The 131,368-nt window shown below is 39.5% G+C and overlaps 3 protein-coding genes across 5 annotated transcripts; 1 reads left to right on the forward strand and 2 right to left on the reverse strand.

Annotated features, from left to right (window-relative positions):
- Positions 1–6,834: 6,834 nt before the first annotated feature.
- On the reverse strand, positions 6,835–58,710 carry si:ch211-266k8.4 (TBC1 domain family member 12). Of its 3 annotated transcripts, none has more exons than XM_026365512.1 (15): positions 58,477–58,710; positions 57,400–57,487; positions 57,182–57,289; positions 56,718–56,910; positions 56,380–56,505; positions 54,264–54,387; positions 53,779–53,848; positions 51,734–51,848; positions 51,116–51,233; positions 45,988–46,100; positions 29,358–29,462; positions 26,754–26,944; positions 22,700–22,827; positions 19,163–19,441; positions 6,835–7,098 (listed from the first exon to the last, which is right to left on the reverse strand). In XM_026365512.1, the coding sequence occupies exons 1-15, from the start codon at positions 58,617–58,619 to the stop codon at positions 7,032–7,034; spliced, it is 1,968 nt and encodes a 655-aa protein (XP_026221297.1). In that variant the 5' UTR covers positions 58,620–58,710; the 3' UTR covers positions 6,835–7,031. The 3 variants fall into 3 exon arrangements, with proteins under 3 accessions (XP_026221297.1, XP_026221298.1, XP_026221296.1); XM_026365513.1 differs by lacking the exon at positions 6,835–7,098 and adding an exon at positions 12,377–14,716; XM_026365511.1 differs by lacking the exon at positions 6,835–7,098 and adding an exon at positions 15,048–18,351.
- A 925-nt stretch (positions 58,711–59,635) lies between these two features.
- olfml1 (olfactomedin-like 1) lies at positions 59,636–63,148 on the reverse strand. Its single transcript, XM_026364647.1, has 8 exons — positions 62,683–63,148; positions 62,096–62,199; positions 61,797–61,987; positions 61,546–61,649; positions 61,133–61,324; positions 60,434–60,614; positions 60,186–60,345; positions 59,636–60,028 (listed from the first exon to the last, which is right to left on the reverse strand). Exons 1-8 carry the CDS (start codon positions 62,809–62,811, stop codon positions 59,860–59,862), a joined length of 1,230 nt encoding a protein of 409 aa, XP_026220432.1. The 5' UTR covers positions 62,812–63,148; the 3' UTR covers positions 59,636–59,859.
- A 21,620-nt stretch (positions 63,149–84,768) lies between these two features.
- syt9b (synaptotagmin IXb) lies at positions 84,769–118,472 on the forward strand. Its single transcript, XM_026365818.1, has 8 exons — positions 84,769–85,294; positions 99,762–99,937; positions 101,327–101,544; positions 101,915–102,455; positions 109,962–110,082; positions 110,222–110,393; positions 110,487–110,616; positions 118,372–118,472. Exons 1-8 carry the CDS (start codon positions 85,147–85,149, stop codon positions 118,447–118,449), a joined length of 1,584 nt encoding a protein of 527 aa, XP_026221603.1. The 5' UTR covers positions 84,769–85,146; the 3' UTR covers positions 118,450–118,472.
- Positions 118,473–131,368: the final 12,896 nt, after the last annotated feature.

Below are 131,368 nucleotides of genomic sequence, written 5' to 3' on the forward strand. Positions count from 1 at the left end.
CAACATGTTACTGAGCTTTAGAGGTGCTGGCAGGTGGATTCTGTTACCTCTGGACAAAGCCAGGCTGTTTCCTTCCGTTTCCAGTTTTTATGGCAGCCTAATCCAACTGTTTCCTGGCTGTAGCTTCATACTGAACGTGTAGACATGATACTGGTATTAACATTCTCATTTAATAAAACCTAATAAACACAGTTCTGAAAATGTTGAACTGTTCCTTTAATATTTGGTCCAGAGAAAACCAGCTGATGCACATCTGGCTCAAATGCAGTGTTTGTCCCCACTGAATCAAACTCACATCACAGTGTTCTTACTTGCTGGTTATCTCTGTAGAAATGATGCAGACATTTTACAGATGATGTTAAATGGAACAACCACAAGGCTGCACATCTGGACAGGACTGCTGTGTTTCTGTGTGTGCATGTGGGAGAGCAAAAGAGACCGGATGTTCTCTCCAGCTCCAGCCTTATCATCATCAGCACCGACAGCTGAATAGAGGGAAACAGATGCTGCCTTTCGCTTTCCTGTGTGCCACTTCCTATTACCTCGGCAGCATGTGTTTGTATGGAAGACGTGTGTGAGTACGTAACGAACAAACTCAATCTGACTTTGTTTTTTCTGCCCTTGTCAGCAGCTGTAAGATGGTGATGTGGGTGAAATGGTAAGACAGGCCCCAACCTCTTCTTTCCATTTTTTACTACTGATTCTCATCATGTCACAAAATATACCTGACATACTGTACTACTGTCCTTAACTCAGTATACAGTATAGTTAACTCAGAGAACAGAGATATAATGTTGATTAGGTCAGCAAAATTAGAAATATGCATGAGCACAATTTCCTCCAAAGGTTTCAGAACAGTAAGGTGAATTAGAGTTTGCTGCAAGACTTTTGGGTTTAAGATAAAAAGACTAGTATGGATGTGGTATTTACACTTCATCCATTAACAACATGCTGTAGCACCTTTTGTATCAGTTGACCCAGATTTTAAGTCGGTAAACGTACTGGAACATGTGACTGACAGGTGTTTCTTGTTCCTTGGACACACCAGGAATGTTCTACAAGACTGACTGTTCAAACAATAACTAGCTCTAAATGACTAATGGTTTTAGCTCTAGGTTTTTCCTGTGGAGACCGCATTTGTAGTTTAAAAGGACAAATCAACATGAAAAGCGAGCAATTATGCATCTGAGAACAGGGAGGACAACAGCAATAATCACTGCACAAACATTGGACATAGCCAGGAAAACATTGCGAAATGTCTTGAAATAGAAAGACGTGTACTGATGTACTGATCAACATACACAGAACAGGAAGGAAAGAAAGGATCACAGAAGCACTGTGAGAGGTGGGAAGAAAAAAAAACAGTCAGTGACACCTACCAACTACTTCTGCAGTGCAGGAGTGAAGGTACTGTATCACACTTCACAATGAGTCACTAAAGTTTTATGGACTGATGAGTCCAAGATTACCTTCTGCAAAAGTGATGGAAGGGCTAAAGGGTGGAGGTAGAAAGCATCTGCTCATGATTTTAAACCATACTAGCTCACCTGAAGAACGGGGCCTGGGCCTCTAAGGCGGTTTCTGGAACAGGCTCACTAACTTTTATTGATAATATAACTCATGATCACAGCAGCAGGATGAGTTGAGACATGCCTGCAGACATTCTTTCTATCAATTTCCAGAGGAACTAATTGGGAAGAGCTTCATCATGCAGTGGAATACACAGGCAAGACGAGGACTTCATCAGAATGAAAAAGATACTGGACTGTTTCTATACATTTGCTCACTCAAAATTTGGGTAACCTGATACAAGGTGCTCTGTTCTATGCCGTTTAATAGCACATTTTAGAGTGCAAATGGATTAGTACAGTGATACACCCCCATCGACTCCAACTCCAATGTGGAACCTCTCCCTGTGTGTTACCACTAGTGATCATCCAAGCTGGATCTTTCTTATTCCCTACTGCCTACGCTGCTGACAGGTGACTGCTGACAGATGAGGGCTCGAGTGTGGGGATGGGGGCGAGGAGTTATTGTGACTTTCCCAGGTTGCATGAGACATTTCCAAATTGGGTTGCACTGAACACAATGAAAGAAATGTGATGTTTGGAAATTGAGGTGACTTGGTGTTGCAATTAGCCATGCACAGAGCAGTCTGTCATAGACTTGTGCATTCTTGTTAAAACTGATTATTTATGTGGTTACCATTAGATATTAATCAGCAGAAACTTCCAGGTCATCTGCTGTTATGCAGGGAGATCAAGTTCAGAGGGACTCTCCGCCACTTTCCCCTGGAATGAAAGAATGTGATTGTAGATTAGCTCAACAAGGAGGATGTTAGGAAACAGAGGGCAATCATTAACTCGGCCTCCATCCAGCTACAGATTTTAAACTGTCTATTTCTCTCACATGAAATTTATCCCCTGTCTCCTTCTAAAATAGATAGCGATTCTGTCCCATTCATATATGCGTACTGTATCTGTCTCTGTCTCTAATATGGACATACTAAGTAACAGTGGTATAGTACAGCTGTGGGTAGATAGCAGGTGCTAATTAAACTACATCTCCAGTTCAGAAAACTGTAAATAATGTAAGTAGACCTTCAGGCCGAAAGTTATTATGTAACTCACTTATTATATACAGTACTGTGCAAACGTCATTTTTATTGGTTTGGCAATGCTTTAATAACCATATACACATTTATTTATTTGTCTCTTTATTAGAACACAACTAGATCACATAGGAAATATGTGCACAGTATTAAAAAACACAAAAATTTTGAAAAGGACTGCTTCTGTAGGTTAAAGTGACAAATATTGAGTGAGACCTCTGCAGATGAATTTGGAGAGGACAAGGACAAAAGCAGGAAACCCTGATGAGAAATCTGATGAGTTCAGTTTCCTAGAAGGAGAGCAGTCAAAAGACTCACTTACTGTTTTTCTAGTTGTTCTAGTGAAACTGAGAAATCAATAAATATGGTCATCATGGGAAAAAACTAAGTTAATGGTGTCCAAGACTTGTACATTCCCATTAATATGGGAACAGAATAATTAACAATTTAATTATGAACTAAATTAATATTTAGGATGTTTAGATTTTTTTCAATGATTAAAACAAACAAACAAACAAAAAACACAGGTTCTTGTCCCCTGATTCCAGACTTTCCAGTCATTAAAGACAGACCTTATGCTTGTAAGTAATTTGTTTCAGTATCTGAGCCCTCAGAGTGGGGGTATGTATAAATATGTTGAATTGATAATGCCACACTTTTGTCGAAACAACTAGTAACTCAATTTTCAACATCTGCAAAAAACAACTGCTAGCACAACTAGAGATTGGCGAGGTACAACACAAAAGCTACGGCAAGGAGAAGCCAGGATGGTCAGGGAAGGGATAGCCCCACACTCTGAGATTGGGCACCAAGAACCCCCAAGAACAACAAGAGCTTGTAATACAAGAGCAGCTGACCTAAGAGTTAACATCATGGTGAAGATAGAAACCTCAGAAACATTGACCCTCCATGCCCAATTACCAAGACTAAGTAAAGTACCGTCTGAAGGTCTACTAGACAATATGAATGCAGCACTACGAACAATCCCTACCACAACCATCACTAAAACCAATGAGATAATGTACACCACAGCAACAGTGAAATATGGGATGAAAGTCAAAATGGGACACACTTCCAAAAGGGGTTGAGAATGAGAGATCCTAAGATCCTGGAACTTCCACATACAGGCCGACAAACTGCTAATGGCTAACCAGCCGAACTTAGTAGTGGTGGACAAACAGAGGAACAAGGCCGTAGATAAGATAAGAAAACCTTTATTTGTCCCACCATGGGGACATCGCATAGTTGCAACAGCAAAGTATAAGTACAGAGTGCCAAAAGTAGCAAAGATGTGGGATAAAGAAAAAAAAATTAAATTGCCGGAGCTTTGTTCCAGCACAGCGACCTCTGCCAGGATCACATGCGTGTCTCAGGGAACACTGCAGCGCTCCACAGCTGTTCCCTGGAGTAAACAATGGGCGCACAGGGTCAGACGCACATTGTGGCCAAAATCTAATTAGCTAATTTAAAGTGGTAGTTCTTAAGAAAAACAGCAGACTAGTGTAGGGCTGAGCTTTATAAAAGAATATATACAAATTATATACAAAAAGGTAGAAAAAAGTGAAAGAGGCAGGAGCAACCAGCAGCCGACTCCCATTAGCTAGAGGAAGCAATTTTTTATTTTCCTCAAATTTCTACAAAAAATACTGCATAATGTCAAAGTGAAAGAATTTTTTTTTAAAACTTTCCAAGTTTAATAAAATACACACACACACACAGACATATACATGCTGTATATATATATATATATATATATATATACATGCTGTATATATATATATATATATATATATATATATATATATATATATAACAAGAAACTGGATCAAACCCTGGAACATCTAAATTTGGTGAATTAAATTTGCAGGTGACTGATAAAAAGTGCACAAAAGTCCTATGGACACTTACAAGGAGCCGCCTTGAGTTGGAGACCAAGAAATACATGTAATTAAGGAAGGTGCTTTTTGTAGAGCACATGGTACCAAGAGCCACAAAAACTAATTCCTTAATAACTTACCTTTTCAACAACATTCACTGAAATCTGTTAAGTATTTTCTGGGATCTCCAGACAAGTGTGCAAACAGACAAACAGGAACAACAAAAAACTTCACCTGCATGACATAGGTAATAATAACATGTTACATGTCTGATATCCTTCAGCTCCCAGGACGTCCCAAACAGTAATTTTCTTCGTGTGAAGCATCACAAAGACAGGCAACACATTTCTCAATACGACAAATCCTCATGTACATCATGTACAACACTGACAACATACCCTCACATAATCATTATGTGTTAAACATGTTATGAACAGGCAGATCTGCCTGGCGTGTTCCCTGAGTCTTTCAAAATCAATACAAATCCTCAGTGAAGTTTTATTATATTTTTAAGGAACATCAAGTAAAAAATAAGTAAAACATTTGGATGTTAATGTTTAACTACAACATGAGATCCTTGTTGCGTTTCGTATAAACAGGAGCTTAAAATAAATTCAGTTTCCTGTAAACACAGTTACAAAAGACACATTGTAACACGTTTAAATCTCCAAGTAGAAGGTTAAAATTTAATGCGTGTCATACACTGAGCGCTGACTTCAGAATGTGACGCACTCAAAGTGTGCAGGGCTACGTGAGAGCAGGTATGCGACCACTGTGTCCACCCCCGTGTTTCTGGTCAGGTTGTGCAGTTTGTCTTTGCTCCTGAACTACTGGTCCAATCCATGATGAGGTCAGAGGGTCCACTGTGTACATTCCAGTGTTTTTAATAGGTCACTACTGAAGTACTCACACTGAAAAGAGAGACGGAATGAATTACATTTTAAGGACACAACAATGTTCCCGTGATCTGTTCCTTTTTATTTTTTTTTAAGTGTTCACCTGCTCTTTTGTTGAACAACCTTTGGCATCACTGAGCCAAGTATCAGTGCGTTCTTGTTTCAACCCACACCCTACGCTGCAAATCCAGTTAACTGTGTTTTTGCTCCCCGGCGTGACAGATTAATACCTGCTCTAAATCAAGCTCCCCTGTCACAGCACGGCACCTGAGTGTTGGTGAACATGAATATGCTTGGAGCTCCGAGGGAACTGCTGGAATATTACATAAATGCCAACATGTGACAATACAATCCACGTGTCATCTAAACTAATAAATCATTAAGATGATCAAAACAGTAACATACAGAGGCAGGCGATGTTCCCATTCTCATATCCTAACGGGTTAATGTATAATAGTACAGTATAATAGAGGGCAGTATTACTGGTTCATAAAGGACAACGTGAACTGTAAATGTGTGTCAAAGGAATATGATTAGCATGACGAAGTGCAATGGAGTTTGCATTTAGTTGAAATTACTGTTGCAAAAGGGGGTCAAATATTTAAGATTGGATATGTTTAGACGGTAAATACATGAAAAGTGTACTTTTTGTCTCATTTATTTAATGGAGTTCCCTTAATCTAAGTTTTAGAACTTTTCACATTTCACCAACGGCACCCTGTTGTTTAACTGAAGTTCAAAGTTTATTCTTCAGCTTGGAAGCAGCAGTTAAGAAAATCTCCCCACAGCCTTCATTTAGCGGTTGTTCTCGAGCTTCTAATAATATCACGTGGTGTTCAACAGCAGATGGAATTTCTCTGGCAGTCACAGATTGTAAACGATAACGGTTTTCTTGTCCACCGTGTGTAAGCATTTGTCATTCGGCTTCCAAATTCACAGCAACAGTGTATATTTACTTGTAGGCTAATATAGGCTGAAACATCTTGTATTCAATCAGTCGCAGACTTAAAGTGAAACCTTCTACAACTGTTAAAGTCACAGACTGTACGTCCAACTATTCACCATGATCTCCTTGATTATATGTTTTCCAGAGCTGTATCAAAATCCTACCTCATTGAGTCTGGAATGGACGACCAAACATGATCAAGTCTGAAAGAAGTCGAGATCTAAGATAAAACCCAGAGAATCGTAACCCAAACTTAACAGGCTGTGAGAACTGTCAACACTTTTGAGCTGTGACTGATTTGATATAAATATGTTCCAACCCTGACTCAAGATAATTACATGATATGAGTGTGGTTTTGGAAGCCTGATGAAAAACTGAGTCATTGCCGAGAAACACAAACACACACAGGGATGTCACCACAGCAGCCACACAGTGCCCGACACATCCTCCTAAACAAATAACAAATCACCATTGAAAACAAAAATCAATATTTTATTAGTGCCAACTATGTAATACAATAAAAACATTTATGGGTCAACTAGAAACCTGAAGACCAGCAGACAACCTTCCAAATAGATAAGATTAGACTGTGTACAGGTTGTGTGAGTTAGAAACTCTAACTTTCAAGTTAATATAAGCATGTAGTGCATTTGTTCCCTTCACTTGCTCTATCAGTTTCCTCTCTCTTTCCTCATTTGGGGTCAGATCATCGCCGACTCTCTGGCATTCCTGAATGGGACGCCTGTCTGGTGTCTGGATGACAGCTCCCTGCAGAAAAAAGACAGAGAGGAGGACGAAAGATCAATAGCTTCACAGAAGACATCCAGGACAAACCAAGGATATAATTATTTTACATTTACTGTGTTCACTATTGATGTAAGACACAAACAAAAGGTGGTCCCAGGTCTTTGCATATTACTTAAAAAAAAGAAAAAGAAAAAGATAAAATACTTTACATTAACACCATGTGATGGTTTTGATTTACCAAATGACAGTACACTCAACTGTAACCAAGTACAAAAACCCACAACACCTCCCAACAGCAAACAACAGCTGAAGATGACTGCAGTGAAGGAAAATGTTTATTTACTTATTGGTCGTGCATGTGTTCCTCAGTTCCTCTGAAAGTGGACCAAGATTCACATTCTCCAGAGTTTAAATGGCATTTTGCTAATTTGCCAAAACAAATTATTGCCAAATGTTGTCAAGTTCCAATAAACCACAACATGGAACCACACCCTTACATAATCGCTTCCATCAGCAAGAAAAAGAGCAACACGGCGTTACGTATAAACATCTGGAAAGAGAGCATAAACAATGTATTTGAGTCAAAACTGATGAAAGCTCCAAAATATTTCTGATGCCATCTGTCCTTTTCTTCTTATCTCTTCTCCAAGGGGACTTTCAATTTTTGACACAGCACAGCTCAACAGCCGCTGCGCCTCTTAGTGCGAAAATAATTCATCTTCCTGGACGTGAGACAAATACTTTAATCTAAAAGCTGGATTCGTGAAACATCATTGTGTGAGTGCATTTAATTTCACAATAGAGCAAATATTTTATATATTTTACATGTATGACAGTTCAGCTGGACTCGATGCAAAATCATCTTTATTGTCAGAGATGTTTTACTTTGCTTCATTAAACACGCACAGCCCAGCCTGCCATCACTCCACAGGATATAAATGCTGCTTCTGTTCGTGGGATTAAACTGTGGTGCAGGGATGTCTGAGGGAGCACATGTGTCGGAAAGAGAAATAAGAGTGTGTGTGTGTGTGTGTGAATAATCACTTTTATACATAAAGAAAGTCTATGGAAAAACAAAGGTGTATTCTAACACAATAGACAGTCTCCAAGGACACAGAACGACACAGAAAATGACAACATATGGTTGCAACAAAAACCCCAAATGACCAGCTGGCCAATACTACAACCCGTGCCACCCACATACAGGCGCAAATGAAAGACAGCTTTGCCACCAACTCATAGAAATACTCTCACACGGTTCCTGGAGCATGACGCGCATGGCTAATGACCTGATTAATGTTGGTATATGTGCGCACGATGCACAAACTGCCTCCTTTGTTTCATGTCTGCAAAATCGATTGGCCCATGCTACTCACAGTACCTTCCTTCAATATCCAATCAATCCTATCATTCCTGCCATCACATTATGCTCACACTACCCCATACTAATGCATGAAAAAGCTACTTCAGTGAAAAACAGCTTTATGCAAAGGCTTCATACTAAGCTAGACTAATCACATTCTGACTCCACCACCATACTGAAAGCACACAGTGCGAGACAAGTGAAGACAAATAGTGTTTAACCCTCAGCAAGATGGCAAAAACTAAAAATATTTCAAGATTATCTGTTTTTACTTAGCTCCACATTTAAAAGTACAGGTTATTTCTTAAGTTCAGCCATGTTACGTTGTTTAAAGGGGCTCTAAAGACACAATTAGTTTCTAAATTAATAATTTTAACTGTTACACACTTAACAGTTTAAACACTGAATCACTTTTACACTGAACATAAAATAATGGAAAGAATCACAATTTCATGGCAATGATTACCTCAGAACTGTGCTCATAATAATAATAATAATAATAATAATGATAATGCCACACTTTAGTCACGCTCCCTGAATTAAAGTCATACATTTTAACTTTGTTTAGTGTTAAAAAACAAACAAAAAACTCTCTTTGTTCTAAAACTTAGAAATAAAGATAGAGCCTGACAGAGCCACCAGGTCCCTTTGCTGTGGGGGTCAGGCATTGAGCTTTGTACCATGCAATGCTTCCGTTTTGAGTTAATAAGCAGCAGCAAGCATTTATTCATTCACTATTCATTAATCACATTACATTTCGTTCTTCATTTCTTTTGGTTTAGACATTTTTAAACTTTTGCTCAGCTAATTTTCTGTGCACAACCATCTAGGTAACACCAACAATTAATCAGAATCAACATGTGTTTTATTTCAATGTTATCTTGATTTCCTTTAATAAGTAGCACATTACACATTAGACAAATATTCTTAACAAATGATTAGGAAATTATATCTCATATAATACTCATACTCATACAATAAAAACTTAAATGTTTGAAGAAGTTCAGGTAAGGTTTAGCATTGCTGTAATCTAGGTCTTCCAAAACTATATGCTACGCATTATAACAGGCAATCTAAAAAGAGCGTATCTGCAATTTACCAGAAAACATTCATAAACATTGCAGCTGCTGTAACAACATTTGATTGCAATCATAAGCCAGAAATATTGTTCAGCTTTCGAGGTAACAGACATTACAACCAAACGTTCTATCTACCATGCATCGATCAAAAACATTGGCAAACCTGAGAGGAGTTGTTGAACTGAAAGTAAGTTTCCATTCATAAAGGGCCATAATGGAACTAATAAAACATTCAGACTGGGTGTCAAGTAGGCCTATACTTAGAATAATTTAGACTGAGGTGGCTGAGTAACATAGGCAGGTGAAATGAGCTTTGTAACCGTCTCTCACATACACTCGCGCATATACACAGGCATTCAGGTGCTGCAAGGTCTATTATGTGCCTGGTACAGCAACAGGACAGTGTTGGGCAGGTTACAATCTTCAGGTGAAATGAGGTCAAGTTGCATTTGTTTCTTTGAGGCTGTGAGTGTACAGAAGACAAAGCAAGAACAGCACATTCAAATAAATCACAATTTGTACATGCATACCAATACAGATATCCATGCACAGGTGAGGGCAGCATGCATGCAAGCCCAAAGAGAATGATTATAACTTCTCTGCTCTGGCAGACATACATCATGCATAATTTAAATTCAAATTACACTGTAAGGAGAAAAAGGAAACTGGAGAGAGAGGAACCAGCAGCCGTAATGTGCTGCACCAGTAAAACCATTTCATTTGCAATGACTCAGCAAGTCAAACCAACCGGGCTCAGTTTCTGAGCTCTTTCTGCCATCACAGTGAAGTACTTAAATGCATCAGTAAAACATAACATTAGAGGCCAGTTCATCTCAGATGATCAAGGTGTAAATGCAGTATGGCCTGATCCACTGCACATCTGTCCATACCATGTGCTCAACACATTTCTTGTAAGTGGTTCACAATGCCAACAACAGTGTTTAAGATGGTAAACATCAAAGTTCAAAAGATACAATAAACATCTTGAATTCAGTACTAAAAATTAAGGGTGATGCTGGGTGATAATATTGTCTTTAATGTCAGAGGGGTGCTGTGTTGTGCATGTAGATACCAATAAGAGGAGCTGTATTGGGGGTTAACACAAATTATACTTTTTGTAACAAAGGTTACAAAGTAACAGGATTTTTTATGTTTTGCTATGTTCTACTTCTGAACTATGTCCTTTTCTAACCTGGCCTTTGTTCTTATTCATGTCATTTTGACAGCTCTGACACATCCTCTTTTCTCAGAGACAATAGACTCAGTCATTCACTGGCAGCTTTTACAGCCACATCACCCTCATCCTATCCTCAGCAGGTGTTCACAGTGAGACACATCAGATATCAGATATAATCTTAAATAGGGGCTCTAGGAAGTACTGGAAAGTTACTAAAGACTGCTGGTGTGACACTTCATTTAAAACAAGTTAAATATAGATCAGGGTAGGAACTGAATCAGTGGGTATCTGTAACCTATACCACTGTCGCTTAACAGAATATGGCATGTTAATGCATGATAGTAGTTTAATTCAGCTTTTAATACATTTTCTGTGGTGAATGTCTAAGGTTGTAGACAAAACCCAACTGATTGTCTTTGCAAGAAGACACAGCAATCACAAGCAAGTTCACCTCTACCATTCCTATTACTGCCGCACTTGTCTTTTCCCACTATTATTCTAAATAATTTACACTAATAATTTACTCACAATGGGATTTCTTCCAACAGGCAACATGCAGTAAGTATCCTTTTGCACCAAAACCCAGAGAGAAGCACTGCCTAAATGAAAAACTCAGGGGAAAATGTGTCTTGACTACTAACAATCCATAGGCTACAAACTGCAGAGCTCAACACACAGGCAATAAGTGTAACTGTTTGTTAATGATAAAATTGATGACAGTCACTGTAGAGTGTGTTCATGTCCAAAAGGAGAAAATTAGATGAACATAACATTATATACCAACATGACACCATGGGAAGTGTTTGTTCATCAGTCCTGGAGGGAGTATTGGATCCTAAAATCTGTGGTACTGCACCATCATGTTAGCACAAAATATTAGGATAATGTATTTAATATAACAGAAGGAAATAAAAAAGTTTACATAAGTGAATAATTTTATTGTCTATGCTATTACACACAATATCTAATAATATCTAATAATAATTATTAATTTGTAGATATGTCATATCTAGCGCAAGTTGGCCAACTAGATGTTACTTTTAACTGTTTTATGCTCAGCTGGACTGAGGGCCTTTTCCCTGACACCCATTAACTCAGAACTTTTCCATTCATTGAAGTGATTTATTCAAACAACCCTTTCAGTGAGACTTTGGTGAAATCTCAACACCTACACTTCCATTGTATTTTTCTATTAGGACTGACAGTCCCCTTTCTTGCACTGGAAGGAAAACAGTGAACACACCTCACAGAGCAATTTATTTTTGATCTATTCAATTTATCATGTCCCTTCACTGCAGGCATGGGGGGAACCCCTTTCATTGAGCTCCTAGACAAACAGTGAGGTGTGGTCCATTCAAGGTTCATTCACTTTTACATTTATACTTGTTAGCTTTTGTTTACCGGAACATGAACAGAAAGGTGTGGGCCAAACACTCACTTGCTGTACCTCTGCCTTGAGGCTGACCCCTTGGTGTAAAACGTAACTCTTGGAACTCGTGTACATGTTTTCCGCTAATTACTGAATAAACATAATAAGGGGTTAAACAAAGCGGTCAAGTCTGAATTAAAGTAGAAATACACTGTACTCAGAAGACTGACAATACAGGTTATCTTGTTACTGGAATAATACTTCAAAATGTATAAAAAAAAAAAAAAAAAAAAAAAAAAAAAAGACACTAAACTACAAATAGTACTTTGGGGTTTAAACACACACTAAGTGGGAGATTATGTTGCCACAATGTTTAACAAATAACTCACCTCTGCTATTGTATTTCTCTTACAAGCCTTTAAGAGTTAGGGTTGACACTTTCTCAAAAAAGTAAAGACTTTGTGTTTCTGTGGAGGTTGAAGCAACTGTTTAATCAAACAAACACCTTGGTGTAGGATATCAGTGTGAGTCTTTGCCTGTGTGCGAACCTGGAGAATCTTTGTCCACATAAGTGAACCCTAATGTAATTGCAGTCAACTTTAACACATGCATGCACACCAAAAAATAGCTGGGCATCGCTGGTAAAGCTAGAATTCATGATGTCATGAATTATTAAACGATGCTCAACAAGTGGAAAACACAGATGCATACTTGCTGAAATCTGAGGAAACAGCTCAGTAAAAATGGTCAATATGAATTAAATCAGTCAGATGTCACAGCAGATCAGCTTAAAACTACTGTACTACTTGTATTTTGTAATATAAAAACAAAACAAAACAAGAAAAGCAAGTTAAGAGTAGACATAAATATGTCCTTGTTTACATCAATGGCTGCACATTACACAACTACTTTGAAGAACAGGGTGTACCAAATATCACAGTGAAGTACTGTAGTAACATTGCCAGTGACACTCTTAAGACTGTTTGAGGGAGGTGCTGGTTTAATTTTATGATCATTCTGGAGGTAGTGGTTTGCGTTTCTAATATTTTGTCCAACTACTGAAGTATAGTAAAAGCAAGTTGTGTAGTTGGATTTAAATCACCTTCCATATGCAATGTGAAATAAGTAATTTAATATAAAGACAAATACTGTCAGTTACTATGTGTTAAACTAAGGCACATAGTGATTAAAGCCACGCTTGTCTGAAGTAGTTAGGTGGACAGGAGTCACTTGGCTGGCTAACACTGCAGTGAGGCTTCCACTGTCCCTTTGTTTCTTTAAATGCGATGAGCTCTGTGTATGTATGTGTTTGATCAGTCATCCGTAGTGAATGCTCACTACTATGTTACATAACACCAATACACCTGCATTTTAACAACGCCCTTAACAATGATAGAGGTAATGTGTGCCTGACTCATTTAGAATGATCATATAGGGCTGTAACCTGCATGTACTTGGCACTGTGTTTTATTACATGACTTCTGCAAAACTCCAAAGCAACCACACACAAACGACCAGATTACAAAAACAAATTCTCTCATACTAAATACAACTCATGTTAATGTGGACTGATATTACAGATGTGCACATGCACATAATGTGAATACAAACACATTTCTCCAGGGAGAGAAGATGATGGGTGAGTACAGCACAGGAGAGTGGCTCCCACACTACTGAACATCCAGTCAACAAAACTAGAGGATCAGGTGACAAGCTTAAGCCAACATGCTCACTCCCTTACACACACAAAAGCTCATGCAGTGTGCAGAGACATGAATCTCTTTTTTTCAGCCTGTGCACTTCTGGCAGGCTGCAGGGGTTACATATGTTCCGCTGCTTAAACATGGGGAAATCTATCACTCAAACTGTGTCAGTGACTTTACTCATTAATACCTGTGCACAACGATCAGCTATTTAACCTTATAGCACTCCCCACGTAGACAGATACACACGGAGATAGAAAAGGTTCAGAAGATATAGCACAACAGTGCCCAGGTCTAAATGTTGAGCCAGCTCCTCTCAATTACAAGGGATTCAAATCTAAATGACAAGCTTCTTCAGTCCTGAGTAGATATTTAGTCCTGAGTATTATATGAGAGATTAAAATCTATTCTATAGGTCAATAATAACAAAAGAAAGACATCATATAACATACTTTGACAAGTGACTCCTAGTTAGATTTAATTAAAGAAACGTACACACCCTGTTTGTGTGAACAGAAGCCAAAGACCATTTGTGTTTCTGTGTCTCATAAAAAGTTAAATTACAAATATACTCAGCAGTTAATTTACAAGCTGCAGAAATATTAAAGACAGAACATACATGCAATATAGAACTGCAAGCTATCGAAAAAGTTCAAGTTCTGCCTTCGGAGAGTGCATATGCATGACTGTGTTTCTATGACTGGCAGAATACTGGTTGAGCTAGTTAACTGGCACTGTGTCAGTCATAATTAACATTGTGAAAAGCAATCAAACAGCAATGAATCTGGTGCGGGGTCAACCAAGATAGCTATTGTGATCTATCTAAAAACTACTGTTTTTTAAATGTCTCCTGTTGTGACATCCGGCATGAGGAAAGTCTCAAAAAAGTGGAAAAGTTATTTCAAGTTGGGTGTGTCGTGGCCTCTGGCACGCAGATACTGTCCATAACTAAGGAGGAGAAGGAAGAGTTTAGCTCATCTCTAAACAAGGAAGTCATGTATTTCCTTGTTTTCCAAGAACCAAGTTATTTTTATCAGGCATTTATCATACAGTAATACACACACACACACACAATATATATATATATATATATATATATATATATATATATATATATATATATATATATATATATATATATATATATATATATATATATATACACACACACACACACACACACACACACACACACACACACACACACACACACACACACACACACAGATATACATATATACATACACATACATACATGTGTTGTGCAGAAGGTGCGTAACTTACTAAACAGAAAACTACAGTTCTATTTTAGTGCTGTGGTGTCCCCACCCTGTCCTGCTGTAAAATGCTATGGAAAACAAAGTTAGATTATCTCGGTGTCAGTCACAGGTACTCACAAACCCACTAGACAGATCATACACACATCAGTCTGATCATTTCCCATTGGTGTTTATAGACAGGCAACAGGGTGGAGCTCGGTTTCTACAAGTTTCTGTTGTTGCGGTTAAAAATATGACATTTGGCAATATGAAGAGTAAAAATGTTATGACTAGACTATGACTATCAGTGAAGTATTTACCAGCCTTGTTCCAAAAACAACAATGTGATGGATGACAGATTAAAAGTTTGCTTTTCAGATGAGCAAAGTAATGTAAAGGAATGTTTCTACTTCTGAACTATGTCCTTGTCAACCAATGTGTAGGGGGTACCTGAAATAATACTAAGACCTGAAATTAAGACTTATTCACTTTGCCAAATAAGGTTTGCCAGGTGTGTTGGTTTTAAAACTCATCATGTTAATTTGAAAAACAAACTCTCCTGAATGGAATTAGCAAGAGAGATCATATTTCTCCTACATTATCTTCTCTCCCTTGGCTCCTTGTAATATTCAGAATAGAGTTTAAAATACTTATCCTCACATATAAAGTACTCAATAATTACTTGTGGTTCCTAGAGTTTCCATTATATAATGGGAGGCAGAGCTATTAGCTATCAAGCTCCTCTCCTTTACAAACAAAACTGAATTGATTTGTTTCCCACTTGTTCTTGAATTATAGAAATCACAACACAAACACAAAAACAACATTTAACAAACATTTTTGTATTGATGTTATTTAGTTTTTGTGTTGTTGTAGATCTTTTCTGATTGAGTTTTTTTCCTTTCCATCTGAACTGAGAATAACTGTGACAAGGCAAAACTACTTCCCTCTGGAATTAAAGGTCCCTATTATGCTTTTCAGGCATGATAGGGGTTGATAATTAGTCTGTAAATTGCCAAAAAAACGCGTAGATTGCCTCTACTTGCCTGTTTGAAAGTGTGCATTTCAGGTCTTTTTCAGATTGATCCGTTTTCAGGGTGTGTCGCTTAGTATGCAAATGAGATGTGTCCTGCACGCCTCTATGCGGAAGCGAATATGACGTAGCGGAGTTTGGGTTACAGCATCCTTCTTATCGCCCTGGTAACGGGGAGGTCCCTAAAAACACTGGATACACCGACTGAGCGAGAGCAACTGGTTTGGCTTAAATCAGACCTATAAGCTTACTGGTTTCATGGAGACAGTCTTCAGCAAAGGTCCATCCAGACCTACAAACCTTTCTATCAGGATGTTCTGAAAGGTCACTAAAGTCTGTTAGCTAAGATGGTTGGAAATACTATAGTAACTAAGTAATATTAGTAAAACGTAACGTTAGCTCTGTAAAGCATGTTTGCACAGATGTACAAACATTTAAATAGAACAGGAAGTTTATGAATGGTTAGTGAATGTAACCAACCATATTATGGGACATAGGATGTGGCTAACGCTAGCAGGCTTTAACCAACCTAGACCTACCATCTGTAAACAATGATTGCACAGACTTACAAAAATTTCTGTGCTTTGTTTGTTTTGTACCTTGGTTTGTAATAAAACAATTGTAAGTAGTGAAATGTAACATTAGCTTGGCTCTAAGTAGGTTACGTATTTTTAACTGGTAGTATTTGTCAATGATGTTTCTGAACTTAATTTAGCTTGATTTCTGTAATATAGGCCTAGTTGTTTTACATAACGACTTTATACTGCTAGAGTAATGATAAAAACACACAGTTACACAATGTCCGTCTGGCTTAGAGTTTCAGATGCTTGATACTGGGAGAAAAGCTTACATTTTTCAATACAACTGTGCCAGGGTGTTTACAAAATATAAGATTAGGTGCATGTTTTTTATTTTGACAACTTCATAATTTAACCTTACAGGTCTGTATTCATGTATTATGCCATATCTACTTAGCTAGGTCACAAGAGGCAGCTGATCTGACTATGGGCATTTACAGCTAAGAGGAACACAGCACACAGCAACAGCCTTTATCATATCACAATAATTTATATGTCTTAATGATAATTAAAGCATGTTATGCCATACTGCCTACATTTTCTTCACATGATGGAACATTTGTGGGGTAAAACTACTAGGAAGTGCACTTCTAACATACTCGGTGTGTGTCTGCACGCACCCTAGATTCATCTCAATGTACCGAAATTTCCGAAAGTGGATTTTGAATTATAGGAGACTTTTAGTCTTCCTTTCTATTAATGTTAATTGTGACACTTAATTCGGGTTGAAGGTAGAAAAGCAGTTGGATATGCAAGATTGTGCACCAAAGTAGGCTATAAGTGGGGGATGTTTAATGGGAACCTTGGAAGAGTTTATTAAAGATACTGCTGCTTAGTTTCGTTTTCAAACAAAAACTGATTTTACATCAAAGAAAATGTATGTATGTTATAACTGATGTTTTTAATTTGTTTTTATCTACTAGTATTTGTTGCCACATCTCTCTTATGTATTGTTTAATTTACTATTCTTATTGATTTACACAACAGAATGCAATTGACCTAGTATTTATTTTTCTGAAAAGGAGAAAGGGAAAATTTTTCTCTGGCAGATTTTCAGTGGGGAGATGTTTGATGTAGGTAATTTATACACAGTGACAGATGTCACTGTGTATAAAATAAGTACACTTGCTACAAGTGGAGCCTCAAAATTAGATTAACACAGATTTACAAGTTGATGGTGTGATAGTAGGAAACCTGATATGCTATGTGATGTGGTTTGCTTTGCTTACCACACTTACTTTGAGCTTGACCACAGCTTTCTTCTACATCCGTCAACTGCCAATAAAGGGGTTTATTTTGCAAGTTTAAGCTTGTTAATTACCAGTAAGGATCCCTCGAATTACTACCTACTCTGACAATTTAGCAAATCCCCCAGAACCTCTGTAGATAGTGTGAATGGTGAAAACCAGTTAATGTTGATTTTATTGTAGTTTCAACATGTCAATAGCTAAATAACTGGAGCTCACGCTGGCTCCAGAAAAAGATCACATGCTTGAATGCAACAGACCTGAACGGAGAGCGAACACAAACACCGGCAGCACTGGATACTCAGATGCTTTCATGTGTCAGTCTCTCTGTGTACTGACTCGGGTCCTCAGTACTGAATGGAGCTGTGAAGTCTTCTAGCTTCGGCACCTTTTGTTCTCTCGAGATCCTGGATCCCCTGTTGGCTTTTCAGAGGCTTTGTTTGTATAACTAACAGTTCCACTGTGGCTGTGGTTAAGGAGTTACACTAGTTAGATCCTTACATTTGTTGTGACACAATATTTTACTAAGGTTAATGCTAATGAAAACCACAGGGTCATCAATACATACATTTTGTATACCGTTTTTGGCTTGGACAAGCATAAACTTTCACTAAAAATGCTTCTCTGTATTTTTGGAACAAGCATAGTCATAGAAACGTGTGTTAACACCATAATCATGATAAGAACCAAACTTCCTTCGCCCGAGTGTAGTATTAGTGTTGAGATTATTCATACTAAATCCTTCCATTCACTAAGATGACAACAGCACAGTTAGTTCCTGGTTAAGCCAGAAGTAAAGCAAACACAGATGAGGTCAAATTACAGTCACTGGGATATGGGCTGAGATACATCTGAGATGCTTTTACACTCAATACAGGCAAGAATTTTAAGATTTCTATTCATTTGTATTGTTGCATATAGCATCTTCTGTTTTAATACTTTGCTATATATACAGCTTAAGCATTTATGGTTCAGTGATGTCAAACATCACCTTAATTTCTTGAAATGTAATCCAGGATAAATGTGTTTAGTCCCATTGGGTGAAGATTTAAATTAAAATGGCAAATTAGTATTGGCATTAAAATGTTAATTTATGTCCTTAGGCTCTGTGCATCCTACTCAACACTGTCATCACGTTCAAGGAACTGCCTGTTCTAGTCTCCAAATGTGCGATTTGTTCTGTTGTTCTAAACTTATGTGATGTGCGATTCTGTCCAGTTTAAATGACTCTCAGTCTTTTTATCTGACATTGTTGGATAGCATTTCTGATAACTTACTTGATGAGAGCTGCCCTGGGTGTGTCATGCTGTTCTTGAGCTTCACTGCTTTGAGAAGCTCTGGGTGATGCCGGGCTTGAAGAAGGGACAAAGGAGGATGGAGGATGTGTAGTGGATCGTAGTGATGAAGGGAGGACAGAGGAGGACGGAGGGTTCTTTTTGCTTCGAAGAAAACGGAGAGACTTCACTCTAATAGGCTGGCTGATGGCATGGTTACTATGGCGACGGGCTGCTTTGACCACAGGTCCAGTGCCTGCCCTCTTCAAGTTAAACTCTGGTCTACAAAACAGAAAGACAATCCTTGATAGAATACCCCGGTTTACTTTTATTACTACAAACAAAAGCAATTCATTAACTGATGAGTAACTAGAAAGAAACAATTCACACAGAATGAAAAACAAAACAAACAAAAAAGTAATGGCAAAGACTGAAGAATTGTGTTTCTCTCTATCAGCATCTATATCTACCACAGAAAACACCTGCTTACTGGCTACTGCATTGGACAGGAGGACTTGGGGAAAGGTATGATTTGAAACAGCTGAGGCAGGAAATAATTTAGAACATGCACTGCCACTGCATGTACTCTAACTTTATAAAGGTACAATACACTGTATTGCATGTAGACGGTAAGATCCTTGTTTGCTCCTTGTTAGGAGATGCTATTAATTTTACACAAATCATCTAACCAAGGTGTCACGTTCTACCATATGACAAATATGTATGTAATGTATAATATGACTTATGAGTTTTTACCCTGACACTGTACATAAAACACGAAAGAGAATGAACAATTTCTGCAGGATGAAACTCATGCAGAGACTTCAAAGGTGTATATACCCTAAAGAAAATCACAGCAGACGTTATGTCTTGACCTGAAGATACAAACTATTAACTTGTATATGGTGCATATAAACCCGCTGAGGCAGGCAGGTGGGCAGACATGCAGGGGGAATTCCTGGAGACAAATGCCACAAAGGAACGCAGAGCATTCCTTCTATTGTCTGTATCCTGTGTCATGTTTTGTCTACCAGTTCCTTCACAAATTCAACATGTAGGACAAGAGTCCTCATGGACAAAGGCACTGAGAGATACAACATGCTTTGACAATACAGTAAGACTAGAGCTATGTCACATGATAACGTCAAGTTACCGTGGTATTCAAGCAGTGTGACCCTTAAGGCCAAGTAAGGGCACCAAACCCTGAACTTTGACCTCTCCAATGCGGGACCTACTTAGCAATATCTGATTTGATATGATTATTTTGATGTTTCCCTTTGCTGTCCACTTGTGCTCCAACATATAAATGTTGGACAATACAAATAAAGACAGAAATCAGGTTAAGAATTAAATAAATATTAAATCTGCCTATTTGGGCACAAACTTCTAAATAAGTCATGTAAGACAAAACCACGGTTTAAATGTTTAAATGCCCAGGCAGGACTCTCTTTAGATAAGCAAGTATAGCTAATGACATGCGTGACCAAATACAATACTGTCTATCTGCAGTTGGTATGTGTATGCTGTATAAATGCACAAGAAAGACTGTGTGCAGTTTGGGGACAGATTCCCTCTATGTTTATTTTAACCTCACACTGATTTCAATTCGTTAATTCTTTAATTCCTCCACTTGTTTCTTAGCACATACATTTCATACTGGGATAAATTTAAGCGCCAATGATTTACGTTTCAGCGACAGTTCAACATGTGGCCAGGAAGAACCAGCGGTCAAACCACTGACCCTGCAGATCACAATTGACCAAACTCCAAAACGTGGCAATCAAGCTTTGCATTTCTTCCTCCTGCATTTCTTACTCAACTTGTCTTTAAAGCTTTAACAATTTGTTAAATTTTTTTTCAAGTGACATGACTTTCCACACCTGGCAGGGAGCATTGTACAGCTCCATCCTTTACCAGTAATTTGCCCCCAAATTACAATAATCCTTTTGGTGACCCCTGATGACCCCTGGTGACCTGCAGCATGGTTAAAACAACATAAACTACTTGACACAAAGACTAAAGCTGTGAGGAATGACAAGTATGCTTGACACATGTACACACGCACATGCAAAACTAGACTGACCCAGCCTTTTGGTGGGAGTAGTGTGCCTGTTAGTGGAAAAAAACAACATTACAATGAGAGGATTAGAAGACTATTGTGAAATTCCAAGTGCTGCTGGAAGACCAGCTGGTTTTAATCCAAAGAAACAATACCTGCAGACGTTGACGAACAGTAGATTTTTCAACTGTTCTGGAAACAATTGAGGTCCACAAAAGAAGCAGACAAACAAAGATCACACAGTCACATCAAGAGCGACTGCATGTACAGTACATCTAAGGTGAGTCCGGAGGGCAAACAAAGGGTTACAATACCCAAGGAACTAGACAACAATAAAATAGACTGTCTTGCACAACTTCTCTTCTTCTGCTGTACACATTTGCATTAAAATAAACAAGCTCTCTGACATATGTGTGGACATGGACAGGCCTTGTTCACATGTGTTTCATACTTTAGACTGTTTTATGCACCACGCTCATTTGCCTACATATACTTCTAATATGGGAAAATACATATGGGAAAATCTCCAATATGCCAGGAGCAAGTTCCCAAAAAGATAAAAGAAAGGTTTGTTGAATAAGCCCAATAAAACGAAGAGAACTGCAGTATAAATGTGAGCACATTTAGCTATAAAAAAGTCTCAAGTTCTGACAAAGGAACTGATGATCAGTAGCCTGCTGAGAATCAAAAAACCCTCAGGACAAAATAATAAGCTCAGATTTCAATTTGTTACTGCATCACACACTTGCATGGGGTAACTTTCAGCTAATGATATTGCTGCAGAGGAAATATTAAACTGACAGTGGGAATGACTCATTTTTATTGTGAAAGGATGACACTAGCTATAAGAAAATGTAAAGTGTAAATCAAGATATGTAAGGTGTCAGAACAAGGACAAACAGATTTAAAGTATTACAGTAGAGTTATGGTGCACCTACTGCGTTTGATTGCAATCTACGAAAGGTGGTCATATTGTTAGGTCCACAATTTTTATGAACACAAAAATTAAAAAAGGGGCAAACTACTAGAACCACATGCTAGAATTTAAATTAAGGAATCCTTGTGAACACAGAGAGGTAATACACACCAATAAACATGCTTTAGTTGACATATGCAATGCCTGTCCTAAAAAACAAAGACACTACCTGGATTTTTTTTTTTCCCCGAGAAACTGTGGCCACCACAGTCCAGACCTCAACCCCATTGACAATCTTTGGGATGTGCTGGAGAAGACTTTGCGCAGCAGTTCGACTCTCTCATCATAAATACAAGATCTTGGGGAAAAATGAATGCAACTCCAGAAATAAATGTTGTGACATTGCAGAAGCTTATTGAAACTGTGCCACGGTGAATGCGTGCGGTTATCACACCTAAAGGTGGACCAACAAAATATTAGAATGTGTGACTTTTTTTGGACTGGCAGTGTAGTACATTAGTGTACATATAATGTTTTGTTTGCAATGTTCACCCTTTTTCCTCACCTGTCAGTTTCCCCACAACCAGCTGTGTCTGTCACAGAGTCAGAGGCCACATTTACAGTACCACTGCTGCCCTGCATGACCGGCTGGTGGGTGCCGCCTCTCTGCTGACCCTGTCTCCTGGATCTGATCTGAAAGTAGAGGAAACATAGGGCAGGTGAAGCAGCTGGAATAAGAGAATAGACAGATTTCCGTCTGACCAGAAACCAGGTGGTTGGTCCTTCATCATGATAAATAAGTGTGTCTTGTTTTTGACTTCTGAGCTACAGCCCCCATTTTCCCCAGTCTGTGTTCTTACCCAGCATCAAGAAGAGACTGCTGAAAGGATGCGTTTTAATCACTTTGAGGAGGCAGACCAGTATGTGGGTGTTAGCTACATGCCTATCTTCAATCGTACTTTTCTGTCCTAAAAATAGTATAACCCATTGCATTTTTTTTAATTTTTTTACTAGTTCTTAGATTTTTATGTGGGCCTAGCAAACACACTGTATTTACATGCTACATATATATATATATATATACACACAATATATATACCCCAATAAATGATCCCCAAGAGGAAATTCACTTTTTACAGCAGCGCTATAAGAATTACAAAAAACAATAAGCAATAAGGCACTATGCAAGTAACAGGTGAGTGAAGTAAATAGAGATATTAAAAAAATTAACTGGCAGCACATAAATTGATATAGGCAGCCAGTTGCTTGAGCTACTTCTTCTCAGAGTCAGAACTCAGTTAGATATGTGCACAGATGACACATATTTTTAGTCAAGAAAGATTTTAATGCAGGGAAAGATTTAAGTGCAGAGAAAGGTTTAAAAGAATTCAGTTTTCAGCAAGTTTTGAAAATTGAGAGTAAGTTCATTCCACCATCTTGGAACCACCAGAGCTGAAATGTTTTGCCTGGGATCTTTTGAGGTGAGGTGAGGGGACCGCAAAATGTTGTTCACTTGCAGAGTGCAGTGAGTGAGTGGGATTGTAAACTTGGATGAGGGAGTTCAGGTAGACCGATGATGTTGAGTTGACCACTTTGTAGGCAAGGGTCAGGGCTTTAAACCTGATGCAGACGACTACAGGAAGCCAGTGCAGAGACATCAAGAGTGGTGTAAAAATGAGATGTGTTGCTGCATTTTGGATCCTCTGGAGGGGTTAGATGGTGCATGCTGGTAACCCCATCAGTAAGACATTGAAGTACTCCAGCTGAGATATGACCAGAGCCTGCACAATGAGTTGTGTTGTATAGTCCGAAAACTAGGGTCAAGAACAGACGGGACAGGGGACAGAAGACAAGAACCTCTGTTTTGGAGAGGTTAAGCTGAAGATGCCTCTCTCTCATCCAGGCAGCAATTTCAGCAAGGCATACAGAGAACCTTGCCTCACCTTGCAGTTGTATACCTCCACCCACCAGTCAAGTTGCTGTTTACATGCATGTTTGTCCAGATTCATATTCTAATTAGTTCATCCATGAGTCCAAGTTGACAGTTCAATCAGATGTAATGAAATTCTCTCCAGAAGTGTACCAATGTACCAATGTAAGGTCACTAAATAAAGTCTAGGATAAACTATTTTCTATTTCAACAATAACAACACAGTATTTCCCAGATGGAACAAATCTATTATAAAAATACACAAATTCTCATATCTTCTATTAAAGCTTTACCTCAAAATATTTATAGTCTGCTGTATATCTAAATTATAAAAAAATTAAAAGGTATCCAAAAGGATTAGCAGAATCCTACTTTTTTTTGTTGTTTTCCATGGTTTTTGCATTTAAATACTAATTTATTATAACTTTTTTTTATCTTCTGGCAGCCCTTGCTGCCAAAAAACCCAAAACAAAACATCTTTTACATTGCATTCTGATTTCTTTCTTGCTCAGTCATCAGTTATGCAATTTTCTACTTGTTTTTCTTGCCATATTACATTCTCACAGCTATGTAAAAATAATTAAATCGTTATGCATCTATCACACATCACCACCATCACTGTCATCCAATGTCATCAATGCAAACTGTAAACATTAATCATTTTTTATTAAACCATCTGTTAACAAGCATAAACATGTTTGTATCCCTGCACATGGCCTCCCATCTGCTGCCGGTAACACTGAAAGCTTGTTGGCTAATAGCTAACTACTGTGAACACGCTAATGTAAAAACTGAATGCATGTGCATTAACCATTCAGGTTAATGCACATGCTTAATTTGCACATGTTAAAGACATTACAAATAAATGTAAGCACAGATTAACACTTCCCATCTTAGTCAAAGTTACATTTAATAAAAGGTCCTTGTGGGTGTTAAGATTTGACCTTGATATGACTTTATAGTGAACAGAGGAGCTCAAGCATCTAATCATATTTTGACTGCATTTTTTAGCAGATAGAAATTTAACTAAAATAGGGACATAATATCATTTCCTTTCAATCAAAGGCCACTGAACTGAATCAAGATCACATAATGACACACTTGTATCTGCAATCATCAGATTGCTTAGAAAAACAATGTAAGATTATAGTGCAACAAAACATGCGTAATACACCCCTATTTGTGACCTGTTTCCAAAGCTTGGCAAGGCAGTGGACCTTTAGTGGACAATCAGAGCTACAGTTCACAGTGTAACACTGTAAAAGCTCTTTGTACAGGCTATGGTTTCAAAATGCACTTTAACAGCATTGAACTTTGTTTTTTGGTATTGTATGTTCCTGGACATGATGATTTAAGAAATCTTATTACCGTACCAAATGTTTTAAAAACTACAACACCTCCATAAGTGGACTACTAGATATATGTCCTGGTTGTACCATGTCAAATTAGCTTCTAACATCTCAGGTCTTGTAACTGCCACTATGATGGCAGTAATAACACAAACACCTCTGCTTAATCATTCAGAAAAACCTCATTACCAAATATTAATAAAAACAGTAAGCATAGAGATACGCCTAGTTGTGTCAAAAGTGATTTACCTCAAATGCCAACTTAGTGGTCCTTGTTGCCCAGTTTGGTTTTAGCAGAAGAATGCTCTCAAACACTCTGTCCTTTGTTTAAGGCTTTCAGACCTCTGGCTCTCAGTGGATTCTGATTTCGTTTTTGGCTAAAGAAAACCTCATACTGTTTAGGAGAAAGAGTGTAAGAGCCCCCAAATGGCAGGGAGGGCAGAATAATGTTCCTGACAGTAGATGCTGTGGTGACACTAAGTTAGCTTAATACATATTGAGGTCAGGCAATCTGACTAAAAGATCATATCACAGATGATGATCCATGATGTGGATTGATGTCTCCTACCCAATTTTGAAATGTACTGTACAGCCATTTTATAAATAGCGAAAGTAATTGTTCCATTTAGTAGATATATGTTACACTCAATCATTGAATTACATAGGTGCAAACTGGCGAGGCTCCAAAAAGGTGACAACATTTCACTGATCAAAGTTATTTATCAGTATTAAATTTGATTAAATAATCAGAGTTGAGAAAATGTATGTGCAAAATATGCTAAGCACAAAAACTAAAAATAAATAGGCTATGCTGTATACATAGAAATTGAAGATAAAATTTTGATTAAATATGCATTTACACACTTGCATATAAAAGATTAAAGGTACAGTTCAGTATTTTTACAAATATGATTTCACACTTTCTTGCAGTTAGAGTTACATAAAAAAATGATACCACCCTCAAAAACTGTCAGTATTAAGAGTCAGTGAGAAGCTAATTAGCTTACCTTGAAGCTATGCCCATTGTCACAGTGTCAGTCTTCATTCTAAACTAACTTCTGCCTTTAACTTCATACTGCGTGTACAGATGTGTGAGTAGTATCAGTGTAGTCCTCTGCTTATTTGCAAGAAACTTAACTTAAAAGTCCTGTCATGTCATGATCTCAAAAAAATTGTTCTTTTAGTAATATTTGTCTTGAACATCATTTTCATGATGATATATACTGTGATAAATGATGAATGATCCAAAAGCTCTAGAGAAAATGTTTATAGTAGTTATCAACAAAAGATTTATAATAGGATCTTGTACAATGACACTGGACTAGTAAGTCAAACTTTACCTGAGACTGTGTTAGTGAAGTTGAGGTTCGACTCCTGAAAACCCGTCCAGGTGCAGGACTGCGCTGCCTGGACTTGGCTTGTGTTTGTGAATTTCTCTCTTCAACCCTATGTCGGCCCATTGGGTCTAGCAGGTACCGCTGAGCCAGATGCATCACCCGGGTCAAAACACTTTTAGCACCAGTAACAGAGTCTGTGGTAAAAAAAAAAAAAAAAAAACGTTAATTCAAAATCTCCTTTGTCTTTTAAACCCTTGTAATGTACAGTAGATAATGTTACTTGGTGATATTACAATCACACTCCCAGTAAGTTATCATTCCATTACAGACATCCCTCTGCCTTTGTGTGTGTGTGTTGGTGTGTGAATGTGTTCTTGTTATACACAAATGAATGTTATCAGTGGCTCACCATATTTACTCAGGGGGCACAATCTGCCTGCTTAGACAAGCTGTGAACACAAAGACCCACTTATACAATGTCCTGCACATGTTTTTGTGCAAGTACACTCATGCATACAATCAGACACAGACTTTGAAGCTGTATCTCATGTTTATAACACAAGGAAACCAAGAGATTTAAATGGCTATGTACTATGTATTGTGTTCAAAGAAAAAGTCAAGCTTTACTGCTGCAATAAAATGACAGAAAACTATCATTTAGCAATGTGACGTTTTTTTGTCAGCTCTTCCTGCCATAGGAGTAATTATGACATCTGAGAGTATAGTAGCTTTATGTTTCTCGAGGTGGAAACCATCAGAATATGACAACAGTTCTGCTATCTAGTCTAAAAGTCTATACCCAAGTTTATTTAGGCTGCAACTACACTTCTGCAATAGGCAGCTGTGAACTGTCTGCTTACAGAAATCGCAGCTCAGTGTCAGTGAGTGAATATAAACATAAAGGCTGCACTGTCTCTTTTTCAGTAACAAGACATTTTAAATGTAAATTTACATTTACATTTAGTCATTTGACACTTTTATCCAAAGTGACTTACAAGAGAGGTACAAAGCAAGTAAATATCAAAGTCAATGAGAAAACACAAGTGCTATAGGAAGAAATGCTTTTGTTATATGAGATGCAAGGTTAAACTTTTTTTTTTATTTAAATGCATAGAAAGTTGTGGGCAAGTTCTACTTTAAGCAGATTTTTGAAAATTGGTTGTGAGGCTGCCGAGCGTTCAGAGATTGGCAGCTCATTCCACCATTGTGAAACCCAGCAGTGCGCAAAATAATATTATACACTACCTGGATGTAACTCCAATTTTATACATTTATGCATTTAGCTCAGAGTCACTGTTTATCCGTGAGATACATGCATGCTTATCTCTCTAGCTAGGGTAAAATCCAGCTCAGTCATAAATCAAAACCTATGCTCTCCCCTTGTGTCAACGACAGTGTAAATGTAGCTTTAGGCTGAGCAGGGCTTTGAGCTAAATGCTAATGTAAGCATGCCAGAATGCTGTTGCTAAACAGGGATAATGTGTACCATGTTCAGTTAGTAGGATTCATCCTCTCAATACCATGAATGTGTGTACAAACCTTTATAGTGAATTATATCAACCTGTGCAGAATATAATTTCAAGGAAATGTACAATCTCAAGAAATAAATATGGTAATTTTGCAATGGATGGCAACAACACCAGTCAAAATCCCACTAAAATTTCTACAACGCTGAAAACAAAAAAATCTTTCTTGGAATTCAAATTTTATCAACAGTATGTTGTGTAACTTACTAGGTGTAGTAACAAACCAATGTAATACTGTATTCAAAATATTGTTTTATAATGGCCTTTTAATACCATTATCCATGTGCCTTGGTAAATCGAGGTGGCAGAGAACTAACAGCAGGGAAGAGCAGCAAATATTCAAAGAACACTGATGAGTTTTATATATACACTTTTCATGAGACATTAAATTAACCACTTTGCTGCTCTCAGCAACTAGATTCACCTGCAGCATTTTCAGAGCAGAGATTACTTATTTTAAAAGGAGTTTGAAATCTTTTTTAATATACTTCACTAATGTTCTTTTAAAATTAGCTGGGTGGTTAACACAAACACAGAACACATATTTATTATGGTTTTACAAAGATCATACAAATGGTTCTATTTCGATTATGTGAGTTAGATGAATATGGCCTAAGAGTTATAAAAGAGCAACAGTCTTGTTTTGACAAAAATAGTCTTTGACTTGAGGCATCTCTTCAGAAGCCATACAGTATGTTTAGTAAGATTTGCTCTGGCACTTGCCTCTGCTAAAAGTATTGTTTAAGGTCTTAAGTCTTTAAGTTAAGTGAAAACAAGCGGTTCTGTTAAAATGCAGTTTTAAAAGAACGGATTTGGAATTTAATGGCATCATTAGGCAGGCTTGTACTTGAACGTTTTGCATGTGACTCCGCCTTTTGTCGAACCTGCCGAATTGATAGTGATTTAGTACCTCTGACAGTTTATTTCCTGTATTAGCTAGGACCATTCATCAGGCATATGGATGTGACAGGTCTAGACATGTTGTATAAACTAATGTTGTAATAACACACATAATAAACAGAACCATATATATGCAGGGAGGCAAGGTATATATCCATAAGCAAACAATACAGACACTAACCTTTCTCAGTGCTTGTGCCTCCTTCGGAAGATGGAGATGTATTTTCTTTCTCATTTCTTTCCATTATATGGTTGGACAGTGTGGCCTTTTGCTTATCGCAATGTTCTGAAAAAAGGAACACACAAACTTCAATACACAATATTATAGTTTGCACCATTATGTGTGCAGAAGCTGATGTCTGTTTGTCTTCTTGTTGTTGTGCGAGACAGCTGTAGACAGGTATACCGACATTCACCAAGAAGTAGCCTGATCACTTTTATGTGCAATGGGTAAATCAATACATGAATAAGATGCTTTGTGCAACGTTTTAAAGTGCCTGGTTAATCAGAGGAACCAGATTACCAAGTTTACATGCACTTGAGTAATCTGGGTACTCTAACTTAGAGTATATGAGTAATGTGATTTCTCCCCAGTAACTCCCTCCCTTTTGGCCACCAAAATCTAAACTGTTCATCACAGAGGTCCAAGTGGTCAGATTCCCTCTTACTTAGCTTCTTTTGCTTGCTTTTAACCTCACTTGTAAGTCGCTTTGGATAAAGGTGCACAAAATGTAAACTTAGTTAAGAAGTTGTACTTGAGAAAACTCATTGCAACCAGGTTACTTAAGTCCATGTAAATGCACTCAATGATATGTGTGATAAACAGAATGGGGACCAACTCTGGTGAAAAAGTCACCAGTGTTAATAAATATGAACACTAACAAACATACAACAGAGGTTGAGTCACTTTAGTTTCTACATCCCAAGCACTGGTCAGCTCAAGCAATTTGTTTAAAAATGGAAACAAAAATACATCCAGATACGTATACAAACAAATTAACACAGATCTTAGTGATACAGTGTGATGGTACAGTAAAAAAAAAAAAAAAAAAAAAAAGATATTCTATTAATATTCTTGAGAATGCATTTGTTTTCTGCTTACAGATGAAAGGATTGATACCACACTCACATTAGTCTGTTCAGTGGGATATATATATATATATATATATATATATATATATATATATATATATATATATATATGGTCATTCTAATCAGTTTTCCTGCAGTAGCTAAAACACAGATTTGTTTAGTTTAGTGGTCACACTGAGGCATTGAGTATTTGGGGCCAGGGGTGATTATATCAGTATTTAACACAAGCTTCATGGATAAGACTTCTGCCAAACAGGAAGAGTCAATGATAAAGTGCAGTTTCCCGGGCTAATGTAAGGTTTTTGCAGAGTTCTGAGTGGGGTTATCTTTGATGTTAAAACAACTCCATTTCCCAGACACCCCCCCCCCCCCCTTTCTTTAGCCCATGGGGTCTGCACTACTGCGTCATGTCTATCTCTTCTTCCATCCCTCGCTCCGATCGATCTCAATCACTGTCAGACATCGGTTAAGGAGAGGTTCCTTTACAAAGCGAAATGCCAACTTCAAAAACACTGACGCGTCACAACATGTCTCCAGTTAGCCACCCAGGGAATAAATGTATGAGAACATATGGCATTACCTCATGCACTAGTAGTAGTACGTCACCCATGATCACAACCTGTTGACTCTGTAGTCCTAAAATCCAAATTGCACTTTCCCCTATGGATGAATTGCTAATAGCGCAAATAACATACTACCTTCATAGTTCAGGTAATTGCATTTGCTAATTAACTAATCTATCGCAAAATTATGTTAAAAGCTACAAAAAAAGTTACATAAACATACAGACCAAAATGTACAAAAGGTAAACATGCTATTCATGTATTAACACAGTGAGCTCACCTGCACAGTTTCTGTATGACTCAGAGTTGTAATTAGAAGGTTTGTATGACTCTGTGTGATTTATTGCTACAGCTCAGTCTTTTGCTACAGAATGTGTTTCATTCACACACGGCCTTAATGCTTTTTACGGTACACAACAAAACTTGTGAAAGTGACCAGTGTATTAATTTTATACATTTTGCTTCCGCTTTGGAGTGCCCAAGGAGACTAGAGTACATTGCAGCAAGCAAAACATCTAAATCATTCAAGAGATAAAAATGTTTTAAACATTTAAAAAATAACATTTTAATATTACATTGTAGTACTTTGTAGGCTCATGTATTGCCATCACTCTGGACACAATCTCACAAACCTTTCACTCATTTGGTCAAAAATTGGCCAGTGATGTTTTAGGCCAGGCAAACAGTGTGTATCGAAAGGAGAGAAAGCTACTGTAATGCAGCTTTAACTGGAATGAGTCTTGATATACTTCTGTCCCCGTTAGTTACAATTTTGAGAGTAAAACTTTGTGTGATTTCACACACACACACACACACACACACACACACACACACACACACACACACACACACACACACACACACACACACACACACACACACACACACACACACATCACTTTAAAATGAGGCCCAGAAACTATGGCAGTTGCTTTTCCTCTTATCGCTCCTGCTGTACTACATTTACTGTTGAGATATTTGACCTTAGACATCATTCCAAATGAATAATCTTGGATCTTGTTCAGCCTTAACCACTACCACTGAAACATAACCAGCGTGGCCTTTAACTGGCGTTTCCAAACAAACAGTTGCTTGTTGCAGCGCAGGTTGTTCTATTCAATTCAATTCAATTCAATTCAATTTTATTTGTATAGCGCCAATTTACAACAGAAGTTATCTCAAGGCACTTTACAGTGTAAGGTTTAAGACCTTACAGAAAATATTTAGACAAAATATTAGAGAAAACCCAACAATCCCATTTGAGCAAGCTTTAGGCAACAGTGGAGAGGAAAAACTCCCTTTAGAGGAAGAAACCTCCAGCAGAACCAGGCTCATAGTGGGCGGCCATCTGCCTCGACCGGTTGGGGTGAGTGGAAAGAGAAGAGAGAAAAGAACAGCAGGCAATAAAGACAACAACAAGCATCAAGAACATTGGGCAGATGAACTGGATTCTGGAGATGTACAGCTCCAGGCCGAGGATACCTGCAGAAAAGTACAGAGAGAGGGAGACAGAGAGGAGGAAACACAACTAAAAGAGAGAGAAGACACAAAGTTAATGACATGCAATGGTGGCATTTGCATTGATACAGGAGAAAGGAGAGAGGAGAGGAGCTCAGTTTATCAGTAGAGGTCCCCCAGCAGAATACCACACAGAATCACAGTGCTTTATTGAAAAGGAATAAAACTCAATATGTCATCTAAATATTACATTTGATAATAGAGGCCAAATAGTTAGAAATACCCTTTAGTCCTAATTAGTAACAGAACACCATAGCAGGTTAATTTCATATAAATTTACTAGTGAGCCTCAAATTTAAACTATTGATATAATAACAACTGTGCAGCTAACATGCATTCTCAAACTATTTCACCTACTCACTGAGTATAAAGCACAGCGCAGCTACATTTAGTAAGTGTAGAGAGGGCCAGGTTGTTAAAAGTGTTTTGTCAGTCACAGCTGTAATTGCAGGTAAACCCATTAGCCTCAAGGTCTGTTTCAGGTCTCACCCAGCATGTATAGCCATGTATGATGTACTAACAAAAATATAAAAACAAATTTCAGAACACACTGACAGTGATGTGTTAACAAAGATATTAAATTAAAATATATAGTCAAAATCACAACCCTCACACAAACTCAAACAGCTAAGAATGTCAGAATCAATGAGCTCAGCTCCGGGGTTTGTCTATGACTCAGGGATATAATGAGAAGGTACAGTATGAATGTGTGTGTCTCTTTCTCTCTCTCTCGCTCTCTCCCTCTCAAAGTCAGTCTCAGATGACAGAGTACTCTGCTGATTCCTCAGTGTCCAGGAATTAATGCTGATGACACACAGCCTTTTGAAGGTTGTGTTTTGGAAGCATTTGTCGTCCTCCGGGGGTTAGTGAGGCAGCACACCTGTAGGTGGGATTGAATAAGGTCTAAGGCAAGGCTGGGCTCAGCAGATCCTGTAACCTGGGAGCTCACTGACTGACACTGCTCACTTGCAGCTTTGAAGTGCTGATTATTTGTGGAGAGTTAAAAAGTAGACAGAAAATGTAATGGACACAGAAAATGTCCGGAGGGAGGGAATACAGAAGGAGAAGGGAAATACAAAGAAAACAGAACAATTCTACTCCTACATTAGCTAAACATTTAGCAAAAGGAACAAGAAAATGAAGACCTGGGTTATTCTCCTAAAAGAAATACTTAAGATTTACTGAAATGATTTCTTTTCATTGATTTACAACGCGGAGCCTCCCAATTATTCCCCAATTACTGCATGGCAACAAGTTATTTAAGCTTCTCATTTGTTAAACAACCATGTCTGAAGACACATCCTGTGGTCATGGAAGAGCTATTAATCTGTTTCAGAAGGGTCAAATTATTGGCATGAATCAAGCAAAGAAAACATCTAAGAAGACTGATAAAACTACTAAAACTGGGTTAAGAACTGTCCAATGGACGAAGTTCATGTGGTCTGATGAGTCCAGATTTACCCTGTTCTATAGTGATGTGCGAATCAGGGTAAGAAGAGAGGCAGGTAAAGTGATCATCATGCTTAGTGCCTACTGTACAAGCCTGTGGGGGCAGTGCTATGATCTGGGGTTGCTGGTCAGGTCTAGGTTCAGCAACATTATGTGTCCAAAGAATGAGGTCAGCTGACTACCTGAATATACTGAATGACCAGGTTATTCCATCAATGGATTTTTTCTTCCCTGATGACACGGGCATAATCCAAGATGACAATGACAGGGTTCACCAGGTGTAAATTGTGAAAGAGTGGTTCAGGAAGCATGACACATCATTTTCACACATGAATTGGCCAACACAGAGTTCAGACCATGAGAATCTTTGGGATGTGCTGGAGAAGACTTTGCGCAGCAGTCCAACTCACCCGTCAACAATACAAGATCTTGTATTGAAGAATTAATGCAACTCTGGACGGGAATAAATGTTGTGACGTTGCAGAAGCTTATTGAAAGCTAAAGGTGTTCAAGCAAAATATTAGAATGTGTGACTTGGATGGGCAGTGTATTAATGGTTAGCCAGCAGGTCTCAGAAGTAGGAATCCACATAACATAATGACCTAAAGGGAAACCACAATTTGTACTGATATCTCTATTAAGCATTTATCATGTATTCTTTAATGTAATGAACACAACACACAGTCTTTCATGGTGGGCTTACAAGGACTGAAAATCTGACTTGTTTAGTCAGGATTGCAATCTCACAAAATAGTGTAAAAGGGCTTTTTCACATTGATGGTAGATTACATTTAAGTGAAAACATGTTTGGGGCATTTTCAGCCAACTCAATTTACTATTGTTTAACCAGAGGCCATGATCTTTTTACTTTTCCTTATCACAGGACAATGGATGATGATGAGGACTGAAATATCTGTTATTTCAGTCAGCTGGACAGGACTGGAATCAAACTCCAATCACCCCATGTCCTTCCTCTGCAGAAAACACAAAGAACTGTTTAACCTTGTACTATGAATTACAATAAGCAGAAAGGAGAAAGATGGGGGGGAAAACAAAGAAATATAAGACAGCAGAAGGTGAGAGACTCAAATATCCACAAATGCCTTCTACCACTAAAAACCATAAAATCAACAAAGATGCATTTCACTTGAACTAATTTATTAGTCAGCATTAGACTCCATAAAGACAGATGCCAGAGATTGTGTGTGAGAGGAAGTAAAGAAATAAACCCCCCTGAAAATGTCAATCTCGGTTAACTTTCCAACATGAATCGGGTACTGAATTTGCTTATTCAATCATTCCTTTCAGCCCTTCTTATGTTTACTACAGTCCAGTGCTTACCCTTCAGCTAATGGCGGTTACTAATATTAGGAATAAAACTAAAAAATGTATAGGTTGAGAAGACGAAGAAGAGGACTGGCAGTCAAATTAAGTAGAAGAGACCATATCTTAAATAAATATTTACAATCTACAATCTTAACAATCTAGTGATTTTGGCAAATGTTCTTATCCATCAGCTACTTGATTTAAATCTCATACATGTTGGTTGATAACTAAACATTGATGGTTGATTGACACTGAACTGTTCTGAAATTTCCTATTTCATGTAACTCAGGTGAAAAGAGTTTTGAAAAGAATAAAAAAACAAAACAAAAAAACAGTCAGCTGTCTTTGTTTTTCTCAAACTAGGCACTCTTCTGTATTTCTCATTTTGCTCAGTCATGAACCAGGGCCTCTCGCTCTTCTTGTAATTCTAGTGAGGAACAAATTGTGCAGTAAAGGTAGTAGCATAAAATGTTGTAAAAGACCTTGTTTCTAGCTGTTTTGAGTCTGCAATAGAGTTGCTGATGCTCCTCAACTAGAATCAATCTAAAAAAGTTTTATTTTTTCTTTGATATACAGTATAACTCCATAAAGCCCACAATCAGACACATAGATTGAACTGTTTATACCTAAACACTACTGGCTACAGAAGGCAAGAAAGAATATTTAAGACTAAGAAAGTCTTTAGAAGAAAAAATTAATTTTCAGACTCAAGATGTTCAGGTAATCTGTGAAACAGTGGATCAAAGTGGTGTCCATCTGTGTAAATACAAGTCTTTGTGACAAAGTTACTTTTACAGCAGTTAGTTAACATTGAGGTGTTGCTACACATTTCATCATTCCAGGACAAAGAACGTGGCAACTTTACCCCTCATACTCAAAAAAATTATTTCTCCATTTTACCTCTTCTTGCAATGCTAGAAAGTATCTTCTCCATTTGACTTTGTCATTTAAGTTGGCACCAGTGCATTTAACATGAACACATCACCTTTAACCTTTAAATCAACTGAAATATAAGACAATGGAACGCACACAAGAAAAAGATCTGAACACACACACACACACACACACACACACACACACACACACACACACACACACACACACACACACACACACACACGGCAATGACTAATTAAGTCTGCAGTACCAAATTCACTAATTGCAATGCCTACACCACAAAACTATGTTCATTAAACACATTCTGTAAGTATCTAATGTACTCATAGAGACAGTAATTCATTTTTAACAGTGTGACCTCTACATCTATATCACAAGAAACTATGTTATGTCTTCTTCAGTTCTTTAAATCATTAAGAACAAGCAGGGCCTCAAACTGTTCAGTTTTCCTTAATCACTATAGCACTAGAATCCACCAAGTCTTTTCAATAACTAATGTAGCTTCATTAGCATCAGACTACAAATCTGCTCAATCAGTACACATTATTGTCTTCGAGATAACACTTATTATTTTAAGCCACTTGCAGATCTACATGTCCTCAGGCCATCGTTTAAAGCAAACACACAAATAGAATTACGGTTAAATTCTAACACCCACAACGTCTGGGTTTGTTTTAATACTTCAGTACCCAAGGGGATCAGCTACTCATCTCACAGACTGTGTCCTCATTAATAACACAGCGACTAAACGATTCCCACAGTTTTTTTTTTTTGTGTCTGCTACTTTGGAATGGACACAAACAAAAAGCTCCCTGAGGAGTTGGGTATTAATGGGTGGCTGGTAATAAACAGTCAACATGTATCTGATGACAACCTGAGAGAGACATAAGGACTACTCAGGCAAGGTTGTGCCTGTGCACGACAACGCTCACTCAGAGATCAAAGCTCAGCATGCAGAGGTGTGTAAGTGGTTCCACCATTGTGGAACCACTTACACAAAGTATGGTAGATTGCTGAAACAAGTATTTCACACTGTTGTGTCACACAAAGTCTAACCAGATTAGCATTTGCTAACCTGGTTAGTAAAGCAAATTAAATTAAGTAACGTATCAGGATTTGCATTCCTTTTAACGGACAATGAAAACAACTGAATGTAAGATAAAATTAACTTTGGAGAAAATATAGAGTAAAAAAAGTCAATTTATTTGCTTTTCATGTAACCAGACTGTTTTTGATGCTGCAATGATGAGAGGTCTATAGAAATTGAACTGAGCCTGTAAAGCAAGTAAAGGGAAATCTTCTGCAGACCAGTTTTAAATACTGTGCAGAGAGTGATAAACAGTCATGAGCAGCCACAGCAAGCTGTTAGCAGGTGCAGGTGATGGGCCAACTTCTAATCGCTTTACTGTGTGCTGCAGATGAGTTGAAAACTATTCTCATCATGCACAGCATAAATTCAATTCACAGTTACTCATGGCTTGATGGAACAAGCCAATTTATGGGATTGACTTCATTATTGAAATATTATATTTTTGTTTAGCTCAACTTCTATCCGATATTTTCTCTTGTGTTGCATTTGTACTGTAGCTGAATTAGCCATCACTGCCACAATAATAACCAAATAATTACAACTTATATCTTAGTAATTACAACAACACAGAAAAAAAAACATTTGTATAGTTAGAATACAAGCACATGAAAATATAGAATTAAACAGAGTATTAAAAACATGATTTAACCAAAATAAAATGCTGCCTGGTGCATTACAGAAAAGAAAAAAGCAAAAGACAGAAAATTGCATGGGGATGGAAAGAAAGATGTGGGAGAATGTGAGACAACACAGAGCAAAAGAACATAATAGAAGCGAGTGGGCCTGGTCACCCCCAGTCCCCAAGTGACCTGTGAGGTTTGACCCCTACCACACCCTGTCATTCAGAGTCTGCTTTTTAACTGCAAGATCAAAGTTCACTCCCAGAGGGCAAAGGACCAACACAGACTTTCAGATGCTGGGGAACGTGAAGTTGGGCACGGAGTAATAAATAATACATAATGTAAGTCAGGGTAGGCCAAGTGCTGGCATCAACACAGCAAGAGCAGGAAAGAAAGAAAGACCGCTTTAGAGAGAGAAGGATGAACAGAGACAGAGTGGGCAAACAAGAAAGACTAAAATAGCCAGATTTTTACTTTCAAACCTGTAATTACAGCTGACAAAACTAAAATGATGTGCTATCTAAACAGAGTCTGTGGCCTCTAATTTAAATTCTACAAGTTTAATATTTCATTGTGTCATTTTATGGGGATGGCTAAACACAGCTAAATGAAGTTCCCTGCATCTGCCCTTCAATTTCTCTGTGGGTCAGTGTGTGTGCTTGTGTGCACCTGATTAGAGACTGGCTGCATCTAAACACACTTCTTAGTATTTTCTACTTTAATGTTTATATTTTACTTAAACTGCAATTAAGTGATCTTAAAAACTGTCCTCATTTTTTTATCTATCCCTCATTATGACTTTATATTTCTGACTTACTATCATTCCTCATCATCTGATTCATGCTGGCCTTTTTGTTTTTCCAGCATTTTTGACTAAAAGTACAGAAAGAAAGAGCTCTCCGTCTTGTTTAAGCAGGAAAAAAACGACCCAATTGTAAGTTCTGTATATGCAAATCGCCATAACCTCTTTAGCAAGTTATGCCCCAGATTTTAAGGAAAGTAAACACAACTAAGAAAATCTATTAATTATTGAGATTACATGTCCCCTGCTAAAGTTTGAGAGCTGAACTCTCAGCTCACTCTCTGAAGTCAGATTACAAACAAAGCTGCTTTATTCTCCAAGCGTGAACACAAAACAGTATATGTTTTCTTTTACTGTAATTATATAGCAATACAGTCACACTCCTCAAGGGGTACACATAGTGTAACACCAGGTCTGGGCAACAGAATAAGAGCATTGCTGGAAAAGGGCAGGAGCTGGAGTGTATTAAAAACACAGACACAGACACAGACACAGACACAGACACAGACAGACACAGACACAGACACACAGACCCACAGACACACACACACACACACACACACACAGACACACAGACACACACACACACACTAGTGTACTAGGAAAGCAGGCAGGAAAGCCTTCAGGGTCCAACCCTGGAGAAAAGTTTTCAAAGCCTGGCAGGATCTAAGCCAACATTGCTTTCTTTTCTTTTCTTTTAAAAACATTATCTTCTTTCCCTCTTATCTCTTCTTCTACCTGCGGCTTGTAATCCCATCATCCAACACATATACACACAAACTGTAAATAATTAATGCTTCTCTAATTAAGGACTGCGTGCAAACAAGAACTGAATCCCTAACCAGTTGCCTGGTTCAATGTAATGATGGGAAATAAGGACACGGAAACCATTGTCCTCATCCCTTTAAATTTACCTGTAAAAAAAAAAAGTCCTAATTCTCACAGAAAACTCCTAAAGTACACAGAAATGTTATAGTAATTACAACATACATACATAAAGTTGATTATGAAATTACAGAATGTTCACGAAAAAGACGGCCTTTACATTCTGTTGCCATTTCTTCAATGGGAGGATATGCTACAGATATGCCATGTATGTTCTTTAGCAAAACAACCAATTTGAAGTCATCACGTCATGTTCTCTGTCAAATTGTTTCAAGAAAATTATTTGCAGAATAATTAACAATGAATTAACTAAATATTGTCTTAGTTTTGTGTATCTAAATACAAATAATAAAACAAAACAGCCATGTAACTACTTTGCCAAATATTCTACTACTACAATGGCTGACGCTCGTTTAGCTACCTGAAGAGTTGACAAGAAGTTGCCTGTGTAAAAAAAACCTGAGGCATTATGGTGGATTGGAGGGGCAAGTGGTTTTTGTGAGGCTTTTGAGACCAGTTGCTGGGGTTGTTTACCTTGGAAACACCTTCAACTTCTCACCACACACAGTGCTGGCAGGAATTCATGACCATAATCATTTATGGTCCAGCGCATCATGTTGCCCTAACAGTATATGTTAGGGCTGAACAATTACTTGGTATCAGACTAAACAATTGGAGAAGCCTTCCTGAAGGCTTCACATGAAACCTGCAGAGGAACTGAGAACGTTACAGACGTGGACAAAATTGTTTGTACCCTTCACTTAAAGAAAAGAAAAACCCACAAAGGTCACTGAAATAACTTGAAACTGACAAAACTAATAATAAATAAAAATGTACTAAAAATTTACTCATGAAAATCAGACATTGCTTTTGACTTGTTGACATACAGACACTCTCACCTTATCCTAAAGAATTTTTAATACACTTGGGAATTCATCTTCCCTCCAAATCACTGCAAGCCAGGCCATTAAGCATGAGTATGATTGGGGTGATGTTTTCATGATGATATGCAGTACCTTTTTTATGCCAGATGTAGTGCTGTGTGTTCTTTCTAAATACCGTAATTCAATCATTAGTTTCATTAGTACACAAAACATTTTGCTTTTTTGGCAAACTTCAGGCGTTCAGCAATTTTTAGTTAGCAGCAGTATTCAGCAAATTCCTTTGTGGTGTCCTGCTAGTTCAATGTTTTATAGATCCTCTGAAAGCTCCTTTTGTCAAGGCATGGCTCACATAAGCGTATTCTTTTTATGTGGAGCAAACTCAAAAAGTTTGAGTGGTTTATGTCAGTCAAAGTAGCTCTAGTCCACAGCACCAAACTAAATTTGTTTTAACTTATGCCAACACCTGACCAGGTGTTCACATCCTTTTTTCACTAGTACTATGAGATTAGTGTACTATACTATTTTCTATACAAATTTTTTTTGTGTTATTTAAGGCACATTATATTATTATATTATATTAATAACTATTGACTTAGACGAAGATCAGGTCACGTTTTATGATGAAATAATGCAGAAAAGTATAAAATTCCAAAGGGTTCACATAATTTTTCTTGTCACCGATTGCGAGTGTGTGTTTTTTCTTCATTTCCATTTCAGATAATGCCTAAAGAGGCAGATATTACTGACATTACTAATGTAAATTGAATTGAAGATGGAACAGATATTCGACACTGGTGCAAGCAAGGTCATTTGTAAGCCAAGGGTCAAAATAAATTGGCCACACACAAACAAACAGGTTACAAGAGTGGTGATGGAGGGTGTTTAAGGGATCAGACTGTATGGCCATTTCCGTGAGTACAATGCTGAAGTCAGAGGCTTTTAACAAACTGGACAGAGATTTTTGACTGATAGAAGTGGTGGACTTTGCTACTATTTATAATTTATTATCACCTTTAGTTTTGTCGTCCGAGTCCTGTTCTGGGGCAGTATTTCACCTAATAGTCCCACAGGAATGTCACCTCTCTAGCCTGGATAAGGCGTCTTAGCTGTGGGCACTTCGACTACCAGTGACCCCTTAATTGAGCCCTCTTTTCAGTCAGCTGTGCACGTTCTAAAGGTGTGTTGTAATCCTCCCCCTCCCCATCATTTGTTTTTGGTGGTTGAAGTGGAATGCCACCTGCTTGATCTGCCCTAGGCTGACCTCCTGTTCCCATTAGGCACCTCTCTTTGACTAGGACCTTTGCCTTCTAATTTGAAAAAAAATTATGCAAGTAGTAACGTTATTGTGCAAGTAAGAAAACCAGCCTAAGACGGGATAGTTAATACAAACTGTGCTTTCATGTAGCCCCACTCACCCATTCACACTCTTTCCATCCCATAAAGTTGGTGTTTAAAAGAAAAAGAAAAAAAAAAAAAGAAGGACCAATGACTGACAAAAAAACACTCAAACTTTTTGAGTTTTCTCCACACATAAAGAATATGCTTATGTGAGCCATGCCTCACCAAAAGGAGCTTTCAGAGATTCTACGATCAAGAATTGACGATTTACATAAAGCTGGAAGGGTTACAAAGTGATTTTGAATGTCTACAGTTAGACAAACAATCTACAAATGACACTTTGGATAAATGAATGAGACACTTTGGGCTACACTACCAAGAACTGAACGGCCAGTCAAAATGACCCTGAGAGAACAACATCAGCATCAGCAGGGTGTCTAAACAGGACACCATGAAGCAGCTTCTTTGTAAAAAGAACATTGCTGCATGCCTGAAGTTTTCCAAAGAGAACATTGACACTCCACAGCAGTATTGACAAAATGTTTTGTGTACTGATGAAAATATATTAAACTATTTGGAAAGAATACACAGAACTACATCTGGCGTAAAAAGGGCACTCCATATCATCATGAAAACATCACATCACAACTGTAAGTATGGAGGAAACATTATGATTTGGATCTGCCTTGCTGCATCAAGGCCTGGCTAGCTTGCAGTGATTTTGGGGGGGGGGAGATGAATTCCCAAGTGTATAAAAAAATTCTACAAGATAATGTGAGAATGTCTGTACGTCAGACTCTGTAGAAGTTGGGTGATGCTACAGGACAATGAACGAAAAACACTGGCGCATGTACACAACAGATTGGCTTCAGAAAAACAAAATCCACCTTTTGAAGTGGCCAAGTCAGAGCTCAGACCTCAACCCAATAGAGATGCTATGGAACGACTTGAAGAGAGCCACACACAAGACGTCCAAAGAATATGACAGAGCTAGAGCAGTTCTGCAAGAAGAATGGACTAAAATCCACAGCTAAAGGGAAATGCCTGGTTCAGTCTATTGCTGACAAGGGGGGTCAACCATTAATTAATTCCAAGGGTTCACTGACTTTTTCCCACTATCACTATGAGGTTTATATGGTTGTTCTCAATAAAGATCTAGATTATTTTGTGTTATTATTTAAGGCACGTTATATTTCCTAATACTCTTGACTTAGATGAAGATTAGATCACATTTTATGATAAATTAATTGGCAGAAAACCATTCAATTCTAAAAGGTACACATACTTTTTTCTTGCCACTGTAAACTACTGCAGCGAGCCTGCTAGAGCCAAATAACAGATGGACAATGAGGTCAAAAATGGTGTGAACAAGGGGATAAAACAGAGAGCTTTAGAGAACAGATGGGCATAGATTTCACTGATGCGAAGAATGAGGAAGCGCATCCATACAGTATGTCAAGCAAAAAAAAAAAAAAAAAAAAAATTAAATGATTTAATGTTAATTGAAGAGTATTTTTTGTCAGTGTCCAGTATATCCTGTAAATATTACCATATACAGACAGAAAATGTATATGTACTGTATAAAGTACTACTACTATACTATAAATACAATACACACAAAATTGGCCCTTATAAAATAATAAATGTCTAGTATGAAAGCAGCACAGGGTGCAGCAGGTTGTTTGGGGCACTGACTACATGAATGCTGAGTCACCTCACTAAGGCTCAAGCAGCAGGCAGACAGGAAGAAAACAGTGTAGGTATCATGGGAGCCTGCAGAGGAGAACAGGACTCTGGCATCTGCTACTACACGGGAGGAGAAACGGGGCAAAAAAAAAAAAAAAAAAAAAAAGACAAAGGAGACGGAAGAGGACACAAAAGAAGACACGGTGAGAGGAGGGCAGAAGAAAGCTAAATGAAAAGAAGATAGTGTATGTGTGGGGAAGGAGTAAGAAGGGAGAGAAGAAGTCATGTGAGTAGAGGAAAGAAAAGAAAAATAGGAAAGTGGAATGTATAGAAGGACAAGAGGGTGCAAAGCTTGTCAGACTGACTCAGCACAACCTGAAGTCACGTCAACTATGTCCTTCAATGTAGACTCAGCCCCACTGTCAGAGCTGAAAAACTCCATTGCAATACCATAATATTTTTGGGAAATGGACAGCACAAACCTATTGTGTCACCTCTAAAGCTTTGTGTGAACAACAGATGGAGCCTCTACTGACATTTCATCAACCAAAACTTAATTAGACAGTAGCTCATACAGACTGAACAATCAAACAACAAGGGATGAAAACCCCCAAGTTATGCATGTGCTTTGCTCCTCATGATGTATCTGATAACATACAGTATAAGGGTAACATGTTGAGCAACAAACATCATCAAATATTCTAAGGTTAACACAGTCTCCTGTGTTTAAGCCATGATACACCTTTACAAACCTGTGCTCTCTCTGCTTTAAATAAATAAAAGCCTTCCAACTGCCTTGAAACTGATTTTCATCCTAATGAATGTAACACCCAAATCTGATTTCCCCTTCAAATGAACTGATCCTAGTGCTTCACATACAACAATTTAAAATTGGCTCATTGATTATCATTGGTACACAACAATGAACAAATGAATAAGATATTAAAAAATGTCTTTTTTCTACTTTTGCTAAGTAGGGTTCCCTTCATTTAGTTTTAGAACTTTTTGAAAATTGTAGGTCATGTTTTTGCCGAATAGGGGAAAGTCAAAAAGGTTCACAAACCTTCATGCAACACTGTAAATCACTGGGTTACCCAAAGACACATTTATGTAACAGGTGTTAGAATAACATTAAACAGCATGGGAACAGTATGGAGCTCAAGTGTCCCACTGTGCCATAACACTGGTGTCACAACACAGTCCAAGAAAATGAAGCATCTAAATAAAATTTCATATCATTCATTTAATTATTTGCACTTGTGGCTTTCATACTTGGATGCATCAACATATCTGACATATGCTATGACATATTCTTTACAGCATCCCTTTATGTTTAAAATCAGTTGTTTGTCATACACAATCATGTGTTCTCCAGCAGCAGCTCTTACAGTGAACAGTGCCCTAATCAGCTGCTAACAACATGCATTTGGCTTCGACAGTAGACTGCCTGAATTATTAATGAGAGTGTGGGACACACGCCACAAGATCTGTAACAACACAATGATGACGGTGCTGACTGTCACTGACAGAGAAAGTGAGTGACAGACAGAGAACATAAGAATGTTGAATTGAGTCAGAGAAGCAGCAAATGAATCAGCTCGTTTCCCCTTCTGCCTTGAGGGCGAGATAGTCTGACAGGCCAGCAAATAAGGATGACTCATTCTCAGAGACACACACACACACACACACACACACACACACACACACACACACACACACACACACACACACACACACACACACACACACACACACACACACACACACACACACACACACACACACGGTGATGAATTATCCACACTGTAAACATGTGTTTGTGATAACTGATGCTCTCCGTCAGATTATTCTGCTCTTTTTGCAAAAACTCTCTTAGTTACACAATTCATTGTGTCATGCACACTCTCTCTTACCCCTGTTCTCTCTGCCAGCCCAGCTGCACTGACAACCATAGCCCTGCAGCCACCAACCTGTGACTCATCCTTGTAGCCTTTCTCAGTCTTTCAGGAGGCACGCACAGACACAAGCATACAGTAGGGTGCACATTAGGTTTGCATTCCAAACTGTCTGTCTTTTGTTAAGATGAGACTCCAGTGGTGAGGGCTTTCCAGATTTTTTGGAGGTGATATCTGAACAACCTTCAAAAGATAAAAGTTCCTTTGATCTGTCAAGTTGTAGTAGGCACACATGCGCAAAAATATGCACACACACACACTCACAGTTTTATTAACTTTATCAAAAATCTCTCAACTAATCTGATATAATAAGAGAATGAGACCTATTTTCTTAGAATAAAAGCTAAAATAAAAAGCAAGCATGTTAACATGGTCAATGAAGTATTTATCACATTTCATGATTCCAAAACAAGAGAAAAAAAGGGCATGAACAAAAAGTGAAGGTTTCGCTCTTTGGTAACACAAAAGACAACTCAGGAACAAGCTGTAGATGTCCTCCCCAAGGTCCAACCACCGTACTCAAAGACAGTAAGACCAAGGAACAAAACCATGTGTGTACATGAGTAACAGGATCAGTATGAGTGCCGCTGGAGGTTAAGTGATGTAGGCTGAATCAGTTAGAGCAACCGTGCTGACGGGTCCCCAGTGTCTCTATGCATCACTGGCTTGGGCCTGAACAATTTCCTTCAATGTGTATGTGTGGTACCTGTGTTGGGTCTGTGGTGGCTGTCGTCCAGCACCAGACTGTTCATACATTTAAGTTCCCAGTCTTGGGCCTCCGTATCCCACAGGGCAGGAATCAAAACAGTGTACTGCGCCCTACGGATAAAAGTGCATTAGAGAAAGAGGGTGAGATATTAGGTGATATAATTATAACTATATAACTAGGGTTCACATTTACACTTTTGAAACCAGATCCACCTTTAACTTTACCCATGATGACTAATGATCATCTCATCTCTTCCACAAAAACAAAGTTAATATGTAAATACATTTTATTATTCTATTACTATAATGCAAGGATGGGACTATAATCACAAGGTTAAGTTATCCATCCCAGTATGTGAGAAATGCCTATAAGAAGAAACAGATAGGGTGCTTGGGAGAGAATGAAAAAGGGTCAATCATGGGAAATGAAGTTTCTTGCACAGTAGTGCAAGAACAACTCTGAACAACCCAAACCAATTTTTTAGTATCAGGCTTTTCTGTGAAAATACATGCAAGTCTATGTCTTTGTATCTGAAGGTGCACTGCACTACACCAAAGTATGCTATTAACTTCCATCGTTACTGTCTTCATCATATATGTAATAGTCCCTAAAATTATGTCTTTCACATCACACAGACAGAGTTGGAATAGGTGCTTGAAGATTCCGAACAAAACTTTAAATCAAAAAAATGATAAAAAAGCAACATTTGAACAGAGGTGTAGTGTCCCGATAAGAGAGAGCATATCGCCAAATGTAAAAAAAAACAAAACACAAGCAGGTTTGACCCACCAAGTGATCTTCAGTTTGAATACATTCAGGATTTTGAAACTGTTAAAAGGGGGAAAAAAACACTAAAGCAGAGACTTTATTGATAGCAGCTTGGTCAGTGTGAAGTAAACAAATGATGTGTCAACCCCTCTAGCTGAACGGGGATGTCAATGTGTCAGAGGGGATAAATTAATGGAAGAAAGAAGGCAAAGAGGATGAGAGGGCGTGAAGACAAAAACAAAAACTCACAAGGAGGAGAGTCAGCCCAGGGAGGTTTATGTGAACAAAGGAGTAAGAGATAGGACTGTTGGAGGGCACTAACAAAAACAGTGTGTTTAAGGAGTGAGTAGGAGGAGGTACTGAGGGGGAGAGAGAGAGAGGGGGGGGGGGGGGGGGAGTGGACAGTGTGCCTGTTTATCATAAAAAAACAACCCAATTCTTCTGTATCCATTTGAATTGAAGATGAAGTTTTTCTGTTTTGAGATTTTTGAAATACTCCTATTTTCACACACACATGTATTGTATATAAGAAACAAGTACAGTTCTTGTCAGGTTGAGCTTAAAGGTAGTCTTCTCTTAGTTGTGGAGTGCATATATCCCTTGATAAATCTAAGTGTTCAGACCCACTTAAACTCACGTCTCTTGCTCCCCACCTTCTATTTTAAATATGAAGTTAAAGAGTGCACAGGTACCAAATAATTTAGTGACTACCTGTTCATCTCAGTCATTCTTTTCAGTTGCTATTTCCACAATCTCCTAGTCTTTGCCCTATTTACATCCAAACTGAGGGAGTTAAGCTTTCTGCTACTGTCTTTGTACTGGGGAGACAAGAATAAAAAAATTATCATATGATATTCAGCTTATATCATATGAATTAAATCCATTTATTCCAGATTGCGAAATTTGTCTTTTTGGATCATATAAAAGTAGTTTTTCAATTTTAAATAAATCTAAATTGACATCATACCAGCTTTCTAAGGTAGGTGGTGCTGGACCTATTTGCCACTAAGAGGGCCTGCAGCAGCTTTATATTGCTCCTCTGTTTCAAGAACCAGGCATGACCCAGATAGAGGGTTTCTATGTTCAGAGGCATTTCCAGTATATATTCAGTTTAGAAAAACCTCTATACCTCTATAACCTCTAACTATATGAAAATGGTTTACATCCATGGATTTGCGTCTCCAATATGCTAAACTGGTATTCTTATATTTTTTTGGTGCAAAGACAGACGACAATTCTACTACTACTAATTCGTTTCTGGTAGAAATTGAAATTATGGCTTTTGTTGTATTTCTGGGTTGCAGACCTTGCAGAGTGTCTGTACCACTACCTATTGTGGAGAGGTGCTGTTGAATCCTCTCATGAAGTCAGTGGTGATATTTGCTTCTAGAAGTTTTTGAGGGGGGCTTGTCTTTCTAACCAATCAGAAGTTCAGTTGTTGCAGTTTCTTATTTACTGCTTTTTCCGTGCTATAGGGCGCACTTAAAAGCTGTTGTGTTTTTTTACGCATTACAACTGAACAAGTATATACCTGAAGGGCTGTGCATAGTGTAGCTTTTTACATGTTTTATTAAAAAAGCAAACACTAAAATCATGAGTAATAATAGAAGTTTTATAACCCTAATTTCCAAATGACTGAAAAAAATAAAAATAAAAAATACCATTAGCTTGAGTATGAGCAACCCGACAGGTTGAGAACTGACAATGAATAAAGAGTTCATAAAGTACTTATAAAAGAGGAGTAAAAAACTGATCAGAAGATCTGCATCGACAACAAAGGTTTTGAGAAGAAGCAGGGATAAAACAAAGAAAAGCATTAGACCAACAAACAAAAGGAGAATGAATCCTTCCATAGAGTGAATCAGCTCTTTGACTGAAGACGTAGGCTGTTTTGGGAGTAATTGTTGGGAGTCTATGACTGAGGTGACAGCTGATTGACAGCCTAGGTTAGACAGTCACATGAGATGGATGAGCCTCTCATACAAACGTTAGTCCGAATGGCCTATATGGCTGCATGACGCAATTAGTCTCTCAGTCTCTTAAGCCTCTTCCCTATCTGACCCTTCATTCATCGCGCTCTCTCTCTTTTACCCCACTCACGCTTCTTTCCCTTCTTTCTCCAACAGTCTCGTCCCAGTGTAAGGGGATCCTGCCCTGGGAGACAGTCGGACCACTTAGTGGTGACCTCTGACCAGGCTTTCGTAATGATGCCAAGCAGGCAACAAGGACTTCTCAATGTGACGTGATGGCAGGCTGCCCACTGAACAACACAGCTAGTACAAAATGAGACTGTCAGTGCTGCCCTTGATGCAATGCACATAAAAGTGGTAGGAGAGGTTCACACATGGATCAACATCCCTGTAAACCAGAAAACTCAGACACATCTGTGATTCTAAGCATTTAAAAGCTTGGTTATGAAAAGAAGTTAAAAGTTGAATATAAGGCATAACAAAAAACATTAAATGGTCACATGAATAGCTTTTAAATAAATGGCTTTTACACAATACACATACAGCATGCCCTTCACTATCCCCTTTGTGAGCCGTTGTTGTGCACCCAGCACACCTTCTCACCCCTCATGATAAAGTGCTGTGTCACTGCCTGTGACACAGCTAAGTCGGTGGAAACTCCTTGGTTCTGTAGCCTTCACTTATCCAGAATCTACCCTACAGATCTTTGTCTAAGGCAAACAAACTGAGGTCCAAGCATTAAAGACCTTTTCGACAATGAAAGGACACATTAAATTTCAGTAGCTGTGTGACGTTTATCTATTAGAACAAATATGATAAACTGGATTTTAATAATCACTGTGCACCAGACGGGTAAAAGTACGCACTGGCTGCATACACAAACCCGGTGACCCTGCTGAGTTGCTATAACTACAGCTTCATGTCAACAAAACATGTCCGCTACCATGTGACATTTATATTCAACACAGGGAGAGAGAGACAGAGGAGTCTGACTGAAAGCAGCATGGGTTGTCAGTGAGGAAACTAATTTAGAAAAAAAGGATGTTTTATCCAAACATGTACAAAAACAACCACAGCAAAACAATGACACTCTACTTGTCCTGGAATGCTCAGTGTCAAAACATGTCTAGTTCTGATGAGCTGATTGATATTCATGAGCTGCCTGCAGTTTTATTCAGGGTCCAGTCTCAAAACTGAGCTCAGTGCTGTGAGAACTGTGCTGCACATTCTTCAGCAGGACCCATCGCTTTCAGTACATTCATGGGGGGTGGTCTGTGACAAAATTCATAGCAGTAGGTCTCAGACAACACATCTACTGACACATTGTGTTCAACAAAATGTGAATTGATAAAAGCTGAACATGATAAATGTGACTCAGACAATACAGAACTACAACTGCTGATAAGAACAGACACAACATGTCTGCATACTAGTTAGTGTATATTAAAAAGAACATTTACTTACACCATATGTGTCAAACTCACGGCCCGCGGGCCACATCCGGCCCGGCGTGTAACTATATCCGGCCCGCGAGATCATTTCTATATTATTGTTATTAATGGCCCGGCGATATGAAGCGCTGGTAACACAATAAACTACAGATCCCATAATGCAGTGCTTCAGCTGCCTTGCCGAACACATTCCGCGTTAATTCAGATTCAGATGGAGCTGATTGAGCTGCAGTGTAATGACTGAAGGTAAAGTAGGACACTGCAGGATCCGCACAGTTTATTCACTCCATTCCCGCAGAAATGTCCCAGCTCCCTCCACATGAGGCTCGAACCTTGTTTATGTTTAGTAGCACAAATCTTAGTGAGAAGCTGTTCTCAGTGATGAAGACTAACAAAACAGCACACAGGAGTCGTCTCACTGCTGAGAACCTGCAGTCCATCCTGAGAATCTCCACAACACAGAACCTCAAACCAAATATAAACAAACTTGTTGCCAAAAACAGATGCAGCTCTGATAAAATGACATAAGAGCAAAGACTGAATGATTTGATTTGTTATTGCTGAAAAGCACAAATTTTATTTATATTCCCAGGTTTTGTTATGCAGCATGTTCATATTTTGAATTTGTATAATTCTGACAGGATATATTTTTATGGAGAGCAAAATCTTTTGGGATATTTAAAATTTAAGTTTATTTTTTATATAAAATGACATAAGATTAAAGAAATTTGAATGTTTGTTCTTTTAATGTTTACTTTATTTCTAACTTGTATAATTTAGACAGGATATGTTTTTATAGAGAGCAAAATAAGTTTTTTTTTAAAGTTTTAAAAGTTTCAGTGTGTTCAATAAATGTTTATCCTGTTCAGCCCGCGACCTAAAGTGTGTTTGGGATTTTGGCCCCCTGTGCAATTGAGTTTGACACCCCTGACTTACACGTTAACAGGTACTCTCAATAGCAGGGGTAACACTGCTCCCTCATCATTCAGGTTCATCAGTAGAGGCTCCAGGAGCTCAATTATGGTAAGTGCAGTACGGAACACAGCTGACAGGCCTGAGGAGAAACACCAGCATTTCCCAAGATGAATACTTAACATAGATTAATACTTCGTTATACCATGACCACTGAAAACTCTGGATTCTCACTGGCTGATGTGATGGTCCTGTGAGGTAAAAAAAAATTAATTAACAATAAGTCATGAATTACATTCACGGAACATATAGCGCTGACGTGTAATATTCCTTACTTAACACAAAGAAAGCGTAGAAGAGATAACTGAGATAGAGAAGATGAAAAACAATAACTGATGTTATGCACCAACCCATTAAACTTATCTGATTAGCGTGTTAATCTTTTCCCTCACACTGGATCAGTCAATATACAATCTGTCTGGTCTTAGACATTAAAGACCTTTTAATCAAATTCTATAGGCCACTGTGTGAATGTGAGCCAATGATAAATCTCCAACAATGTCACTGTGTTTCATATACTTGGTTACACAGTGTGTGTGTGTGTGTTTATTTATGTGTGTGTGTGTGTGTGTGTGTGTGTACCGTGCAGAATGATGAGATCCCAGACAGCGAGGACAGAATCCCAGCAGGGCAGGGAAGTGAAGAGAGTGAGGAACCATGGCATCACAAAGTGAACTGATAAGACTCCCACCGACTCCTGTGGGGAGGTTGGGAAAACAGGAAGGGCTGAATTTAACATGAACAAAAAATATGTTCAAGACTTGTTTCTCATCCAGCTTCTATCTAGCAAACATGGATCTTTTAAGCATAGCATTACTAATGCTCTAATCCCCGTTTGCTCAGAACTGAAGTATACAACACAAGCACAAGACTTACAGTAGCTCTGCTCAACATCTCTATTACAAAGGAAATGCTGACCTCTGATCTCTAATAGGCTTTTTCTGTAAGGAGGGTGGGCTATTGTGCCAACAATAAGCCACAGTGGTGTGTGTGTGTATTGGTATGACTGTGTGTGTGTGTTTTGGCTCCAGAGGCCAGTTTTCCTCCAAAATTTGCTGAGTCAAAGTGAAGTGTAACAATCCCTTCAAAAGGTACTTGAGCAGCACAAAAGGTAGCAAAGCATACATCAGTGTGTGCATGCACGTACAGAAGATTGTCAACAGAGGACGATGGGAACGCGACTGTAACTGGGCTGAAGAACGCAAAGATCCGACTTACCCAAGTTTGGCACGCATAATGTTACAATGTTATTCAGAAATTTGTATCTGGAAAACAGATTCTAGACCAGTAATAACTTAACAGTGAGTCCTAATACAATAAGTTTGTCATTTTTAGAAATGTTTTGAACCATTGTAGATTTTCTCAAATTATTGACAATAATCTGTGTATTGAACAGAGAGAAATACAAAGTCTAATAAAATCTAGATAAAATCAATTTCATTATTACATGTTTTATGCATTTTTTAGAAATTTGACCAACCCAACAATTAGATATTTTTATGTCTATATATCTAAATTATATCTAAATTAGTCCTACTTTATCTTAACGTGTTGGCAAATGTAGATGGGCACAACAAACACGGTGGAGACTGAGCACATGTACTCACCTGTGAACTACATATCAAATGTTTGGCAACACTACGGGTTTAACAAGAGAGACAGAAAGTCATTATGCAATTTGCAAAATGTGCACAGGAAGTACAACTAACCTTGTAACTCAAACGAAGTGACAACACAGTGTTACAGAGGAAGAGTCTGCCAGTGCCCTGGCATCCCACCTTAGGTTCAGGATTTTCTTGGCTACTACCTGACTGAATTGCACTATGTTCAATCAGATTGTGCTGAATTGCAGTGCATTGTATCATAGCCCACAAGTAGTTGCTTGTTATCTTTAATTTATTAGATTGCTGACAGTGTATTGAGATGGGTATATCAAGCTCACACCAGAGGTACCCAACCCTATATTAAACATCCTAGTATAGACCTGTCAAAATAAGTATACAATGCAGGCCTCTCAGTAATTTATCTAATAAAGTATACAGAACATTAAACAATCTTTTTTTTTTTTTTTTAGAAACTGTTGGCTCTAAACATAACTCTTGGCATAAAACATAATTTAGCTGAAACAACATCTTCCATGTCATGAAGTAGCATGAACTTAGCTTCTAATCACAGCTGCTATTTCTGCTATGACAAACGGTGCGGTGAGACTGACTTAATGTCAATATCAGGACGAACTCCCAGAGCTGCAGCCTTACACCCACTAGTGCAGCCAGTAAAGTCTCTACCACGACAAGCCTGGAGCCTAATAGAGTGAATAACAGAAGAGGCCCAGTTGATGACAGATACATTACATTGGCCTCTGCCTCGAAGATGAACTACTCATCACTTGGCCATTTGTGGCCTCAAACACAAAAGCAAACTCACAGGTGAACATATTTTCTATAGCCCTTCTATTGTTGTTCGTTGCAAGTATTTACCTCTAAAACTGAAGCACCTCACGTTCTTGCATTTTCAGTGTCCACTCATGATCAGTAGCATGTTGAAATTGAGTGTTTCTTAGCGAGTGAGTTAAAGTGAATCACCAGGCTTTTATTCCATGTATAAACTAAAGGAAACACACTCACCATGTGCTGATATAACTGTGGCTTCCTGTGTTTCAGAAACTGGTCAAACACCTTCACCTGATGCTGGACCCTGAGTAGACCAGAAATAAGACCATAGTTTAGTATAACTGTAGCACAGATCACTAAGTATTAGTGCGAGGGACTGAAATGTAGACCTTTCTGATGAACCCCACACCTTCTAATGGAAAAGCTCTGTTGTCATGCTGTGCTACCATTTCTCTGGACTAATGAGGATAAATGTTTCATCAGTGATGTCAAGTTTGCATTGTACCATGAAAATTGTCCCAGAGAAGCAACCGATTGCTCTGCATTTAATTGTATCTCACAGCCCCTGAAAAAAGAACTAGTGTACCTTCACCTGATTTTCCTTCTTTTGTATAAATGACTGAATGCTGAAAAGTGCATACTAAAATACTTCTTAGAGCTAATACATCGTCAGTTTATTGTTATTACTTCACTGTCATATACAGGAAGGCTATTCCTACTTGTTGAGGCTGAGGTCAAACAGCTTGGCCAGATATTTGGGTTTATCCAACAAGGCCGCCAGAGCCCAGAAAGCTTCCTCCTCTCCCAACTGCATCAGCAGTACTGCAGCTATGTAGGACATGCCTGTAAAACACACAAACACACACACAAGATGAGATGTGGGTGTTTGATACCCGTGTTTTAAAATATTTAAAGTCAAGAGACTACCTTGACTTATCAAAATATAAGAGTCACACAAAATTACATAAAAAGCAAAAGCAAAAGCAGACCTCAAAATGTTCTGTATTGTAAAGTATGCAGATGTGTCCTCATGTTCACTGTAACATGTCTATATGGGATTTGCTATAGAAGCAACAAACAATTACCACTGACTGTACAAATAGCTAAACACACATTATTTGACTTAACAAGGGAACAGAAGGATGCACTGTGGTTCATAGAATATGATTCCTTATAGGATGAACATCTCATAATTGGTTTTCAGCCAGAAGCTAATATTTAAAATGTTTTTAAACTGCTTTTGGGTTCCCTTGTAGCCTAATGGTTCCCCGGTTCACGTCCGGCTGGGGAGCTTGGATGTCACACCTCGCTTTCTCCCTATGTTTCTCGTCTGCTTCTTTACAGCCAAACTTTTAAATAAATGAAAAACTAAAAAAAAAAAAATGCTGTTTATCCAGTTTTAGCAAAAACAAATCAAATTTCTAGCATCTAATACTTTCCTATTCAAACAGCCAAGAAACACATTAGAAGTCTAAATCACGTTATGACATGAAAACTTTAATTATGTACCATGTACATAGAGACGTGTACATGTTTCAAGTAGGACGGCTACTTGAGCATGGAGTTAAGTTGTATTATTGGTTCTCTGCTTCCATCAAGTGGTCATATTATGTACTGTAGTTATCTGTAAAAATTACAGTGCTTCTCCAATGGACTCCCTCCTCATGTCTGTCATAAAAGCCCCCTGATGTGTCATTTTAAAAGACAGTAACTATTCTAGTATAGATATAGAAACAATATTAACAATAGTAACAAACTGCATGCCTTTTTCACAAATGCTTCTCTATATCAATAGTGAACCCAAAATAACAGATTTTAGTTTTTTTTTTTAAATGACATGTTTGTTAATAACAATCCAGAGGTGGAACAGTTCACAAAATTCACCATTTTCTGTTATAAAATGAAGTCTTAATTTTTTAGATATAGAAAATTATCCTATTAACTTTAGGCATAAATACTTAAACATTATAGTGTATCTAATTTAAAGGTTTGGCCATCATCTTTTCAGCCATTTCAGTTATTTTACTGTAGGATGTAGGGCATGGAAGTGGCAGAGGATTGTTTTATGTCCGTCAACACAAAGTAGTGAGAGAAGCTAACCTGTTAGTTAAGCTGCTCTTCAGCAAAAATGCTCTTCTCACTAAGGGGTTAGAATTCTGGCTGAGAACATGTGGAACACATTTTAACTGTCAAACATTTCTTGTCAAATCTTATTCAAAATATTTTGATCGTTAAAAGGTCTTAATTCAAACTTTCCCCAAGTTTCAGTCTACAATTGAAAATGTAATAGGCTGTGCTGGACAATTCTTTATTAAGCTCAGGGATAACTCTGTTGCTTATGTGTCGGCAAGAGTGGATATTATAATGGGGCTTGAGCAATTTAACCACATGCTGAAATCCTGCATTCTCCATGACTCTATAGGGCTGCTTTGCTCCATTTTCTGTTTCTACCTGACTTGGTCCTCCTTGCACTGTGGTCTAACTGTGATGTCATCATTGCAGAAGTGATGTATTGCTGCTAGCATAAGCTACGCACATTGTACAGTGTTTGAACACAGTCACCATTTTATTCACCTCTTCTTTCTCGTAATTGCCACTGATAACACAAAATCCATAATGTTCACATAGAGCAGACTGAAACAATGCTGGCAGAACCTCTAACTGTACTTTGTCTTAGCCACCTGCATCACAAGCTCTTCTTTCCTTTACTGTCAATTAACTGTCCACCATTTCTGATACACAAACTTCTATGCTGATTGTTGTTTTATAAAAAAGGAGAATGCTTTCATTCAATTTCAAAACACAAACACAGAAAAAGTATGATAAGTCAGTTACCTTGGCTGTATCCAACTTGCGGGTTGTATTTGGCGTAGGCAGTGAGGACCCTGAAGAGTTTGGCCTGACCCTCAATGGCTTCTGGACTGTCCCCCATCAGAGAGCGGTGAGTTGGGAACGATCGCTCTATGGAACAAGTCAAATTAATGTGAAGTACAGATCTCACGTTTGTCTGCTTAGTCCACTGATATTTCCATTACATTCTTTCAATAAAATCTACTATGATCCTTGATAATAACACCATTATATCACACCCTGAATTAAAAAAAACATTCCCGTGTTCTCAACAGAATTGCAAAACACAAAGTCTTTAGCCTTATTGCTGTATTTAAACTCACGGAGGTCCAAGGCGATCTGTCGAAAAAGTCTGATGTCATCAATAGAGTAGCAGGTCTCGGGGCCGCTGGAAAGCTGCTGATGGTTCAGGTCCAGATCGTTCTGTGTGTCGCTCAGTGTTGCTATTGCTGACAGGATGCCGTATTCACTGACACCCAAGTCCACCAGCGGCCCTCGCACCTCTGACAGGCATTTCTGTTGGTGAAAATACAATAGGCTTTTGTCAGAAATGAATCAGAACAAATGTTCTGCTATGAGTGAATACCATAAGTTCTATTCCTGTTAAAATGTTGCTGGACTAAACTGTTGAACTTCCATGGCTAAGAACTTTAACTGTCTGGTGGCAATGTCTCCCACTTCCAACCTCAGCATATTTTTGAAAATTAAAATGAGTCCAACAGCAACATTGTTGACACAAGGGTTAGACAAATCTGTTCTTTCCAGTGCACCTCCCATTGCATATTACCTGGTAGTTGAAGTCACTGCTTTCTCTTAGACTGTCAGTGCCTAGAAGACACTTCCACACTCTACCTCGCAGATTTGGAGGAATACCCATTCTGATAAATCGCTCAATCTGAAAGCACAACATTTGTGTGAACAGGCTGTACCTTTAAACTGTTACTGCTTGGTGGAAACATTGTGCAGCAGATCATAAACATTTTCTTGTAGCTTCTGTAATCTCACCTGGCTCTTGCAGATAAAGCTGGCTCCATTCCAGTAGCTGAGCAGCTCACACAGCTCTTTCACCCTCACTGAGCACAGCTGGGGGTAGCTGACATAAACAAACATAATTAGGTTGCTTTTTGGACTCGGGCAAATATGGATCTCATGCAAAACCAAAGTGAAGTTCAATCTTGTAATTCAAAGGCTCATGATCAATGACTACAGCCATTTTACGCTGATAGATCCATGTAGGTGTGATTTGGTACAGATTCTAGCAACAGCTCCCAATGAGGTTTCTGTTTATTTACATGTGCCCAGTGAAATGATGCACTGAAGGACCTTTGTTTGTGAATAGCTTCAAGGCTGACAATACAGCTGTACAATCAGTCGAATACAGAAAATGTATCTGCAATCCATGAATTGTTTCAGTCATGCAAAATCAAAAACATTTGATGGTTTAAAATTGTCAAATGTGATAACTGATTTCTTGTGTTGGTCTTACAATACAGTCCAAAACAACACGCTATCTGAATTTTGTGCCCTGTGGGTTCAGGGAATGGCATTTATCTCTTTGTTGATTGGTCCACTTTGACGAATAAATAAGAATGATTAGCAAATTGTTAAAGTGACTCCATTCATTACGGATGAACTGGCAACATTGCATTAAGTTTCATAGGCTAATTAAAGCTAGCTAAACTACCTGTGTAATCTATCAAATTTATGACAGTAGTAGCAAGACACACTTCAAATGCTAACTCAGATTTTGTAAGACTTATTCAAAAGAAAGAGCATACCACTAAAACCAACTTAAGCTACCACTAAGACCTGTTTATTTCACTCCTTGTCAGTGGGTGTAAGTGTTCAGTTAGCTAGTGAATAATAATACTGACGCCCTCTAATTAATTACCGTTGACAAGCGAGTGAATTAAACACAATATGGATATAACTAAGCGCCATTCCTTCTTTTCTTTAAACACAATATCTTTCCAATAAAGGTCAACACTAATCAAATAGTTAAGCAGAGGCTCAGCAGCAACTTTATGTCTTTGTTAACTACTTTTCATTAGTTAGCATTAGGTTAGCCGCGCTGTCCCGCACCTGTAATCATGACATCGATGATGAAGTTTTTGGTCCTTTCTTTTGACACGAGCAAAGCCGAATTCGTCAAAACGCACATTTTCACTGCGCCTTCTGAGCGTTGAGCTTCTCCTGCTGGCGTGGACACTGCTTCTCCTCCTCATGGTGACAAAGCACAGTTGTCTGAACCCAGTCTGGTCAACAATGTCCGGTCGTAGTAACGAGGCGCTGCCGCTGTCAAATTCAACGGTCACACACGGCCCGCCCCCCTCTGACGTCACGGCCAACTGAAAATGGGCGGGATCAGAGAGAGTGGTGTGTGTGTGTGTGTGTGTGTGTGTATACACACACACACACACACACACACACACACACACACATATATATATAATAATATGAGTGACTGCAACATAAAATATGCTGCTTAATCTGTTACATTATCGATCCATTACTACCCATTAAACTGTATTCTGTACGACTGTCTGAAGGTGCATCTAACATTTGAAATGAGTGAAGTATACAAGCACCATTAGAAAATCTATAGGCCTACTTTATGGTCATCATCACCTCATGACACATGTTTTACTCATCACTCCTCTCTGTTTGCATTTAAGACTTAAGACAAAGGGACAGCACCCAGACAAACTGCAATCAAAAGGTTGACTGACGGCAAAAGTTTACTGGACAAACATAGTGTTCACGTAGGCTTGGGAAGTTCAGGGAAGTTGTATACTCGATCCTCTTGCTCTTCCCCTGTTCACTACAGAACGCAGGGGATTTATTTATGACACAGTGAGCCTGATCAGTCGTTAGAGTCCAGGAAAAACAATGCTACAGCTTTTAAGATTTGAACAACTGTCAGTAGAGACCGCGCTTATTCACCTAAGTAACTAGATTGGTTGTACTGTCTGGGTACATCATCATGACGCTCTCTGCTGCTAACTGACATGAAACCAACATGAAGCAGGAAAAGTTCAGTGAGAGCTATACCAGTAACATGCACAGTCCGTTTAACAGTGAGTACTGAAAGAACCTTTACTTTCAGGTGATGTGTCATCAATAAGTGCAAGTGATGAGGCAACTGTAGGAGTCATGCTCGCCTAATTCTCTGGACGAGGATGACAAAGCCTGTCTTACTGTAAGATGTTATTGTCTCATCATTATTCAATGAAAATACACATAACAGTTGAATGCTCTTTATTATGCTCATACAAAGTATAAAGCCTATGCATAAAAGCTCTTTAGTTGGTGACGACATATGGTCTGTAATGGTTAACAGTGATATAGGCTATATCCATTGCCAGCAAAGGATCACTATACTGAATGAATGTAGATTATACACTAGTCCTCATTATTATTTTTGGAAATCTATGCTTTCACGAGTGTTTATTGCATAATTCTTCTTCATTCTGCAATGCTCAGGTCAATCACTTGGTCATTCCTGCGTGTCTCCACTTTGTATATCGTCTGGTAGCCGTCGTCCCAGGCGTACAGCTGTTTCTCTCCAGGATGGTAGTGGATGCTGCTGTGGCTGGTGTACCGCTTTGGGAAGAACAACACGGGACTCTCATCGCTGCGTGTGCATGGTACAAAAAGAGAAAAAATAAAGCTTAATCGGGTGGGAAATGGTTACAGTTAAGAAGCTTGTGTCTGACTACGTGCTAGTTTTTCTCACTATGTTGATGTCTAGGCTTTTATGCTTTATCGTTTGTGTATGTGTACAAACCAACCTGTGGATGGTGTCATGTATGTCATAGAGACAGTGCACGGTGGAGCGTCCTCCGTAGCGAGTGTTGTAGACCACATAGAGCGTCCCACATATTAGGAATGCTCCTTCAGCATCGTGGCTCTTGCACTGTGTATCCCAGGTATACTCTACCGCCAAAGTTCCTGAGGAGTAAACAAGCAAATACTGTTAGTACAGTGCTGTTAGTGTACACAGCATGTACTGTATATGGGCCAGGGTGATACTCTCTACCTTTATCCAGTTTGGTGATGACCAGATTTCCCCCATACTCAGGATCAGCATGGATGACCCAGAGGCCAAGTTCATCCACAGCCATGTCCAAGTAGGTGTTGGGGTTCAGGCTGTAGACCGGGAGGCGACCTGCTCCTGGAAGAAGTGTGCTGTCCGCCACTGTACCATTCAGCAGGTCTACCTTTACATGATGTAAACCAATGGAACGAGACTCATTTCAGCTGTGTCAGGCATTTTCCAGTCACAGTTTTGGACAAGTGCAAACAAGCCATTTCACTCAGTCAGGGTGAGAAGAAGTCACGATTATGAAACTCGTAGGATTAATCCTCTGCCAGCTACATGTTATAGTGTTGTATTTTGGAAACATTTTCTTAGTAGACTTTCTGTAGAGGATACATTCAGCTTAGTTTACTGGAAGAAATGTGTTTCTTTTGGCACGGTTTGGTTTCTGACCTCAGCTAACACAGAGCAGCACAAGAAATAGGACAAAAGTTAACTCCCCGATGACTAAGCTCCTTGAAAAAAGCTGTGTATCAAGTCAGCAAGTCTACTCAACACTGTTATGAAATCAGAAATCAAATCTGAGGGCTGCAATCACGCAATCATGAAATGTTCTAAATAACTGTTGCCAACTAATGTGAGCCAAAATGTCTTTATGCAACATGAATAAACCGGGGTAAGACTCTCTCTTTCCCCCACCTTCAGTATCTGGTTGGGTGTATCTGCCTTGTGGTAGTAGAGGAATCCATTGTACACCACATGACCAGTCCCCTGCCAGTGGAACGGCAGCTGGATCTCCCTAGACTTTGGCGTGGTGGCCCGCTCTGTGAAGCTTTGCAGGGAAACATACTCTAATAGAGAGTTGTTACGAATTCCACTCAGCAGGTAGACCTGAAAGATTGATGTGTGTGAAAAGTTGAGAACAGCATAAGAGCTCAAGAATAGGGCAGTGCAGGAATTCACACTAGAATTTAACCTTTAACCCGTCATACGGTAATATCTAACTGCTTTAACTAAATGCAAAAATTCCTCAGTTTACCAGCTAATCTATTCTGCAGGCGGTGTACCGGAGTGTAAAATAAGCTGGCTGGTGACCAAGAAACGAAACAGACCTTAGCTGATTGTTCTGAGGGGTCTTTAAACCAGGAACCGTAGGTGTCTCCTGCCCTCTTTACGATCTTGAGAGACTTGATTTGAGTCAGGGCTGTGTTGCAGTCTGGAGATGTTAGACAGAAGACTAGGAATGAATGAAAAGGTTTATAGGCACACACACACACACACACACACACACACACACACACACACACACACACACACACACACACACACACACACACACACACACACACACACACATTCCTACCATTCTCCACTTTGATCTTGGCTTTTTTCTTCAGCTGGTCCAGTTCTGCATCTTTTATCTGTTGTTCCAGCAGAGCCTCCTCCATCTCGATGTCAGACTGGTTGGGGATCTTGTTTTCCAGGTATTCCATCTCTCTCTCCATCCGGTCTACACGCATAGACACAGTGTCCACCTGGCTCTTCATCTCTGATCTACGGAACAAAACACTAGTTATTACATGTACCTTTAAAACACACTAGTACTTTCTTTTACTCATATACTGATTTTCTAAGTGACCAATTCATTAATTCTTTTCATACCTCATGACATTCAGAGTGGACAGATAGCCCCTGATTTCAGTGGAGAGGTCATAGTTCTTCTGGGTGAGACTCGCTGTGTTTTGATCACATTGATTCAGACGCTCCTAATTCATTGACATAGAGGAAATAGTTGTATTATATATGGCCATAGTGAGTTAATCTACCTCTATATTTTAGCATTTTTATTATTTCATCACTTAACACAGTGTTTGTCGTGCAGCTTTTCATACAGTACATGCCTTTCAGAAAAAAATGAGAATTCGTTTTTTGTCATTTTCTATAAAAACTGAACTTTGGAAAGGATTGTATTGCTGTACTCCTGACATTACTAAATTCGTTCACTCACTTTTTTGTGCTTGTGCCGCTGACATTAAATCGCTTTTTCCTTTTCAGTAATTACCTACAATGGTCTGATTTCAAAGTGTAAACCATCAGACACACATTTAGAAAAGACAGCAGAAACAGTTAGTGTTGCATACTGTATATGCAAGATCACTGCAAAGTTAATGGTAAGACCACGAGTACTGAGGTTACAGTGCTGTCAGCCTGATGAATGCAGATCATATGAATGTGCTGCAGTCATTTACCTCCATCTGAGCCAGTCTCCTCTCCAGGTACTGGATTATGAAGGCATCCTGGGGGGAACCCTGGCTCTGGACTGAACCCACAGTCAAACACAGACATAAGAGAAGGAGAGGAACCACTCTGCACGACATTCCCAGCACTTGTGCAAGTAACTGATGCAGCTCTGAAAATGACACTTCTTTTTGTATTTCTGCAGCGCTCCTGCAGCGCACCACCCACCACAGCACTCGTTCCCCAGAGAAAAAAAAGGAGATCAATCCATGTGGCTGCAGCCACAACAGCCTTGCTGTGTTGAAGCGAATCCTTGATGGCCCTTCAGTGACTGAGAGTTCCTTTTCTCTCTGCTGCGTTCACTAAGCGGTTCGGTCCTGTTGGAGTTGTAGCTCCAAAACTTTCAGGCTTGTTTCTCTAATCAATTGCTGCTCCAGAAGGCCTCACCCACAGTTCCTCCCAAGCCCCGTCTCTCTCTCTCCCCCTCCCAAGCCCTCTGCCTGTCTCTCTCCCACCCTTCCCCTCAGCGGATTTTGTGCATTTGAGGTATGAGAGAGAAAACCAATAGAGGAGGGGGTGAGAGACAGAGAGCGAGAAACAGCCAAGACCAGTCCTGCAGTTTTATTTTGTAATACTCTCCAGATGGCCCACTGACACGTCCTCAGTTCTCACTCAGAGCAGAAGCTGTTCAATAAAAGTTGTTAACTAGGCTGTACAGAGTAAAGGGATCAGCACTGTCTCATCATGTTATTTATAGCAGATAAAATAGGTTTTCCTTAACCCACCAAACACATACGACTGGGTCTGCTCTTTCTTGTCAAACAGTGTGTCCACTGGTTTGTTGTGATGTGTTGGCCCCTAATTCGAGACTATGATACAAAACATGTGTTCTATTATTATCATAGCCCTCCAAGTTATAGTTATTCTGAGTTATTCTGAACGATGAGTGAATATCTGACTCTGTAAAGTTAAAGTTTGAACATTTGTACTAGCGTGGTGTCTGGTTTTCTTACCATTTCCAGAGCTCCAGTTATTTTCTGACTGATTTGGGTCCAAAACTTGCCACCTCCATCATGGATAATTTGTGGTGAGTTGCTGTTTTATCTCCATCTGGTGCTTTTCAGTGCCACATGGGCCTGTTTCCTGGGCTTTTCTTTTTTTTTTTTTTGTTTTATATTGACAGACAACATCTGGCTGTCTATGCTGGATCTGGCACATATTTTACACAGGACTTCAAATCTAAAAATAAGACTCTAAGGAGCCAGCATTCTAACAAACCAACACACACTATGTCTCCTCTTGTTTTTACCTTCTTCTGGACTCCAAGGATCATGCCCTTCAACAGGCCCCTGCAGTTGTGTCAGGTTTCTACCATGAGGTGGCGCCAGATTACAACAGGAATGCTCCAACATGAACAGGCCGTAACGCTCAACCCCCAACACAGCCACCCACTCCCCCCACCACTTTACCTGTGACCTGTAATTACAGCCTTAATCAGCAGTTGAGTACAGTGGTAATAATAAGGCAGCTGCAAACCATGATGGAGCTGAGAGCTGCCTAGTTCATGAGCTGACATACACTGTAATATGCAGCTGTGGTTTCAAACCCCTCAGTCTGCTGCTCCTTTAAATGTGCCTATGCCTGACTCCAAATCTCACATTACACACTGTATGTCTGGGAAGCATGAACAATTCAGTTGTAGTTGTTCTATATCTAAAAGAAGAAAGAACGATTTGAAAATGTGCTTAATGTTGTGCATTTATTTTCTTTCCTCATTATGATTTGGTAACACTTTCTGGTAAGGGTACATGCATGTAATCCTGCATGAACTATCACAACAATAAACAGTGTATCAAGCATGTGTTATTGCAACAACAATACACAAATTAATGCTGCAACTGAGGTCTTTGAATCATCTCTGAGTTAAGCAGTCACATCAGCTCTGTCGTATACCAAGAACTGTAATTAACTGAGCAGTACTGCATTGTGACTTCTGCATGTTTGAATCTCTCCTAATGCGACGGTGATATTCTGAAAGTAAATAAGTTACTGTTGACGACACATGTTCTGAGGCCATGCTGTCATTTTACCTGCCTCGCTTTTATTGTGAAAATAGCGAAAAGTAAAAAGAACTTAAATGAGCTTTACATGCATTAGAACTCTTGGAATTCAGCTAAATTCCCTCCGACACATTTTCTATTTCCATCTATGAATGAGTTGTCTTGAATAGATACTGGTTGCCACTTGAATGACGTGTTTATGTAACTGTGCACCACTGTGACTGTGAAGAAGACATCAACATCATTAATAACTCTGAGGTCCTGATGATTTAAAGACCTTAGCTGTAGCATTATCTAATTGTTCCTGCATTAACACACGCGTGAGAGACAGTTAACTCTTGAGAAGTCCCGACAGGTCATGTACATGCGTGAATTCACGATTTCTCACGCATGAAATCGTGCATGAATTCATAATCACTCATGTAAGTGTTACCCCTCCTCTCTCTTTTTCTTCCTGCCAGTCTTTGTCCTATTCTCTCTCACCTACATGTGTTAATTCCTGAATGAATATTTTATTCAATCACACTACTTTACACCTGTGGAAATGTGTCACATTACTAATGTGCATTTACTACCTGTCAATTTATTTATGTTTTGCTCTTTTGTCTTCATATGCTTGTGTCTACTAATGTTCACCGTGCACCATGGTCTCCTCGTATGTGGCCCAAAGAGACACATGGTGTCAGAAATGAAAATGTGCATCCATTACCTAGACCTACTGTTCTATGATCCCAGCAGGGCTAGAGCTGATCCTAGCTGACACTGGGCAAGAACAGACTGCTGCAACTCCTTATTTTATCCACTGTAATAGGATCAATCATATAGTCAGCAGTAGAAGAAGTATTCAGATCACTAACTTGAGTACTAGTGAAACATGGAACTGCACCTCAATGTTTTATTTGACTGAAGTGTAGCGAGTGACTGTAAAAGCACTGTATGGAGCGGCGTGTTATCATTTAACAGTAGGTCCCTGAGTTAGGTCAGTTAAGGTAAGCTGAGCATCCTGCTTTATTTTAGGTGACTGGATTATTCTTCACCACCACCTTCTACACATCTCTTAGACACACACAACCAGCTACAGAGGCACACAAACAATAAGATGTAACCTAATGAAATATTCATCCCAATTTGTGGAGGAGACTTATAAAATATCCATGACCTCTCAGCAAGACGGGTTCATACTCTGACTGACAGGGGTCATCTCTGTGTGTGTGTGTGTGTGTGTGTGTGTGTGTGTATGTGTGTGTGTGTGTGTGAAGATTTGTGCAGATTTACCAATGATGTTTACTACTGGTTCCTCCTATGTCTCTGTGTACACTCATGTCTGTGAACATATCAATGATTTAAGGCTGTGCATCAGGAGCCTCTACTGTAAATCCACTCACCACAGATGCAGTGGTCCAGTCGCCTTCTCAGCGTACAGTGAGCTCCAAGTTCTGTGTACATGCGTATGCAAGTTGTCTCAGTGACTGAGTGAATGATGAAAGTTTCCCACCACCCTCTGTCTCCTGACCTTTCCTGCCAGTATTTGTGTTCAGCAGATGATGAGGTTTTAATGTCAGCCGGCGCAGACGGGTTCCGCCTGGAGACATCTGATTCTGTAACGGCTGAAAGGTGCGGGCTTCAGAGAGCCGAAGAAAAAATACACATGCATCCACCATATCCCACTCATAGTCAAACTTATGACTTTAAAGAAGCAACAGTTTCTGTTTTTTTTAAAGAAGGGATTTTACAGGTCAAGATGCTGTGTCCAGTCTGGAGGCACAGACCTTGATTAAAATTGCAATTACACTTGGATTTAGAGCAAGTGGACAGCACTAAATCCAAGTGTAAATGACCACCAAGACAAACTGTGATCTCTCAATCAATCAGACCACTTGCTGAGGCACTCTGGGATGCACTGGACCACATATCTTTTGTAGCAAACACACTAATGCACCCTGATTCCTTCCTAACAGGGACGTTACAGGAAAATATAGCAGAAGTGACACAGCAGTAAAAAAAATCTGAACACAAGTGACCTGCAGGACATCGTGGAGAGTGTGTAGTAGCAAATGATCATTACATGTGATCTGATCTTCACCAAAGTATCAACAATGCTATTTCTAAACTGATAAAACACAAACAGTCATCAGTCAGTTTTATCTGACATCAAGTTGTGTTTAATAATATTTGTGACTTTGGTGAAGATCAGATCACATTTTATAACGATTTAATGCAGAAAACAGATAACTGCCATGACATTTTCTTATTACTACATGTGACGGGTGTAACCCGTGACGTATGTTGGCTGTCCACCTGTGATCAGATCGCCCAAGATGGATTTTAAAGTGTAAACAAGTGTTACCAGAGTGACCGATGAAAAGAGGCATGCAATTTGCGCTACACAGAGTGATGTCAGTTTGCTTTCCTTTGTATATTTTTCCTTTGACTCATCAACCACACTGTTTCTAAAATCACATTCAGTCTAAGTATGGATTAGGAATTGATTTTCTACATTATTCGCTGTTAGCCACTAAATTTTAAAGTAAATATTTTGTCTTAACTTTAACACCAGCACATACAGCAGATTTTTGACTTTGTTATAGTTTGTGAGAGTTACTGTTATTCATGTACAGAGGCAAGAAAAAGTATGTGAATATCATGATATCATGGAATATCATGTTTTTTTTTGCATTAATTTGTCATAAAATGTGATCTGATCTTCATCCAAGTCAAGATTATTAACAAATATAAAATGCTTCAAGTAATTTTCTGAAGCCATTTTGTTGTGTGTTTTGGGTCATTGTCCTGTAGCATCACCCAACTTCTAGAGAGTTTCAGCTCTTTTAAGACATTCTCATATTATACTGAAAATATTTTTCACTTGGGAATTCATCTTCCCCCCAGTCACTGCCAGCTGGCCAGGCCTTGATGCAGCAAAGCAGACCCAAATCATCATGTTTCCTCCACCATACTTTACAGTTGGCATGATGTTTTCATCATGACATGTAGGGCTCTTAATACGCCACATTGTATTTGTTAATACTCTTGACTTAGATGAAGATTAGATCACAGTTTATGATTTTAAAGGTTCACAAAAGGTTATTTTTTCTTGCCACTGTATACTGAGTGAAGGCACAATTCGGCAAGTGGACCTCTGCCAGCTGTGGTTGTTAGGACGTTGATGATGCATGATCTCTTTAACAAATCCAAAGAAAATGATATCATATGTGCCAGTGCAGCACATTAATCAGGCTCAATAAATGCTCAAAGACATAGGCCATCATAGCCAAATGAAACAAGGCATTAGAAGATGTAGGCGACAAACTGATTACCCCCATAAAAAGCTCTCCCATAGGTCGTTTAACACTCTGTCGTTTAGACCATAGTTACATTTTATTGTTACGATGTAACGACATCACTTTTGCAAAATAGCCACAGTCCAGCAAATGTCCCCAAGTGACCCTTATGATAAAATGACAAAGCCTGTAATTATGACAGGAGCAAAGCAGAAAATGGACAAAGTACAGAATTAAACCAAACCATGATCTTATGCATTTACAGTGCCTATAAAAAGTATTCACCCCCTTGGATGTTTCATCCGTTTATTGACATTATAAATCAATCATGGTCAATAAAAGTTCAAATAAAAAATACGATAAAATACCTTAGTAATGTCAAAGTGAGAACAGGTTTCTACAAAGTAATGTCAATAAAATCAAAATATATAAGCTGAAATCAGTGTTTGCATAATGTTCACCCCCTTTAAAATGACAGAGGTCCAGATATTTGGTGCTAGTAGTCCCACAATTAGTGAAATGGGGATCACTTAAGTGCAGTGAATGCGTCTCAAGTGATTTCGGTAAAAAGACACTTTGTGGATTCTTCACTAGCCAACGCTTTATAAGAGAGTTGGCAAGGAGAAACTCATGTTAAATCACGACTTGAGTTCACCAATAGGCATCTGTAAGACTTCATGGTACAGTGGAAGAGGGTTCTTTGGTTTGATGAGACCAAAATGGAGTTTTTTTGTCCATCAGACAAGATGCTATGTTTGGTGCATACCAAACACACAATATGTATGTGTAGCTTCATGTACAGTATCTGCTCTGTGCCTAACATAGTTCCACGTTTGCTCTCTAACCTTCCCTCTCTGTTTTCTCACTAACTTCTTTTCATCTGTCTGTCTCTTGCTCTCTCTCTGTGGGTCGCCTGACTTCCCATGGTTCCACTCTTAAAAATTTCATTAAGAGGACGCTCCCTGGTGCGGCAAGCAAAGGTGAATGCCATGTCAACCCCAGGTGCAGAAATTAATTAGGTTTAATCCAAGTACAATGAATTGTTACTTACTAGCATTTCCTTTGTCAGGAACTTTCTATTCTTTTTTATTTCAAAAGCAATTTAGTCTCATCTGTATTTGCTTTTTAAAGGTTAGGATGCGTTTTGCATATGAAAATGAGAAACCTTGTGAAGAACTGGAGCAAATGCTGTATAATAATACCAAAACTGGGTTAATCCTTCAAAGAAAGAATCTTTTTATAACTGCATGCAAAAGTACCACCTTCAATTTGTCACAAGTTGACATTCTGTAGTTATAAGATGCCATTTTTAAACTTTCCCTCTCGTATACTTCTCATTCTGTAGGAACCAATGAAACAGTAATCCTAATATCTTTTCAACCTGTGTCAGCAGTCATCAGGACTCTGCACCACAGGGCAGAAAAAATAACAATCTTCATAGAAGCCATAAGAAGCAAGACAAACTGTGTGGACAGCTCTCAAAGCCTGTCTCAAAGCCTACAGCCCGAAGTGGGCATTTAACAAGACGCTGTCCAAATCCAGACGGATGATAGAAAAATCTCGTAATTTGTTACATGGCTGGTGTATGTGAGAGGCTTAACAACCTGTGTACGCAACACTTCAGGTCTTGAATCAGCAGTGTACCATGCAGTGTGTAATGAAGGACACTCATTTCAGGACAACAATGGACAGAGAAGATAAATGGTTTGACAAGAGTGAAAGAAGCCAGTTATGTTGAAGTGGAAAAATCCTTCTCTCAGTAGAGGGGGATGTCTCAGGCACAGTCTGTTTTCCATTTTTCATGCAGCCCTTTCACTTCAGGAAGATTAAGACCACTTCACTCATGCACCAGGGAGGCCACACCTACAGTAACAACCTCTTTCTAGGCTTTACACGAGTCGTGATTGTTATATCTCAGTTTCTCTCTCCCTACTATCACTATTCCTCCACAACGAAAGCTCATGTCATCAACAGATGTACCTGTAGTGCTATAGTGCTAGTCCAATGAAATCACGTGTCTGAGTAGAGATTTAATTCAACATAAAGGTCAAGAAGTGCAGCTGAATTGGGGAACTGGGGACATAAGGAGACCCCTCAATACTTATTCCAAGACCAATACAGTAGGTACATTTCATGATGTTGTAGTATCGTGACACACCATACTGAGGACACTGATTACTCATTGAAAGGGCAAGAAAAATGCAGTGGCATAGAGGGAGAAAGAAAACACTGAAGTAGCTAAGCTAAGCATAAAACAACTGTGACAGATAGATGTGTAAATTAGCAAGTGTTTACTGAGGTGATCATATATCAGCGTTGTCTTTGCAAACTTGTCGTGTTGCCCGGAAATTGTCCAAAAATCATTTACAGCAACTGTAATGAAAAACGTCCCCTTTCTCCAAAATACATCATCGCCTTTGAGAAATAAGTTGCCACATGCTGAATGGAGTGAAATGATTAAGCTCTTTATCACTGGAATAATTACAGCCTATGGCAACTTCATTAGAAATACACTCTCCTTTTCAGTCAGGAAATACAATTGTTTAAGTCAGACAGAGGGGAAAGAAGCCATAAACCTTGTTTCAGATGTGAGTCATTTGGCACTTGTGTGAAACAAGTCAACAATGGCATCATTTGTCATTGTAGTTTAATATTTCAGTGCAATCAAGCACAGGGACAGAGTAAATAATGAAACAGGATTGAACGTCAATGTACTTCATTATACATACCTTGTGCAAACATTTGTTTGAACACAAGAGACACATAAGCTAAAATGGAAAGAATCACAGTTTGGTTTTAGAATTGAATGCCAGCACAGTAGGTAGGAGTTTTAAACAGCTTGAGAGTACAATCTGCCTGCAAGGCTATATTCAGGGTGAAGAAAGTCATCTGTTAAGAGCCCTGGGATGGTGCCCCAAGAGCTGTCCTTTATGCTGAACCACAATGACCCACAGAACACACTCAGTCTTTATCCTCTACACTCAAAGTGTAACCGATCTGTTATTTGTGACCCACCTTGTGTGAACCTTACTATGTTTTATCCATAAAGAGTTTTCTGCTTCAGGTCTGCCTCTGGTCAGATGTGTTTCGTTTCCTGCACTATTCGTGTAAACTCTTGACAAGCTGCTGCTAACATCATAGGGAATTGTGGGACATTTCTACTATAATACTGAACCACTGCAACATTTCCACTAAAGTCATGTTTCATATCCATTCTGATGTTTACTCGTGCCTTTTAAAAAGTTTACATTACTTTTCCCCCATTAAATCATTTCTCACCTTTCTGAGTGCCCTCCACATGTTACCATGGCTCATTCTGCTCTCTCTCTTGTTTTCTCCATCCATCTTTTCAAATTTGAGATGGTTTGAAGCCATACCTCCAGTCACAGGCTCTACAGAGAGCTAGCTCTGAAAGCTTAGGAAACATCAGACATGCATTTGGAGTGGACAGGATTATGTCATACAACGCACAACGTTATAAACCTTCAGTGTAGTGCAGTGCGTAAGTGCGTGCTCAGAACAAGTAGTGGTGGAGGAAGGTGATTATTCATCAAGTGGAAGCTAAGAAAGACTGTGTGATCGTATTGGTAATAAATGAATGATAATAGAACAAAGTATATGATGGCAGACACGTTTGAGTTGCATAGTGAGTAGTATTTGAGTTCTGTAGTGGAGGAGCTTTGAAGAGCAACACTGTCCCCTCTGTGTAAAGATGCAATTAAGGTGTGAAGGTGTTATTCAGAGGCCTTTCCAGGAAAACACACTGTGAGAGAAGAAGCACTTTCCTTTGCATAGTTTTTCTCAATGAAATGGAAAAGTTTTCTTTTCTCACCTTGCAGGACTCAGATTTGCATTTTTTTTCTGTAAATCTAAAATATTGCAATGTGAGTGATGATTCCTGAAGGATGTTTTTAAAGAGAACTCTGGTTTATTACAGCTCAGATCTCCTGTGTATTCGTGTACTTTTAGCCATCATTCTTCACAGCAATACAAACACTGAACTCACCAAGTAAACCGATGAAAACAGGGAGTTAAGTGGTTATGTTGGAATGTGGTCACAAACCCCAATAGCAGTTTCAGACTAATTTAAATTTTTACCTAAAAATCAAGCAATGAAGCGTAAAGGGATCACCACAATTATTTCAATGTATCCTTAGAGGGATGAGAATGTCTTAGAGTACTTAGTTGAGGTTGGGGAGACATGGTTAAAATGATGAACATGTAGTTGAGGTCAGGTGACAATGGTTGAAAGAAACCAATAATGGTAGAAAGAGGAAAGTGAACAGCTGTCTCCGGTGTTAAAGTCAAACAGCATGTTCGTGTCAGGTGATACAGATTGCAGAGATGGTAAAAATCCATTCATTATCTACACTGTATTTTCTGTCAGGGGTTGCAGTAGTGCTGGAGCCAACCTCAACTGTAATTGGGCAAAAGGCTGGGTACACATAGGGCAGGTCTCTAGTCCATCACAGTGCTGACAAATAGAGACGACCATTCACACAGACACACCAATTTAGAGTTACCAATTAACCTAACTTTGTGTCTTTAGATGGTAGGAGGAGAATGGAGTACCTGGCGAGAACCCATGCAGACACTGGAAGAACATGCAATCTCCTCTCAGAGGGAGTTTGCCTGTTCTCCTTAAGATGGTAAAAACAACAATGCCATACATTATTGATCCATTTGGCTAAACTGTTGTTGGACAGCTGTTAGATAATAGAAGACGGTGCTACTGCAGGGTTTTTGGGGTCCAAGGACACCTTGACATCTAGCCAGGAGGAACAGGGAGTCTGACATCTCTACCAACTGAGCTACTGCTGCCCCATGTCAGGCACGTCTGTAATATTTACTCCCAAATAAATATCAAAGATTCAGTGATGATGGTTCTGTTAGTGTGAGTGCTATTTATACAGTAAATATTAGAAACGACTTATGTATAGTCATCAATGAAAATGATAAAGCTGTTGAAAAAAAAAGGGAGAGAGCCCCTGATTGACGCACTGTGTAATAGCCTGTGCACACAACATATATCTAAATGCAAAATCCCACAATCACAGAGGGCTCCATAGCTTAACATTATGATCAGCACTCTTGCTTTTGACACCATATCCATTTTATATATCCAAAAACCTTTTTCCTCACGTCAACGACATTTTTTTTTTCGATGAACTATGAATTATTATGCAGCTGGGTTGTGCTCAGCCTGCACACGACAAGCTAAATTGCTACGGTAGCTTATTCACAACCTGTCTGATAATAGCTATCTATCTTTCGATCCGCACTACCTGACTCTGTTGTAACAATATTAACTTGGCAATAAGTTTGGACCGTTAAGGAATGATTATAACAACAATCGCTCAGGGAGTGTGCGTGCATGGATTCATGCTGCATTTGGTACACTTGCACTGGGTACAAGTTGTGGATCCTTATGGTGCACAGAAAGTATGCAGCTATAGTGTCCCTGCAGACTGTTAGCTTAATTGGCTAGCTACTGTATAAATAGCAGCACAGACCCACACTGTCATAACCTCACACTGACATTTCTCGAATGCACATACTGCAGCTGTGCGAGGCCGTATCTCGGCCATCGCAGCACTCTCAGTAAAGTATTGCTGGGAGCTCATTTCCACTGTTGATATGCAGGAAACCACACCCTGCTAATGAGCAAATGCTCTTGTTCATTTAAGGACAAACAAACACACAATCAGCAGGGAATAGAGCGCACTGAAGTGTTCTGTGCATTCAGGTGCATCCATTGATCCCTGCTGAGCCTTTCAGTGGGAGACATCACAGAACAGATGTTCTTTTAGATCTTAGAAACTAAATTAAGTAGAACCCCCCCCCCACACACGTTTTAAAATGTGCTCTTTCTGTTCTTTGTATTGTTTCAGTGGAAGTTTGTCTGCAGCTAATTGGCTTCACACTCACTAGGGCACATTCACTGTATGTCGCTGAATGTCATGTTGGAGGATTTGTTGGAGCCAGGGCCATTTCTGGAGCTTCACTCTTTAATGGACAAGCTGCTTTCTATAAAAAGTCTGCCATTATTCACCCTCATATCCTAATTGACTCCACTTAATTCTTATACTGTATGCAACACCTGATCTTTACCTCTCAAAATTTAGAACTGAATTTTATTACAGTGAAACACCGGGCTTTTATTTCACTACACTTCCTTCATACTGTATATTCTCATATGTATTGTTTAAATATAGCCTACGTCTGCTATTATCAAAGATCTTTCCATTTACCGTGGGAGGGAGTCGTAGATGGATATAGATGACTTCCAACAATGCTAACTAAAATGTGAAGCGATTTCACAAACATAATGTTCCTTACTTTGTCATTGTCAAACTACTTAGCATGTTATCTGGGAAGAGCACAGAACAGTTTACCTGGCGAAGAGTAACACTGTAATATTGTAGCTTAAAGTTACAATATGCCACTTAAGTAAGCAATGGCATGAGATTTGACATTTACATTTTTAGTTATTTGGCAGAAGCTTTTGTCCAAAGCAACTTACAAGTGAGATACAAAGCCAGGAAAATATCTAATCCAAGGAGAAGAACTATTGAGTACAGTGCTCTAGGAGCTGCTTCAGTTATATGGGGTGTAAGGTAAGGTTTTAAGTGCAGAGAAAGATTTTAATGCACGGAAAGTATGTAAATGCAAAGAAAGGTTTGGAAGCTTTAGGTTTCCAGCAAGTTTTTGAAAACTGAGAGTAAGACAGCTGAGCAAGCACAGGTGGGTAGGTCCCTCCACCATCATGGAACCATAGAGCTGAAAAGTTTTGCCTGAGATCTTTTGAGGTGAGGAGAGGGGACCACAAAATGGGTCTGATCTTTCTGATGTTGAAAAGGGCAAATCTACATACCCTTGAGGCAGAGGAGGTGTGGTCTGTAAAGCTCAGTGGATCGCCTCTCTCTCATCCAGTGAGGCATGCAGAGATGCGTAGTGAGACAGAGCTGTGTAGTAAAGATGGAAAAGAGTAGCGGACCAAGAACTGATCCCTGCAGCACACCAGTGACATCAACCCATTCTGCTTCGTTCAGCGTACCCTGACGCCTAACAACTACATCTCTACGCATCTAAACTGCAAATGTGATTATGTTTTTGTGGCAAACATGATCATAGTTTGATTATGTTTGATTATGTGAGCTCCATTCACAAGGATGGCTGGGTTGGTTGTAACAACATTACAATATCACACTTTACTCTAGAATGAATTTAGGAAGTAACAAAATCATACCTAGCATGCATCTGTTGACCATGCAATGTTGTGAGTGTGTTTGATTTGGGGTTGCAGTACTATTCACAAACTGCTTCGCCTGGCCAAGGTGCAAATGGTGCAAATACACTGCCTGCCCCTCAGCGACTGAGAAAGACACATCTCTGACCACAGCAACTTCTTCTCCACTGCAGCTGCTACAACATGTCTAGTCTGCGAAAATGCAGTGGATTAAAAACTAGTTCAAAATCAGACATGTTTTCACAGGAGAGGAATGCAGTTAGTAGTCTTAACTTTACAATTTCATAACAATAAACAGTCCAGTTCAGATTTGATATATTAGAGGACCAAGGACCACATTTTAATATGATGAGACATGAACAGAGAACAATGGGCAAAAATTGTGCAGATGCTCGACTGGAAAAATCGATAATTGAGAAACAAAAGTAATCTCACACTGTTGTTCAGGACAATTCACAACCCTTTTTGTTCATATAAAATAAAGTCCTGATGTACAAATACAATTTACTCCAGTAAATATAACCTACAAAACCACTGCATGTGACTACATTATTGTATTGAGGCCTGATGTAGAGAACTGAGATTGGATGTTCACAGGAAACCAGTGCTTGAGAGAAGAGGCAGGACAGGAAGACGTCGACTGAACAGACTCAAAGATGGTTCTATTGTATTAGGTGAGATTCAAAGCAGATGTCTTGGTTCAGTCAGGGAATGGCTAATAGGAAAATCTAATTCAAATCCTCCCCAGATTACATTACATATTCACTCCAGGCCATAAAAAAAGAACCTTTCAATTTGTGGGGTGTGTCAGACAGTGGAGATAAATGTTCAGATGAGTTGAAGCTTTTTCCAGAAATGCAACAATGACACACACACAAAAAGAAAAAACTAGAGGATAACTTTGAACAGTCTCGCTAAAAGATACCACTAACAGCATTATACGACACTCTCCATTCCTAACTTTCTTGCATTAAAACAACAGCAAGAACAAGAACGTCACAGTTATGAGAGAAAATTACAGAGAGCCCAGACTCTGCTGCAGTTTGTGGAGAGCTCCAGTAGAAAAAAATGAATAAGCAGGATATTCTAAAATGCAGGTCTCTTCTTAAAGAGACTTAAGGTCCTCCTCTGCAACATTTATTCAACATTCATACAGTAATTTAGCTTGTTAAAGCAATTTACTTCTTTTTTTAACTTTTTAAATTTACTTTTTACTTGACTTTTTTAAGTCTTTAAGTGTACTCAAAGTACATAAACACATATATGTTTAAATGTTTACAATGAAAAAATTTACCTTTTAAAGGCAGCAACAAAGACGAAAACTTCATAAATAAATAATAAAAAATAAGGGTCAAATATCTCTGATGTGGAACAATAACAGCAGCTGTGAAAGGCGGAGCTGAATTTAACTTCACATTTCATGCAATGACAGGTGGTTACTCCATTATAATACGCCATTTATTAGTTAATTCTATTTTTGACAAAAACCTACATCTGTGGAAGTAGCAAGTATTTAAATTAATGTATCAAAAGTAAATGTAACATAAAATACAAATACTCTAGTAAACTATGAAAACTTCAAAGTTACTTGCCACCTTTGTAAAATATCTCTTGAATCATCCATCTAACATGTTGCTTTTTAATTATATATACTATCTAATAACTTACACTTCACCTTAAAAATAATAACATTTTAATGGTACAATTGTGACTGTTTTAATGGTTTGGTGATATTACACAAGAGTGCACTTGTCATTCTGTTTTACACTGTTTTATTATTAGCCTGGTGTGTTGACTGTTGAGTGCTGTGTCTGTTCTGTTGCACTTTAAACTTAACACAGCAAATTCCTTCCAGTTGTTGTAACAGTAAGAGTCAGTGGAGCACATGGATGGAAATGATGGAAAACACAACATGCTTAAAGCTCTTGATTCATACAGAGCAGTGCAACAGTTTACACTTTAATAATTTAATAGTCCACTGCTGACCAAGAGCATTAATGTGGTTTATAGCACTTTACTGTAATACTAACCTATGAACTGAAGAGGAGGACGGCACAGAACAGCAGAGTGTGTGCGTGTATTGATGTTTCTCAGTGACGGGAGCGTGCTTGGCTGTTGCACTGTGGGACATGCACTCCAGAACGGATACATTTATGAGGCAGAGCTGGCAGATCAGTCTGCTATCACATGGACTGAAGTCCCACATGTGAGACTTTTTTTTCCGCTATGTACGACCTTTTAAACTAATGACTGCACTCACCACAGCTTTAGGACGTTACCCCTTGATATTTGTCTGGACAGAAGTTCATCTGAGGCTTCAGACATGCTGTTCCGATCTTTTACTAAAGGCCAGCAGTTTCACTGGGAGGAAAACTCCTCTTCTGACTACAGCTGACCTAGAGGTCTTCCCACTGGGTTTGAACAGACACTTCAAAAAGGTTTGAGGCTTGATTAGTACTTTAGAGATTCTGTCTATAGGTCTGTTCTTTGTTTTAAATGTACATGAAAAACGGGTGAGTTTAAACAAAAGGTGCTATCTTCTAGGTTGTGTATCTGATCCAGATTTAAAGCACCTGGAAATAAAAGCTGAAATGTGGATATTCTGTCTCATATTCATGTTTTAATCTCAAACCTAAAATGTTTTCAGAAAGCAAATGGCCTTGCTGTTCCAATACTTTTGGAATGGCGTGTAGGTACAGCAGATATTGAGCAGATACCCGAGCATAGCATGCTGTGTACTACTATACATGAAGAGTGTGTACAAAGAGGAAACTACTGTGTTGCCATGCAATCTAATGCCACCACCTTCATGTAGAGGCTGATTAATATTTCTTCAATCAACCTGTGCCGCTGCATCACACGTCTCCTATCAACAGTTTCCAAATGTATGGTGTTCCACTTCACAGTTGGCTGTGCACAAATAATGCATTTGCTCATCTGCTGCAACATTGTCAGGAGTTCTCATCCAGAAATGGGTCGCGTCGCCGGGACACTGACAACCTTGATGAACGCCGTGCTGGTGCCTCCATCACTTGGACACGAACATGTGAGCGGTACTAACTTCAGTCATGTAAAGCACCTTGACATGCTGTACCTGCTATGTAAGTATTGCATTTTGTGGCTGAAACAAAGGAAGATCTTCACATTTAGCAATATGTTGTACTAAATTTACCACAGCTCCAGTGTTGTACTGTTGCTATGAAGCTCAAGCTGCTGAAGGCATTTTTACCTGTGTACGTCAGAGCGGTAAGAGAATCATTAATAGCTTGATTCTGCTCTACTTCTGTTTGCCTGTTTCTATGCGTTTGTCAAGGTGCACAACAACACGTCTGGTGCTGGAATGTATTATATATTCATTTAGGTTCAAGCACTCAGGCACTGTGAGAACCAATGAGCAGTTCTGTCTCTGTCTGGGCAGCTGCGAGGCGCTGCGCTGCCAGGTCATGTTTAAAAGAAGACAACACGAGTTGCATGTTGGATGCAGGCTTTCAAATTTTTTAGTAACGCAGATGTCACTGCAAGAAACTGTAAATATTCTGAAGCCTCTGTTTCTCATCAAAGTTACAGCGTATATTTCCCCAGCAGACCTGCTGTTTGTAGAGCAGCAACTTTTCTTCTTCTGTTCTAAAAGATTTAAGCTACAGTGAAAACAAAACTCAATTATCAGAGTTTCTTAACTTCAAAAAATGTAGGATCTAGTGTTTCGGGAGTTTCCCAATTGGAAGTGAAGATATTTCTTTCTTCTTCTTTCTAATAAAAAATGTGTTTTGTGAGTCACCCAACTTATAGAAGTGTAAATTACTTTCTGGAACTCTCCTTTAAATCTGTCCTTTACGCTGCTTTAGGTTTTTTATTACAAAAAAATAGATAATATACTTTAATAACATACTTATCTTTTGGATATGTTAATTAATGTATTTATAATTATTATCACATACTTTATTGATTCCCATTGGGATATTGTTGTTGGACAGCTACACATACATTTGATGACACAACTACTACGACCCTGCAGTTCATCTCTACTGCATCATCTCCAGTGTCCACTCTTATTATAATATACTGTATTATTATTATAATAGACCTTTAGACATGAGGTAGCCTCTTTTAACCTGTTCATCTCAATCAATCTACAGTTATATGCATGTTAGTCATTGATGTCACCTTGAAAAACACAAACAGCGTAAAACACGCTATGTACTGTCAGAGGTTTACATGACTGTGGCCCTATGACTAAACGACACACTTTATTTTAGAGGTCTGTTTAAACTTTTCATACTAGATGCCTAGAAATATGTCAGCAAGAGTGATATTAAAGAGGAGATTGTTGCTGTTTGGTCTGACTCTGGTAAAAGCGCCAGACTGATAGATGCTTCCAAAAAGGTCCAGGGGTCCTCTCAGACTACTTTGTCTTCATTGTAAAAACTAAATTAACTCTGGCTTTTTTCCCCTCATCTCTCTCTCTCTCTAATCTCACATCCTGCTGTCAAATGCCAAGGCCTTCAAACACTCACTTGTTTGTTCACAGAGCTCCTCAACTCCCTCCTTCCTCTAAATACTCCCTCACTGTTCTGCACTTCAATACCTCTCTCTTCCGGTCCACCACCCACCACCCTACACCTCTCTTTCTCTGACCCACACTCAAATTTCGCCTGCTCTTCTTGACAGGCATTTACTGCATAAACAGATCACATGAAGGAATCAGCACATCAATAAGCGAACACGGAAAATAAAGTCCCCCAAATATCCAGGTCTATAGATTTTTTACACCACCGACAGTGTTTTCATTACTAGGCCTTCAGTGAAGCTTCATCTTGCACTAAAACCTGCAAATATTGCAGTATGAAGAAAAACTAATATGTTTCTGTAATAATCAACTTGACACACAAGATAAAATGATATTTGAACTTGAAAATCAGTTTAGCAGCCGCTTTGATGGTGCTGGGCTCATCCTGAGCTCAGCGTGATTTCACTCTGTTGGAACCTGTGAGAAGCAGATACCTGTTTGCCGTGCAGACACATTTCAGTTAATGAAGGTACTTCTGCTGTGCCACATGTGTTAATTGTGAGCAGCCCATCACACACTCGTGTATTGATCCTGCTGCCGTGTGATGGCCACAGTTATTAGGAGACATGAGTCTGAAAGCCACAGTGTTCATGATAAAACTGCCTATGATGTGATACATAAGGGGTCGGAGTTGGGCTATATTGGGATCAGTATAACCCCTGCAGATGCTACAATATGTCTACTGTATGTGCTTCTGTGTTAAAGTAGTTTGTTTTCATATATGAATTCCAATGGCTTCACCCGAAGGTTTCAGTTATGCAGACTAGATCTTAGCAGGCTTATATATACAGTAAGTGAAAAATACCAAAAAACCCAAACATGCTGCATATTAAAATGACCACTTCGTGCCACTAGATAGTGAAAATCCCATTTATTTGTCCTTTAACCTCAGTTAGGAGTTCATGTGGATGCTGCTTCTGAGAAGCGCTTAAGAACAGAGCGACCGGTGTGGAGGCTGAACAGATGCCCTCTGTTCCTCTGAGGCAGCTGGGCTGGCTCTGAGCCCGACTGAAGATCCCCAAATAATGCTAAATCAAACTCACCCATAAGCATAAGACAGGGTGACACCCCAGGGTGACACACACACATGCCCCAACATGTCCACTGTAGTGCAATGAACAAATAAAAATGCACATGTGTATAGAGATGCAAATAAATGCAAGAGCAGAGGCACCCACACACACTCCCACACACACACACTTTTGGTTTTAAACCAACAGTTCCGCTTCATCATGCACACACAATTTCTTTTCGATGATGTACTGGTATTTCAGACGTGCTGACCACTACACGCTGACAGGATTACATCATCTGGCTCGTGAGCAGATAGCATCTCCAGCTTAGAGTTGTTTTATTGCATTACGGTTCTCCGAATCACACTGCAAGGCCATGCTGAGGTATCTAGTATTGAAAAAACTCCACATGACCCCTGTTTGTTTGCAACAAAATTAAAGGTTGAGTGGTGTCATGTGGGAGTGCTTTCACAAGCGGCGGCACTCTCATCTCTCCTTGACGATGACAAGTCGGTATCAACATCATTTGCACTCTAGATAATGTTATATCCTGTTCGTCACATTATCAATTGATCTCTGAAAATAAAGCCTTTTTATTTCACACAGTGAAAATTTTTAATAATTGTGTCTCATTATGAGGGCCTCCTCAGCTGGCGAGCTTCATTCAGAACTGCAAATGAGTCTCTGCTAAAGAGAGGCAGCAAATGCTGAAGTCATATTTCACTGATGCTATTATTAACAGACAACGCCAGCTCCCGATCCAGCTCAGCTCAGACTAATGGGCGGCTTGATGTGCGGACCTGTGCGACTAATCCGACAGCTCAAGAATTTGAAACATTATGAGAGTTTCAAAAAGTCATTGTCATGCTGAACTAAAATGACGATTTACAAAAACACATTTTGGTTGTCATGGTAGTCCATGTCGAGACATGTTGAAATCCATTTGTGGGAGTAGTAACTGCAGTCTACACCCATCAGCAACAACATTAAAACCACTGAGAGGCAAAGAGGATAATATTGATAATCTTGTTAGAATGGACAAAATGTGATGGCTTGACGAAGCAGGGCAGCTGTAAAATGTCAGGTCTTGTGGGGTGTACCACAGTATCTAGCCAAAGTGTAACCAGCGACAGGGTCAAGGGTGCCCAAGGCTCACTGATGTGCGTGGGGAGCAAAGGATAGCCCATCTGGTCCAATCCCATGGAACAGCTACTTAGGCATGATTACCATGATGAACTATGATAAGAAGGCAAGCTGGTGGAGGCAGTGTAATGCTCTGGACAGGGTTCTACTGGGAAATCTTTTGACACGTATCAATAGTATTCCCTGATGACACTGGTGTCTTTCAGCAGGATAACGAGCCCTGCCACAGTGCACACATGGTTCAGGAAATCTTGGTGGAACATGACCTATTGAGCATCTGTGGGATGAGCTGGAAAAAGAAACCTGATCCGTGGAGGCCCCACCTCACAGATTACAGGACTGTACATGTTTGCTGCTGATGTTTTGGTGCCAGAGAGCAGAGGACACCTTCAGAGGTCTTGTTGAAACTATTCCTCAGTGGGTCAGAGCTGACTTTGCAGCAGAGGGGGGTGTACATAATATTAGGCAGGTGGTTTTAAGAATTAGTGATATAATAATAATAATGATGTTTTTTTTTTTAAAACATATCACACAATGATGGCTCCAAAACAAAAATCAATGAAATTAGAAATTAATTCATTGTGAGAATTTTAATTTTAGTTATCAATTCAATTTCAACAAAGGTTGAAAACTTTATTGTTTACAGCTTTTGAGCGATAAAACTAATCCTCTGAAGTTTTGGACATTTCATTCTGTAGGTCTTTTTCTTCTCTGCATTGTATCTCCCTTAATTTTTATGTATTCTGTAAAGCTAAGCGCAGTCCTTATGTTTTCTGGGTCAGTTGATGCTCTACTTTACACATGACTGAATCCTGCTTATTGCCTGTAATTACATCATTTAAACGTATGTTCACAGTTTTTTCTGTTTTGAGCTGTTTGTCACCGTCGAGAGCTCTGTTGATGATCATTACCTTCATCAGCTTTTGTAATTATTATGTGTAATAAAGTATGCTATGGAGCCTTTCATGGCCTATGTCATGATCACGTCGCAGTGTTAGCAGAAAAACAAGGGAGAACTGGAGGCAAACATGTTTTATCAAGAACATTGTGGTTACACAGGATAATACAAAAAGATTAAGCTAACAAAACATCTGTTTCTTGCCCAACCTCCCATTGTTACTGATGGCTAATGTTAAAGGACAGGGACATAAGATAAGATAAGATAAGATAAGATAAGATAAGATAACATAATAGACTAAATTTATCCCACGATACAATACATTTTATAAAATCTGCTGGAGTTTGCATCTTCTCCCCGTGTCTGCATGGGTTCTCTCCAGCTTCCTCCTATCATCCAAAGATATGCATGTTAGGTTAATTGGTGACCCTAAATTGCCCTTAGGTGTGACTGTGGGTGTGCATGGTTGTCTGTCTCTGTATGTTGGTCCTTCTTGTTCTCTGACAGCTGGGATAGGCTCCAGCACAACCCTTAAGAGGACAAGTGGTTAGCATAATGGATGGAAGTGATGGTTGGTTGACAGTGATATTAATTTAAGCACGATGCGTCTTTATCACTGGGGTTGTAGTTTTCACTGATGTTTGACAGGATGCCAGTATGTTGAGAGGTGTGTTTTCAGGTATTCATTTTCATTTATTTTTTCTAGTATATCACAATCAGCATGTTTCACAGATCTGTCCAGCTATTGACATCACCTGTACTTTACTAACAACTGTTCAGCCTTGTATTAAAAATGACTAACTAAGCCTAACTAAGCTGATTTGGGATTATCTTGTGACTGTTACTGTACCTGACAGAAACTTTAGTATTAAAAAATACATGTTGGGTACCAGGAAAAAAAGGCACTGGAGTAATGCTTCTACACAGTTGTTGTATAGGCTACTAATGTAGGAAAACAGAGAGACGAATAGATGAAATGATTGATTCTGCTTTCACAGTATTTCTTGGTTAAGACCAGAAACTTCTCATGCTGCAGCTTTTTAAACAAACCAGATGTGATGTCTGAGAGAACGTTTGTGTTGAGAACTATTGATTGTTGCAGCTTTAAACAAAGTGGAAAACTGCTAAACATGTGAAACACCACACTTCTCGGGTCTGTTCTCACTTCCGGATGCTTCTTGGGGCCTCCTCAGGTGGGATCTGCAGTTATCGAACATTATACTCAGCCTCATCTATAGGCAGCCAAAACACTGCCAGTGAATCACGGTCAAGTTATTTTGATGTTGATTAGAGGTATTTGTTGAGGCTCGTAAAGGTCCTCTCCCAATATTTTGCAAACACACACACAGAAAGAACAGAAATGGAGGCAGGGAGACCTTTATTAGCTCCTTCAGCAGGGCTTTAATGTGACATTTATCTGTCGCTCTCGCCCTTCATTACTTCCATCAGTAAAGGTCAGGCTCGTGTATGTGGGCCCTCTCAGGTGTTTGCACCCCTTTCCCCGTTCAAACATCTGCCACCCAGCAGCACGGGGGATATTACTTCATTACTTGTGTTTACGAGGTAAGAGGAATCAGGATCTTTGAATTTCCTCACTAGACCAAAAAGAAAAGTAGGAAAAGTGAGGAATATCTTCACATGTTCACGAAGTGGTGCAGCTCAGGAAACCTCTACTGGCTTCTCCTCACTGAGATGGGAAGGCTGCTGCTTAGATGGCAGAGTGGTGGTGGTGGAGGTGGTGGAGGGGGTTGATTTACAGAGGCAGAACTTCCTGTCTGTCTCTCTGCATCCCAGTGCACTGAGGAATAATTGAGCGCAGTGAAAGCCGAGCATTCATTCAAAGACCTTGACTGGCGCTGCTGAAGCCTGGAGGCTGACTAGTGATTCAGCTGCACCGAGGAGCAGCGGACAGGGAAGAAAACAAAAAGAAAAGAAAGACTGAAAGAAGAAAGGAGGAAAGAAGAAGAACAAGAAGAAGGAGAAGGAGAAGGAGAGGAGCGAGAGCTGTGCGCTGCTTTGGATCATTCGGGTTTCAGTTGGTTTCGCGAACGCGTCGAGCGCGCCGACTCCATCCAGGGTGTAGCCGCGGTGCTTCTCGTGCGCCCTTGCGCTGGTAGACGGTGTGTGTATGTGTGGGTGTGTGTGGCTGAGTGAGTGAGTGAGTGTGTGTGTGTGTGTGTGTGTGAGAGAGAGAGAGAGGAGAGAGGGGTGGAGGTGGAAGATCAGCCGGAGTGGCCGAACAGTCAGAAGGATGCTGGAGGGCAATGTCTGCAGAAAGAGAGGATGAGATTTGTCGAAAGGCGCTGGAACTGCTCTCCGACCTGTGCTCCAAGGGAGAGGTGCAGGACGACAACTGCCTGGATTTCATCTACTACTTCAGGGACCTGGGCAGACCGCGTTACACAGACTCAGGTCAGGCTCTACAGTCTTTCTAAGAGTTTAAAGTAGCCTGAAGTTGTGTTACAAGCTGAATAACAGCTGTTAATAATAGTTGGGTTTCATCATCAGCTCCAGTTCTGTACTTTTAGAAAAGCAGACATTAAAACTCACTCAGACCTTTTATGTAGAAGCTGTGATATATCACATAGGTAGAAGAACATTTGTTTCATTTAACTTTCCCAGCAGGGACCTAAAGAGAAATGTGGCACATTAAGAGAACATTTTGCAGTGTGTCTTCTTGCTTTAAAGTATTAGTAGATTTTAAAGGCTGTTTGCAGTAACAGTGTTACAGTTAAATCTAAATCAGATTTTCCTTTTCCTTAGTTGAAAATCTAACAGGAAAAGAAATTTAAAAAGTGCACAAGCACACACACGATTGTGCTTCACTATGTTCCCAGTGAAGTATACTACAAAACTGAATCCGTTGGTGCCAGCAGAATCCAGAGAGCATCGTTTGATTTGTGCAAGTGTGTTGGTTTGGTTTCTCTTTTACTCTAGAGAGACAGACAGAGAGAGTGAGAAAGCCCCACCCGATATTCCCCATTGCTCCCATCACTTTTCAGAAACGGCTCTAGCAAAAACACAGAAAGACCAGTTATCTAAACCAGTTATTTTAGACTCCTAGCCTGGAGCAGTTGGCTGGATCTTTTGTACTGGCAGTAGAAACAATATTCCGATCAATCAGGAGGAGTTGTGAAAAGAAACAGGTCTGAAAATCCACCTCACACTCTTTGAAACTCTAACAAGGTTTACGGTGAAGTCACTGAGTCAATAAATGCAAACATCTGCAGAAATCCTCAGAAAGACTGAAGGAATTAGGATTACTAATTAGGGAAGATCCCTATAAGTACCTGAACACTTATTATCTTCAGGGATTATTCCACAAAAGCACTGATAAAATATTCATAACCAGTGTGTGTGTGCACAAGTGTGACGTTTTGATGTTAGAGAGTGTCATGTGCATACAAACCAACCTTAGTATATAGACTGTGGGCTGAATATATACTGTACAGTGACTTCAGAAAATATTCAGTTGTGGACTGAATTGAAATGGATAAAACTGTTTAATAATTCTACTCTTACTATAAGTGAAACCATGAATGTTAATAATGAATTAGGTTTAGAAATATTTGCATATTGGTTGAAAATACAAAGCTTATTTAAAATGTTTAATTTAAATTAAAAATGTTTAATTTACCAAAGCAGTCAGACCTTTACCAAAGATCCAACACAGTAACAGAGAAGGGCAACACTCAATTTCTGCTGAGATTGAAGAAACTGCCCAAAGGTCTGGAAGGCAACAATCTAGGTAATACCATCAGTCAGGTTTTTATGGTATATTGGCTAGATAGAAGATACTTAAAGGGTATACCACAGCCTTTACCACATATGACACCCCCTTGGAGTTTGCCAAACTCTTTGGGCAGAGCTCCAGCACTATGCTCATCACCCAGCTAATACCATCCCCGTGGTGAAGCATGGTGGTGTAGGGCTGATCGAATATTGCCATATAAGTTATTCCATACACATACATTATAATGATTAATTTAGTCTTAGCACAAACTCACAAAACACTTGTGTCTTGACTGTGTGAACTGGGTCTGCAAGTGTAAATTGCAAAAGCAATCATTATCTCCTTTACTATGTGATTTGCTGCGGGCAAAAACCTCTCGAAACATCTTAACCTGCAGTTTGTTTGTGTTCGACCTATGGTGGTGGCTGCATCATGATATGGGGGTGCATCGCAGGCAGGAAGGATGAATGGATCCAATTAGAGAGAAGAAAAGCCTAAAACAGCTATGTTTTCATGAAACATAACAGTGTTTTTTGTTTCTTTATTTTTTATAAATGCATTGTTTGATTGTTTCCATGACGACTAAGATCTGGCACATTCAGCCACCATGTGGTGCTTTTTAAACAGATTAATTTGAAGATTTATGGTGTATGACTTGTTGAATCTATCAGAGCTTGAGAGGATCTATGAGGAAAAATAGGATAAACTGCCCCAAACATGCAATTTCTGAAGTAGAGTGTTGGAGTTCCTGTCTAAAAAATGAATTATATTTATATATGTTATTTGTTCTTTTTATTTATTGAACCTCACCTCCTGTGTGTATGTGTGTGTGTGTTTGTGTGTCTTCACATGTACAGTATGTTATTTAGCAGCTGTGACTGTGGGCAGCTGCCTTTAAACATGTTACAATCCATCATTAAACATGTATGATGAAGAGGAAGTTCAAGCTCCCACATGGGTTCCCTAAGGAGCCGTGACCCACTTCTTCTTCTATTAGGCCGCTCTAAATGCACACACACGCTGTACACACATCCACAACAAACAACTATCCCTCTGAGCTGAGTGGGAGTAGGGGTGCTGCTCTCTGATACTCAAAGGTTTGAGGGTTTCACACTTTGCAACAGTTTTGAAAAGGCACAATCTAGTCGAGACCCAGACAAGTGGTTAAACTGAGTTCTTCAGCTTGCACAGTGAGAGCCACATAATGGGGCCACATGAGAGCATAAAATTGAGGGCTGTACATTTTCTCTTCACACACACACATACATACACACACACACACACCCTACACTTGACATAACATTAACTGTATGGGAATTGTATTAGGATATGTTTATAGCCACAACAGTGTAGAATAACATTAACATACATGTAGCTGTAGAATTGTGAGAAACACTGGTGAATGCAACTGGACGGTGTTTCTTTACTGAGAACTTTACTGCTAATGAAGAAAACATTGCTCTTTCTTTTCTTTCCCTTGATGAAGTTATTCTGATGCAACTTGATTGATTTTCACTCTGCTTTTTCTGATTCTAGTCATAAAAACCTGTTAAAGACTACTAGTTTGTTCTCTTTAACGTCTCAAACATCTTCATAGGTAGGTAAGAGTTGGGGAGGATAAGTGTAGCATGCTGCTGAATTGCACTTCAGATAAAAGGTGCTGAGTAAATCAACAGTAGGCATCACTAGAGCCATGTAAAGGACCTGCTCCCTCACCAGCTTCCCACCAGAAACACTGCCAGACGCGTATAAGGGGCCTAAACTACAAGCACTCTTGGAATAAAATATACTGAAGCGAATCCTCAAAAACAACTATGACGTAAAGTGTATCCTAGTGTGTTAGTGACTACAGCAAACTTACCCTTAATTTAGGGTTGAATAGGCACTTAAAATGCTCACTATAAGTGGCAAGAAAAACTAAGTGAACTATTTGCAATTTCAAAGCAGTTCTGATCTTTTATTTCTTTATTGAACACATCCAATAAACATAATGAATACTTTATTGATCCCTTTAGGGAAACACACACACAGTGATGTTGGAAACAGTAAGTGAAACAGTGTTTTATTAACTAGTTGAACCAACTTTGGCAGCAATAACCTCGACTAAGCATTTTCTTTAGCTGTGGATTATGCCTGAACAACACTGAGGAAGACTTTAAGACCAGTCTTCCTCGCAGAGCTGCTTCAGACATATTCTTCGGACTTCTGGTGCGAACGGCTCTCTTGACGTCGTTCCACAGAATCTTCTGTTTTATTGGGTTTAGGTGTGAGCTCTAACTGGGCCTGTTAAAAAAGGTGATTTCTTTTCTCTGAAACAATTCTGTACAAGGGTTTTTGTCTGCTGCATCAACCAGCTGGGGCTGTTCAATAAAGACTCACGACTGTTTGTATTGTGTTTGTTAATATTTTTAGTTTAGTTTTTGATATTAGTTATTTTTACTTTGATGAATGGCCATGACAAATTTTTGCAGAAAACCAGGAAATTGCAAATACTTCACTTATCTTGCCACTGTATATTCCTGCCATGTCTCTATTTTGGACTATACGGCCTTTTCCTGGTTGCACCTCCATGGTGGCACAGTTTGTGGATGCTGGACTGATGATGTCACTCTCCAAACTCTCTCATAAGATGACATATTCACCTTTTTTATGTGCACTATGTATTCCAGTAAAATATATAATTTTTATACAAGCACATGTGATGGATTCAGGCTAGTGGTTTTACCCGAACACACAGATACAGTAAACCCTCTCCAGTGAAACTGCTGTTGCTCAATGTAAATTTATTTTAATGCCATGCAAACTCTTCTCCATTTGCCCCCCAGGGTTTCTCCAGGTGTGATCTAGCTGTGCTCCTCCGCTGCTTCAACACAAACCTTTTTCTAATAGGACCGTATATTTAAGTGGTGTCAATTTGAGTAATTCTTTCTTGACTAACCCCCAAAACGCCACAAATCTGCATATATATCCTTCTTGCAATCTCACACTGTGTATCAAGATAACCAAATGGAGAAAATGTGGGCCAAATGGACATTATTCCAAAGAAAGGGGGCAGCTTTGTAGGGCACATGGAAAAAATGACCTATTTCATATACAGTATGTTTCCTTTTACCAAAAGTTTGGGATCACTTAGATATTTTAGTGTTTTCCAATGTACAAATCTCTTATTTCACCACCTCCAAAGCACCCAGACCATCAAGCTGCATCCACCATGCTTGACTAAGGGTATTAAGCACCGTTCTAGCATTTTTTCAATTGTTCTGCGTCTCACAAATGTTCTTCTGTTTGATCTGAAGACCTCAAACTTGGACTCATTTATAGACAAAAGTCTACTAGTGTCCAGTGTCTCTGCTCTTTTGCCCATCTCAGTCTTTTGTTTTTATTGGCCAGTCTGAGATACGGCTTCTTCTTGACAATTCTGCCATGAAGTCCAGCATCCTGAAGTCTCCTCTTCACTGTTGATGCTGACACTGTTGTTTGATGTACTATTTAGTGCAGCTGCCACTTGAGGACCTGTGAGGCGTCTTTGTCTTTAACTACACACTCGCAGATATTTGTCCTCTTGAACAGTTTTGCATCGAGACCTTCCACTCCTTTTCTGTCGCAATTTCTATCATTGAGTAGCCTTCCTTTCTAAGGATAATAATTGACTGATGGTTCTCTAATGACAGTTCTTTCTTTCTGGCCATATTGAACCTGTAAACAAACAACTACTGATGTTTAGATACTAAACTAACCTAAAGATTACCATGCTCTCCTGTTTGCTTCATTAATACAACTGTTCTCAACTGAGCAACACAATTGCAAAAGGGTTTGCTCATAATCAAATAGCCTAATGAAATGATTAACTTGAATTAGCAGCCATAGCAGGAGATTGAGGCAGATGACTGACAATTGCTAATAAAAGGGCCTCGCCGCAAAAATGTAGATGATTCTTTAAAAAAAATCATCTGATGAATTTAAATGTTTTGTGGAATGGATCAAATTGTTTGTGAATTGCATGAAAATGTGTCTTTCTTTGGAAAACAAAGAAATTTGCAAGTGATCCCAAACTATTGAGCAGTATAGTATGTACATATACATATACATATACATATACATATACATATACATATACATATACATATAGATGCATGGCTTAGCAAGTGATAAACATCATTTATGGTAACAGCTACACATGTACAGTACAGTGTGACTTTCACTGCACCATTTAAATGCAAGGCATATCTAATGTGATATGATTTATACACTTTATGCATACATGGAGCAATGTGGGTGTTAGTAGTATTCATACAGATGTTATTTTGCTATTTATCTGCATGCTACTGCAGAAATATTATACTGCAACTACTGTAGCTAGAAGAGCTGGAGCCAACTCCTGGTCAGAAAGTTTTCTCAGTTTTGTTTCAGCATAAAATCAAATTTCCATCCCAGCCATTCAACTGTGTATATGTTTTTTTTTTCATACCAAATAACAACATCTGCCCCTGAATGAAACATGATCGTTTCATATTCTTACCCTGTAAACAAAAGACTGATCGCAGTGATAATCATGGGAACAATGTTCCATGAGAAAGTTAAAATACAGAGAGCACTTTCATTTTTTGGTCTCCAAGATGAGGGATTGATTAAATGTTGGGGGGAATAGGTTAGGTTTCATTACACCCCTGATTGCATTTTCGAGGTATTGTTGCCAGGCAACCTTACATTATTGGATATTTGGTTTAGACATCTTTGAGCCTCTGGTGATTTTCTTGATTGAGCCCAATAAAATTAATGGCTCCTCTCTTCTCCTCTCTTCTCCTCTCTTCTCTTCTCTTCTCTTCTCTTCTCTTCTCTTCTCTTCTCTTCTCTTCTCTTCTCTTCTCTATAAAAAATACATTTTATTTTGCTTTTACACTTTAAAGGTCTTTTCCAGGATATTGTTCCCATTCTTCTCCTTAGTCTCACATACCCATCACATGCCCCTTCACCTTAGCTGCTGCCTCTTATTGACCCACTTATTGACCTATACTCAGTGCTGGGCTCCCCAGAGGAAGGACTACTGTACATTGAAGAGTTTAATGAGATGTCTCTAGCCCGATGCTCACTCTCTGGCATTAGCAGGCAATTGACTCGAGAGAAAAGAATACATCGGTCATAAGCAAAGGCTTTCTCTGCCTAATCTGCTCTTAATAACTGTCTGAAGATATCACCATATAGATCTTAGGAAGTGTACTTTCTAGGATTGTACTGCCTATAGAGGTGATTTTATCTATGCTATATAGACTATTTGTTTGGCTTAGAGTGATTTAAATTGTGACCAGTTCTTTCATCACCAAGCATTATGAAATGTATGGATTCAAACAAGGCTAAAAGCCCAGACTCCTTCAGCAGAGGCCCTCAACCTTGCTAGCTTCTGCATTGCTTTGAGTTAAATAACATCAGTATGCAAAAACACGTTCACAAGGGCAGAGGTACTCTGCATTTTCTCATAACCTGTCCTAAATTAGCATAAATAAATGAATAAAATAAATTTTCTTAGTTACCAAGAATAAGTGAGTTCACTAGTTTGAGTTAATTGCATATCTCCACCTGGCCCTGGAGCACCCTCTGCTGGTAATTGCCAAGGAGGGAGGACTGATCAAAAGTTTTCAAAGTGTGCTGTTGCCAGTACAAGTATACTTTATGTGCATTCAGAAGTACATTTTACATTTTGTATTGTGGCAAGATTGTGTGACTGATCTAAGCACTGGATAATTAGAGCTAATCAGCACAAGGAGTGGTCTTGCTGGGGCACAGCAGAAAGAGAAAGAGATAGTTAAGTTACATGAGTAACAGATACTCTGTCTTATTATTCAGTTTGCATGGTTTTAGCAAGTAAATCCGATTGTTTTTCAAATACAACAGAGACATTTTAAGTTGCATGAAATGTGAGCATAGTCCAATTTGTATGTTTAGTTTGAAAAATACAAGTAAGTATTAAAAATTTAACTGGAGTGTTTTTAAAGCTTAATTAGAATTCACATTCAGCATCTTAGTCTAATGCATACTGTAAGCATGCTAACATTAGCCAATGAACACAAAGTAACTAACTAACTAAAGGCTAACTGGAACATATCTAATGGATACATTCATTATTAATTTGGATCGCAATGCTAGATAAACAATAAAGGTATTACCAGTTACTAGTACTATTACTAATTTTACCCTGAAGGTCATAATGACATTGTACAGTATCATCATAGCTCACAGGCTTCTTGCCTCAGATAACTCTGTGAGACATCATATTCCATTAGAGGCTGGTCGTTTTTCTTTCCTTAATCCTCAGGTGTTTCATTGATGACTCAGTTCTCACTATCACTGACCTCAGGAGAAGGTGGTTCAAAGGTTTTTCTGGAACTCAATCGAGGGCCCTCCTGTAGGTCAGCTGCCTCCCAGGCATCATGTTCGCTTTGTAGGCTCTTTCTTGTGAGCATGGATCCCCTCATCTTCCAATAGAGCCTATTTATCCTGATGAAATCTTTCAAGTTTTTCATCTCTCCCACTGTTTATACTCTGTAATGCCAGTTGGAGTATGAACAGTAGTGTGACATTTGCCAGCCCTAGTCCAGCAGGATAATCAGCATTGTTGTGTGGCTGCTTGTTAACAAAAGATATCGTGTCTGTAAATGAGCCACTGGTAAAACTGACAGAAAGATGCAATTGCCATCATGTCCAAGCTTTAGTTACTAAGTTACTGTGAGGTACAGTGAGATGTGGTTATATGCCCCTTGCATTCAGTAGATTTGTGTTGGCAGGCCGATACAAGACAGGAAGCAAGTCTGCAGTTCTGCTGACTGTATAGCACCTGCTTTAACCTTTTTCCACTGGCAGTAGTTTTAAATGATTGTAGTAATTGCATATAGTGGAGCTCCTGGAAAGTTCGTACACCTTTTACCTTTGTGTATATTGCAGAGACCAAAACTTCAGATGTGAGACATATTGAAATCATTCTGGATGTTGGCTTTACGTGGCATTTGCGTTTGATTTGAGTTCACCAAACATTCCTGGAACAGCTGTTGGCAGAAATGGGTTCAGAAATGAGTTCAAGGATGCAGCATTTTCACCGGTGATGATAATGGAAGCTGGGTGCAAAATGAACGAGTTGTGACAGAGATGGAGGGAGACAGAGAGGCCAGCCGGGGAATATCACAACACAGGACACAAAATAATTTAGCAATTACTGGGCTGACATGTATTCTCTTCCAGACAGTGAAAACATGTCATGCATTAAAACGTCACAAGGCACCAATGACCAAAGTGCGTGAACACTGCATGTGTGCTTGGTGAATACTTACCATTTACAGGGGCGTTATCATCTGCTGTTTAACAGCATCAATAAAGTATGTTGTTACTATTATTGTCAGGTAAGTTACAGGTAGGCCTACAATGGTGACTGAAACCCAAGCTGAAACTGTGTCGGAGCTGGAGCTAATAGATGTTGATCAGCAATTACTTTTACAGTAGTGAAATGATTGAAGTGCAGAAAAGTACAGCATAGGCCATGGTGTAAGGTTCGTGCCTACAAGGTGCCTGTGGGTTATGTAACCCAAATGTTATAGTGTGGAACGTGAAAGATCATTTTCAAGTACTATAGTCCTGCTGGCTCTCTCGCTGCATTGGTGGCTACCTCTTCTGAGGATCAAAACAATTATGCCCTTCTGCAGCATAGCTGGATAATCAGCCAACCAAGACTGTGTAGTTCATTTACACAACGCCTTATCAAAAGGAGATTTAGTCCAAATCAATAAAAACAGCCATCTGTGGATCTGTTCACTTTGGGGTTTTAAGCTTGATTCACTTCAGAGGCAGGAAAATGCCTCTGCCAAGGCTTCTATCAGTAAAAGCCACTCACAGTGGTGGACAATAAAAATCTGACAATAATCTGTTCCACTCATGTGCTTGCTGGTGGTGAAACGTTTCCTCTGTTGCCGACCAAGTGGCTTCAAACCCTGAAATGCTCTTATTGTGTATTTTCTATTTGGCCCATTGTATGGGCTAAGTGATCATAAGTCATTGTGTTTTACAAAAGAGTCAATTGCCATCGATTGATTTGTAACAAGCCTGACTATTTAGTATACACTAATCACTTTAATAATGCATTATGGAAAACTGATCATGGTTCTACTATTACAGTATTATATTTATATATAAGTAATCTGCAGCAGGAAATATGGTTTAAGGGAAATACAAGTCAAATTGTTAATTAATTGTAGTAATGAGGAAACATGAGGAATATTTCGCAAGTCACAAACATATTGATATTGAATGTATTATAGAAAACAAATAGAGAAATGAAAGTACTTTCATTTCCTAATCCCACCCACAGGCACGAGTGTGGACTTCAAGTTACTGTTTAGTCTGGTGTGTGCCTGCTAACTACCCCCCCTCCCATTGACTCCACTTATGTTCATTAAAAAAATTGCCTCCAAGTAAAACCCAGCCAGCAACGAAATGGCCACAACAACCTAAAACGTTGCTGGTTAACAAAAACAGTGTGCAGTCGCAGTCTAGCAGGCCTAAATCAACAGAATTTCTTGTACTTCTTTCTTGTACCACTTCCATCTGCTGACATCTTGTGATATAGCAATAATCTTTATTGTCTGGTATGATTTGGGATGGCTTATGGTATGTGCTGCCCTTTGAAGATGAAGTCCAGCCAATATTGAATATAACTGTGCTTGGGTGAATTCTGAACAGCAGCTAATGTTAATGTACACTCTGATATAGCATCCAGGAATCTGTAAAGCCATAAAATATGAAACGCGTCTTACCATCAGACACATGACTGGGTGTGGGTGTCGGTGGTACGCTACTTAGATGGACATGCTTACCTTCAGTGCATTCCTTACTGATTGCTCATTTCATGTTGGTTTTAAAGACTAAGAAAGGACAGTGCCCTGCAAACTATTTCAACACAAAGTATGTTACTATTAGTTTTTAAAAAATGTGTTATTTTTCCCAGTTTATTGAACTTGAACTGTCCTTGAGGGATAGCAGCGGCTGGAGGCAAATTCCTTGTGGCATTTTTGGCTAATAAAGCAAATTCTTTTCTATTGTAGCTTGGAAAGCACATATCCGCTTTGACAGGGAAGAAGTCTAGCTAATGTTCAGTATGGATAAATGACTTTCACTTTTTTAAAAGTTATACAGCAGTTCCAGACTTCAGAGTACATACATGTTTCATATGTTTGAATGAATTTGGATATTACAAGTGAAGCATGCTTGTTTAATTGTGGTTAATTAATGTGGACACAAATGAGAGCTGAGTAAGACACTGATCATTGCCTTTGATGTAGACTCTAATAATACATCTGTATTAGACACTTTATACTTGAAGCAGTTATGCCTTCATGCATATTCACATAAGCTCATGCCACCCCGTCACAGACTAATCATAACCTCTCTAACCTTTTCTAATTATAATTGTCAACTTCCTTTAGTGAGGAGTGAGCTTACTGATTATTGGAGCTCCTGAATCCAATTAGCTGCCACCAGATGTACAGGGTTTAAGCCTTGGTGCCTTGATTGCACCCTGTAAGAGGACTTGAAAAGCAGAGGCACCCTGTGGCTTTAGAAAATGCTCTAACAAAGGTAATTGAATGAAGCCACAGGGTTGTCTGGGCTGTTTTACTCTTTTTAAAAGGCAGGCTTACCAAGGAAGGAGCAGCAGTGCTTTCAGTATGTTTTCTTAAGCTTTAAAAAAGGGAATGTGATTTAGAAGGACAGTGGTTAGCCTTGGATACAGACAAAGCTGATATCCTGAGCTATGACTTAATTTAGATACAAAACAGCTGAATTCTGGGTGGGAAATATTTCTGCTTGTCATGAAAGGAATTCATTAACTATTTGGTGCATCAAAGCCAAAGGATGGTGGAACGGGGTCCATGCTCTCTGGATGTGCCAGCTCAGACCTCATGCCTGTGCAACAGGATGCACACTGTACATTATCCCTCTGCTGCTTTCAGCTCATCCACCTCATGCACAAGGCCTCATTTTACAATTCATAGCACTGATTGTACTAGTTAGAATGATAAATAGTACCATTATTTATTAAAATCTGTTAATAGAACTAATCTTTTGATTCCATCACACTGAAAGTATTATAATGTCACTAAATGTTTGACCTCTATATCTTTATTCCATTCTCACATCTCCTTTCTCGTGTTTTGACATCTTTCAGCTCATTGTTTTTTTTTTTTTTTTGTGGGGCTGCAAACTCTGCTCTCTTTCTAAAGGCAGCTATATTCAACAACAAACCCACCTGCCCATAACCAAACAGCAGAGAGGACAAACTGGCAGCGAGTTAATGAAAACAGTGGAGCGGTAGAACTGATTCATGGGTTTATGTTCATAAGGACAATAACAGGACTCCATGTTGCTCTAGTTCTACAGGTTGTGGAAATAATGTTTTATTTACCACCAACTCTATGGAGATCTGAACCTGACATGTTCAGATTGTGTAATTTTCGTCACATCTCAAAGCTGGTGAAACTGTGCAGAGCAGTACATGTAAGCTTTGAGGAGGATGAGTCAATGAAAGCTCAATGATCTTTGACACATGGCGATACTGAAGGGACACAACTAACAGCGTCTTATTCTTACTACAGGGCTTTTGCCTTTGACAGCTGATGGAAGGCGTGTGATGACATCACCATGGCCCGAATTGTACCATGAATGAATGATCCTGATCCTGAGCACAATATATGTCCGAGTTCACTGCCATTTACTTTGCTAGAGAAGCCCGTGATAGTGTTGCTATGGATACCATTCAACGGTGTAATCTCCATATCTTCTACCAGTTCAATGTGTTTTATACCTTGAGCTGATGTTGATCTTTACATTGGTTGTCAATTACTTTTCACACTTACTGTAGGTATTCATGTAGATGGCTAAAGTAGAATAATACTACTAATACACATGTATTTAAATGGCCATTATACCCTCCTGAAATATATCCGTCCATAATGACAGTAGTCAGGGAAGCTAATAGCACATTTTTGGTAATGAGCTGATTTTCAAATGTCCATTAGTGTCTAATTTCTGTAGATCACTCTACTAAATTATCAACAATAGCTACTATCTACCATCGTCTGACATCTCCTTTCAATGTGCCTCTGTCTGGCTGTCATGTAGCGGTCCGAAATGCATTGATGCAAACTAAACATTTTAAGATTAACTTCTAGACAAGAACACTAACTAACAACACCGTCTCTAAGACACACTTCTTTATTTTAATGTCTTGTGTAAATTAGATGCTGTTTAAAAAAAAAGAAGGACACACACACACTTATTGCATAAATTGAAATATATAAGAAATGCAGCAAAATACTTTCTTTATTTTTGCCACTGCATATAGCAGAATGTAGCGAATTGCAGTGTTTTTCTGTAGGTAGGTACATTGAATGAAAAATGTGTGTACATCTTATGTTTTGAAGGTCATAAGTTTTGGGTCAAAGCTATCAAAAGCAGTCCCCAGTAAAGTCTACATTGACTGTATATTTTTTCTACATTGATGTTTGAATTTAATTGAGTCATTTGTACAGTGTTGCTGCCCTCTGCAATTCAGTAAACCACTTTTTCAACACATGTTCAGCTTTCATTTATAAATGATGACTCCAGAAAAAACTGAACTCAGAGACAGTTTTAGAGAAAATTCACAGTTAAGTAAGGCTCTAAGCTCCGTTAGAAGGAAAGACACATCCTGAAACTAACTGTATCAAAGAAAAACAGAGAACTGAATGCAGTAGAACTATGACAGTAGACAGTTGGTAAAAACATCGACTGTCATTTTGACATTTATCACCATATCAGGAGTGAGTAACCAACCTTGGATGTTAATGGATGCTCAGTGTAACAGTGATATTTACATGGCATTGTGCTAGACTAAGGAGGACACTTAGTCTAGTGGCTTCAAAAATTCAGACAGGCTTTCACCTGGATGAGTGTGATTCAGAATGATGAGCAAGAAAGTAAAAGAGAATTGAAAAAGAAAGCAGTGATGAAAAAAGATAGAAAGAACACAGTCTCGTGTCTCTGAGCGCCTGACCTCGGCACGCAGTCTGAGCCATGCTTTTTAGATGAGTTTTTGAAAAGCTGCTTCACAGGAGAGAGCTAACCTTTATCAACGGGCTGTCTGCCTCTGCAACCTGCTATTACCCGGCAATTAAAGAGAGAAACCTCTGCTCTACGAATGGAGCTTAACGTTGTTGTCCTCTGGACAGTTGTGAACACATTAAGGCTGATTCATGCTCAGCGTCGATTTTGGTAAAATACCCCATGCATGTCACAAATGCAATATGGAAAACCATATATAGTTATTCTAAGCTTGGTTAGGTTTAGGTAAATAATATAGTTTGGGTTTAAGTAAGTACTTAGTACTTGTTATCTATCTGAGAGATTACTGATGACGCTCATGTGGTGGAATGATGTAGAAATATAAAGTTTTACTGTCACTGTGGGAGAGAGTGAATTTGACTTGAGCGGGTTTCTGTAAAGGTTTGGTTTACTTGAGAGTTGCTCATTTATCTTCTACACCTATATAACTCTGAATGGCTCCCTGGTTGCACCTCCGACTATAAATCTACCGAACAAGAATATGTTTTACACGTGGGAGACACAAAGTAAAGAAACACAATAAAATCTATGGCTTGAAGTGACTTGTTTTTTCTCAATTCCCTCACAGCTTAAGGGATAAACTTGTGATGATAAGAAAAATGACACGCCTTTACTGAAAAGGAAAAACAATAGACACACAAAAATGATTGTGCCAAAGTCCCAGTCATAATAAGCCACATCAATCTCACTCTCTAGTGTTTGGGTTTCATATTTGAAGGCTGTCTGGAAATTTTAGTGCTGCTATGTTGCATTTTAGCACCTCTATATCAAGGTAATGTATTGCTGTCACTACTTGTTGATGTATTTGGACACTTTGTGGGAGTAATTAATTTTTTTTTCTTAAAATGTTGCCTACAGTGAGGAAATGTAATACTTTTTCCTTCTCATTTAGCATTCTAAGCAAACACAGTCTGTCCTCCCCGGGGAGCCAGGATTGTCTGTGCCAGCATTTTTCGCTGGCAAAGCTGTGTTCACTGTTCACTGAGTCTCTCTTTCCTCCATTTCTAGATGTATCGGTGAGCCTGCTGTCCCTGCTGGTGACCACCTGTGGTCTTGCTCTCTTCAGCGTTTCCCTCTTTGTCTCATGGAAGCTGTGTTGGGTGCCGCTAAGTGGCCGCTTCTTCCCAGATGTCCTCAAGGGGGCGCACTTCCTGGGAGGAGACCAACAGCCCGTCCTCACAGAGGTAAGGAGGAAGAGAGCGGTACAGTGAGCAGTATTTGCTTTGATAGAAAACTCATTTATATTTTCTTTATAGAACAGAGAAGTTAAACAGTCTGTCAGATTTTATGAAAGACCATGTTGCTGTGTCAGCCCTGCTACTACTTTGCACACTGAGACAAGGGGAGTTTGAAAAGTGCAAATTTGTTAGAAGAAAAGAAACCAGAATTATTCTTTTCTTTTTTCTAGCTTTTTCTTTTCTATCTTTAAATTACTGTATGAAATGCGTGATCACCTGGAGATCAGAAAATGGAAGTAGGAGTGAATGCATTGCATGAATGCATTTCTCTGATGAGAACAAACGAGTGATTGTAAAATATTTAATTATTATTATTATTATTCTTATCATCATCATGCACATCATTTTCATCACGGTTTATCAAAGCTGGGAGCTTCAAGGAGCTGGAAGCTCATCTTGGCAACAATGCAACAATTCTAAAATCAGTCCCGAGGTGGAGCCGTTTCAAGCTGTGCATTTTAACACTAAAGACGATCATAGAGAACACCTTGGGTGTTGACATGAAACGATTCTTGTTCCATCACCACTACTGCATCTGCAAAGTAAGCGAACAAGATCATCCTCTTCATTGGTGCTTTTGGGTGCCTGATTCTACTTGCCTGATCCAGCCACTTGTGATTTCTGGCTTTGATTCACAATCAAGGCCAATGTGTGAGGAAAATGCGGTTAGGACAGCGAAGATGTTATCACGTTGTTATTGGTTCATAGAGTTATGTGCCATGAAGTAATTTAGCTTAGTGACAAAGTCTGATAACGAGCAACAAATTGCTGATTTACAGCAGCTAGAAAATGAGTCAAGAAAAAGTTACAGCATGTTTCTCACTGCTTCCAGTCTTCATGCTATGCTACACTAGTCACCTCTAGCTTTATATTTAACATACAGACATGAGAGTAGTATCGATCAGCCCATTCTCAGCAGGAAAGCAAATAAACCTATTTCCTGAAATGTGAGCTACAATAACCACAGGTTCCTAGAATGGCAAAGGAAGCCGTGTATTGAGCTGCATCAAACAAAATGATCACACTGGATGGGTGTGTGCAGTGTTACAGGAACAGGCCTGCAGCACATGTTTCATACAGGAGTGCATTTCAAATATCTTCTTTAAATTAAAATGAGAAAAATGTGGAGAGTGCGTTAAGGATGTAATCCCTCGTGTGTAGACAACATCAGCTGCTGTGGATCATATTTAGACCACTGTGTTCGCCTTTAATCCTCGTCAGCCTTGTATCTGCTCAGATGTCATTTGACAGCATGGTATTATGTTTAATCACCTCCTCATTTCCATTTCCACAATAGTATTCACAGTAATACAAACAGTGATGTCTGTTGTGCAGGTGGATGGGGAGGAAAGGGAGTACAGCGAGGACGGCTGTGTGAAGGAGCCTTCAGGGCCACCGTCAGCTGTGGCTGTCCCAGAGTCAGGCCTAAAGATAAGCCACACGTCGCCTGACATCCCACTGGAGACCCAGGCCAAGGTGGAGAAAAACCATGCCCACACTCTGGCCAGGGACAGGGTCCAGCGACAGATTACTGAGCCTACCTCATCTGTACGGTCAGTACATGTCAAGCTCTAAAGCTACTATCCAACTTTTTGTGTTGAACACTGATAGACACATACAGTCATACTCCCTAGATCACTGGGTTTAGATGTTCTTCTTCATACAAAGAGGTTTCCTTCAAATGTGACACATATTTTAACCAAAGTTTGAAAAAAAAAATAGCAGAAAGAAAGAAAATGCGAATGAAAGCATAATCCCATCTATCACTGTCATGCAAATTGAACAAGTTGGTTCATATGATGGAGACACACCTAAAGTTGCTAACATATAATCCATTAGACTTAAAAGGACACAGTGGCTTCAGTAATTAAGTCAAGTAAATGAAAAGGATTTCATATGTTTTCATTTTGTCCATTGCTACAGGCACAATTCCATCCGCCGTCAGATGAACTTGTCCAATCCGGACTTCAACCCTGCTCAGTTCCAGCGCCAGGACTCTCTGTCTGGTTTGGGACGAATCAAACCAGAACTCTACAAGCAGCGCTCAGTGGATGCCGAAGACAGTCGCCGAACTGACACCTGCGGACGTCTCCACTTCATACTAAAGTTTGACTTTGACCTGGAGCAGCTGATCGTGAAGATCCACAAGGCGCAGGACCTTCCTGCCAAGGACTTCTCAGGGACCTCTGATCCTTACGTCAAGATCTACCTGCTGCCTGACCGCAAAACCAAGCACCAGACTAAAGTTCACCGCAAGACACTAAACCCGGTGTTTGACGAGGTGTTTCTCTTTCCAGTTGCGTACACTGAGCTGTCGAACCGAAAGCTGCACTTCAGCGTCTACGACTTTGACAGGTTCTCACGCCATGACTTGATAGGCCAAGTGGTGGTGGACAACTTCCTGGATCTTGCCGACTTTCCCCGGGAGACAAAACTGTGTCGAGACATACAATATGTAACCTCGGTGAGATCACAGCTTTTATCAATTTTTTTGTGGTCTGTCACTGTCTCTCTGCTAAATACATATGGTATTTACATCACAGATATTTGCAGCAAACTACTTTGGCCAGGGCAGAAGTATGTGCACCAGCCTAAAACCAATGTCCTTTCTCTAAAATCTGCCCATTTCAGACAAACAAAGTAACTTGTAAGTCCCTGTTACAAAATTAAAGGGAAGATGATATATCAATGGACATGTATCTCATTTCCCCTCCAAGTGGAACTCATCTGTGGTTTCCAGAGGCAGAGACATAGAAATATACTTAGACACAGTTAATGTTTAATGAAAGCAGTAGGAAACACTTGGGGGTAGTGACCCAGATCTACACTGGCATAAGATTGGGGCTGGTTTGACAGAGATACAGGGACACTGTCTATATTACATTATTCACAGGGATAAATCTATAGTGTTGATGCACTTAGTTACTAAGAAAGGAGGTTAGATCTTTCTGCAAGAGAAGTCCTCATGGTTCACCTCTCTTGTTGAGTAAGGATTATAGGCTGGTGAGGCTCAATTTGGGAAAGAGCTTTATGTTTGCTGTCAATCAATGACAGCAAAGTCAGGCATGTAAACAGTATATTTGATAGGTTACGGATGATATGATATGTGCAAGATTTCATCAGGTTCATCATACTATATGTAGTATTCATAATACCAGTGGCATTTTGGTAAATAATACACATTGTACTCTGACTCTGTACCCCAAAAAATTGAGTACAAATTATCTCTCCATTGCTTACAGGGTGATATTTACTGTTCAGTAGGGATGACTTTAGTATCAGCACAAATCAAAGCAGAACATTATAAAAATGTCTACAGCTTAAAAACACACAACTTTTGTAGGCAGTCTTCCTGTTGTGGATTCTTCTGATGATCTTCATAGTACTTTTTCCCCCTGATGAACCCAAGGTATTTCCACCTTTGGTTTTGTGTCTATGTGCTACTTTGTACTACTACTAATGAATTTCTTCTTACTCATTTATTATACAGCCCTGGAAAAGACGCATTCCCTTGTGTTTAATTGTTTCATTTAATCTATAAACATAAGACCTTTTATAAAAGAACAGACATTTTTTCTGTTAAGTAGATTTAGTGACTATAGGCAATTTATTACAGCTAATATTATATTATATAAGTATTATAGCTTTTTATTTCAAGTAATCCATAGCAACTAATACCTTACTGACTGAGCAAAGCATTGTGGAGTGGAGTGGAAAACAGATAGGTTAGTTAGGGCTCAGCAGCTTGACTCTAGCACAAGTATCAGCTGCACATTTTACTTTGTCCTGTACTTTGGTTTATGACTAAAACCCTGCAAAACATTCCTATTTGGAAAAGTATGTATGTAGAAATAACTGTTACCCTGGTTAACACAAAACCAGTGTTAACCTGCCACTGCAGCGTTGACTACATTAATGCAGATTAAGACCCAGCAAGATTTAGAAATACTCTTTTATGAACACATGTATATACTAATCTTGTTAATTCACAAACACCTTTCAGACTTTAACAAAATCCCCGCTAAATAGGGTCAGTGTAAATGGGTCAGAAGCTCCTCAAAGGCATCAAACTTAAACCAAAGCTGTCCCGTCTCCTGTGTCCAATGATGAGTGTCTGACGAGTCCACTTCCTAAATATAATCCCTTTTTAATCATCCACTTACACAACACAGCCTTTAATTAATGATGAAAACTGCTGGATTGATTTGGGATTTATTTACCTTGAAGTTACAGAATGTTTACAGTGCGAATGCCCCCAACATAATAATGATCAAATTTTGACGCCTGACAAAACAGAAGTTTGTATTTCTTTAATTTGATTAGTACGTGAGTGAGTGTTTGTTTATGCTCCAGTATTTTACATCCATCCATCCATGAGGGAGGTCTATAGAAATGTATAAATATGACGTTTCTACTTCCACCATCCTCTCACTGTCCTCAGCAGAACTAGGTTATCTCTCCTGGGATTACAGGGAGGGACCCTGTACTAGTCCAGTCTCCCGTCTGTTTGCATTAATCATGGCTGCCGTCACAGACTCCAGCCATCCTCAGCCATATGCACTACACTGTAATGTATATATATATATATATATATATATATATATATATATATATATATATATATATATATATATATATATATATATATGTATTAATTAATTATAAATTAGATTCATTAGAAGGTTATTCACGCTAGCACTGAGACAGTCCTAATATAGTCTGCAGAGATGTAGAACTCCGTAGAACCTTTTTTTTTTACTTTTTAAAGTTGGCACATCCCTTGTGAGTTTTAATTAATGGCAGCCTTGAGGTAACAGGTTCCTCCGGCTCCCCAGTATTTGTATTGTTCATATAGAGAGTGTGGTGTTCTACAATCATAGAAAAACCATTATGAATTGCAAACATCACTGTCACAGCAGATATTTGTCACAGTCAGAAGACTTAGAAAGAACTTAAAGTTCCCACTGGTTCAAAAACCATCACAGGAATAGCTTCATTGAAAATGTCTTCTTTTCAGTGGAAGCACCACTGTTACTAGATTCACTCGCAGGAGCATAATAAAGCCACATGAATTGTTCACATCACACTCTACTGTGAGCTCTGCCTCATTGACTAATACTAAACCTTCTTCTCACTGCCTTTGACTGCATGGAAAATAAGAGAGTCTAAAACTAAGCAAACTCTTGTAGCCTATTGATTCCACTACACCATCAGAGCAAAAAGAAAAGTGTCCATGTTTTCCATCATTTGCATAAACTGTGTAAATATTTTCATCTTGTTATGGACAAGCTATGAAACTAACTGGCACAGTACAGAGAAATCCAAAGGAAGGTCAAATTGTTAGTGACCAGTATTTGGGGGATGGTTTCCTTTAGCACTTAACCCTGCAGCTACATTAGTTTTCCAGTTAGCCTTAGGATTAGGCACTATGTCGTTAACGCTCTAGAAGGTTTTGTCTTATATGTTTTATAGGAAACATTGACTCGACAAGTCCCATTAATCTGACTCCGTGTACGGCCGATCATAACCAATCACTTAAATGCATTGTTTCCTGAGATGTTCAAATTTGTGTATTGAATACATGCCAGTCCTCCTCACTTGCAGTAGCTTGGTGTAGAGTATTTAATGATTTTTGAACATTCAACAGACTTCTAGCTTGTTTATTGAGTGCTTGCCAAGAAAGTAGATTTCCCTTTGGACATCTATCATGTTGTTACATGTGTGTTCCTGCCTTCTTTTCCCCTCAGCTGAAGATTTTCTAGCGGCAAAGACAATTAAGTGCTCAGAGGCACTGTAACCTGCAGCTCCTGCAGGGGCAGTCAATGCTATTGACTTCAGCCTGGTTAGCCTGTAATTAGGGCCTTGATAAATGAGGTCAGTATGTGCATATGCAGTGCGTGTATGTGTGGTTAATTCAGTAAAGGAGGTTCCCATTTCCCAACACTGATAAATGGTACCATATGTCAAGCACTCATCCTTCCATTTGTCCTTATTGGCTAAGTGAGAAATATAGATCTCCAGATGCTTATAGTCAGTTATATTTCTGGGCCAAACATACTGTACATAGAACTGATTCACATACATTGATCTGTTCAGGTGGACCTATATGAATGCTTACTTAGATCCTGCTGGTTGTTTTCTCACTTTCTCTGGCACTACTCTATTTATGCTTGTTTTTCTTTTTCTTTACATGATACATATGATATTTAGTTTTTTGCGAAGAGTTTAATGAAGTTGACCTTGACCACTTAGGTCACAACACTAAGAGGCTCAGGTGGGAAAAAGGGAAACAGGACACAGGTAACAAGAGGTAGCTAAAAGAACGGGTTTACGACCTGGATGTGAACAGGAAGTGTTAGACGGAGGTCGGGAAAGACTGAAACTTACGAAACTAGGCAGTAGGGGAGGGTTAAAAGACAGGCAACAGATCAAGCCAGTCATATGTTCAGGAGAAACTTACAAAACCAAGGGAGGAAGGCAAATTATAGTCTGAAGGTCAGGCACCAGAATAAGAAGAGTGAAGAGTTAGTAAGTCATAATATGGTCAGACAGGAAGTGGCTGGTGAACAGTGGCAGGAGTGTGGCCAGGTAAGTATAATAGTAATACCTGAATTTATTAATTCCCTTGGGAAAATTCTTTGTGGACAGACGACCCCCTTGAGGCGTTCTTTTTCAGGGGTACTTTTGCAAAAAAATGGAGTGGAAGCAGGGAGAAGCAGGTTATATGGCTCCAAAGTAAATATCTTTATGCTGACATAATCTAATATATCTTTGGTATGAATGTCTAAGCAACCTACAGTCAGAAAAAACATTTAAATTGATGTGAAGGCCATTCATGAGTCCGCAAGTCATAACAAATGAGAAGACTTAAATGTGACAACATTTTTGTTGAAAGTTGAAACTGTGCTGTAGCATCCTACTCTTCAGATGTGAGCTGTGAAGGATCCTTTAGCTTTAACACCATTCTGCCAGAGTATATTTATCTATACAGCCTAGACAGTGATTTATTTACTTCCACCATGTTCATTCAGGCATATACTGTATATTGTACTCTTGATTTGCCCTCGTGTAATGGCATCTCTGATGTTTAAGTGAGCTGAACAAATTCTCATGTCTACTTTTCGTCTTCATAATAGTCAGTCAGTTCATTTCACATCTTTTGTTGAACTGTATTATTGAGTGAATACAGTAAATGATTAAGAAAACAAAAGTAGTTATATAAGCATTCTGTATTCATACCTGTCACCAAACTGAACTTTCTATTCTTTCTTCACTCTTCAATCTAATTGCACTAACTGCAAAAAAAGTCCATTGTTGTTTTAAGGCTTTATCTCTGGGAAATGAAACACACAGTTTAAATAAATTTTCCATCACAACTGAAATAACAATCTCTGTGAGGCAAATCGATCTCTTCATGAACACTAGTGCTAAGCTTGAGCTGATCTGTGGCGGCCAAGCTCAGAGGGTGGGTGGGACAGCATGCTTAGTGTGTGTAGGAGCCCAGAACAGATGATCAGTTACTTCCAGACTTCCAGACTGAATCTGCCAGACTGGAACCTGGGGGTTTCACCACCAGATAGCATGCAAACACACATTCACCTCAAGCTTAAAAGAATAATATGGCCTCTTTATGCTAGGCTAGCCTACAGGCCAATTCATTCTTTCCAGATCTGTGTGAATCTGCACAGCACAGGAGAAAATGCTTTATGGAACAAGACAGAAAGATGTTACTTATTAAAACACAGAAAACCTTTTCTGTCAGAGAAGTGGTACCATCAGGACTTGTGTCTGCTATTGTCTGATAAATGTGTAGGGTATCCATTTCAAAGTGACACGTCCTGAACGTAACACTGTCAAGAAGCCCTCAAGAGTTAGACTGAACCTGCGATTGTTAAAGACACGGCAAGAGAAAGGCTTGTAGAGAAAGCCTGGCTGCTCCTAAGGGATGGAAGGTGCTAGGGTTATAATTGGAGAAGATGGACTGCTCACACTCTCTCACTGCTTTATTGGGGCGCTTTAGAGCACCGATCTAATTTCATTGGCCGAGCACAAGTGACCACAATCCTGACCGCAGGCTTGATTTGAGTGCTTATAGGAGTACTGATCAGCACTAGTATCCAAACCTTAAGTGTGCTGCACGAGTGGGTGTGTGTGTGTGTGTGTGTGTGTGCATGTGATGGGAGAAGGGTATCACATTATCTGTGGAGAGCTGTAGGCTTTGCCAATTCACAGTCTGTGTACAGTATGCGTCTGGCTCTTTGTGTTTGTAGCTGTGTGCATTGTTGTGTGTGCCAAAACTCACATGTGAGTTATGGAGATATCATAGGCTGTACATCATTAATGCCCCAGGCTCAAAGCAACACTGCTGACGCCGTGTCAGAGGTGCATACTGCCTCAGCAACACGTATGATGAATCAACTCATCACACAGTCAGAATGTCATGGAGTGTGGACAACGCTGTGTGTGTGTGCACATATGGGTGAGTGTGTGTGTGCTTGCAGGGGTGTAGATGTTGACATCCATGATGAATCAACTCATTTTGTTTAATTCAGTTCAGTTCAGTTCATGCATCCTATTGTCCGTGTGTGTGTGTCACAATCATAAGGACACATCGGATCAGCAAATAAATTCAGAGTTCAATTCAAATAAGACTGTCTTTTATCTTCTAAGTGATGTAATTGAATTATATTTTAACATGTTAGATTTGGTAACAGGGAGCTCTGTGTTAGCCTGGTGTGTAGAACAAATCATAAATCTAGAACCTAGTTTCCCCTGTAGAAACCCTGCAAGCGCTTTTGTCTCATGTACGCACCATTCACTCTCACACCATCAACACGTTATTTTCAGACGTGTTAATTGGGAGAAGAGCTTTGCATGCGCATCATTGTGGAGAAGGTGTGAAAGCAGGGACATTCTCATATGAAAACAGGAGTAGTGATGATGGCAGATTCCAGGTCGAAGCAGACGCTGAGATGAAACGTCTATCCAAGGGCAGGCTGCAAATAACTCAAATGCTCAGGGCATGACATTTCTGTTACATGAAACATGCTCATTAATGGTGAGCCATGCTATCGCTGCACGTTGCATATGTAAGTAGAAAGAGATCCATGATCCTAGTCTGAGGTGCAAAGGCTGGTGTCATTCCCTTAACATATTATAATATGCCTTCTGGTAATCTGCTCATTCATTATCAGCAGCCTGACTTAACAGTTCACTCAACTTCACCTTCACTTAACCATAACCTATTTTGCTTTAATAGAGGCTTTTCCTAAACTCCCTGCTAAGAATTACTGCAAGTGTGATTATGCTTTTATCGTAGATTGACCAGTAAATTGAGAGCTTTGCCTTTTGTCTCAAAAACATCCACATTACTGTGGCACATTACTGTGGCTGCTGCAGCAATCCGTCTGTTAATCTTTCAATCCATTTTACTCTCACTCGTAAACCCCAAGATACTTAAACTCCTTCACTTGGTGCAAGGACTCCAAGTATGATTTTTATTTTTCAGATCTGATGCAATTTTAAATGGGAAAGACAATGCCTGGAAATCATGAACATGTTTGTCTCTTATTCGCTTTGCCTTATAACTGAAACAAACCAGGGTGTGATAAGAGTCTTAGATCCAGTTCTTATAATGCACCCATGCTGTAGACAATGCAGGTTTCACAAAAGGCTTTGTAGTTGCTGTTATATGAAGAAGAATGCATTCAATTCAAATTGTTAGACATCAAAAACCCACGATGCATAAAGTAATGTTTATAAGAGATTGATAAGATGTGCCATTGGTGACAGTTCTCTGGGTGATTTTCAAAAATCCTTTTGATGTGATTCTTGCCTCCCGCCTTTCCCTGATCTTTAAAGAGAAGAATTTGGAAAATAATGTTTACAGTCTGTTGAAATGTGCTTTAAGATGTTACTATGAGTGACCAAAAAGAGCATTGGTGCGAAAATGTTATATCTTGATTTGCAGGATAACGTGGACCTGGGAGAGCTGATGTTTTCACTGTGCTATCTCCCGACGGCTGGCAGGCTCACCATCACTATTATCAAAGCCAGAAATCTCAAAGCCATGGACATCACTGGGGCCTCAGGTGGGTGCTGACTGACAATGTAGTGTTTCATCTGAGAAGTGCTTTATTAGTGTTAGCCAATATGGTTATTTGCTAAATGGCTCCCAGTGTCAATACATTTTGTCATCCTTAATCGAATCACCATGTTACCTCTTTCCAGATCCATATGTGAAGGTGTCCCTGATGTGTGAAGGCCGAAGGTTAAAGAAGAGGAAGACATCAACCAAGCGTAACACACTGAACCCAGTCTACAATGAAGCCATTGTGTTTGATGTTCCCCCAGAGAACATTGACCAGATCAGCCTGCTCATAGCTGTCATGGACTATGATCGGTTAGTAAGTTACCCATATATGTTATATATTAGCTTCATCAACTAGTGCAACATTGGAGTGTGTTACATGTGTTGCTCTTTGCTGTGCTGCAGGGTTGGACATAATGAAGTGATCGGGGTGTGCAGGGTGGGCAATGAGGCCGAGAGTCTGGGACGAGACCACTGGAGTGAAATGCTGACGTACCCACGGAAACCCATCGCTCACTGGCACCCACTCATAGAGGTATGTCCCCCTTCATATGCTATAGCACTGTCTATAGATGTTATAAAACGGTTTACTAAGTACAGTCCTCTTACAAAGTACTTTACTCTTACGTGATGATCATTTTCATGCAATCGACTAAGGACAAGAGGAAGGAGGTGAGACAAGACTCGTCGAGAAAATAGATCTCCAGTCTTGCTAGCTTTTTTCCCCCCAGCTTTATGGTGGTTTGAGCGAAATGCTAAGATAATCACAATGATGATAATAATAATAATGTTGCAGTTTAGATGGTAATAGTTCTCATGTTCATTGCAGGTTCGCATGTTGTATGCCAGCATTTGCCAGTTGATACTGTATTAGTACTCAACTGATTCTCTGGGGAACTTAAACATGTCTGAACCAGATTTGATGGCAGTCTGCCTGATATTAGTGAGACATTTCTCTCAAACCCTCATATATCAACCCAATGACATCGTTAGATGAAAAGTCACAGCAATATAAAAAAAAATCTACATACTGTAATTGATCCCATGATAAAAAAAATCTGAGCTGTGGGTGGCACTTGATGAAAAGACCAAAATGGTTAGGTTACATCCTCTGGGCACAACTAAAATTTGAACCTTACTTCAAGACAATTCATCTGATTACTTGTTAAGAGATTGAACTCAAAATGACAGCTGTGACACTCATTGTTCCACTAGATGAAAAGTTAGGTTAAAGTCAGTTCATCTTCTGGTGACCACAAATGTGTAAAATGTCAACACTTTGGGCAATGATCCAGCAGGGTCTGAAGTTTTGTATCCAGACATTAAAACATTGTTGGGAAACAGAGAACCAAGGTGAGAACCAAGAGCTGATCATCACAGAATTGGCTGAAAAGCCGCAGATAGGGGGTCTGACTAGTGCCAACACACTCAAACACTGGGATGACAGACGATTTAACAGCCCGACACAGGGGTTCCCGCCCTGGATGGTTCAGCTCGCTGTTAGGTGAGCAGCAATAGCTGATCACTGCCCTTTGTATTTATACCTTTCGTCTTCGTTCTTTACTTTGCTAGTGTGTCTTTCTTGCTCTCGTCATCACCTTTCTGCTGTTTGTCCGTTCCCCGACCACCAGCTCTTGACAACCACAGGTAGTAAGTTATTAAGAAAAAAAATTGTAAAGAAAATAAAGCAAAATGAGGCCACATTTTTAGCAGACACATCCATAGGGAGCTTCTTGAAATGAACAGAAGACTTAATTCAGACCACAGGCAACTTCAGAAATACAAATGAAGCGCCCTTAAATGAGATTCTTTTCCATGTTGTCATGCTTATCATCTCATGTTATGGTGGAAAAAAAGCCTATAATTACATAACAAAAGTGCTGCATAACCTCGTGTATTAGTTGACTTGTTTTGCTGCGATTGCTACAACAGGCACCTAGCTTCCAGAGAGCCACACAGAGAGAAAGGTACATTCATAAGCTGTTTCTATTTCTGAATTCCCAGCCCACGCTCATTAAAAAAACAGAGCACTCTAAAGCAGATGCTGGACTGATTCATGTAAATTCATGTCAAGTTGTCAAAGCTAAATCTATTTAGCCGAAGGGATCCGCAGATAAAATGCTTGTGCGATGGATTGTTGAACGGGTAAATGTACAAAACATCAGCTATGGTCTCCTCTCTCTTCTGAGGAATTTAAAGATTTACTTAAATGTTGCTTTAAGAGGCACCCGGATGTTCCGAGTTTCCAGATGTAGTGGGCAGCATAGCTGGGAGCCAACTAACATACAGTAGTTCATCATGAGGACTGCTAACATGAGCCCTTTCTAGACATCAGTATATTTATCAGAAGTCTGATGATGCTCATTTTAATAGAAGCAAAAGACCCTTGGATCCATCTCTAATAAACCTGTCAGCTAATGACATTTCCAACTGAAATCAGGCCAACTTACCGTGGAGAATCTTTTAGCTTCTACATGAGTGATATAACTTGCATGTGCTGCTTTCCCCAAGTCATACTCATTTAGATTTTCATTTTGAGTGTTGAGTTTTTTATGCACACATGATCCTGACCCGATAGCACCTGCAGAGGTGGTTCTATTTAGGTTAGAAATATTTCACTCTAATGAAGAACATTTGGACAAATTGATTTATGACCACTATAAGTATATGGCAGTGTACTGCAAAACGCCTATTGACCTGTATACTGCAATGCTCCTTCGAGTGTATTCACTGGCTGTATTGAAGATGCTCTACTACTGTAGGTTGTTAATAGAACATTCTTTGCCATTTTGATCTCCAGAAGCTGCAAAACCCTTCTTGGTGTAGTACCCCAACTTAACCGAACTTTTTTTTAGTTGTAGTTTTTTTAGTTTAGTTTCTTTTAGACCTTATTATTCATCTGCCAATTCAATAAAAGCTACAATTTCCTTTGCTGCAAAAACCTGCAGGATGAAGAGTTTCTGTATTCTTTCAGCATCATATCTAACACACAATGACTGTGTGTTAGATATGATGATTAGGGTGGAAAACAAGTCCAATAACTTGAACTTGAATGAAAACAGTCATGCTTTGGAATAATGAATATGTAGTGTAGACTGTATTTCCTGATCTTTCTTATTAGTAGCTGCGTGGCTTCTCTAGATCTTCAGAGTGAGTCTGTGAACTAAACTGCTACTCCTTTTTTTGCGTATCGGTGCAGGTGATCCTACACTGCAGTGTTGAACCTTGTGGAGCTGGACTGTATCTAGGTCTGTTTGTATTTCAGAAACACTGTGTGAACTGTTTTAAGTTGCCTCCACTCTGAATGCTCTTTCCTCATGTTGCTGGCTAAGACAACACTACAGCAGCTGTTACTTGTGAATGGTTTTCCTCCACTTAGCCTGTGCGTGCACATAATGTGAGTGTTCAAATTGAGCAACAGAAGAGCTGCAACTTTTTTAAGGCTGTTACAGCTTTTTAGACCATATGTCACCATGGATCTGTTTCAGATTTTCATTCTGACACCAGGATTGTTCGCACTTCTCTCAGTTCACCACTCAGTGTTTCACTGGGCACTGCGTCAAGCTGTAGAAGGCAATGAAGTGCCTGCTGTCACATTGTGTTTACCAGAGGACATGCAGTATGGGTGCAAGATCAGTGACCTTAATATTGCCAACAGTGGTGAAGCTAGAAGAACTAGCTTGTTGTCTTAAGGTTTTTTTTTTTGTATAGCACCAAGACACACACACACGCACGCACATGCATGCACGCACACATACACACGCTCCTATAACAGATCTTTTCTGAGGCCATTAGCAGCAGCACTGGCCTGGACAACAGCTAATGGCTTATCTGTGTTTCCTTGAAAGATCAACACAGAAGCCCTCAGGGGCCCGAGCCTGCTGGACATTTCTCACACGCAAACACACCCACACACAATTATGGAGACACACTGAATGTATTTAAAGAGGCATGCACGCATGAAGTATTCACACATACACACGAATACCTTAAATTCAATAAATGAGTCCAAACAGATGCGGCGTGCTGTCCCTCCTCTGCCCTCATACACACATACAGTTTATTCTCACTAAGACACATTCACAGGTTTCTTATCTACTTTATTTCTCTGAAATGTTGTCAGACTAACAGACAACAGACTGAGGGCATTAAGAATTCACCAGCTTCACCTCTTGAGTCAGCGCTGTGAACAAACACGCACACACACACACACACAAGATGAAGACCACCAACAACAAAATCCTCTTGAATTCCCACGAGCCATTTTCAAGCTAGTTCTGATTCTATTGAGTGGAAAGCAGAGGAAATGAAGAAAGCTCAGCTCCCTTCACTTTGTGACATGAATCAATGGCTGAATAACAGAAAGGCCCCCTGCAGGGGCTGCTCTCACTGAGCAAAGTCAGCTCTCAGACCAACTTTGAGCTTATATCCCAGGCTTCTCAGCCTCACGGGGATGGTTCAGGTTAACTCGCTATATTGCCATATTGCCATGGTAACCTGCATGGTCAACTTGCTGAAGGGAAGGTTAAAATCAGACTATCACATTAAATCAACTCTTGGGGAAAATGTGGATACAGTGTTTGAACAGAAAATCTAGCCACAGGGGTTGCAAGCCAGTGATTTCTGTGCCGGTCCCAAGCCCGGATAAATAGAGAGGGTTGCGTCAGGAAGGGCATCCGGCGTAAAAATTGTCAAAATAACCATGCGAATCATCCACAAGACTTTCATACCGGATCGGTCGAGGCCTGGGTTAACAACGACCGCCACCGGTGCTGTTAACCTACAGGGTGCCGGTGGAAATTTGACTACTGTTGGTCGAAGAAAGAGGGGAGGCAGAAGGGTTCGTGGGCAGAGAGAGAAGGGGAAAGGCAGGAGCATAGATCTGAGAATAGGGACTCTTAACGTTGGCACGATGACAGGGAAAGGCAGAGAGCTGGCAGACATGATGGAGAGAAGGAAGGTAGATGTTCTGTGTGTGCAGGAGACAAGGTGGAAGGGCAGCAAGGCACGTAGCATTGGAGGAGGATACAAACTGTTCTACCATGGTGTGGATAGGAAGAGAAACGGGGTAGGAGTGATCCTGAAGGGGGAGTTTGTAAACAGTGTTCTAGAGGTGAAAAGAGTCTCAGACAGGGTGATGAGCATAAAGCTAGAAATTGAAGGGGTGATGGTGAATGTAGTCAGTGGGTATGCGCCACAGGTTGGCTGTGAGTTAGAAGAGAAGGAGAGATTCTGGAGTGAGTTTGATGAGGTCATAGAGAGTATCCCCAGAGGAGAGAGAGTTGTTGTTGGAGCAGACTTCAATGGGCATGTTGGTGAGGGCAACAGAGGTGATGAGGAGGTGATGGGCAGGTTTGGTGTGAAGGAAAGGAATCTGGAAGGACAGATGGTGGTGGACTTTGCTAAGAGGATGGAAATGGCTGTAGTCAACACTTACTTCCAGAAGCGAGAGGAACATAGAGTGACATACAGAAGTGGAGGTAGGAGTACACAGGTGGACTACATCCTATGTAGACGAGGTCATTTGAGAGAGGTTAGTGACTGCAAAGTGGTGGTAGGAGAGAGTGTAGCCAGACAGCACCGCATGGTGGTGTGCAAGATGACTCTGGAGGTCAGGAAGAAGAAGAGAGGGAAGTCAGAGAAGAAGACCAAGTGGTGGAAGTTAAAGAATGAAGAAACTTGTGAGGAATTCAGACAGACGTTGAGACAGGTTCTGGGTGGTCAGGATGAGCTTCCAGATGACTGGGAAACTACAGCAGAGGTTATCAGGGAAACAGGTAGGAAGGTGCTAGGTGTGTCATCAGGAAAGAGGAAAGAAGGTAAAGACACTTGGTGGTGGAATGAGGAAGTACAGGAATGCATCCAGAGGAAGAGGTTGGCTAGAAGGAAGTGGGATATAGAAAGGACTGAGGAGCTGATGAATCAGGAAAACGACAGGGAAAGAAGGGAGGAAGATGTGGATGTTGTGGAGCAGGAAATAGCAGAGATTGGAAAGGATGAGGTTAGGAAGGCTTTGAAAAGGATGAAGAGTGGAAAGGCTGTTGGTCCTGATGACGTACCTGTGGAGGTGTGGAAGTGCTAAGGAGAGACAGCAGTGGAGTTTCTAACCAGTTTGTTCAATAGGATTCTAGAGAGTGAGAAGATGCCTGAGGAATGGAGGAGAAGTGTTCTAGTTCCGATCTTTAAGAACAAGGGTGACACGCAGAACTGCAGCAACTACAGAGGAATAAAGTTGATGAGCCACACAATGAAGCTGTGGGAAAGAGTAGTGGAAGCCAGGCTTAGGAAGAAGGTGGAGATTTGTGAGCAGCAGTATGGTTTCATGCCCCGTAAGAGCACCACTGATGCTGTTTTTGCATGTTGATGGAAAAGTACAGAGATGGTCAGAAGGAGCTGCATTGTGTCTTTGTAGATTTAGAGAAGGCGTATGACAGGATGCCGAGGGAGGAGCTGTGGTACTGTATGAGGTCGTCTGGAGTGGCAGAGAAGTACGTCAGAGTAGTTCAGGACATGTATGAGAGAAGTATGACGGTGGTGAGATGTGCTGTAGGTCAGACAGAGGAGTTCAAGGTGGAGGTGGGACTACACCAAGGATCAGCTTTGAGTCCCTTCTTGTTTGCTATGTTGATGGACAGGCTGACAGATGAGGTCAGACAGGAATCTCCCTGGACAATGATGTTTGCGGATGACATTGTGATTTGCGGTGAGAGTATAGAGCAGGTAGAGGAACAGCTGGAAAGGTGGAGGTTTGCTCTGGAAAGAAGAGGCATGAAGGTCAGTCGTAGTAAGACAGAATACATGTGTCTGAACTAGAGGGATCAAGGTAGAAATGTTAGGTTACAGGGAGCTGAGGTGAAGAAGGTGCAGGAGTTTAAGTACTTGGGGTCAACAGTTCAGTGTGATGGAGAGTGTGGAAAAGAGGTGAAGAGGAGAGTGCAGGCAGGTTGGAGCGGGTGGAGGAAAGTGTCAGGAGTGTTGTGTGACAGAAGAGTGTCAGCAAGACTCAAAGGAAAGGTCTACAAGACAGTGGTGAGACCAGCTCTGCTCTATGGGTTAGAGACAGTAGCAGTGAGAAAGAGACAAGAGGCTGAGATGGAGGTAGCAGAGATGAAGATGTTGAGGTTCTCCTTAGGAGTGACGAGGTTAGACAGAATAAGGAACGAGTACATCAGAGGGACGGCTCACGTTGCCTGTGTTAGCGACAAAGTCAGAGAGGCCAGACTGAGATGGTTCGGACATGTTCAGAGGAGGGATAGTGAGTATATTGGTAGAAGGATGTTGGAGATGGAGCTGCCAGGCAGGAGGGCAAGAGGACGACCAAGGAGGAGATATATGGATGTCTTAACAGAGGACATGAGGTTGGCTAGTGTTAGGGTAGAAGATGTTCATGATAGATTTAGGTGGAAAAGGATGATTCGCTGTGGCGACCCCTGATGGGAAAAGCCGAAAGAAGAAGAAGAAGAAGTGTTTGAACAGAATCCTGCAATAGACAGAACAGCACGACACCATAGTGTTATTGATTATTTTTATTCTGAATCACTTCTTACCATATGTTAGAGGAAGTGCTTGCATACAGGCCACCGTTTATAGACCATTCTGTGACTGACTGAGCATTTCCTTGCTAGCTGTGAATGTATTGTAAAAACTGGTTTATCCCAATGAAAGTTGTTCTGTGGTTCACTGTTAAAAAAAAACATCCTTGTTTTCCCAGATCCCAGTATTTGAATTTACCTCCTCGTTCTTCTGCGTTTTTGGGCCCATAAAGCACCGAGTTTCTCCAGTCGCTCTTCCCTGCACCCTCCACATGTGAATGTCCAAATGATGTTGGACTGAGTGGATCAGATTCTGACCTCATGAGCGATATAGTTCACCAACTTACCCTGCAATTTGGCATTACATCACCCAGCTTGTACAATGTGTGAAATTCAGGCACTCACTTGGTTTAGACAAAGAGTTTGGTCTGCACTTGGTCATTAAAATAACCAGAATCTTTCTCTAACCTTGACCAAAGTGCTTTTCTCACATAAACCTAAACGTTCAGGTTAGTGGGACTCCACAGTCCTGTGGAATCAAACTCCACATTCCCAAAGCATGAAAGGTTTCATCACTACATGGACTTTCTTCGAGTGCCACCCACAGGACAAAATACCAGCTTTACACAAGTTCTAGATCTAGCAAAACCTTAGTAGTGTTTCCTTCTCACTTCAAAACATTGGTATTGGTTTTTGGATTTTTGTATCACTGCTCTCTGTAATTCTACTTTTCTCTCTCCCTGTTTGCTGTGGTCCAGTGGGTCGGACAGGGAGCAACAGGGAGTGGAAGTCAAGGAGGATCCACCAATTCCCTGAAGACACCGCCATCGCCCTGACTACACACACACATACACACACACACACACAAATACACATTTATGTATGGCAGTCAGTGTGAGGACTCTTATTGACATAATGCATTCCCTAGCCCTCTACAGTTGCATAGGCCATGTTAATCTACTCTATATGAATTTTAATTTATCACATGTGCTGCCTTACCCTAACCCTAACCATCACAACTAACTGCCTCGCCCTAAACTTTACTGAAATTGCTCTTTAAACACTCTTCTCATTGTGAGGACCAGCTACTATGTCCTCACTTTGTAAAAATATCCTCAGTCCAGTGGTTAAAAATTCATGCTGGTTCTCACAATGATAGCCATACACACACACTCACATAAACACAGACACCCAGACTTACAGAGCCTCAGGGTGTTAGAATAATAGTTGATTGACCTGCAGAGAGTCCTGCTAAAATGTTAAAGGATATACAAGGTGCGACTAACACGTGACTCCAGTAGTAATATCAGCTATAAGCCATTACTCAAACTGATGTGTCATTACTGATCTAGGCTTTACTATGTTAAGACTGATGCAAAGGTTAATCTTAAAGCTAATCTTACTTCCTCTTGTGTTTTAACAACCAAAAAACACTTAACTACATTCCAGCTGAAATTCTGCAGTAATTCCATCATTTTCCGTTGTTACTGACACTTTTAACAGAATGAGATTATCTAACAGTTCGAGCTTTTTTAGCAAACGTGGACCAAAAGCGTTTATTTTTTAGGTGGATGTGTGAAGCTGTAACTAGTGATTTGTGTGAGTGCTCAGCTACCAGCCTGGTAGGTTTGTAGAATTAGAGACAACAAAGACGGCATTCCTGTTTAGGTCCATGATGTTTGAGCTCTTTTGAACATGTTTATCTGTTGTGTTGAAATTTGAAACTCATGTATTTCTTAAACAGTTTGTTGCCTAAATCTCTGTCAACCAGAGAACACATGAACAAAGATTTTCTTAGTGTAAACCTTACTTTTCATTTTTTGACTTACTTTCTCACAGAATAGACTTTTCCTGTAAATTAAACCATTTGCTCCAAGATTGTGTGACGCATCTTACCGATGAACAGAAAGTGTTTTATTTACTGCATGTTACATTTGTTAACAGGGTGTGGTCAAAAAAGGGGAAACAAGCATAATAGCTGTAGGTTGAGGCCATGCAAGTGGTCATTGTTGCTACCGTAGCAGTACTTTTAATAATTTTTTGTATTATTTTGGACAAAAAAGTACACCCATATGCCACTGGTGGTACAGCATACAGCTGTGTCTTCATAGAAGGTGTAGCTTGAGCAGCAATCACTGCATTTATGCAGGTAGGACACAACAAAACATACCTAACGCCTGTATGCTGGTAATGTAGAGACACCTGGATTGAAAAAGCTGAATGTGTCTGTTTGTCAGATGCACATAAAACAGCTGGAGAACATGTCGGAAACAGTGTTGACAGGTTTCCAGTTCAGATTTTCACCATTTGCGCTCTAATCTTATGCAGGCCTGCTGAAGAGCTTGTGTTTCTTTGGTAAAACACGAAGTAAGAAGTGTCAGCAAGGCTTTACTTTACAGGCATTAGTCAGGTGAATATTGTGGGAATGTTAATTAGCTCGTGAGATTCTATGTTGAACAAATTGTGTCATACTGTACACCAACCTTTACTTCTTTAATTGGGGCCACACCCTGTGGTTGTGTTTGGGTTTTAAAGTTCCGATTAATACAAGTATTGTTTATGTCTTTGTATTGGGCACTGTCACAATTAACAATGAGAATTTCTTCTGTGTTTGTAGGTGCAATGCATGCATTTCTATTCATTTTTAAATCTCTGTTGTGAGATACTAATCATATTGTAAACACAAGATGTATTATGAACCTAAGGCAGACTGTAAATTGTCCATTCAGATGTTAATAATAAATATTTCTCTATATATATAGCCTGGGTTCATTTATGGGGATTAGGAGGATCCAGGAAAGCTTTTCCACTCTCTCCCAACAAGTCCCTGTGAAGAAGAGCTTGACAACACACACACTTCTGACAACGCTCTCTGTGCTACACATACACATCTTCAGCACAGATCACAGGACCACGTGGCATCTCTGTTGTGGTGGGGTGAATTCTTCTCTTAGTCTCTTAGTTGCTCCTCAGTCCGTCCATTACCAGACCATAGGCCACAGTAAGCTGTAAATAGAGAACGCTGTCATGATGACATACAATTACAGTCCAATAGACAGAAATACAATTCATTTAATGTACTTAAAGTTCTCTCCATCTGATAAATCTACTGCAAGTTCAGTGTTCACACAAACTGTAGAGCTGAGAAATAGAGTTAGAGAGCAACAGTCATTTACTGTCAACCATTATGTACAGTATATAGATGGTTAAATCTATAACCATCCCTCCACCTTTTTATCCCTGCCTTACAAGGATTACAGAACTAAAAGTCTTGCTTTATCCTGGCACTGCTGACATTAAGCAAACAACGTGGTCATGGTTAAATTAAGTCATGACTGTTTAGACAAGAGGCCGATTACAGTCTCCGGTGTCAAAGTCTGATTTGCTTATGTTGCGTCAGGTGGACATTAAGGTAAGGTACTGTAGGTCATGTGATGCAGCAGTAGACACTTTGCTTTTTCTGGTAAGGTCACGTCTAAGGTTCCCAGTTAAGTTAGGTGGAGCAAGTATTCATTTCTCATTGACTCTCCACAGGAGTGTCCCAGAGTTCAGTTTTCCTTCTGTGTTACATCTCTGAGTCCTATTATTCATTCACATTTATTTCACCATTATTTCTATGCTGATGACACCCAGCTCTTCCTTTCATTTCCTTCAAATGAAACGTTTCTAATCTGACAGGTTGTTTTCATTTTCTTCTCCCTGGCTTAGCTATTTTATTTCTTTTTCACCTCACTTGTAATTTGCAGTGGTTGTCGCCTCGATCGTAACTTTGCAGGTGTGACTAGGCACAGTAAGCTCGTCTTTGGATGTCTCCTTAAAGTCTTATACATACCGTATTACATTGTTATATGAGCAATACTTAGTTTGCAAAGATTCTGGTGTGTTTAGTTAGTTATACTACAGCATAAGAGGAAGTTCTTAATACTCCTTATCTCACACCATTTCCCCATTTCATTATCACAACCTGTCCCTGGTACTGTGCATCACAAGATTTTAATTTCCACCCAGACAACAATGCAGCTACTCCTACTTGGCCTGTTTGCATAAAAGCAGCATTACCACAAATCTGGACTGGTGAATGGGCCACTAACATCACTGCATGCTTCTGTCTCCAAACTGTCAATTTCTTTAATGTACTGTACTTAATGAACTCATTTGTAGAGTTTTTAAGCTGCACATCACAGTCTATATGCATACTAGGTGAAAAAAAAAATTCTCACCTATTATCAGACACATTGTATAACACATTTTAATAATGTGTTATACAATGTGTGACCTCACAGCAACATAAACACCTACTGACACACAATTTCAGGTATTTGGATCTTTATCACACAGAAGGTATTTTATATAGAACAAGGTACTTGTTGCTAAGATATCCGCAGTGTGACGAAGAAAGGCACACTGTAACACAGAGCGCTTCACTTCATTGATTGAGTTTTATTAAGACAGGTGGTGTGCAGAAAAGTTGCTGCATGACAACTGCGAACCATAGATACCAGAAAAGGTTGTGATCATGCTGCATATAGAAAAGTTCAAAGACATATGCAGACGGGCGTTTAGTGTGATAAACAGCATATATGCCTGATTTATATAAACTTTACTCTTTGCAGTCTGCAAAAGCCGCACAGAGTAGGCATCTTGCTGTTTGACCCACTCTGTTATTTTTCCTCCGTGGAATATCCGTGCCAGATCAGTGGAGCAAAGTAAGAAGAAAATGTGATGAAAAAATATATTAAGCCATTCAACAAGATTTCCCCTGTTGTCTTGTGGTTGAAAGTATGACAATAGAGTCAGAACAGGAATTAGACTCTCTAGACTGGAGATAGCTGAGCCAACAGCGAGACTATAGAGCAGCAGTGATGTGGAGTGTGAGTGATGTTTGGGATAATATTCTGTGTGAGGCTTCCTGTGTTACAAATAAAATGGGATGACACTTCAATTTCAGAGTGTACAAAGGCAACAGGGGAACTGAATTATGATAAAAACCAACTAGACAGAACGCTGACACAGTATTTATGCTGATCGTGACAACATTATTAGTCATTTTGAATCTCAGTTCTGAGCCACAGATCACACAGATAACTGAGGGACCTGGGCCCTGTTTGGAAATTAGGGGTCATTAGTGAAGACAAAGTGCATCTTGGATGTAGTTAATCTTATCAGCAGGCACTAGAAATGATACAACAGTGAGGCACCTTCAGGCTGCATATGGTTCCAATTTGTCCACTTAATTTATCCCTCCTGGGCACTCGAAGCAATTTACAGAAAAATGCTGCAAAGCACATTTGACGAGGTGTGTGCTGCTCTGTGGATCTGCTCCTGCCGTGGTGGCTGTGGGCCTTCAGGGCGAGATAATCCTTATGAAAACTTCTAAAGCCCAAAATGTTTCAGGATAGTGTATGTTGAGCAGCTTTGCTGCAGGCCAATAAATAGCTCCAATAGGTCTTAGCTCCATTTTTAAATAAGACCCCTGTATAGAGAGCCATTGCAGAATGTGCCATATTCAATATCCAAGAAACACTCATTAACAGAAAACCCAACAGTCCCACCTTAGCAGCTTAGTTTACAGTAGAGAGGAAAAACTGGAAAGAACCGGGCTCAGGGTGAGCGGCCATCTGCCTCGACTGGTTGAAGGCAGGGTATGAAATATGAATGTACAGTAGGGTGCAGCACAAATGTCCAAAACAGACATTAACATTGGACAACATTCAATGACCAGTATCCAGATGCTCAAGTCACGTAGCATTAGGGAAGCAGCTAAACCACTGTTAGGTTTCAACCCCAACCAGGTTTAAAAGGTTTCTTTTAAGAAGCTCAGGTTGAGATGAATGATGAACTGGAGGAGGGTCTGGGTGGGTAGGGTTCCAGGCATAGGAAGACAGCAGAGCACACACAACCAAATATAGGTTTGTCCAGTTTTAAGCAGCATTTTAGACTTTTTGGATGAAACGAGGCGCAATGCCAGCTGCCATTTTAACAGACAGCAGCTGCCATTTTGGTGACTGGTGCCAAAGGCGGGCAATTTCAACAGATGTCTGCTGCATATGGGACACTCTCAACAAAGGACAAATAACATTTACGGTCATTTAGGTTTCAGGACTTTGAAAAAGCACATTTGGACACACGGACAATGAAGTACATTGTATTTTAAATTCAACATGACTTCCACTTTCAGAGAATATTGTTACCTCTAGTGCACATAAATTCATTTGGAAATCTCTTTTCATCCAGGTAAAGGTAATTCAGCACATCCCGGCCACAGCCAGGTTCTGTTTTGTTTTTAGTGGAAACATTTTAGGTTCTGATTTATGACAGGTCTGTCATCATTTTCTCCCACTTGAGTAAAGGAAGAAACTATGTTTTTTTTTTTGTTGAAATAGCGTGTATAGACTAAAACTAACAGTGTGGATTAATATTTAATGTGTGAGTGATCCCAAGAGGGAATAACAGGTTTTCCTTCCTGTTCTGCTCCATGTGTTTAGGCAGCATTAGTCTAATTAGCAGGTTAACGTGCTGAACTTAGATCCCAATCGTGGTTGACGGTGTGCCTGCTAAAACTCGCCACGTTAACCCTGTCACTGTGCTGCGTTTGTGTTCAGCTCAGAGCACCTCTGTGCCTAGGAACAGCCTCACAGAGCTGCTAGCATGACTTCTTCTCCTTTCTTTACTCTCACTGTTGGTTTTGTATTGGTTCTTGTAATTTGTGTTGCCAGTTTTGTCCAGGACCCTCAGAGACAAACTCCACTCTCATCAGACCTCATGAATAAATATAAATGAATAAATAAATCTTACTCGCTTGTTTGCTGTGCAGCAACATGAACGTTGCCTATTTACTTTGAAATTTAAAAAACCCATTTGTAATGTAAACTAGAAATGTCTCCCAGATGATAGTGTATCTGTGTATTGGAGTTTGGTATCTCCACATAAATATTTTTAATGGCCACATCCTAAATGCTTTCAGCTACATTTAGGCTTGTTGTTAATTCTGCTTATGCAGACGTGTAGGTGTCCAGCTACAGCTTAATTTGAATACACGCCCACACACTGTTGCCTTGTGCTGTTTACCTCTCTGTTCCCATTTTAACAGATCACTAACAATGAACCAGTGAAAGACCTACTCAATTCATTCAGTCAAACATTTACTGTTGGGTGGAAGCAAACATCTAATGAAGACACAAACTCAACCTTTAATTGCCTAAGAGACTCTCTTCCTCCTGTCTTTCAGCAGATGTAAAATAATGTGTCTGTGTGTAATTACTGGTTTTCAATAGATTGGTTTTTGGATATTTTTAAGTGGGTGTGCAAACCTACGCTGCTGCTATGTAAATCAGAGTGTGTGTGCGGTCAGCTTGGTTACTTAAGTTAAAATTAACCTCAAGAAGCAGCACAATGGAGGTAATTAAACAAATTAAAGGGAAACAAATATGGAAACTGTTCAGTTTGAAATAATCATTGTAATTTTTGAACCAAACATTTTTATCCTTACCTTTAAATCCCCCATGTGAACATATAATTGACCTGTGAGCTTAAGAGCAAAAGGAGGCATTGCTTTTAATGTTGTTGATTACTTACGGAGACAGAATGAGTCCAGCTGGGATCCTGCACCACACAGAAACAGACATGGGGGGTCAACATGAGCTGAGCACAGCTTTTCCTAAGGCCCAGTTGATGGACGCCAGCTCCACACATACAACAGGTGAATACACTGAAATACAGACTGGTGGAACTGGGTCATAGAGTCGGCCTACTTTCTGTTAGAATTACCTGACTGTCAGGACCTCCAAGCCTTATCTGTTTAAGTTCACAGTTAAAGCCCTCCTCATTCATTTCTTCTGCTGTGGGTACCCTCCCTGCCTGTCGGCATATTGTTTACTTTTTTATTTTGACTGTGAGGAATATAAAATTGTATGTTGCTTTGTGGTAAACATGTACTACTACTGCCACAATTCTCCTATGATAGAGGCTCTAATGTTTCCCTGGAGGTGTTTTAAATGTGACATATTACAAATTGTATATTAGTTGTGTTGGTTGTTACATATTCCGTTAAAACACACATGATTCTTTGTTGTGGGTATTGACTGTCTAACAACTTATCAGGTTAGTGCCTTCCAATTCAGCTAGCAAGATTAGATATATATTACTAACAGCAGCACAGGTTTAACTACAGACAAGGTTTAAGTGACTGCTGAATAGAAAGTATGTGCCAGCAGGTGATTCAGTTCACTTCATGGCTAAATTGTTTTCAGACCATCAGCACAAGTGGAGGAACAAAAGTATATGAAAGACAAAGCAGCTTTCCAGCTTGGAAAAGTCCAGAGGCCCAAACGAGTTCAGGAGGCCACCTCACCTGATGGCAATGCTTGATGAATAGTCAGAGAAAGTCTTTGAGAGTCATGCTCAAGTCATCATAGACATCGGAAACATTACGGCCCTCCTTCCAGTAGTTGTTGAGATGTTTCACTAAAAGCCACACAAATGTCAACCTGTCAACCCGACCAGCATAATCATCACTTACTCAAGCTGCTAGTGCTGCTAATATAATGATTTGGGTGAAGCTCGTGCAGTGAGGTACACAGACCTGCTATCAGATCAAATACCCAAAGAAGATCCAGTTTTATTCTGGGGCTCCTTCCCAGTGTGTTCACTGTCTTCAGCCAGCCTGTCCCTGTGGAATCAGCTTTGTTGGATAGTTGAAAGCCAACTGGGAGCTCGAAGTCTAGAGCAGCGCACTGATTTGCCAGCAGATGTGAAAAATTCATGAGCTCATCTACATACATCAATCTATTCTCAACACGTTTCATGGCAAGTTCTAAAGATACACACGCATGACTCTCTGAACCTTTGAGCTGCTAAAATATGCACAAATAAAGGCTTGAGTAATTGCAAATGGAATATGACTGTGACTGGTGATGGGGAAAGTGATTTGTTGTATTCAGGCACTTTATATTGCAAAAAACACAACATTGACATATTATCCATTTGTAAAGTTTTGATGGTGGACGTGGTAACAGTGTCTTAATCACACATCAAGCGGACATGGAGCAGCACGGTCATGTTTGTGCTCTCTGGATGAACATGGACACAGCGTTCGTCTTTCTGCCGACTCTGATAACACACAATATGTTTTTTTTTCACCACGACTCTACCAACATATTGTTCACATACTGTATGTTGAACCATATTTCCCTGCATTCAGTTTATGTTCAGCAGCAAAGCATTTTAGTGTTGCTCCGTGATATTTTAGTGCCTTCAACTCAAGCGTTTATGCATTAATTTCCATGCAGAGATCACAAACAAGTCAGTAACTCACTGCTCAGTGACAGGAAGAAGAGAGTGGATTTCAGGAGTGGTACCATTAGCATGCCTGAACAATTACAGTGTGTGTGTGTGTGTGTGTGTGTGTGTGTATGTGTGTGTATTGTAGTTGAAGTTTGTTAGAATCCCATTGATGATGATGTGGTTGCAGACTAAGTGACCTCATTAGCTGCTCTTTCAACAAAGTGCTTCTCACTGTTGGGATGATCCGATCAGTACTACCTCCTCGACCCCTCTTCTCTCTCTCTCTCTCTCTTTTTGTCTCGTTCTTTTTGAGATCAAACACACACTGACTAGTGGGACTAGTGTCTCCTTTTAGATGAGGTAATGAAAATGGAGCAATACTTCGCCCATCCTTTATGTGCTAACCGGGCTATAAACCTTTATGGTGCATTCACAGATAAGGACAAAAAGTGGCTGTCAGCATAGACCATGGAGAGGCAACACTAAACTACTTGTTCCTATGGGCATGCATCATTCATGGAGACAGAATCAGAAGATGATATCTGCATTTTTCTTAAGCAAACAGATTAAAACTGATGAACATGCTGCAGTGTCCTCGGCTCTCCATTCTCTCCGGCTATCGGAACCTGTAAACAAACAACTGCTGATGTTCAGGTACTAAACTCACCTAAAGAACGCCATGCTCCCCTAAAAGAAAGACATTCGCAAGTGAGCCCAAACCTGTGAGCGGTAGTGTACATTATGCAGCAAGGATTGTCGATAACACATACCTACCAATACATAATAACATAATAACATAATAACATAAGACTGTAGATTGGTGTGCCACTAAAAGCTGAGTTGGCGGCCGCACAGTGACTGTGTAAATCTAATTGATGGCAGAGACACTGAGCTACTCGACTCGTGAGTAATACAAACTCATTAAAAGTGACTCACAACATGGCTGTAATTTTTGAGTGGGTGCTCGCGAGTTCACAGTGTTGAATCAGCTGCGCCAGCTTGCATAACCTCAAATGTTTACATTCTAATTTTAAGTTTGTGGTCTATTTTCTGTTTTCTGCCGTATCATCTCGCTTCTGCTGATGCAGTGTCCCAGATTCTCCACGGGGACCTCGCAAGTTTCTTTTTTTATTTCACAGGAGAAACAGGGAACGGGAACACACAATGAATGTTATGTGTACTGTAGCTGCCCATACATCTATTAGCTCTTGCCTTTCCTTTTGGTGGTGTCATGCACCATTTCACAGTATGACGGTCTCTTCAGATGACTTTTGGGACTTTGGACACTCATATTTTTCAGAGATCTGTTTATGTCAAGGAACAACTTGCAGCCACTACATAGCAGCAAGTGTCACTGTGACAGAGGGAAACTTGGCAACACAACAACTTGTCAAAGTGTCAAACTTATCTTTACACTCAGGACTGTAACACAGCAATACTGGGTCATTTATGAGTGTTTGTGTTGCATCCCACGCTGGTGCCAGCAATCAGACTGTGACTTTTAGCCAATTCCAACATGTGGAATTGGTGGTGGACCCATTGGTGAGCGAGACCACTGTGATTGTTCAGCATAGAGACTTCTTTTCAGACTTATTCTCAGTTAGAAGTAGCTATAAAGAGTAATACTGGTGTGAAAATACAAGTGAACGCTGCCATAGTGCTGCTTTTTATACAGTTTGCTGCAGTTCTAGGTCTTCCTCTTCTTCTTTCTCTTTCTGAATGATAAATACTGTCGACTGCTACCTGCTGGTACAGAGAGTTACTTTCCAGTGCCACGACTTAGCTCAAAGCCCTTTAGTTCTCTGATGTCAACTTGGTGTGTGTCACAGCCTTAACACGCCTAGAGTAAACTGGATCAGTTCCAAAAGTGAACTCACCATCAAAAGGTCAGTGCACCAAGATTAGCAACTTCTTCACACGTACAGAAGTACACAATAAAAGTTGGTCAGTGAACCTGTCCCTAAAAGCCCAGTCCGAACACTTGGAGAGACTTTAGAGACAACATATAGCTCAATAGTGTAACTAACATTCAACATAAGCTGCGTAAGAAGAGAATAAAACCCACTGTATTTTAATAAAGTCAGGTGCTGACCTCCAGCTGTACAATCACTCATTGCACTGTATGCCCTTTTACTTCAGCACACATCTGAACTTAGATGCTCATTTTTAAACCGATGCACCTGTGCAGGATGTTTTACCTGCACTCCATGGAGGGAGGTTCACCATGTCGCACAGCTGTGCAGAAATGAACTCCTTCTGTCTGACTGCGCAGCTGATTTCCTGCATTTAGCAAGATTAGAGCTGTTTTCAGGACTGAACAGCTGTGATCTCACTCGATGGAACGTCCCATGTAGCTGTTGTTTCCATCCTCAGTTCAGTACGTTGTGTAGTTACTTTAAACCACATTAAACAGAAAGGTGCATAGCCCACATATTATATTTATTTACACCTCTCGACAAGCAGTCACACATCATTGCCTCAGTGTGTTTGCACTAGTATTTGGACTTCTAATGTGAAATGATATCCATAGAATCAGGAGTTCTGTTGCCTGCTGATTGTTTGATGAACTATTAGAGAACGTCCTCTTGGGGACGTTTCTACCAGCCTATCACATTTGGATTTGGGGTTGGTTTTTTTTACGTGCAGGTCTCTCCATAGATGTTGTGCAGTGTTTCGGTGTCTCTATCTGGGCTAAAAAGTACATCTCTTGTACTAGTGGGTTGTTACTGATCTAGAAACCTTTAATAACTGAACCGTAATAGTTATTAGGACACTTTACAAACCATCAGCCATTGTAAAGTGTGTTTCATTTCAATTGTTTTGAATAAAACAGGAGAACATGCCACCCACCCAGCTCAGTATTTTTAGAAAGCTCCAACTGTTTTTATGGCAGCTCTCATTATCATTACAGCCACACTCATAATCGAATGGGAATGTTTTAAATTAGATTTTTCTTTATTGGCAATGTTGATGTTAGGCCTATTTGTAATGTCAGTGTGAATGTGGATTTTGAACCTACCATGCGTAATGTACCAGGCATCTCCAAAGCTAGAGACATTTGTAACACAGGACAGAGCCAGGGCAGCTGTTTCCACTCATTATGTTAAACTAACCATCAACTACATTCATATTTTGTGGGAGTGTTAAATTTAATCTGCTTTAGAGTACGCTGTGTCATTTTACAGTGGATATTTTATTTCTAATATCACGTGTCCTCATCAACATACTGAATCTGGAATCTGGAACCTTGCAAAGGATTTTAAAAGTTGAGTTTGAGTCTTGTAAAGTGCAAGTTTATGCTTTCTTTAACCTCAAAAGCAGTAGTTTGTGAAGCTAGGAGGTTAAATTATTCAGTACCTCTACAACATCTTCCAACCATCCTGTGCCGATCATGTCACCTCAGATAAACCTGTCAGTCTCCGAGGTTTTCACAGAATCAGACCGGAGCAGTCATCATGGGAGCTGTCACAAAGAAAAAGAACAACTGCCCTGTCCTGGTTGAAGCTCAAAACTCATCTGATTGTTGCCCTGAAACACTAAAGCCACATCCCAAATGCATCAACGCATCATTCAATATTGATCGTTAGTGGATCCACTCATCAGGATCCTTTACTCATCATGTGTGGAGCTGATGTCATAAAACCTCAAATCTGGTTGTGAAACAGTCGCATGACATCTTCTGGGGCTCTGGAGGAAGTTTGTTGGAGGTTGGCGGTTTAGGATGAGGAGAGTCTAGGTTTTATAGGAAATGGGATCCAGGATGTTGGAGCTTTTACTGTTTCTAACACACTTCTGACAAGTTTGGGTAAATCTGTGAATCTGGATGACAGGAAGCTCCTGCCTCCTGGAATGAGGTCTTTTATTGTTATAGAGGCTATTTTTAGCTCTATGTGCACATTCACTGGAGAAGCTGAGAATTTGGGGCTTTATTCACATGTTACTACTTTTTTATATATCTGCTGCTTCTTCGTCATTTAGTTGTTTATTGTATTTTAATATTTTTTATTTATATTTTCTGTCAACATCAACCTGTCACTTACCTAATACTCTGAAGTGTACATGATTGAAGACTTAAGTGATATTCAGGTTGCTCATCCTGGAAGACCATAAAGTATTTCAATTTTCAATTTAGTGTTTGATGATATAATAAATGAGAATGCCTGAGGCTCCCTGTGATTTCCTTCCTGTCCTCTACCTCCATCTAGTGGAGCGTAGCTGTAAGCACAGTAACAGATCTGAGAAAGCAGTTTGACCTACAGCCAGTGAACTAACGCAAAATAAAATGTTGATGAACTTTTTTTTACAAACCAAACCATGTAAACATATTACATATATACACAGTTTACTTCCCCCGAGTACTGCATTTGAATAATACACCATCATGAATCAACACAATCATGAATCATCAAAAGTACAATTATCCTTAAGTACAGATTGGAGATACTGAAGTATTACTTCACTTTTACTCCATTA

The sequence above is a fragment of the Anabas testudineus genome, chromosome 6, assembly GCF_900324465.2.
Source record: "Anabas testudineus chromosome 6, fAnaTes1.2, whole genome shotgun sequence".
NCBI classification, from domain to species: domain Eukaryota; kingdom Metazoa; phylum Chordata; class Actinopteri; order Anabantiformes; family Anabantidae; genus Anabas; species Anabas testudineus.

Coding starts and splice junctions, on each gene's coding strand:
- olfml1 (XM_026364647.1), bottom strand. CDS start 62,811: ATGTCGTGCAGAGTGGTTCCTCTCCTTCTCTTATGTCTGTGTTTGACT. Junction 61,325..61,545: donor CCTCAGAACAATCAGCTAAG/GTCTGTTTCGTT, acceptor TCAATCTTTCAG/GTCTACCTGCTGAGTGGAAT. Junction 60,346..60,433: donor CATCACCAAACTGGATAAAG/GTAGAGAGTATC, acceptor TTTACTCCTCAG/GAACTTTGGCGGTAGAGTAT.
- si:ch211-266k8.4 (XM_026365511.1), bottom strand. CDS start 58,619: ATGAGGAGGAGAAGCAGTGTCCACGCCAGCAGGAGAAGCTCAACGCTC. Junction 57,290..57,399: donor GCTTTATCTGCAAGAGCCAG/GTGAGATTACAG, acceptor TTGTGCTTTCAG/ATTGAGCGATTTATCAGAAT. Junction 18,352..19,162: donor CCCAGGGCAGCTCTCATCAA/GTAAGTTATCAG, acceptor CCTTAACCACAG/CCACAGTGGAACTGTTAGTT.
- syt9b (XM_026365818.1), top strand. CDS start 85,147: ATGTCTGCAGAAAGAGAGGATGAGATTTGTCGAAAGGCGCTGGAACTG. Junction 99,938..101,326: donor AACAGCCCGTCCTCACAGAG/GTAAGGAGGAAG, acceptor TCTGTTGTGCAG/GTGGATGGGGAGGAAAGGGA. Junction 110,394..110,486: donor GCTGTCATGGACTATGATCG/GTTAGTAAGTTA, acceptor GCTGTGCTGCAG/GGTTGGACATAATGAAGTGA.